Raw genomic sequence first — 144,179 nt, forward strand, 5'->3', positions numbered from 1 at the left:
GCATGATGAGGAGAAACAGTTCCTGATGGTTTTGTCTCACTAACATATGGGAGCACCAGAGCCAATGCTCCCTTCAGAATCCCCAGTGAAGACTTCTTACAGCCAGGATGCAAACCTGCCTGTATGACTCACCATGCACACCATGTGGCTGTGCTTTTACCAGGTCAGCCGCTTTGGGACCCCCTAAATACTGGATTTGTTTGTTTTCAAAGGAAGAGTAATGTCTACAAGAAACAGAAATAACATTTGTTCGTCCCAAGAAAAAACACTTTATCAATTATTCTGCATTCACTGCACATGCACTCTTAATACCTCTGACTATTCAGTCTTGTATTGCTCTTTATAGAACTCTGTACATGTTGAACTGATATAAATAATACAAGCCCTAACATGCCCACCGGAGACACAAATGGGTTTCAAAGTAGATTTTACAATGATGAGTTGTTTTTGCTGTGACCTTGTGACAGAAATACAATGAGTTCTGGTGATAAATCTTCCTCCCGACCTGTGAGGGCGCTAAAGAATGGGAGGAGAAGTATCTGGAAGGGATGGCCTGACAGTTCGTTTCCGGGACCGGGAAGTGGGTCAGCCTGGAAAGAAGCGAGACTCTGTTGTAAGACCGTATTGATTTGACAGGTAAACGAGGGGCAGCTGCAAGTAATAAGGCAGCTGCAACCGTTTACCTAGATATCATGCAGGATTACATATAGGGGCCAGGGTAACGCTGTTCTTTTCCTTCGTTTGGGTTAGCGTTTGGAGAGAGAAGGATCGAGAGAGGAGCTCTCGTTGTTAAAATAAGAAAAATAATTACGTGTTGTGTTTTGTTGTGTTTGTCTGTGTAATTGTCTGTGTTTTTCACCACCAGACAGTTAAAGCACTACTCCGGAGCTGTCGCCAAGGGTCAGCACTGTCCGGAGCACCACTGCACACCGCACTATCTGTGTTTACACTAAACCACCATCACGACTGCACTCACCCAGGACTGGTGACCGTCTGTTTGTTTTGTTCCGGACTGTGCCCTGTTTATTGTTATCCCCGTGCGTTACACATTGTTGTGTATCACCGGGGATTTGTTTATTTTTCGGTCACCAGACCGGGAAAAGAAATAAAGCACCTTTTTCACTGGAATACCGTTGTCTGCCTGTCACTCCTGCACCGCATCACCGCTACACCTGTTCCCCTTACCAGCCACTTTGCCACAGACCTCCATCAACAAAAAAAGATAAAATTACCTGCAGAAAAACTTCAACAAACCACCATACATGTTAATTTAGTTGGGTAAATCATAGCTGGGTCATTCCACCAAAGCGGTACGATTTGGACTTTGACATTTTTAGATTTTTTACCAAAATAAATAATTATTCTGAACTCCCCATGACATGAAGGACATGTTTAACCTCCAAGAAAACATATTTTCCCATCTCAGGCATCAAAGCCCTATTATTATCAGCCATTTTCTTCTGATATGGACACCATTTGTCTTCAACCCCGTTACGGACACTATGGAAGTTGTCTGAATATGATTTTAAAAGATTCTTGTAATAAAATCAACATTTTCTTATTAATCATATGTCCCTCAAATGAATTCAATAATTGCAAATATAAAATTCATATAAAATCTCACACTTTTGCTATACTAAAGCCTCAAATTGACACTTTATGTGTCAGCGGCCTCATAATTTTTTATCAAAAGTATGGTTTCACTTCAGAACTAAAATCAACATTCTCATGATTGCTCTAAACATTTCAGACTGAGCTCAACAAACATTGAATTCATATTCCATAACCCTTCCAACATTTTATCACAAAATTGTCATGTGGTTTTGTTTACTCTCAAATTCACTCAAAGATGTTCTATAAACATTGTATTTCTTATATATATAACCATGTAATGAGGACAATAGAAAGATCAATTTGAATTAAACTGAGTTTTATTAACCCAACTGCAGTAAAAAAAACAAAACAAAACAAAAACATAGCAGACATTAATAACAGGTCAACAATTTAGAACAGGTCATCAGAATCCTAAAAACATTGTCTGCACATGGACATGGAGACACTCAGGAGCACTATGGTGCTGGTCTCACAGGTAGGTACATACTTTTGGTGTGTGTGTGTCTTGCTTCATGGCGTCATCCCGAAAGTCTGTCCCACGCCTCTTTCAAGATCTCTACGTGGTATGATGTCACAGGCTGTGGGGGTGGAATGATTTCAAGGACATCATCAAACAGGTACCAGAGGATGTCATCACATCACAAACAGGCCAGAAGAATCTGTTTGATCCAACGCGATGCATACACTTTACTTGGACATGCATTTCATCTGTGTTAAGGATGATGCCTGGATATAGGTCTTCATCGTATCTGAGCATACACCACTGCCCAAGCAGCCCTGGACTTCCCCACTGGATTTCCTTCACTGGTTGTGGCTTTCCTTCACTTGCTGGCTGTGGCGCAGCAGTTGGAACCTTCCTGCTGAAACTGAAATGCTGAAGTGTGTTGAAGCACTTGCAGTCGAGTTGCTTCTGTGTTGACCACATGCAGCTGACATCACGATATACCAGCTCTCTTGGAGCAAGAGTAATCACCTGGTGGATCCTCATTGTTGATGGCACTGCTGGTATCTGGGTTGGCATCTTCTCCAATGCGTTCTCTACGTTCTCACTCTTCACAAAGAACAATTTCACTGTTGTGTTTGTCTCAGTCAGGGCCTTGAAGAGCTCATGTGCATCAGGGATATCACGGCCCTTAGCCACCAACATGTCAGCTGTTCTTTTTAAGGTTCCCCCGACACCATCAGGAGTCCCTTTTTGCCATGACTTGACTTGAAAAAATTCCAATGCCAGCCTTGAAGCCTCTTCTGTCCAATTCCGTGCTGAAAAGGAAGAAGTTGCCTCTTTGCTTGTATTGTGTACAGGGGCCATCACTAAAAAAGTGCAGCACAGTCACTTGCGGATGTGTGACCTGAAGGTAATCCAGCACTGGATCGAGGTGTTGCCATATTGCTGGAGGGCCTTTGTGCCTGGAGGGGGAGATGGTGCTGAAGCATATGGGCTCTGGTTTTTCACCTATGTACAACACCCTCGTATGCAGAGTGGCCTGCTCGTGTGAGGCCCAAAGTGGACAGCTTGTATCTCAGAGCTGAATTTACAAGTGTAGTTTTCTGAAAAGTCTACATGGATCAAGGCCTCATCCATTGACATGCATTCCTTCAGCTCTCTGCAGTAAGCATACTGCTGTTTAATGTTGAACAAGTGTCTTTTAAACCTGTGCAAGTAGGTGTGGAGTAACAGGGTTGAGTGTGACGGGGTTGAGTTTTTTGGCTCAAAATGGCCACTGCTCCTCATGTGGTGAAGAACAGGAGACCACATGGCATGCATGAAATTAAGAAATGCATATATTTTTGCAATAAAAAAGATAGTTTTGATAAGTAATAGTTTTCTATCTCTATTTCATGTAACATAGTTGAGTTGTTGAGCTCGACGGCCCCAATCTAACAATAAAAATCTATGAAATATAGATATAAAATAATGTGATAACGTGCCTGTCTTTGCACCATGTTGTTCAGAAGAGTTGTATGATGTAGCTTCCAGTTGAAGATGTCACATAAGGATAAGTTCACTATTTTGATGGGGGGAGATTGGTTGGCGTAACGGGGTTGAGGGTAGACTGAGGTACGCAACTAAATATTGTGATTTTAATCAATAATCATGCATTTATTTGGAAAAATACATTCTCAGCAAAAGAGCACAAATAGATGTTTAGATCAATGGCAAAATGTATGCATTATTTGGCATTTTTATTAGTCATATTCTAAGTACAAATTCAGTGAAGGCCACGGAGGACATGACAAAAAGCTTGGTGTCAGTTGAAAACAAGATATTTTCTGATATTAAAGATGAAAGTAATGTAATATTTCTTACACTTCATTACAGGGGACAGTTCAAGTTATATAAAAAAAGCTTTTAAAATTAGATTTTGGTGACCCAATACTTAAAATATACTTAAAAAGGTCAGAGGGACTCAAATCTTACCGGTTTCATGGAATGACCAGGCTGAACTTGACCTTAAGAGGAAAGTTATTGCACACAAATTCAGTTTAGTGCTTGTTTTCCCTATTTTTAATTACAGTGATTTTTTGTATTCTTCTTGCTTAGACTCACTTTGTATATAATATTTGAAAAACTCAGAAGTTAAAAGCACGCCTGTGTCCTCAAAATAGATCTCAGGAACATGTCTAATTACAGTGCATCTGGTAAAACGTGTAACCACCAACCTGTCCCCCTGCAACACTTTGTCCCTAAAGGATATAATAAACACATCAGTAAGAAATACCACATAGAACAAATGTGGCGTTTCCTCACATCCACTTGGGGTAAAGGGGATTTCTTTTTTTGGGAGGTATATTAAGACCACATGTTCAGTCTGAAGCATAATATGATATCCAAAGTGAATCTAAACAAATGGAAGAATACATTAGTAAAGAAATGTTGCTCTTCATGTTTCTTATACTTTCTAAAGTTGGCATGTCAGATCAGTTAATTGAATTCAAGAGGCAAGCACTAGACTTTAAAACGCAAGCACTTCTAAATCATGTCCAGTCTGTTTCAAATTAATGTTTTTACAGTGGGCCAGCTTGTCAAGCACATCTAAGAGAGAATCGTTGACACACATCTCACAACTATATCTTTAATCTCTCTACAGAGGGCCAAGTTCCAAACAGGAGCAAATATAAAAGGGTGTAAAGCAACAGTAGTGAAAATTAACCACTTTCAGGGCTGATGTGTAAAAACCTGCATTGGATTTGCAGAGCGACTGTAAGCATACAAATATACAGTAGAAGTGTACAGAAATCCCCAGGTTTGAACTGGAAAGGCTTAAAATAAACAACGTAAGTGTGATAACCATATCAGTGGTATGTCACTCGATATATGTGTAGGAGTATTAACATGCTGCAACAGACCCAGGGAAAGCAAAAGAGACTGGAAGTCTATCACGGCAGTTAAAACTGAGCATAGAATGCAAATTAAAACCCTCCAAAACTGCTCAGCAGGGAGTAAAGAAAAATAAGGGAAGGCAAAGATGAAAAATGGATCAAAAGATGCAATGATTTAAGTGGACAACAGATTACACCATTCTCAAATGATTTATAGAAAGGGTATAATGAAAAGTGGAAAGAATTGGAAGAATGATGTCTGGAGGAGAGCAGCTGCACTGTCACCATTGCAACACCACAACCTTAAAATCCATCCACTTACCTCTTATAAGTTTATTAACATTATCACAGGTCCCCATTTATTGTGCTAAAATCATTTGACCCTTTCACTTGTTGGTAATACTTTACGTGTAGCATCTGTAATTAATGTGTGTTTATATATTAGTTACTTAGTATACATGTGTACTTACACATAATTACAATGTTATTATGCATAGTTGCACTTAATGTGTAAATCTTTTTGCACGATATAACCCTAAGCCTAACCCCCTAACCCTAAACCTTTTCTGATGCAATTGTGTAGTTACATATATTATGCATAACAACATTGTAGTTATTTGTGAGTACACCTGTGTTTACAAAGTAACTACTTTGTAAATACACGGTCATTAGAGACACAATTTAAAGTGTTACCCACGTGTTTTAATCAAGCTATAAATACACTGCTACTTTCTGGTACCTAGCTAAACTTCACATGGTCCGAACTACAACATATGAAGTTATTAGGTACCGGGAAGCAGCCATACCTTTTCATAGATAGCACAAGCATATATTACAAGCAAAGAACTACAGTATTTCGAAAGAGAAGAAAGTGGGGCAGTGGTAATATTGCGTCTGACAATATTACAAGCAAAATTGATCATACTGTAGTGTGCTTCTGATAGAACTGGTAATTAGTCAAATAAAACAAAACAATTAATTTAACGAGGCAGCTCAAGCAATTCAGAGTCGCTTTACAGTGGTAACTAAATGCAGTATTTGTGGTTTAGACGAGGGATAAAAACCTGACCTTTCCTAAAGGTGACGCAAGATTTTTGGTCCAGGGGGTAAATCTAACCCTTGAGGTGGTGGGCATCGTGCCACTGGTCCAGTGTCTGGAAGGCTTTCAGCCCTTTCTTTTGCTGCTGCTTCTGCATAGGATGGAAACACCATCTTCTTTGTTGTCCTCTGTACTATAAAAAGCGAATTTTTAAACCCAAGATCAATCACGAGTGAATGTGACATATGGAACATTTTAAAACCATCTTTACTGCAGTCAGTATTGCTAAAACTATAGAACGTTCTAACAGCAAAAGCAGATTTAGACATGAATCTATTAAAAGTTGGTAACGGCTTAGAATATAACATTTGTTTACTGCATATTTCATAAGATTAGTGTTTTAATTCCTAGCGCAGCTGGCACTTCTTTGCCCTTTTATCCTTGGTCATCTGTTTCAATGCAATGCTTTGAACTGTAATGTCATCTGATAGCACTGTATTGCATTACAGCACACATCTTAAAATGTTAATCAAAAACTGAATTAATGTCAATCTTTCATTGTATCTACTGGCTTTTTTTGCTATCTCTACAGTTCCCTGTGAATAATTCATATCTCCCAATCTACCTGCTCTGAATTCAGTAGTGCCAAGGCATTTAATTTACTGGCAAAATAAGAAATGGTATTTCTCTTTTTTAAATGCATGAATGAGCAGAAGTAGAATTTGATCTAGACAGTTAACTTCATCTGTCTGCTCCCTTGCTCTGGACAAGATGAAGAAATGACAAAGTGTTTTTTTTTTCCTAACCACCCTGTTTCAAACAGGAGTGTACATTAATAATTCATATGGGGCAATGCACCTGCAGCAATATTCATTAATACCTGGTGTTTTTTAGATTCACTGTGGGTATTTCAAAAAACAAAACATATGGCAAATAAGAGGAAAGGTTAGTGCTTTACTTTTTAACTACTGGCTAGGTACAAAAGCCTGCTGTGAGTGATGTATAATTTGTAAAAGAGAAATAAAACTAGTAAGATATGTTCTTAAGTTCATTGCAGTAAGGACTTTTTTTACATCAAACAAATAATGTGAGCACAGGGGACTTCTATTCTTAAAAAAATCTAACTTTATATTTGTTTTTACTTGAAAAAGAAGACAATTAACAGCCATACAAGAAAGTCACGTAAATCCATTCTTTGATGTTCTTGTTTTTTCCAACTGCACCACCCATTCATTTGAATATCATAAGGAAACTGATTTCTACTGCTATTCTTTTGTTGAAATGATAAAAGCAGGTGAAATAGAGGTTTTCCTTTATTGACATTTTAGATTTAAATAACTGTCATTTTCATACCAAGCAGACACATTGATGTTAATATCAAAATTATATTTGATTGTGTATCTAATACAAAAAATCTAATGTTTCAATGCTAGTTATAAGTGCAGTGTTTTTTTGGTTTTTTTTAGCAATCATTACAATTCAGAACATTTCAGCCGATACTATTGTTTATTTTAAGGTGTAAGGCTCCATACAGGTTTATTTGGTACAGAACGAAGCAGATTTTGATTTTGGTACAATTTTGATGGGGGTCATAGGGAAGACCTGCAAGTACTGTAAAGCATTGCAGTGATAAGGTTTGACGTGGAAAGTATCAATCACTTTCTTTGCATTCAATGATCAAAAGAAGTACTATGTTGGTAATGCTTTAATATATGACTTAAATGCTAGCTCTGGGTAACTCACAGCAAGATTTCTGACCTCTGTATTTAACACAGAAAAGCCATGGCTAATGACAAAGTGATATGTGTTCAAATTTGTGTGTCAGAGTACTTGAAAGATCAAGAGACTCCCAACAGAATAATTCTGCTGTCATTTTAGAATGCAGAGTGTCTACATCAATATTAAAGTACAAGAAACGTCTTGTACAAAGTAATCAATACAGACAACAGTTCTGAGAATAAAATAAAGTATGTTGTGACCCCCAACCAGCTCAACCCTCTTTTGAGAGGAGATAGCTGTATTACACGCCTTGGCTCTTTCAGGCACAGCTAGTAATTGTTGCTGGAGAAAACTAGGTCAGCAACCGCACATCATCCACCGCCTGAAGAAGTCTGTGAATCACTCCCTGTTAACTTTGTGTGATTGTGGTTTGAAACTTACTGAACTGTGCTGTGTTAGTGCACCAATTTAAAAGAAGATCATACAGAAGCAATGATCATCATAGCATTACTCCTAATACTATGGAGGGGTAGAAAAAGTAATATCAGCATATGCTAAAAAATATTGTTTTTGGAAATTCAAAAATTGAAATGAAATTCACTACAATAAATATTATATATATATATATATATATATATATATATATATATATATATATATATATATATATATATATTGTAAGAAGACAGTAAGTCTGCATAAGGTTGGACTAATAACCTTTGTAGTCATGGAAATATAAATAGTTAAGGTACTTGCCTCATTTTTCCTTGAATGAAAAAAAACCTATGAAACACAATAAACATACATCTTTATATTACAAGTGTTTCACAAATTGCCCTGTGTTTATATACAGTATTGATACTTCCTGTAGAAATAATTAAATTAAAATGAAGTGGCATGCTGGTTAAAACCAGCTATGCTGTTTTTGACCATTTAGTCAATTTGCTTGAACCACAGTGCCATTTAAAAGGGGCACAAGGTAACGAAATAGTTTTAAAGAACAAGGTGGACTCAGCGCACCTACTTTACTATTTTTGTTTTCTTAGATTTTCTGTTAAATGTACCGACTAGGCTTTTACAGACTTTATTTATTTATTTATTCATTTCTTTTCATTTGCAGTTTGTGGTCTGAGCCTAATCCTACTGCATGACATATAAAATAACATATCCCAGATGAAAAAATCAAAAGATAAAATTCAGACTGACCTCTGAATAAAACAACAGATATGCTCTATGCTCATATAACAGGTTTAAATCATTTTTCCTGAGCATTTCAAAGACAAAATAAAGTAATTATCTACATAAAGCCATTATCTACAGCAGGGGATACTTTACATCATCTATTACTAATTAAATAAAGTGTAGTTACAGGACAATACCTGCTCATCACCATTTCAAATAGGTCTGCAGTACCTAGCCCAATATTGTCATAAGCAACTGTTAACGTGCAGAATTGATTTGGAGTTAACAATGTAGGACCATAAGGGTACCATAAGAGTAGATAAAGGGTTAAACATCTTTTTTTAATTGCACCAGGCAGCACCTTTAAATTATAACAAGGAATTGATTTTGAGACCAAGCTGGCCTGGTTTATATGGAGACAAATGATAATAACTTGAGGCCCTGATGTTTGGGCGCACAATCATGTTATTGAAGCACCAAGCTATGTATATAGGTTTTCTAAAATCAACATCAAGGTTATCAAACACCCCAAATAATTCAATAATCTTGGAAGGAAAAAAAACTGATTAAAGGGAACTATCAATGTGGATTGCCATTGAAGAAAGGAAAAGAGAATAATTGATCAATTAATTATGGACTGAATTGGCCTACTGGATTGGTCATTTCAATGTGAAGAGGATCTTTCATTAACCAGGCCTGAAAGGCACAATGGACAAAGTTATCACCCCAGAGATCAACGCTGCGAAACAAATTGAGTGTTCTCCATTAAACTAAAGGAATAGAAAGGAGTTTCAGAAAATATACCTGGGGAATAATACATGTATATTTGCCGAAACGTTGATGTTTGTGAAATGTAAAAGGGGTTTACTAAGACGTTGTTTCAATTAACAAAGAGGCTGAACTAATATTTTATGGGTGTTAAGTTTATGTAATGTGGATTCTAATTAAAAGAAATATAATTTACCAGATTGATAAAATAATGAATATAGAGTTCACAACATTTTATTAATTTGAGTTCACTGAGATTGTATTTTGATATTTACTGACTCATATTTATATTATTTGTTTACTGATTTAAGAGTATTGCTATTTCCTTTAGAACAGACACATTGTAAACAATTGATGAATACATTCTGTTCTGTGTTATTGATATTTACACTGAAGCTGACATATTACCTGAATATTATTGATTGCTGAGACTTAAATGTACTGATGTATGCTATTTTGATATGAATCTTCTTTACTGCTTTTGTACCGTATCTATTTTCTAACTTTTTGATAAAAGTCATAAAAGGTACTATATAATGGTGTTGTATGGTTCACTGCTCAATTGTTAGTCTCGTTAATCATGAACTCGTAAGGAAGAAATCCATGATAAAGACTGCTAATTAAATTAACAAACCATTACACATATTCATTAATTGTATCCTTATTTGGGGTATATAACATCAATTCTTCCTACAACAATTATTTTATTTAAATGTCTTTTTTTTTTTTCTCAGCTCTTGTTCATATCAAAACAGTCAAAACAACTGGAAATGTGGAAGAAGTGTTTTTTTTTTTTTGGGGGGGGGGGGGGGGCTGCTCTTTTAGATAGTTTTTTTAAGTTTTAAAATGTATACATAGCTCCACAATAATTTTTCCTTTTTAAGATGACACTAAAAAATTCTTAAAAAGAAATTTAAGAAATTGTAAGGAAATTTGGAGAATTGTACCCAAGAAGGAACTTAGGAATATCTGAAATATCATAAGAACGTTCTTAAGAAAAAAAGCTAGCTCCAGTCCTTCACATTCCATTGGCTCCCACATTTTACTAAAAATCATACACATCAAATCATATTGCAGCAGCAGTGAGGGAACAATACGGTTCTTCAATATGACACATGTCAATAAACTGAAATCTGGTCATGTGAACACAATCCCTGCTAGGCAGTACAGTGCATGAGGGTCAGCAGCCGAGAGAGAGAGAGAGAAAAAAAAGAAAAAAAACAATACAGGCGCGAGAGCGAACACCCTAGAGGTGTGAAAAATTTCCAAGGATAAATATCGGCATTTTCTTCCTATGCGTCAGGATATTTGCTAGGAAATCGGGATTGTCCCGACCATATAGGGACTGTTGGCATGTATGCCATCATGAGCAAATAGAAACTAATAACGTTTAAAAATATATATCTGTAATATGTACAGCACAGGATACAGGAAAAGCAAAGTCATGTGTTTCTTGTGAACACTACAGGGTGTTTTGTATTACTGTTTATGCATAGGAATGACAATTAAAATGAATGCAAAGAGATTCCACTTGTCATAAAATAATGGGGAGAAAAAAGTACTTTTTTCTACATTTTGTAAAAGGGGAATACATGAATAAACTCTTTACTTTGTATGTATTTATTTATTTCAGTGTGGCTTGATTGCCTTTACAGTCACATAGGCACTGATTGGCAGAATGGTTTACTCTATGCAATTAATGAATAACCACAAAGACCAAATGTGATAATTTTATAAAAAGGTCAATTACAAACAAAACAATCTCCTGTCTGATTGCTCTCAGTAAGTGTGCCACTTGGATTACATGTAAACAGGTACCAACTATAGTCAATGGAAATAAAATGCTATTGTCACGTGGGGACTCGTGACAATGGTAAGTAATATTTAATAAATAAGTAATGTTTCTTTTCTTTGGATTTTGAGTTGCCCACCCAGACCACTGGACAATGAGAGACGAGGGACCACAACAGGTAAGAATCAAATGTTTTTATTTTCCAACACACAATACTGAACAACAACACAGCAATACATCAGTTTTGATTAAAAGCCACAAGGGGGCCAGGGCACTAACTATTTAATAGAAAACACAATATAAAACAAACTCATATTTAATACTAAAATAAAAAGCCACTATTATTCCTAAAACTATAAATAGAAATCTCAATTTTACACTATTAATACCTAAAACCTGAAATTATAATTATTTTTATTCTTATTACATTTGTCCTCACATTTATTATTTAGCATACACATGATTATAATTTGATCTGCTAACTAAAAACTTATCCCTGCCTAATACATGCACCACAAATGATATATATATATATATATATATATATATATATATATATATATATATATATATATATATAGTGTAATAAACCTTCACCACTTTTGGTTCGTTGCCCCTTTAAAAGCAGACCCAGGACACAGAAATTGATTTTTAAAGCTATTTTTAATAAACAAACTAACAAAAACAAAATAAACATCTAGCTCTAATGAGCACTAACTAAACTTTGAACAGGTCCCTGACTAACACGCAGGACGGCTGAGCCGTTTACCTGACAAATAACAAAATATATTACACAGGAATCACAAAATAAACCACACCAGGCTTAACACTACCTTTTTTTTCTTTACGGTTGGACACAACTCCCAACTGGGCTCTTCACTCTTCAGCAGCCTCAAACAGACTGTCTGCTTTCTTTAAATACCCTGCACCTGGCTCTAATTTACAATGATAGCCAGGTGCAGGGGATCATTACTAATTAAACAATTTACAAATGAAATTAAACAATTAAGCAAATGAAGCCTGTGACCTTCTGGGAGATGTAGTCCTTTTTTTCCCCCAGGACTACACTTCCTCACAATAGTCAGACATAACATAATGCATCAGACCTGAACCAGAGCCTCTGTAGCATCAGTAGTCTTTGAAATGTCCACAAAGAAGTCCAGTTAATCCAGTTGGGTCGGGGAAATCCTTTTCAGTCCTCCATCACCCTGGGGGGGGAGCAAGTATCCCCCCCCTCCAGTGATTGTAATCCTTCTTGTAATATCTTTGCTGTTTTTCCAGATATCTTCTATCTTCTAATTCACTGGGCGTGAGCTGGGGCTATGAGGATAGAGCAGAGGAAGCAGAAACAAGCTGCTAGTGGGACAGTAGCGGGCTGAGAGGGCCCGGACTTGGGAATTAGGATAGGAAGAGATCCCCGACAGGGCAGCCGTCCTTCTCGGAGGAGAGGGCTCGGTCTCGGTGCTTGCCCGAGGATCTGAAAACACATAAAAGGGCTCTGACTTGACAGAGGTGACTCTCTGGGCGATAGGAGCAGTCCTGGTGCGGTTAGGACCTGAAGGGAAATTACAGTAAAGGATTCCCTGACTCATCTGGTACTGCCCTCGGATGAGGTGAGGCACAGACCTCCGAAGCTGGGAGCAGAGGCGTCCCACAGGGAACCTGTAAAACAGAGCAGATGGGTTAGTCTGGGACTCGAGCACAGAGAGTGTAAAGTGGGCCTTGTCCCAAAAGGAAATAGAGCAGGGCCTCACGTGGTGAGGTAAGATAAGCGCATGAGCTGCAAAAGGATAGTATGGCCGGGGTCCCCACTGACTCACGTGATGAGAACCCCCCTATGCGAAGGAAGAGGTAGCGTAGCTGACCTGAGGTCGGGGAAGTGAGACTCACTTGCCCCCAAAGGATAGACCCCCTGCTCCCCGCAGAACCCCACCGTGAGACAAACAGTAGACGTGCCAGTGCATAACCCTCTTCTGCTAGTACAAGTAATGTACCATCTATGCCTGACAGAATGTTAGAAACTAAAACAAGTTATCTCTTTGGTCTCTAAAATTATTTTATACAAGTTTTAAAATTATGAATCAAATAACATACCAATTCTCTTCTCTATTGCAATAAGCCAAACCTGCACAGACCTGCCAAGTCTCCCAATTTTGCAAGGAGACTCCTGATGTAGAGCTTGATCTCCCATCTCCCGGTGAGACTTAAGAAACTCCCGATGATTTAGATTGCCAATTGTAAGGCATTATTACCTTAAGTAAATTTACAACTAATAAAAAGAGTGGTTTTAACCGCTATTAAATGTCCTGCCTTTTCTGCACCACTGCTGGAAACCCAGCACACAGTCGCTACATTGTTGACAGAAGTGGAGGCGAGTCAGGTTCCCCGGCATGCACTTGGAAGCTGGCAGGGGAGAGTGTAGAAATACAAAATTAGACTTGCCCAAATAATTGGCATAGGCAAAACTAGATTGGCCCAGCATCAATTTTGAAGCTTTAGACAAAACTAGACTCGCTCAAATTAATGGCATGGGTGAACCAGATTTACCCAGCATCAATTCTGAAGCGTAGGACGAAACTAGACTTGCCCAGGCTAGTCCTGAAATTCAGTGTAAACTGTTGAAAATACCGGTTTTGCCCAGTCGTCTTTTTCAAGTTCTGGGCCCATCTAGATTCACCCGATTGGACGCGGGCGAGTGCCGAAAAAAAGTGGTAACTTCGGGATTCACCCAGAAGCCCTTGGCAAAACTAGACTCGCCAGACCACAGGGTTTCGTCCTTAACACACACACACACACACTACTACAGTATATATATATATATATATATATATGTATATATATATATATATATATATATATATATATTTAGACATATATATATATATGTATATATATATGTCTGTCTTACTGTATCACGTCCTACCCTCCCACGTATGACGTAGCATTGTGTAGATGCCCGCGAAAACTTACGTTGGGTTATAGCCTCTTTATAGTGTGAATAAGAAGACTTGTACTGTAAAAACCTCAAGTAAAAAATATCTACTACAGAAAGAGGCTCACAGCGACACACCATGCTCTACAGGGGGAACAGTAAAAAAGGTATGAATAGATCATAATTGCTATCTGTCTAAGAATTCTTATACAGCATAATGCTTGTTATTGTCAGATGCTGTAGCATATGACTAATTTGTTGGCAGGTATGGCTGCATACAATTGAAAGCAGCCTGATGACTAAGATTAAACTCTCCAGACTGTTTTGGCATTTAATGTAAAATATAGTATGGGAGTCAGGCAGACATATACATACACCTCTATTAGTTTATGGCACATCCTTTACCAGGACTTATTACAATAGCTGAGAAAAAGCAATCATAAGAAAATAGTGTTCAGCTGGATAAGAACAAGCAAAATTAGTAACAATAAATCTTGATTGCCAGCAGCTCTTGTCTCAAGTGTTTTTCTTTCAGAAAGGTCACATTGCAACCATCTGTGTTAAATGCAAAGAGATGCTTAAAAAGAAAGGCAGAAGGGAGAAAGGCACATGCCCTTGACCTATTGTGTATATTGAGATGATCAGGTCAGTGTTTTTGTGTGAATGGCAGGTTGCTGTGCACTGCACCATATTGACAAAGGGGATTTGTGGGAGAGGGCAGGGGGAGTTTGGAAAGAACATGATTAGTGTGACATTGCAGGTGTGACACCTAGAGTGAGAATGAGCGCAGCTAGTGGGGTGGGGATGGGGGTGGGGGTGAGGGTGGAGTAAACATTTTAAATGTGTTTTAAGACTGTGACCTGTTAGCGGGTCTAATGTGGTGAGGGAAGTAACCAAGTTCTAGACAGTTACTTGTGTGTTAAGCAGCAGAATAAAGTTCCATAGGGACCTGAAATGGATTTGATGCTTTGTGGTGTGTTGTTGCACACCCAACATGGTACAATATGACTTTATGTAGAAAATAAGAGAAAAACAAAAAAAGTCATTGTTTCAGTAAACTATTCAAAAACATGCATGAATCCAATTATAGGCAATACAAGCCTTGACAATGCAGGTACAAAAACAGAGGCACAGAAAAACAAAAACAATGAAGAAAAAAAGAAACAGTGGCCACTTCAAATGTACAGTTCATTTACATATTGTTTAATAAAATTACAAAACACCAGTGTTTATATTTACTGACTTTGTGAAATCCATAGCACACACATATAAGATTATCTTTTCGCCTGTAAACAAATATGAAGTTTAAAACCAAATTAAGGAAAACACTCTAAAACAAAGCATTACCTGACTGTACAAACCCACAAAATAATTCCTTCAAACCGACCAGGTGTTTATTTTTAAGCTAATTGAAGTATTGTCCCAGTGACCCCCCTTTCTTAACATGTACATAACACACCCCAGTTGGCTTGGTGTTTCAAAGTGAATTAAAATGACCCTACCCTTAACCCCATGTATATTAATTACATTACATTACATTACATTACATTACATTAAATATATATATATATATATATATATATATATATATATATATATACACACACACACACACACACACACACACACACAATAAAAGGTTATTCTATTAAAGTATTAGAAATGAAAACAATACTCAGATGTAGAGTTATTGATACTAGAGAAGAAAGTTCTTTGAACAACATATTTGGGTGAGACATTGTTTTCAAGGACAGAGAGGCAATTTAGTGGTGTGTAAATGAGGTACTTTGCTCCTTAGGTCCACCAGCTGATTGATTTTTGTGGCATCTAAATGCATGAAAAACAAGTGGGGTGGCAAAGTGTAACATGGCTCCAAGCATTCCAATAGATTCTTCTAGGCATAAAAATATCAATTCTGTCAGGAGTTCTTTGACTGATGTTAACATCTTGGTTATTTTTCTTTTTTTTTGTCATTTCAGTCGCTGTCTTTGTCATTTCCCATTCACCGAAGAATGTTTTTTTCAGGAGAATGGATCCTGCTTGCACTTTCAGTCATCTGCAGTTCAAATAATTTTACAGTCTGAGTAATCTGCAACCTTATTGATGTTAGCTGTTGCATAAAGTGTTGTACAGTATGAAATGACTAGCTTCTATTTTTGTGCACAGTACATCAACATTTTCAAGGTCTTTTGCACAGTTTTAACCCTTAAATTGTATTGAGAAAGGTATGTACTGTGTATGAAGACGAAGTGGTTGTTTCAGGTGCGAAAAAAAATGTAAGAAATGTATTACTGTCATGAAATCTTGCAAGGGATTTAAACAGAAGAGTCACAGATAACAAGCAAATAAACTGAAAAACCTTTTCCAGTGGACTAAATGGTCCAGCATGGGCATATAGAATTTATCAAGCAGGTTTGGCAACAACAAAAACACTATCACTGTGACTCAGTGGTGGCTAGTCATAACAGGCTACTGAGGCTAAGCCTACGTGTAATTTTGTAAAAGTATAAAAAGCTTACGCCATGCTTTCCAAGGTCTACTGTGTTGGTATTGGCTTACATGTCGCCTCAAAATGGGTGGGATTCTGTGTATTCCATCTGTCAAATTTTATTGTATTTGTACCTGCTAAACAATGCAAGCTACCACTCATAATTAGACTTAATCATGACATGTCTGATGCCAGGCAGATTATGGGTCACGTGTGGCTACTCGCTTAACTTTCGTTGTACAGTGTACAGTACGTAGTATATATTTTTTAATTCGTACGCCATTTTCCTTGTTTTCGATTGAGGAAAAAAATAAGAATAAAAAATAACAATAAAGGCCGTCAAAGCCTACATTGGACTTAAATGAGACTTTCTTCAACAGGGAAGACCGAAACAAAATTGCCTTTTTAATTGCTCATGGTACGAAACAACGAAATGGTTGACTGCTGAGTATTCGCAGTCTGGTTTTTCAAACCGGCTCTTTAAAAAATCTTCCACGGGGTTGTAAAAATATTTTTTCTACAAATGACATCACTGACATTTCTTTTGAAACCTGCAACATTTTATTGCGTATAATAAAAAGTATACACACACACACACACATTATATATATATATATATATATATATATATATATATATATATATATATATATATATATATATATATATATAAAGCATGCTTTGTTGTTTAGCCTTCTCACTTATTAAAGTCAGGAGCTGCTACTGCTGCCCCAGCCATTTATGTGAATGTAGTTCATGATCATGCTACCCTGCCTGAAGATGCCATAACAATGTCAATTTGCAAAGCTATGACTGTAAAAAATGGCAGCTGGATGAACCAATCAAAGTCAGGAACTCACTAGTTAGTAATACTTCTGCTCAGCAGGGAGTAACTGTAGGAGTCCATCAGGACCCAGCTTACTCCCTGAACTAGATCATATGCATGAGCTTGCTGAATTTGAAGCATCATCTGTGAAACTAAGCAAAACATTTTAAATATATATATTTTTTTCAGTAGGCTATATCATTGGAATGTTCTTAAAATGTCTCACGAGCCACCAACATCCTGTCTGCAAGCTGTATGTTGTGCACCACTCTTTTAGACAAATTACTTCGGTTTTATCCAGAAGCTGTTCAGAACAAAACTACTTATTATTCATAGTGTCCTTAAGAAAATACAGTTAGCATATCGATAATAGTTCAGTGAAACTAAAGTTTTTTAAAAACAACTTCCATTTTTTATAAGTATAGTTTCAGTCTAAAACTATTTCCTCTAAAAAGCGTGTTAGAGTTAGGGGATCACACACTCCTAGCCCCCTATAGACATTTCAGATTGTATTTGGGTATAACGTGAAAACAGTTGATTTTGAGAATCCTCTGTATATGTGTTTACTGGTTAGGTCTACAACTGGTAACCACTGCTAACAGTCAAAGGAAGTTTTTTAGTTTTATTAGGTTTCTTAAATGTATGACTGTAACAGGGGAGATATGTGCTGACTATCTGGCACATGCGTGGTACTGCAGGTAGAGGGCAGCAGTCTCGTAGGATTCGCCTGTCATTCATGGAGATGACACGGAGAGGTGGGGAAGAGGGTGTGTTGGCTTTCCCTCTCTCTGAGTGGCTGAGAGGCGGGCCTTGGGAGATTGCTCGGCCCATAAGAACTGCGCTTGGTTGTGCACTCCGGTGGCCGTGTTGGGTAATGAACTGAGACGCTGACAGAATAGGTCAGTTTTGAAAACAAGGACCAGGCAAGCCTGGCTGGGGAAAACAACCTGCCTTAAAATAATTTAAAGAAAAACAGAAGAAATAATTACGTACCCGAGGGGACGTTTTCTAGCTGTACGGGGAACTCTGGCCACCCCAGTGTATAGGATAACTGAGCATAGGTCGGAGGCTCGTTCTGACCGGCTTAGTGACAGTGGGGGCACTGCGTAAGCAGCACTTTTGTTTGTAGTTTTATTACTGTGTTTTATTTTCCCTTTTTCTTTCGCCTTTTGTTTTCATTATTATTTTCGAGCACTTGTTGTGCACTGGACTGCGTACCTGTATTGGTAACCCCGTGGTCCTGTTTATTGTTGGCAGTATTCAAGCCACGGACAACAGCGCCCTCTGCGAGCTAAAATAAATAAAGAAAATAAATAAAACTGGGCACCTGTGCGGTGTTTCCAAATACAATCTACCCCCACCCTTCCACAATGACATTCAAATTTTAAAACAAGTTTTCTCTCATTAACAGAAGTCCACACATTTTCCTGGTCACAGTGTATAAAGTGCAGATTTAATAGCTTTAAAAGACAGCCCGTGTTTTTCTCACACAAATTACTCCACCAGTGCCAGTCTGATATCCATTAAGATAAAACCTTGTGATAATTCAGTAATTTGCTCTCTTTGAACTGTTAGGTAAGTCTTTTTAGACTGTTAGTTTTAATGACCTTACATTGCTGACAAGGGGCCCTAATGATAAGAAACCGCTCCAAATCAAAATAATGCTACCAAGATTTCCTTTAATGTATTATGCTTTAACTGTGCTTCAGCTGTGCTTTACTACATACTGCTATGCTTTAAACATAGTTTACCACAGTAACCCTTTTTAAGGGGTTCGAGTCGTATCCGAATTTCCTTTTACTATAGTTTTCATATGTTTATACATTCAGTTGCTGTATCAGATTCTGTATCAGGTTTTATCAGATTATAATATGCAGTTACAAGAGCTTTGCCACCTGTAAAACTGTAGTGACTACAGCAACAGTAAAGCTGTTGTAGAATATTTAAATGATGAACTAATGGAGGGTACCTTATTTATACAGTATGATATATTCTCAGCATTGACAAAATAACTTAGATCTAACTTTAGAGCTTTATGTTTGAAACTTCCCAAACCTCTTTTCCATCTGATTAATCCCATAATAGATTCATCTACAATTTCCAAATGTAAATCTGTGCATGTCTGATTTTATCACACTCATACAGATTACTCACCAGACATTCAGAATTTGTATATATTTAAATGCAAACTTTGCACGCAATAGATGTGTATTTATGTACTGTTGTGTGACACTGCAGTGAAAGCAAGCAGCCAGTCCCAGCATAGAATTACGCATAAGCATAAGGTTCACTTCACTGGCAGTGACTAGCCATTTGAGAATCAATAACAGCAGCAGTCTTGTTCTGCTATACAGTAGCTGCAGTAGGCTTTGCAACGTTTAGGGTATTTTACTGTTTAAATTGTACACCAGCAACAAAAACCCTGTCATTAACAAAAGGGCCCAATTTTGATAACTGCAAAAGAGGAACTGAATTCCTTTAATTGAGAATGTCTGCGCATGTTGAACCCGAAAACCAAATGGAATTGTGCTTTTTATAAAATAAATCTGTTTGAAATGAAATATGAGATTTCTATTATTTAATATGAGATTTGTATTATCTAGAACTAAGCCCTGTCTGTACAGTACAAGCCTTCAGGTGTGGGACTCAAGAAAAGCTGTTCTGCAGACATGCCTATACTTTACGATACTGTGAACCTATACGATAAATATCGGCATGCAATCAGCAGTATATTTGGGCACATGTGCTCAAATTAAACTAGAGCAAATAGCAAATGGTTCTTCCAATCACCAGATGATGTCAGTCCCTTCCTATTTGTGCATTTGGAGAGTACAGATAGTGTGTACCAGATTGCAGTACTGACGGTTTTAATTTGTGATGCTGGTTCGGTAGCCAGACTGATATCACAATAATTAAAAGAAAACACTGACTGACTGTGCTTTCTACTGTTAGAAGGTCAGCCTGCTATAAAGCGAACACATACTTTGAATGCTAAAATATGAACTCATTTTTCAGTCATTGAGAAAACATTTGCATGCTTGTCGACTTGAACGATCAACACTGGATCAAGCTATGTAAAAACAACTAACTAGTTATGTTAATATGAATGCATACATATACTTTTCTTCTAGAAACTATAAACGGTCTGTTAAGCAAAAATGGCAAATTCTGTTTTGAGCTATGTGACCGAGCTGTCGTTGAGTGGCGTGTGTGGTGACGTCACGGACCAGGAAGTACTAGAAACAAAACAGTGGATGGGTGGGTGAAGCTGAACGCTACTGTGGTGTGCATATTTATTAAATAATAAAACAAAACAAAAGATTTAAACAAACAACAAAACCAAAGGGCACGTTGGCCAAACAAATAATCAAACAAATAAGCGTACTGGTTTTAGCACCAGCACCATACTTAGCAGTTGTTTTATAAATGTAATTTCTCTCTCCTCGCTCTCTCCGCTCCCCGTACTCTCCTCTGTACACTCTCCCCGCAGCACGGACAGCTGCAGGTTCTTATACTCTGGCCGAGGGTTTAACTAGCTGTTAATTATCTTATTACCCCTCGGCCACAGTCTGCACGAGTTTAGTAAGGATGCGTGACTGTCAGCTAGTTAGCCACGCATCCTCACGGGGTTTTTAAAATATAAATAACAAATAACAAAATCGGCTTTCGCCGTAATAAACAAATCATAATAAATAAATAAACAAAGGGGCGGGACACTCTGCCACAAGCTGGTATTAACTTTCTGTTGTGGCCGATGCAAAGACATGCACTAATAGACTGGGCTCATTTATATTAGAAATAATGTAGCTGAGAAAGTAAACAGCTGTGTGTTTTTATATTTTTCTTCTTACTCTGGGCACATGCAAGCTACATTAAACTATATTTCATGAAAGGGTCATTTCTTATTTAATTTAATAAATAATTAATTGTTTTAAAACTTTCTAGCATTAAAGCATTAAAAAGTTGAGAGAGAATGTTTTTTTTTAAATCAGTGTGCTAGAATTCAATAGAATGCAGGGCCAAGGAAGGGAGTGGAGAATTATGTACTACATTTTGTATTTGCAGCCATTTTTAACTCATCATACTTATGGTAAATCAATTCTGAATCACAGTGATGGGATCCAAACCTGATGTTCTGAGATCCTGACGCGATCATCTCCACATCGAAACATAACACTTCTGGACTGGGCATTTAGGAATTGTTAAAGTGACTGCACTGTATTGTTCTATGCCCTTCATTCACTATATAGCAATTTATAATCCAGGTCTGGCAATGGAACATAAAACAAGCAATGTGATTGGTCGAGCAAGGTTCCAGCTGTCTGTATATTGGATGGATTGAAGCCTTGTCACATATTCTAAATCACTGTGCTGCCTCACAGAATTTAAAGTATCGGTAGCCATATTGCTTACAGTTCAAACCCTTTCAAACCTTTGTATATCTTAGATATGTTATACAGTTAACTTTATAACATAGTACAAAATATGCTTTTGTGCTTCATGAAGGTTATTTGAGTTTATTTCTGTCTTAACATGGTGAGTAAATGAAGTGAAAGCTCATATGAAACATGGGCAAGCCCAAGGGAAAGAGTAAACAGTCCAAGAGCTGATGAGTGAAAATAAGTCTACCCTGACATTAAATGTCATGGATGGATCTCCTGCCACTTAATGGTCACTCCCCTAAAGGTAAATTGTTCCCAGTCCAAGTTCATTTTCAATTGCTTCTTTGAAACATAACGCCACATTAATTCTACTCTATATTGGGCCCTACATTAACCCTTTGCGGTCCATTTATTCAGCGCCTATCAGGCGCGTCGGGTCCAATTTATTTTCACACACGCTGTTTATTTTACACGCGCTGCTTAAAAGTAATTTTATTCATAGTAAACAAGTTTAAAAGGCACTGCATATCAACAGGACCCTCAGTACTGCATCTCCAGCCCCGCCCCACTCCTTGTTCGCTGTATTTTTCACATATCTCTTCATAGTAGTGTATCATCTCCTGATCACTTGTTTTATCACCAAACTCCTCAATAATGCGATCCAAGTCATTATATTATTACTATAACATCTCAAAAAGCTCTGCAAATGTCCATGATATTCTTTGAGCGCTGGATGCGGAAGCAGCTATCTTGTTTGTTTATATCCGTGTTATATCTGTGGAGAAGGGACTATATGTATTGCTCAGATCCGCCTCCTTTCCTTTTTTTTCAGCTTTTCTCGGCTTCTATCAGTCTCACTCAGCCATTGAAAGGTTTTCTCGGCTTTTTCTGGAGAAAAAACGACTAGGGACCTGTGCTTGATGTCTTTTTGATGATGTCGGACAGGGTCCAACATCGGACTGGAAAGGAAAAATTGTAACTGCAAATGGTTAAGAGCCCAATTCTCTATCTTATGTGAGGTTTGGCACCCAGAGTGGACCATTCTTTTTCTAGATTTCTTATGTCATTATACTGTCATCGTACTATATTTTGTAGATGTCATGAAAATTTGTGAAAAGGAGTGCAAGTTTGGCTCGATTGACATTGTTCCCATGGGTCAAAATGCATCAAATGCCAAGGACAAATTATTATTATTATAATTTAGCAGACGCCTTTATCCAAGGCGACTTACAGAGACTAGGGTGTGTGAACTATGCATCAGCTGCAGAGTTACTTACAACTACGTCTCACCCGAAAGACGGAGCACAAGGTGGTTAAGTGACTTGCTCAGGGTCACACACTGAGTCAGTGGTTGAGGTGGGATTTGAACCGGGGACCTCCTGGTTCCAAGCCCTTTTCTTTAACCACTAGACCATACAGCCTCCTAAACACGTTGTAAAGCTTGTGTTAGGAAATGCTTAATGCACAACAACACAACAACAAATACAACAGCCAATGAAGTACGCTATAAAAAAATAAATAATTCCAAACAGGGAAAGAGCAGAGTTGTATGACTGCATTCAACGATTGTCAAAAGTGCATTCTCAGGCATTTCTCAGCAGACTTTCCTGAGTAATCTCAAAACATTTTAATCAGTTTATATATTTAATAAATAAAAAATACCTTAGTGGAGATTTACCTAAGTCCAGACTGTTGCTGATAAAACCACTGAAATCTCAGCAGCAAGCCAAAATCTCAGTGTAGCTCAATCAATAAAGCCTTCCTTGGGGTTTCTAAGATTATAGCATGAAATCCCACTGTTGCAAAGTATTGTAATACATAAGTAGAATCGAGAGTCAATTATCTGAACACTAATTATCCAACCTGTTCAGTTATCCGAACAGTCAGCGTGGTGTTTGGTAGATGTGAGGAAGATGATGACTAAAAGAAAGAGGACTGTGTTAACGATATAGAGAAAATAAAAATAATAAGCAAACTGAAAAATTGAAAATCTGTTACCAAATTTGCTCTTGAGTATGGGCTTAAAAAAGCAACAGTAAGTGATCTCAAAGGAAACAGTGACTAAATGGAAGATTACAGAAGTTATTTTCAACACACGAATCCCAGCCATGAAAGAGCATGAAATCTGTTGATAACCAGGCACTCACTGTTTATTTGTGATTTGTGCAAAAACTGAGCCAGGGTAAACCAGTGGTCAGTGATCAGAGAGAAAGCTATCTGGTTTAAAAAAAAAAACATCTGGGTGGTGATCCATCTTTTCAAGCCAATTCTTGGTACGGCATCAGGCAGCTGGGGATTGAAGGGGGAAAATTGTCTGCTGAAAATGTAAAGCAGAATTTGCAGTGCTAGTGCAGTGGGAAAAGTCCAGCTGAGATAGATTGCACAACTGCACAGAAACAGGGCTTTACTGGAAAACACTGCTTTCCAAGACCCTGGCATATCAGCAAGAAAAAAAAGCACCTGGCTACAAGGTCATTAAAGAAAGGCGGACACTGCTTGCTTGTTATAATGCCACAGGCACATGCACCTCTTGCTTTTGTAGGAATAGCTAAGAAGCCACAATGTTTTACGAACATTCATTTCAGCAGCTGCTTTTATGATGTGTTTGTCACAGCAGTGAAGAAGCATCACACTGAAAATGAAATGGATATAAAGGCTAAGTTGCTTTTTGATAATGCCCCAGCTCATCCACTCTCAGAACAGCTACAGACTCCAGACGATGACTTTTCCTCCCAGCGAGCATAACATTGCTCATTCAACCTTCAGATTAAGGGGTTTTAGAGAGCATGAAACAACGCTACACAAAGCAACTGTTGAGATGCTTGCTAATTTCTGACGAGAACGAATCCAACATCATTGCTTTTTGGAAAATGTTCGATTTTGCACTATGTGTGAATTCTATAGAGTGATGCTACACTTTTGGACATAGCTGTAGATTCCAATATTATCCACTGTGGATCTAAAACAGTAGCTTGTATGCCAGTCTATAACCCAACCCCTCTGGAATCAACGCATATTTCAGAGTCATTTTGCTCAAATGAGATATGATTGGCACTTGATAATTGGATACATGCTTGATCTATGAAAGGTTTTGGATTTAAAACTGCAGCTGTACAATCTAAAAATAATTGAAATAAAATGTAAATGCAACAATTTTAATTATGCAACAGTCCCACAACCGAAGATCTGAAAAGCCCCTTTTGAATTTTGTACTTGTATGCTTTGATTCTCAAAGTCCCCTTTATGTTCCAGAGTGTTTAAGTTAATGAATAATTTACAGTGAATTAGCAATTCGTTGTGGTGACGAACTTCTACACTGTCTGATCCTCCAGAAACACCTACATTGTATGTGTCTATAGGACTATTGCAGCGTTTCATCTTTTATTATTTAAGTCATGGGTTTAAATTGATGTGCATCAAAATCTCAAAAAACACAATCTTAGTATTAAAAAAAAAATGGCATATTAAAATCAAGTATTGTATAGTAATGCAAGTGTTTATTGTTTCAGATCTGTCATTAGCTTGCACAGTATCTTTGTAAATAGCAATACTGTAATTTAATCCCAAAGGAAAATGGAACACACTGGTTGCACAGCTGCTCGCAACTGGTTGCAGGGACGTCCACATGTAAGCGACTCGGTTGCATGCAACTAAGTTGTGCAACTGATCGCTCAGGTGTGGACCCAGCTTAAGTTTAAGCAAGTAATTTTGTACATCTTTATTATATTAACCTAGCATGACAGGATGGCCATGGCGTTGAAAAGGCAACTCAGACGCATCATCGCCTTTCTTCAGGTTTTCAACATATAGTTTTTTAAAATGTCTTACAGTAGACTCGTTAAGGCCATGTCCCAGTTCAACGGAAAACTTCCGAACGGCGCCAGCATTTCCACTGAGTGTAGCGTACCTGGCTATTTTAGCTTGTGTTGAAGCGTCATATACGTGATACGGTTTTCTTTTTGGTCGGTCGGTGGCCTCAATAACATTTTCATTTGCAGATGCTACTGCTCTTGCTTCAGATGGATTTTCTTCTGCATTTGGGTCAGGGGTTCCTGGGTTGTTTTTAAACTTTACCCAGTGGAGAAGCATGATTACAAAAAATGAATGCAACCAGGCAAGTACAGTAGTGTACAGTACTGGCTGTACCATGGCAACTGACAGAGTGCACGTGACCAGAAATACAGACCTGCACTGTAGAACTGCTGTGTGTTGTGGTTGCACCTGTCAAATGGGTACTGTACTGTTTTTTTTTCCACTACATCACGTGTATTTTATTCATAATATATTTCACGGCACATTAATTTTTTTTGGAATTTTGATGAATGCGAAATTCGCAAAATTTGTTCTTGTTTTACAGTAACTGAAGTATATATAAATGAATACCTGTCCCAATAAGAAACTGGCAGGGAGTATTTTATCTTCCACAACTACAAAGCCAAAACTCACACTTAAGAAAAGCCATTGTAATTGAATGCAATTCAGTGGACCTTGAGTTATCTTTATACAAACACACTTGGAATTCAATACTTTTATTGTAAAAAAAAAAAAAAAAAAAGAAAACAGTTCATTGTATCATTGTATAATTGCACTGTGCTAACAGAAAAAAGGCAGGTTTATTTAAACCAATGATTTTGATCAGCGGGACATAACAGTGCCAAATCACAGTCTGCAGCAGAGCTGAATCAGTTTTGGATTTAGGATTTCTCTTGAAATTCTGATCAGTAACAGTGAGGCTAGATTTCAAAGTAGACTTCCATAGAATGTGTCCATCCTTTTAACAGGTAAATGCTTGCTAAAAAAGCCAAAAAAAGAAATAGGCTGGTAAGATATTTTAAGTGTAGTTTAGAGCTAATAAGGTTTTTAATGTGTAATCCAGTAATCTGTGGTAATTACAAATTTGCAGAACACTTTTGCGAGTAGTCTTTGGGGTGGCACAGCAGGGATCTGAAGAAACATATATGTTTAATAAGTAGATACATGCATACCTAAATCCATGAATTAAATCCATATATTCCACATAAAGATGTATGTAGTATGTTTTATCATCGTCTTTTCATAGATATAGAGTGTTGTTAATCTAAATAACAGTATTTGCCATTAGGGTCAGTTTCATGTTCAATGACCAGAGCTTATAAAACACAGTAGCTTATTAACAAAAGATACTGTACTTAGAGCTGTAAACAAACAACGACCATGGGTTATCCTAATAAAAATACACGAGACAGTCATAATTTTTTTTTGTAAGACTTGGCACAATATTTACTATCTGGATGGTTTTAAAACTTTAAAGCAGAACATGGACATGTGTTTTCCCGGAGTGTGTCCAAATTATTTACTTCAGTGTTTAAACTATTTTTCAGTCTTAATTATTTGTCTTCAACAGCGACTGATAAACAAAACCTGAAAATAGCTTATTCTGTGGCAGTTCATCTTTGCAATGACAGAAAGCATATTTTATTCATGCCTTTCAAATCCATTGGCTTTTTATTTAAAGCATTTTTTTTTTCATTTGGGGCTTGTGACAGATATGTCACAAGGCCTTTCCTTGGGCCTGGACATTGACTCATTGGATTGTTACTTTAAGGACTATTGTTAATTAAAAGATAAACTTACCTGGCCAGGTTGAAGATCAACAGCAGGACCGGAACATCAAGGTGTACACCAACAGCCATGGAAACCAAAGAGACAATGAATTGGTTAATTACATTTGTACTAAAACAAAAGGATGCTGAATTGGATTGTTACTTGTTTGTTAAACACTATTATTCAAACATGTGTATTGTTTACTGGTGGAAAGAATATAATTATTATTATGAATACTTACCTGTTAGCAGGTGTGTGTGTGTGTGTGTGTGTGTGTGTGTGTGTGTGTGTGTGTGTGTGTGTGTGTGTGTGTGTGTGTATGTATGTATGTAATGATAGTGTGTTACAAAAGGGAGATGTTACAGAGTGCTAGGAAGGCCAAATTAAATTACCTAGATTAATTGGGGCACCTGTTAGTAAGGGCAGAGCTATACATATTTAGCAGGTGCTTTGCAGCACAGAAGGGACAGGGTGGTTGTGATGGTGTAGCAGTTAGCCATGATTTGTTTGGTATCTTTTAAATGTTTATAAAAAGTCATGGAGCTCCGGTGTTAAAGATGCTCGCGGCATCTTACCATGGAAAGGAAATGCCGTGCTGCGTATTAAATTGCACAAGTTGCTTTTAACCGTACTCTGAAGTGTCTGTGCTATTTGTGGAAAACCCAAGAACAGTTTAGTTTAAAAGCACCGTTCACAGGGTTTTACGCTGAAAAGTCACCATTGTGAGGTTAAATGTAAAAGTACTGTACCGCATTTGTAATTCAATGTTTTTTTTTGGTTTTTTTTTAATCTCGTCCCCTGCTTTATATGTGAGCCTATAGTGTCTTGTGAACAAGGTTCTAATAGAAAATGCACATTTGAATAGTTATGATCATGTTTTATTGAATAATGATGTAATTACTGCAAGTGCTATGTCCTTGCATGTTGTACAGAAATGTGTAGCTTTAGAAACTCTCATCAAAGATATTCCCAAGATGCCAGATCTGATGACATTACATATCACTAACATAATTTTATCATACACCTCTTACAGTCTCCGTGGGATAGGTCGATACACAAAGTGGCTTTCAAAATTCTATTAATTAATACTCTGTTTATATCCAGCTACATCCTTATACTCATTATGTAAATAATCCTAAAACTCATTATAAAGCATCCCTGAGGGAAGCTTGTATGAATTTACTAGTGTGCTTCTTTTGGCTTGCAACTTCACATGGGGCAGCAGTGTGGAGTAGTGGTAAGGGCTCTGGACTCTTGACCGGAGGGTCATGTGTTCAATCCCAGGTAGGGGACACTGCTGCTGTACCCTTGAGCAAGGTACTTTACCTAGATTGCTCCAGTAAAAACCCAATTGTATAAATGGGTAATTGTATGTAAAAAATAATGTAATTGTACGTAAAAATAATGTGATTTCTTAACTATTGTAAGTCGCCCTGGATAAGGGCGTCTGCTAAGGAAATAAATAATAATAATAATGTTCAGTTACAGAGCTTTTCAAGCACAACTGATCACCCTTCACTTTAATCTGTGACCTAAAATGGCTGTCATATTGGGGCATGTGATTTTTTTGCTTTCAAGATGATTAAGACTTAATGCTCTGAGTGAGTATTGCCTTCATACTCTGTATACATCTGATTCTGTGGTTCTCTCAGTCACGTTTGATTGTGGTTATTGAACAAGAAAAACAAACCCTTCCATGCCTGTTATTTTATAAAGCTGCCATCGACAGTGTCAAGGCAACAAATGTCAGATTTTCTAAAAAAGTTCCATTATAGATCGTCTCCAGGTCTACAAATGAACCATTTCACTGCCAACTGTTTTAACCTCTCAATATATCACACAGATTTTTTTTTTTTAAAAACATTATTATGTTTACTGATATGCCGCTGAGAATGCTTTGGTTTTGTTAAAAAAATAAATAAATAAAACAAAATAAAACTCCTAGTTTACAAGCAGACGTTAGGAGAAAAAAAAATATTAATTTAAATACTGTATGTACTGTATCTGTATCCTTGGAATGAAATTAATAAGGATAAATATTTTGTCTTACAACTAAAGTGCTTTAGGGCAAAGCCTCAGGTATGATTCATGTAAACATAGTTGCCTTCAAGGTGAATCTCTAGAGATGAAAAGACTGCTAATAAAGTAGTAAGGGTATTATGAATGACTCAAAAATAAAACAGTAAAATGTGGTTAATGTGGACATAGAATTGATTGATTCTCAGTTTTAAGAGATATAGGTCACCTGGCCCTGTTTAAAACGTTTTCTAAATACTGCCACTATTTAGATCATGAAAATTGAAAAAAAATATTTAAAAATTACTCTCTGGCTCTGAAAAAAAAGGTTGTATTCTGAAGAGATACCCCAGTTAAACCAGTTATCTAAAGGTGTGTACATATTTAAGAGATACAGCTGCTAAATGTAATTTCACATTTGCAGGTCTTTTTTTACGAGATATGCCTCAGAAAGCATTGGCAACAGTAACTAAAACCCTTATAACAGTATAATAACATATTTTAGAAATATATTAAAATATTATTTACTTATTTTGCAAGTGATTGGCACTGTTTCTGAAACGAAAGATAGCTTGCATCACTACAAAAGTTATAAAAAACTCTAGAAGCTAGATAGAGGATATGTCATGAAAAACCATGACATTCAGTGTGATTGGGCATGTTTGTTATCTTTCCAGTGCACACTGTCTAAAGTAATACTGTAAGTCAGGTTTTTTCATTAAATATCTTATTAATGCCACAAATTATTACATTAGCTATAAGTAAGATATCAACAGCAATAAACAGCAACTTCCCTGATTCACAGAGCACAGAGTATGTGTTTTGTAAAGTTATTTTGAGATTCCTGTATTAAAATATCCAAATCTAAGTCAAAATTTAGATCACAGTTTATTTCCATCATAAAATATTTGGTATTGTGTGAATATCAATGTTTGGTAAATAGTTAGTTTTAAATGATACACAATATGCTTAGCAATAGAATGTATTTGTGTTGCTGTTTGTATTTTTACATACTTTCACCCAGCATTGATCGTTTTATAACTGGCATCAGATTTCAGTAGGCTAGGGCTTATAGCATTTGGTCACACCTACTCAAATCTATTGTTCAGTATTGTATATCATGATATGCTATAGCCCGAGATGTACCGATATATTTTAATTCAATATAAGAATGAATTTGAAGAATGAAGGTGGCACCTATTGAAGTAAGCTCACAAAACTGTGATCATTTCATGCCATTAAAACTTACAGAACATTTAAAAACGTTCTTGCTCATTTAAAAGCAGACTGACCTGCTCACAGAAGAAGCCTGAGTACCAAAATAGACAATACATGGAAGGCTATGTTGTAGCTAGATACACTTAGTACTGTTTCTTTTATATAAAGATGATATGAGCTCATCATTTTATAGCCATGTGAAGTAATTTATTCCAAACTGATTCATGATATTATAAGCATATGTCAAATTTGTGTTGGGTTTAATATGCACGGACATTCCAAAAAAATTATAACTGCAGAAACAAAATGTAAAAACTTTGTAATTATGAAGTATGAAGTGTATTTATTTGCACTGATAAAAAAAAAACAAATAGGAGCATACAACAATATGACACAGGTATCACTAAAGTTTACAGTAGCCTACTACATTATTGTGATTGAGAGCTACAAACTGGTGCATTACTTCGTAGCACCCACTCAGATAGCATTACTATACTATAAGCTCTTAAAAACAAAAGAGATACATTATTATGTTTTACACTTAAGAAGCCAAACGTCTCGCAAGACCAGTGTGTTGCAGTGTGAACGAATCATGGCATGACCCATGGTAGTTGGCTAAAATGTTGGTAATGAAATTCTCTGCATCATAGATCATTTGCACATTAATGGAGTGAAACTTTTTCCTATTTCAATACATAACTTCAGCATTAGTTTGGTATGAAGATCATGTGAGTGCAGTCAACTGCAGAAAATTCAGTGGTTGGGAAACAAATGAAATCTAAGGCTTGTTTGAAGAAAGTAATACATAAATATATGATACTTAATAAATAAAGTGATAAACCTTGTCGATCACTATTGAATACCTGTGTCAAACAGGTGTGTAGTGGTGCCAGAGTGCACCAGAGCATCGCTCCCGTAATGGTTTTTGTGGTGGGTGCCACTCTGCCACTTATTTATTACTGTAAGTCAACATTTTATTTTGGTATTTGTAGTTTATTGATAGACACTTTTCATGGATCCCAGCCACAGCTCACATTGGTCAAGGGTGTTTACACTTACAGCTTGGACCTGAGCTGGCTTAGGGTCGATCATATAAAAAGATTCTTATCATTTGAGCCACCTGTTTAGACTGGTTTTGGCCTCATATGGCATGCACATAGCCCCTGAACTGTCATGCGTACCCAATTACATCATATCGATCAACCCATGTGTGAAAACATTTCCCTCCCCAAAATACAGAGGCGAAAGTGTTTAAATCAACGACAAGCCTGTTATTTGTGTCACTTGTGTGTTTCTACTTCAAAGTGGCCGTTACATGCTAATTAAGATTTCATTTTGCCATCAGAAATGGAGTGAAGCATTGAAAACGTCCATATCAGTACTGTCTACTTGGCAGACTCCTCGGATATGTAAATAACACCTGTTTCTTCTTCAGGGGTAGTATGGCTGCAAATTTGGTGCTACAGCGCTAGATTCTAGCGCCAGGGTACCTCATATAGCGCCAACAACGTTAAATTCTGGCGCCAGTAGACATGTTTAATTTGGGTGGGGTTTGATAATTTAACGCCAGCAGGCTCTCTGGTGCTAAACTTTCAAAACAGTTTAGCACCAGTTTTCAAAACGATTTGCACCCCTAGGTGAACATTTAAAGAAACACGTGTTATTGCATACATTGACACATCAGTCTAACAACTCTTCTTATATGTAAATGTAAACAATAACTCCCTTTTTATTTTCTTACCCATGAAAAATACTTATTTTTGTTATTTAACAAAAGCAAACTCAGTAGTTTAATAGCTAAGAAGAAACATCTGCGACTTTCAGTTGTGTACTGTTCTCCCCCCAGAACTCAAGTTTATTCACCATATACTAACAACGCATCATGGTACTATCGATGACACAATTTAGAAGATGTACTTCTCGGGGTGACAACAGTCTTTTGTTTAAAAGTACAGTGCCTTTGGACCTGAAGCTAGTACTTAAGTATTATTATTATTATTATTATTTATTTCTTAGCAGACGCCCTTATCCAGGGCGACTTACAATCGTAAGCAAAAACATTTCAAGCGTTACAATACAAGTAATACAATAAGAGCAAGAAATACAATAACTTTTGTTCAAGTAAAGTACAAGTTTGACAAACCACAATTCAATAATACAGCAGGTAATAGTGATAGTTACATCAGGATATGATTAAATAGTGATAGTTACATCAGGATGTGATTAAATACAAAGTACTACAGGTTAAAAACTTGGCAGATTACAGTATTCTGAAGTACAGGATTAAATGCAGTAAAATAGGTGCTGATAAGAGCAAAATAAAGCACATTTACATGAAGGGTGATAGTGACCCAGGATACAAACAGAGGAGTTCTACAGGTGCTCTTTGAAGAGGTGAGTCTTAAGGAGGCGCCGGCATGTGGTCAGGGACTGGGCAGTCCTGACATCTGTAGGAAGGTCTGCGGAGCAAGGGTGGAGAAGGAGCGGGCTTTGGAGGCAGGGGAGCGTAGCGGTGGTAGAGCTAGTCTTCTAGTGCAGGCGGAGCGGAGAGGTTGAGTGGGGGTGTAGGGAGAGATGAGGGTCTGGAGGTAGCTGGGTGCAGACTGGTCAAGGCATCTGTAGGCTAGTACAAGAGTCTTGAACTGGATGCGAACATATATTCACATCACAGCACTTATGATGATACACTTTGAAAAACAAAGCCTCTATATTGAAATTGATTAAGCTTCCACAAGCTTGCTGCTTTATTTTGTAAATTGTATAAGTGTTAGTGCCATGATGCATATAAACAAGTGCAATGTGCAGGTTTAATAGCAAGTTACTTTTAAAAAAAGGATTGTATTCGCACTACGTATAGGAAACCTTTTATTTTCTTACCGACTTTACTGGAATGAATTATAGAATTCTAGATTGAGCGAGGTACCTACAAAACCGAACATTTCCTCATAATGATACATATAAAGATACGATCACAACCTTTGTAGATATGTGTGAAAAATAATATTTCTGACAACAGTCTTGTGGCAACCAGGCTTGTTTCACATTTATCCCACATAAATTCTACATGTTTAAATGTGCTCTCACATTACAACACAAATATAAAAGTCTGTTTGTATTTTGGAATCCTCTGCTTCTGTCTCTCTCAGCATTTTGTCAAATATATGTTTTGGTTCTGTTGTCTGAGTAACAATCCAAACTTCCTGTTGCTGTTGTCTGTGCCTGTTTGTCACTGACAATGGGGACATTGCCCACTAGTGTATGTGGCCTACGTGAGCCGGCTCAGGGACCAATGTGTTCACAGTAGAGCAAATAACAGATTAAAGCCGTCGCAGCCCCCCTCTTCTAATGTAGCATACATTTACACAGAAAACCATCGCGTAACCTTAAAACACTTTTTGAAAACAGAAAAATTACTTTACGTTCCTTTGAAAATAACACCCTAAGTGTATATGACTCCCTTCTGTGACATTATAATAAGCATGCACTGCAATAACAGATAAAACATGACTGTATAAATAGGCTAGGCGATGGCAGATCATTGTAATTGTTCTAGCAGAACTGAAAAATTCCTCTTTATGTGTAATGATAAAGGCAGTTTCTGAAATGCATCTGTTACACAAGAGCAACTCATTAAAAGTTTTCAAGTACTATTCATTAACTTGGGAGCAATAAACGGAATGAAGATACTGACATTACAGCTAATGAGTGTAAGGTAAGTTTTTAGTAAATTAATTCATTAAAGATATGTGAAAATGCAACTCAACCCACTTGTAAGAAAAATCAGAAAGCTAATTAAAAATGTATACATTTAGACATGTAAATATACACAAATATAAGTAGGCAGTTGCAACTTTTTTTTCAGAATTGATCTTGTTCACCTCTTGTGCAACAGTGGAACATCAAATCACCACATCTGCACCTACACTGGATTCTACTGTCCACTCGCACATCGCTAATTGCCATTTAAATGCCATTTTAGAAGATAGTGCAGGTTATAGTCTGTATGGCTATTAATTTAAATCTGGATTTATGAATTTAAATTAATGTCTGTTGTTTGTTCACACTGTATTTATAATTCTAATTGTATGGTCTGTTCTTATTTAGTTGTGAGTTTCTGTTATCACTTGCATCATTTAGATGAGCTGGTCCTGATTGACATAGGTGGAATAAAAGAAAACAACATGGTACTGGTAAACAAACAGAATATAAGTTGAAACAATTAAACAAGCATGCACATGAGATTGTTTTTTCTGGGTATTTGATAGTATTTGTCTTTTTATTTTAAAATCTACACACAGTGCACAAGCAATAAATTATACTGTATGTCTGTTTGCGTTCCGGCAGTTGCCATTAATTTTACTCGTGCCAAAAATGAATTCAGTGGTGCCACTACCAACAGTTTCAAACACAAAGTGCCGAGTACTTGTGTTCCATCCGAATGGGATTCTGATTCCACAGCATGAGAAGAGGAGCAGTGCTCTGCCTCTGTTTCAAACAGCACCTCTCAGCGGATTTCATTGTGCTGCGCTTCAGTTAAGCCACCCCTGGGCCCTTTAAAGACTTCTAAATCATTATGGATCTTATCGCTTCCCTTCTTTGAGATATCCAAAGCCTAATCACTCTGAACAGTCATTAGCAGATGATACAGTTCATTAAATGTCACATTGGTGAAATTCGCCATGCTTCCTTTTAATTCATACCCAATAAAGGATAAGACTGGCCTGATGGAAGTGTTTCAAGCTATTCATTCATTTACCAAAGCCAAAAAAGCTGCATTAGCTGAATACAACTGATTAAAAAATAGCCACCCTGTGCTCTGTAAATGGGGGAAATAACGGTTAATTTAAATCTAAAAATAAATTGGCAAAAATGGGTTAGAATACACTTGTAGTCTAATTAACAACAGAACAAATGTTCAGCAATCAACAGCCCTTAGGTAATTTTCATCAGTTATTCTGGAGAAGTAATATTAATTTAGATTATAGTTGATTTAAACAAATATACTTAAAGGTAAAAATAGCTCGTATTTGAAGTTGAAAATTCTCAGCCTTAAAGGTGCATAATAAAATAAATCTGAAAAAAAGGTAATTCTTGTTTTTGTTTTATTTGCTGTGCTATAACAGACTTTGAAGGAATACATCTGGCACCCTGCTGTTTTGAGTGATAGCAGAAGCAAACCTGTTTGGTTTACAGAGTGATGCTCTCATAAGCATGAGCTTGAAGGTGGGAGGAAAGCTTGATTGTCAATAAGTGTATTACAAATGAATCATATATTTGTAACAATTGTGGAACACGGAAGTTTTTTATTTTTCATTTTCGAATGTTGTTTGTAATGATAATTTTTAAAGAAATCTCAGTTAGACCCAGAGCTGTCGAGTACATATAGTATAATGTGCATGTGGGCATTTTCCTATATATTATCCACTGTTGTTGGAGAAACTAATGAAATGATGTGCAGTTGCTTTCTGTTGCATATAATATTGCATTCTTTCATATCGACTTGCTTACTAGATTCTCTAGTCCGTTCACATTTTCCAAAGGTACTTTACAGGAACATAAGCTCCCACAGTATTGCTTTTGCAGCAGATGAATGACACATTCAAACTCTGAAGTAAAAATCAATTGCAGTAATCTTCATAATGAAACTGTATTGGCCACTATACCTTTAAGTTAGTACTAATTGAAAAACATTCATTATTTCAGTTTCAGTGCAGCAATTTGTGGTCAAAAAGATGTCCCTCATGCAAAAGAAAACGTCCTCCGTGTATTGCAGCAATACTGTTTTACTGGATACACTTTCTATTAAGGAGCTGCAGCCATACCTGTATTTGGAGGTCACCTTCACACTGTAATCAAACACATTGGCATTTAAAGCTTCGGCAGCAGCATGGATTTCTCTGGCTGACGCTTCATGAGTGCTTTATCTAAGTGTGGAAATTAGATTAGTTTCACATTTCTTTCCATAAAATCATTTTCTACTTACTTCTGGCGGTAAACAGCTGAAAACAAGATGACACTATGGAAATGTTCCACAGCAGGTAATATTTGTGTTTCTACTGGTTTTAAATGTACAGAATGCCAGTAATGACTTTGTTTGAAAACAAGTATAACAGTGACCTCTAGTGGAACAATTAACGTGGGAGGACAAGCTAGAAATTTTGATATGATTTGAAATGATAGTTCTGCAAAAATCTAAATTACTTTCTCTCTGTTAGTTTATGGGCTTTGGGCGCTATATTGTAAAAACTTAAACAAAAATTAAAAAGCAGCACTGAAGAGATGTTAGAGTGGAGCACCCAATAACAAAATTCAGTTTTCCCTGTACTATTAGAAAATCACCATTTTGGAGTAACTTTCATCAGTGTAGCGGTTTTTTTGTTAAATCTTTTTCTCACTACTGGGATGGAAATAACCTTTTTGAAGATATATTTATTGTTTTATTACACCGTGTAACAATTTTTTTTTTTTTTTGGTTCCTGGGTAGTAAGTGTTATTTCCTAATTGCTTATGCCTCAAAAGTATAGAAAATGGCTATTATTCCCCACAAACTTTGCTTTTGTGACCAGGACAGTGATATTTTGAAATTTACCTAATTTTCCAGAACATTCCAGATAGATTCAGTGCTGAGTAAACTTGGAGTAACTTCTAGAACTTTCTAGAACTTTACAGTAATATAAATAGTAGTATAAATACAGGGGCCTTAAGCCCACCAGTTCAGTTTAGTTCCAGCTGCCTAAGTGGATACATATCTGCATTTTTCTGAGATGGCATCAAGGTCATAGGAGACTTCAAAATGGTGGCATTCCTGATGGGTCTCCAAGGCGGTTTTACCAAGTTTCCCTGCTATATTTGCCTTTGGGACAGCAGGGACACCAAGGCGCACTACCACAGGCGGGACTGGCCACAGCGGACCGAGTTCTCTGTGGGGAGGAACAACGTCAAGTGGGAGCCACTGGTGGACCCCCGGAAGGTGCTGATGCCACCACTGCACATCAAATTGGGCCTTATGAAACAATTTGTCAGAGCTCTAGATAAGGAGTCGGCAGCCTTCAAGTACCTTCAAGACTTCTTCCCTAAGCTGTCTGAGGCAAAGGTCAAAGCCGGTGTCTTCGTTGGACCACAGATAAAGAAGATCCTGGAGTGCAATGAATTCCCCAAGAAGCTCACTAGTAAGGAGAAAGCGGCTTGGAACAGCTTTGTCGCAGTGGTTCGGGGCTTCCTGGGCAATCACAAGGCCGAAAACTATGTGGAGCTGGTTGAGACTCTGGTGAAGAACTACGGCACAATGGGCTGTAGGATGTCCCTCAAAGTCCATATCCTTGATGCTCATCTTGATAAATTCAAGGAGAACATGGGAGCGTACTCGGAGGAGCAAGGCGAGCGCTTCCACCAGGATATACTGGACTTTGAACGCCGCTACCAAGGACAGTATAACGAGAACATGATGGGAGACTACATTTGGGGGCTGATTCGTGAAAGTGATTTACAGTATAATCGTAAATCTCGAAAAACTACTCACTTCTAAATCTTTTGTAGTCATTTTTGTATTACTTTAGTATAAATACATGTTAATTTGGATTCATATGTTGTTTTTTTCTGACTTTATGTGAACGAAAAGACACAAATTCGCCCGTTTTCTCATTGGAAATAGGTACATTTCAAAATATCACTGTCCTGGTCACAAAAGCAAAGTTTGTGGGGAATAATAGCCATTTTCTATACTTTTGAGGCATAAGCAATTAGGAAATAACACTTACTACCCAGGAACAAAAATTGTGTTACATAGTGTTATTTATATTTTAGTTGCTAATATGTACTCCTCATAAACATTTACTTTGATTTACTTTGTGTAAATCAAAGTAAAGCCTGGTGAGGTCCAGTAAAAAAAAAGGAAAAAAAAAAAAAAAAATTATCAAAAAATTAACAGCAGAATTCACATTTACCAGTAATTCCAAATTGGGTAATACATACTGCATGACTAGGGAAAAGTTTAATAAAAAGTTTTTTTTTTTTTCTTTGCATAAGCCTTCCAACAGTCAAGCATAGCATAACCCATGTCCACGAAGCAATATTCGTAGCCACTATATACACACAGGTACAGTTTAATATACCTTAAATAAGAAATCATTTGAAATGAAAGAGGAACAGCTGCCTAGAGAAGAGGAGATTAAAGGGGGAAATAACAATGCATTTCATTCTCACTAAAATTGCACTCCTAAAAACAGGAAGTTCTTCTGTTCTGAGTTGAGAGTAAAGGATGGAGTGAGTTCCACAGAGCGGAGAAAAGATGAATGGGTGACTCTAGAGAAATTAGAGAGAGGATTAATCAACCTACTCCAGTGCTGGGTTACATGGCAGGGCCAGAATGTATAAACCAAAGGTTTGATATGTTTAAACGTATACCTCCGAATGAAATTGCTATCTGAGTCATTTGTTTATGTGATTTCATGGCTTTAATGCTAAATATTATGACGATTAATGATGATGATATAGGTAAAACAACTAATGTCATATAATCTTGCATTTGACTAACCATTTCTACCAGGAATGTTGAAACTGTATTGTGAATGGATTTTGTGCACATACTAAAGTCTTGGTGCTGTGTATTATTACTGGGGTTGGACAAAAAGTATGAACTCCTGAACCAATCAAAAAGGTGAAGGGCCACCCTCGAAAACCAGGCCAGCAATGATTTACTGTAACTGGTTTACTGATTGCTGCAAAGTCAGTTCTCTAGAATAAATAGTAATCACTTTGAACTGGTCCTCACGATAGGCTTCCTGATTACTTTCACAGGTGATTTTTAAAGGATATTGAATGCTCCACAGGGGTTAGTGACACTTGAAATACGTTTTTACACCCATCTAAATAAAAAAAAAACTGGCACCAACAGTGAGAATTTGCAACGGCAAATCATTTTAAAATATGTTCCTTCTAAAAGGATCCAATCATATTTTGCAGCGTTTTGTACAGAGACTATTGTTATCTGTTTCAATATTGAGGTACAGTTTTACCCATTTTACCTTGCTTTCACAATACTTTACCTTGCTTTCACTATACCTGGCTTTCACTTTACCTTGCTTTCACTATACCTGGCTTTCACTTTACCTTGCTTTCACTATACCTGGCTTTCACTTTACCTTGCTTTCACTATACCTGGCTTTCACTTTACCTTGCTTTCACTATACCTGGCTTTCACTTTACCTTGCTTTCACTATACCTGGCTTTCACTTTACCTTGCTTTCACTATACTTTACCTTGCTTTCATTATACTTTAACTTGCTTTTACCATGTTAAAGTACTGTTTATTAAGAGGTTCTTTAACAACAGTCTATGGGGCAGATTTTAACTTGTGAAAACTGTGTGGCAATAGCTATCTATCTATCTATCTATCTATCTATATATATATATATATATATATATATATATATATATATAGACACAAAAATAGACACAAAAATAGACACATACATTTCATAACATCAAACTCAATTGTAGCCACAGAAACAGACTTTGAAAAAAAAAAAAAAAAACATTGTTAAGTATTTCAGTAGAAAACATTAACATAATTCCAGTACAATGTGTGAAGAAAGTCTCATATTTTAGCCTCCTGCCAATTGGCTTGATTCTTACCCAAAGATGTTCTTTTACAACCCAGACAGAACTCTATTCACATTCCTCTGGTGTTTGTCATTGGATTGAAAAGCATTTAAGATTTAAAAAGCCAGTTAATTTAAACATGGGTCAGTAAGGCTGGTGCTGCCTTCCTTTCCAGGTAGCATTATTATGAAAAGCCCCCTGCAATGCCTTTTAAATGCCTTTTAAATATATCAAAACGAAGGGGTTTCAGAGAGAACCACGTGGCTGGAATAGAAAGCTATCTGGACAAAACCACCTGCATACAATACCATTGCATTGCATCCAAATCCATGTATATTTGTTTAGTTCCTCTTATTAAATATGGTTCAGAGGCAAAAATCCCCCTTAGATTGATTCAAGCTACAGCTTGCTGTAAAGCTTGCAGGCTTGATTAAAACAGCCAAACTGTCAAAGGCCAGGTACTGCATTGCATCTTTTATAAAGGCTGTCTGTAGAAGGAAGGACTTTTTGGTTCACATCTTGACAGGATCATTTCAGATTTACGAAAATTGTTTTTAAATTAAGAAAAAAAGGAGGCCATTTAACACAACAAGATTTCTAATAATACTTTGATACTAAAAAGAAATTCATGTTATTCAAACATAATTCACCCAGAGCTTACCTTAAATATATGTCTGAAAATTATCTGTAAAACTAGGCAACTTAACATGATGAAAATGGATAAGATGCTTTGACCTCGAAGACACTGCAGAGGTAAAATGACCTTGGAAGTACAACAGTACCAGATTCCCTGGAAGCCAAGGAAAGCAAACTGATAACTTTTGACTAGTGTAGTAGTAGATATGATGTTTTAAAATAAAATACATGTTGCATATTTCTAGCCTATTGAATTTGTTAACTACAACTACTATAGCAGCCCAGTTTTGAGCTATACCTGTTATACCTGTTATTCGCTGGACCTGTTATAGAGGTGGAGTGAGTGAGCCATGTACAGCAGATCTATAATTCAAGTGAAATTAAGCAAAGCGATGGTTCTGGCAGGGAACTTACTTTACCCTTAGATCAAATCACATAAATATCAAGCATATTTTAAGAGCTACCAATACCAGACTAACTGAATAGCTAGTTTCCTATTTGTCCCTCGCTAAACAATATGGCCAATGATCAGCAAGGAAATAATTGATATCTTATCTCAATCCACTACATCCCCGCTGTGCGCCAGAGTCCGCCTCCACCTCCCCAGCCTCCAGCTGCTTTGGTCTAACTAAGGGTAGCACCAAAGAATGTAGTATAAATCATGTACATTGTAGTAGCGTTGTCTAGTCTATTTTAATAAATAATCACATGAGATTTCTGACTGAACAGCAGTTCAGCAACTGGAGATAATAACAAGTTTTATTTTTTCTAGTTCAGTTATTAGATAGAACATTATATTCAATGATATGTGTTTGTAATAAATATATATGCTCTCAGTTGCTTCATTGAATTTGACAAAAAATGTTCGTATATATCGAAGACCAATTTTGTTTTTGTTTTAATTCTGAGGCCTTTGACACGTCAAATGTTTTCCTTCTTAAAATATTATATACCAAATAACAGTTGTTTTTTAATGTAAGGTAATACCCAAGAATAGCATTACAAATAGTATTATTATTATCATTATTATTATTATTATTATTATTATTATTATTATTATTATTATTATTATTATTATTATTATTATTATTATTTATTTCTTAGCAGACGCCCTTATCCAGGGCGACTTACAGTCGTAAGCAAATACATTTCAAGTGTTACAATACAAGTAATACAATAAGAGCAAGAAATACAATAACTTTTGTTCAAGTAGTAGGACTACAGGGAGTGACCTTATTAAAAATGGAATTTGCTATATAAAGCCAAGTCTCTTGTCGTCATAATGAATTTGACTTTAAACAACTGCTACGTTACTGCAATGTTGGAAATTGGCAAATGTCACACTGCAATTGACATTTTTGGGAGAGTTTCATGCAAAGTTACCAGCCAAATATCAAGTAAAGGTCTAAAACGTGTCTGGATGCTAGGGTTATCACTGCTGCATCTACTCTTTACCCCATCCCCTATAACACGCTAAGCCATGCTTTATTTAAATGAGTATTTGTGACATGCAAACACGTCATGACTGTAAATAGAAAATTAGAACAATCAGTAAAATAAAAAAGTTGATCACTATGACCAACAATTGGACAAGTGGTTTTGTAGAGCAGATATATTTAATCATGTACTGTAAATACAACATGTAGCCTCCAGACTCTGTTACCAACAATAACTTGTGCTAATGTCCTTATTATTGTTTAGATAAATGTAAACTTCTAATGTGTACAATAAATACAGTGTAGACAGATGTAAAGCCGCCTGCACAATATCTGTACCCTTTTCAGATCCCAGGGGGCAGCTTATCTGTTGCAGGTAACACAAACGAGAGCACAAGAACCTTTGCTGCAGCTGCAGTTTAGGCTAGTTAAAAGGCTAGTAACAATGGGTTACTGTGAATTAACATATACATTTGTCCAGAGTCCAAATAAGTAAGAAGTGTAAGTGGTTCCCTTTCAATTCGAAGACGACCACCAAAACATTACTTATGGGACGCCCTCTGTCCCGCCTACAGAGGGGTTAAAACCATCATTCCACGGAAGCCCTGTTTCTTTTTGCCTCTCAAGACGGTAAGACCCTCTGTGTTGGTATCTGTGTATTGTGAAAAAGAGCAGTTCCCTTGCCTTTCAGGCTGAAAGCTGGCTTGCTGCTTTCATGGAATCAGTGACTCCTGATTCAGCCTTTTTCTTCTTTCTACTTCAGCAACCTGCGCGCGGTTGCGTTGCAGGCTGCTGCTTTCCAATCTGTGGTATGTGAGTTGACTGCCTGTGCAGTATTGATTTAAAGGAGTGAGTGTTGTTGTCTTTTTCTCGCCTTCACTCGTGTGGGAGCATGTCCTTCACCGGGGCTAGGCTCTGCCTTACCCCCGCTGTCGAGCGACTCAGCTGGCTGCCGAGTGGCAGTTTAAATATATATAAAAACATGTATATATTTGTTATTGTTGTTGACTAAATACCCTTGCTGGCACATCTGCAGTGCGCATACGTTATTCCCGCTTGCCTGTGTTGTGCAGCAGCGATGTAAAAAAAAAAAAAAAATCCAGCAGGCCTTGTCCTCCACGGGCCATATTTTTACTAGACCTGCTGTAGAGTACACATCGCTGGCTGCCTCGGCCTACCCATCTCGCTGTGACGGGCCTCCAAAAAAATCAACAACAACAGCACTGTGCTCCCCAGTAATATTGTTTGTATTGTATTATTGTGTTATACTCTGTCCACAGATTCGCCAGCCGCGGCTTTGGTCTGTGTGTCTCCCCTGGTGCATGCTACGTGCTAACCAGGTGACTGACTACACGCGGTTAGAGCAGGCACAGCTGCATTAGCTGCCCCCCGGTGCTTCGGTACTTTGATGCACGCTCAGCCTGTGGTACTTCGGTGCCTTGGTGCACGCAGTGCTCGGTGCACTCGGTACGCAGGTGTCTAGTACCTCAGTGCTCAGTGCGTGCGGTGCCTCAATGCCCTCTGTCTGTAGACGGTGCTCCATTCCGCCTTGTCCAGTTGCTCTGATCGAGACTGTGTGAAACAGCTCTCTCTCTCTCTCTTTCTGGAGTTCCCCTGCAATTGCATTGCTCGAAGCAGGCTTGCCACTTCCCTGGACTCAGAAACCCTGCTTCTGTGAACTCAGCTATAAACGCTGCAGAATTGCACTGTTTACTCTTTTTCTTTTCAACAGCCTACATCGCTTTGTAACCTAGGGTTAAGCGGTTCTGATGTGTCCCTTGTAAGCGGCCGTTCCTTCTCCCTCATGATGGCTCTGGTATACATTTCCCATACGCAATGTTTTGGTGGTCATCTTCGAATTGAAAGGGAACGTTAGGCTACTTACCGTAACCCTGGTTCCCTGAAAGAGAAGAACAGCACCAACCAGCGAGGTCTCATCGGTCACCCTCACGGCTTTGATGCAAAAAGAGACAGAGTTTCCGTGGAATGACGGTTTTAACCACTCTGTAGGCAAGACAGAGGACGTCATCACAGGAAGGGGCCTATTGGCAGCTCTGGTATAGAGAGCTCAGAAAATACCCACCAATAGGCAGGCATTTCCCATATGTAATGTTTGGTGGTCGTCTTCTCTTTCAGGGAACCAGGGTTACGGGAAGTAACCTGACGTTCTCTAACAACTGTGTTTTTAAACAGTCTAATTGTATACTATAATTGCATGTGTTATTAGGTGTATCTGCATTAGGAACAAGACCCTCCTTAGGGATAAATTAATTACCTAACTCAAACAGAAGAATACAAATATCAATGTGCACAATAGCTTCTTTAACTTCAATGATTTCCTGTGCTTTGGGTTTCGGTTAATGTAATTTATTCCACCCCAATTTGACAAAAAAGGTCCAATGTGGATATTCCAAGCAGAGAAAAAGCTCAGCTATTGCCTTTACAGCTTGATGCACAACCCCACCTGGGAGTGATGTATTGATGTTTTGTTTTTTTTTTCTGTCCATGCTGTAGACTTTACGTTGTAGCAATAGCTTCAAGAACCTTTTGTCATAAGCACATTATTCACATAGATTACTGGCACCGTGTCTGTAGTGGGCTAAAGGTCCATTCCCTTCGTATACAAGTTCTTTAGAACCTCAGACAGCATCAACGCAGACTATTATACTACACATGCTAGATGAAGGGACATGATGGTGATGCGCTGACTAATAGAGAGTTCACTGCTGATGGTGTTGGAGATCCTGGGTGGACCCTTTACAGTAACAGTGTCTTGAAGTGTTATCCATTTGTAATCCCACAGCACAAGTTGCAAATCTGTGAGATAACTTACTCTACTGGTAGACATCCAGCATTGCTTTGTACAGCTTGAAACGGTGGCAGGGAGAACAGTTCGTAAACATAACCAATTTTCTGTAAAGTCAAGTAAACTTTAGAATTTTAAACATGCAAACTGGATACAATTCTTCAGAAAAAAATGCTTGGTTTTGCCATTTCTTTAACACTGCTAAAATAAATAAGTCATTCGCTGCCACCTGCTGGACATTGACTAAAACTAAAGACATTCTCTTCTGCACCTTGGAATGTCTAATGTGGCTTGCCCTTTGTGCACTAAACACAAGGAGATACACGAAGGAAGCAATGAATTCCCAAATGCATTCAAATGTTTTCATTTCATGGTTTTTTTTGCCTTTAATTTCCATTTCTCAGTTAAAGTGTTTTCTGGTGTTAATCTAGTATATATATATATATTGTCTGTAAATATTTTAGCTGATCCTTTTAAAACAGTATCACCAAAAAAGTATTTATTTTTTAAAACCGTAAAACAGTCACATATTTTACCTTCTAGGCGTCTCTTATTTAATTGAACCACCATCCTGGACACACTCACACTGAAGAGCTTGACACTCATGTTAAATGATTAGACATACTTACAGTCTTGAGTACATGATCATTCATTTTTGGAAATAATTGTATCCCGTTGGAAACAAAACATGCAAAGAACTGTAAATGTTATCATGGGTTGGAACAGAGTATTTCATATATAAATAATAATGTGTTATTTGTGCTGGTATTTGTAATTGCCAATATTTTAATGTAATAAAATGTAGTTGTTTTATTAATGTGTATCTGTAATGAAATGAAAAATAAAATGAAAAATTAATTAATAAAAATAATTTCACTGGGATTATATATATATATATATATATATATATATAATATATTATTATTATTATTATTTATTTCTTAGCAGACGCCCTTATCCAGGGTGACTTACAATTGTTACAAGATATCACATTATTTTTACATACAATTACCCATTTATACAGTTGGGTTTTTACTGGAGCAATCTAGGTAAAATACCTTGCTCAAAGGTACAACAGCAGTGTCCCCCACCGGGGATTGAACACACGACCCTCCAGTCAAGAGTCCAGAGCCCTAACCACTACTCCACACTGCTGGCTAAATATATATATATATATATAATTTTTTTTTTTTTTTTTAAATATGATAAAACATTTTTCATACACATATGAATACATTATGTGAAAAAAAATCCATCCCATTCAGCTCACTTTATGATGACCTATCTCATTTCAAGTTTACGTGACAACATTTGTTTAAAAATATTTTTAAAAATATAATGAAGTTCACTTAATTCCTCGTGCTTGCAGATTATAACAGGAATGTAAAGGAAAGGGTCTGCATGTTAGAATGTGTGCCGAGTTACAGCTGGAGTTACAATTTGTGTCGTTTCAGAATTAATGCATATTTTCTAAAATTATACCAGTAATTTAATATATATAATTGCAACACTAGTCTGAGAAAACTTATGAACACTTTGTTCATCCAAATAAAACTATTTATTTTTTAAATCCTTTAAATTAATTATTTTTTAAAACATATTATTTTTGTCCGTGTGTATCTAGTAAAAAAGTTTTTTTTTTTTTTGATTAAAAATAAAAACAATGCATGGTCATCATTACGCATGGTTTTCATTATACAATAACATACAATAAACGCTTTTAGCCTACAACAAACACCTTAAAATAATCCAATGTAATTAATCGTCTTTCTTTCCATCATCTCTTTCACATGGAAAGGCCTGAAGCTCTTTCGCTATTCTTTCTCCAATGGCTCTACTGCTTGCTGTTATCAATCTTCGGGACATTAAATCAAATGGTCCTCCTGCGAAATAAATGTGCGACAAATGTTACAATACTGCTAGTTAGTTTTTTGAGATGTGTTATTAAAATCCACTTTCAAAACATATCTTGTTGCCATATAAAGTTCCCCGTGGGGTATGATAACCTATATAGTCAGAAGACTACACTCTGCCACTTACCAGTTACATCCATTACAACGCCTCCCGCTTCTGTAACTATGACTGCAGCTGCTGCCATGTCCCAGCAGTGGATCCCAATTTCGTAATAAGCATCTGCCCCGCCTGTGGCCACTAGGCACATGTTGACTGCAGCTGTGCCTACCGCTCGGATTCTGTAAAAGATCAAAACATTTGCAGTAGCTGTAAATATGCTGGTAATCAGTTAAGGATAATGCCATCTTCTGTATGTCTATGGTTTCAGGTTCCATATGTCTATGGTTTATTGTAATATTTATAAATTAATATTACAATAAAACTATCTGTGCAGTATTAAATATGATAAAACATTTGTCATACACAAATACATTATGTGAAAAAAATCCACCCCATTCAAAAAGCACAGCAATGTGGCAACTGACATTACTTGTATAACTGTTAAAAGTAAAATATTCAATATATAATTTTCCATTTAATGCTAATTCTTAACAGAAATATTTTAAAAAAAAGTGTGCATGAAAGAGCTTACCCGTGAATTGGAATGCACAAAAGCCGATCCATGTTTGCAAGAACCCTTTTCACAGTATCTGGGTTTCGATTGGAACCCAGTTCAGTAATTATAAGTGATTTGGTTATATCTAGAGAAAAAAAACAAAAAGATTGAAAATGGCTGAGGTTTCAAAACCATTTGCTAAATGACATTATGCAATGGCTTGAGTTGACAGAACCGCAGCTTATCAACACTCCAAGCAGTGCTCCAAGCTGTGAATTTCACGTCGACGGTAATGTGCTGTTTTGTACTTCATGCAGCAAACCATTGTAGAACACATGGGAAGCGCTAAACATAAATTAAATGAAAGCAAACGTAAAAAACGCAAACTTGGGATTCCTTTCTGTGCCCAACACCGGCATCTCACGACAACTTGATTGGAATACTGCAACTCTATTTTACAATAGCCATCCGGACGACGAAGACTAACTCTGAGTTCAACTACATACATACATACATACATATATACATATTAATTATTATTTAATGCCGTGTCTTTCCTTAGGAGGGTGCAGTAGTATTAGGTGGTCAGTCGTGAGCTTGTCTTGTGAATGTCAGTCGTGTGTAAACTGTTAGTCATTTGCAATCAGAGTGAAGTATCCATTACGGAAATAAATATTTATACCTGTGAACACTAGCAAGTTGCTGTTTCCTGCATTCTAAAAACATCTGTTTTTCTTGAGAGAAAAATGCGATTGTGGGTGGGGGTAAGCTCGGACCATCCCAGTTACACACCACAACATTAAGGCAAAATAGTTAATATGTTTTTTTAAATATACACCATAAAATTGCTACTGGGCTGCACTGCACATACATACATACATACATACATACATATATACATATATATATACATATATATATATACATACATATATACATATATACATATATACATATATAAATAAGAAACATCTGCTACAAATCAAGGATTACTGTATAGCCTGGTAGATCTTCCATTCCGAGCACAAACTTTGCTCATCCAAATAAAAAAAATTTTAAAATTCACCACATTTTAGGCCTGCTTTTCAGTCACATATGTGAACACGCAAAGGCGTCTTAAACCGCAAACGTGATCAGGGTTACAGAACGAAATATGCGGCGGCCCTGAGGCGACACCCTGAAGCGGCCCTGGGCTGGCACAGTAGTGTGAACGTAGTTAGGAGCCAAACAAAGCATTTCTGAGTCAACATAAACTCCTAGGTCTTTTTCATAGTTCCCTTCTTCAATTTCACTATCTCCCATATGATATTCATAATGCACATTTTTATTGCCTGTGTGCAGTACCTTACACTTTTCTCTATTAAATGTCATTTGCTATGTGTCTGCCCAGATTCTGAATGCCGTCTAGATCATTTTGAATGACCTTTGCTGCTGCAACACTGTTTGCCACTCCTCGTATTTTTGTGTTGTCTGCAAATTTAACAAGTTTGCTTACTATACCAGAATCTAAATCAATAATGTATATTAGGAATAGCAGATGACCTAATGGTACACCACTAGTTACCTCGCTCCATTTTGAGGTTGCTCCTCTAATCAGTACTTTCTGTTTTCAACATGTTAACTACTCCCTAATCCATGTGCATGCATTTCCTTGAATCCCTACTGCATTCAGATTGAGAATTAATCTTTTATGCGGGACTTTGTCAAAAATAGGGTGCTGTGCAAGATACAAGCTTATTTTGACCACATTCAAGGTCTGAGCAACCTTTAAGCCATTTTGATTTCTCTCTCTCTCGCTCTCTCTCTAATAATTTATTTTTAAAATTGTTTTGCTAAGTCACCTTCTTGTCCAGAGACCTTTAGCTGCACTCCATTGCAAAATGCTCCTTTCCCTTTTCTTGCAGTGTACATTTTGTCCTCCATGCAGCTGTAAACAACTCCAAATTCTAGCTGTAAAACAGAATACAAAAGGATTATTTACCCTTCTTCGAGTGAGGTGGTTTTAGAATTGACGATTGACGAGTAATTTCTAACTGGAAATAAAAAAAAGTCAGAGCAAAACCTTAGGGTGGAGGGTTAATTGGAATAATTAACCAAAGAGGTAATTAGTTTGGGCCTCTACTTTCAAGAGAAAATGCTTGTTCTACACAGACAAGTGAACCAGTGAAACTGGACTGGAACCAACAAACCTTTCTCTGCCTTTTGTGTTTCATCACCTCTGCCCTGTCTTAGAGCAACCGTGGCTTTGTACTCAAGCTGCTAGCCTGTGACCTTGGATATAATAACAATCTCACAGACGCCTGCTGGTGATTGCAATTGTCAAAAGCAAAGATACCAAGATGCACAGACAACCTCATCACTGTCCCTGGCTCCACTGTTGAAGACCTCATCCTCAACCAACTTCTAAGGAACAGGTTCGATGAGCATAAACAGGTTCACATAACATTTCCATAGTCTGGGGTACCGCCTTCCCACACAAACTTAACACATCATTGATCATTTGGACAGAGTTGATTTTCAATCAGTCTAGTCTGGAAAATAAACTTATACAGGGACTTACTATTGCACCACCCCTCCAGTCTTGCATTTATTTGGTAGAATCAAGAACAATTATGCCACCTATTCATTTCGGTTTTATACAGCTGGAATGCAAATATATACCACCCATCTTAAAGTTGGATTTAGTTCCTCTAGAAACAGAAGTATAGGTACCTCTTTCTTGACAGCAAAGCCAATAGACACGGCTACAAATGGAAATCTAAAAAAGAAAAAAATAACAATAACAAAACGTATTTTGAACACAAGACCTTTAAGATTTCGGGTCTTATCAAACCATTGAATGGAGCTGCCAATCATTCTCTCTGGGTTGTGTCAAGCAAAATACAGGAATATTTCTGTAAATCCTCAAGCTTCAGCAGTACACACACACACAACTTAATCTGTTAACACAGCATTATATTTCCTATGACGGTTGCTAGAAATAGCATACCATTGAATCTGCTGGCTAAACATTATATTGTCAATGAATCTATATGGGAAAGCACTGAGTTAACTACAAACTGTGACACAACATATATATTTTAATGGCACACTGTATCAGTATTTTAAATGTAACAGTATCAGTAGCAACAGCACATATCCATGTGTCAAGAGGGAAATCTATAGACCTGATTAATCGTATTATTATTATGTGAAGAATGTATAGTAGAAAAAAATGAGCAAAAACCCTACAGAAAATAAGAATGTCTGAGCTATAAAAATAGCTTTACAATTCAACCTGGTATTTAAAATTTTGCGGTTCATGTGATTGATATATTTTCATAACGTGCATCATTCATTAAAATGTATGCAAATACGTCAATGAAGTAACTCAGGGTATGGGGAGAGTCAGTGTCAGTGTCTGTTAAGGAAAGTTCAATTCAAACCTGTGCACAAAGTTGGTTGTTCCATCAATGGGGTCGATAATCCAAGTGGGGTTGTCTGTTAGTATGCTAGATTCTCCTGCTGCCACAGACTCCTCTCCAATAAAACTAAAATATAACAAAACACAATTTCTCACAATCACCTGAACATACAAAATAAGAACACAAACTTTTTTACAATGATTCAGCATGCTACGTTACATCTTGGGTACTCAAGGTCAAGCATATATATATTTATTTTTATTTATTTATTTCTTAGCAGACGCCCTTATCCAGGGCGACTTACAATTGTTACAAGATAGCACATTATTTTTACATACAATTACCCATTTATACAGTTGGGTTTTTACTGGAGCAATCTAGGTAAAGTACCTTGGTCAAGGGTACAGCAGCAGTGTCCCCCACCAGGGACTGAACCCACGACCCTCTGGTCAAGAGTCCAGAGCCCTAACCACTACTCCACACTGCTGCCCCATCCAGTGTGTATGTGTATGTGTATGTGTATGTGTATGTGTATGTGTATGTGTATGTGTATATGTATATATATATATATATATATATATATATACATATATAGTGAGTTACCTGTGAGTTGGAAATTTCTCTTTGATTGAAGACATGATCATCGACTCCACTTTCTGATCAGTCTCTGTTACCAGATCAGCTGGAGAACTTTTCAGCATTACAGACATACAGCCTTCATGTTTTAAAGCTTCTCGAACCACCTACAGAGGAATATATTAAAAACAAGGTTACTGACAACTTTATTGGGAGCAAACTAAGAATTGTAAATACAGTACAGTGTTTGTGTACTGTAAATATTATTATATTTTATAATACCAGTAATAAAAACAAAGGCTGGCTTCCAGTAGACTGTGTATTTTATAGAGGTTAATCTTTAATTCTATCTGTATGCTATCTTTATTAAAAACTGTTTGAATATAAAGCTTGCTTAAAACCAGGCATGAAATGGAAGCACAAAAAGTTTTTCACTCACTTCTCCAGCTTTTCTAGCAGCAGCCACTCCGTGGTCCATACACTCTTCCCAAACATCTGACATTTTTCCTCAATTTATTCTTATGTGAAGCAGCTGTTGGCAAAAATAAATTTAAAAAAATTCAAAAATTGTCCTCTTACAGTCTGAATTAAAAGAAAAAAAAAAAAAAAAACATTTTGTAATCCATAATTTAAAATCTCAGTACAGGTACTTATTTATTTCTACTCAAACACTGATAAACAAAGCAAATAACATTACACTGGCAATATGTTATAGTAAAAAACATCCAAACAAATATTCAGTACCTTCTGGCAGATGTTTCAAATGTTTTCATCTGTTCTAAACAAAACTGTTACTAACGGTATATAGGTTTAAAATGAGTAGGAAGTGGTCAAGCTGCAACTCTGAAATGCCTGTTGTAATATTTGTATTACTTAATTAATGAATTTTGTAAAATTAAAGAAAGTAGACATTTTCATGAACAAAACTAAAGCATCCCCGATGGCACAGGGTAAGGAATTCAAAAGCAAAATGAATATGTTAAAAAACAGATTTTTCTGTTAGTCAGCAAGGCAATATCTAAAAGCATGAAAAGCCCTAACAAGCCATCCAAATAACACTTTACTATAACCAGCGTCAAAAACCTGAGCTAAGCTGCAAAAGCATCAGCCAAGCATCAAGTTTCCTAGTAGTGCCAAAACACACAGAACAAGACCAAAGTGTCAAACAAAATGTAAAACATGGGTGACAATATTCTTCAACGGAACCTTGGGTACCAAAGAAATTAGAGTTTAATCAACAGGGCCAGCATGTACAATAACTTAACTGACTGGTTTATTTACCAAATGCATGAAGTTTGGGGGGAATCTGAAAATGTGATTTGAAACATTTGTAACATAGCACACATGCAATTCCAGCAGTCTTTTAGAGACCCCATATGCACTCATTTCTTTCCATGCTTCTGCTCTGGTTGTCTGTCAAAATGTGGATGGTGTCTTGTCTTAGCAGGTCAATAACTCCAAGACCCTTTTCTGGTGTATTTTACATAGTTCCGTTTTCCTCAAATCTGCAAACCGAAACCTCACGTTACAGTTTTGTTTAATAAATCACAGATTTCTATAAATGTTTTAGGGTACCAATCATTATATTCAAGTTGTTGTAACGTTTTGGTTGATGGACTCTTTGTTTCTGCTATACAGGGATAGGCCTACCTACACAAATTAAAAATTCAAACTTTTGTTCATGTGCATCATATATATATATATATATATATATATATATATATATATATATATATATATATGATGGTGTTATGAAATGAATACTTTAAAGATTTTACCGTACCAGAAGATAATTACCAGGATCATCCGCTAATATTATGAAGTATAGGACTTATTTAGTACGCTTACTCGTCCTACGTTTGTACAGCACATTTTAACACGAAGACAACGCCATTATTATCTCAAATGACTTATAAAAATTAGTGAAGTTAAAAGTGAAGCCTTTTGAACCTCAGCATTTGGTTCATTAAGGTTCGCTCGCCGAGTCACAGAACTATGTAATGATATAATGTACCTTAATATATTGTTGATACACTATTAAGCAATTTTTCATTTTCTTAGGTAGATAGCAAATGTATACGGTAGTTTAAATAAACTACTATAGCAATGTGGCACCCTTTTCCTTTTTGTCTATATGGTTGAGGAACAGTGTTCTGAAGAGATTGGTTTCGTTTTTTTTAAATTAAAATATTGTAAAAACTTTAATAAACTGCTGCACAATAAGATAAGTAATTAAGAAGCATGCACGTCTGATGTATTCAATTTAACCTGGAAAAATCAGTGAATTAAATATAAACAACAAATTTAGAATTTAACGTCCAGTGTCAAGCAGCAATAGGCTTCCGGCAAGTTAATATGCAAGTGTAATCAGTGTGCGGAATGTGCACAAAAAGGCATGTAGTACTATGAATACAGGTGTACTTTACTTAAACGTGTTTGCCCGAATCACGCCTAATGTAATAAAAACGCTTTTATCATTTTATCATTAATATATTTATTTCCTTTTTAAAAATACCTTTTGATTTTCTGATTTTCTGACTTTTCTGCCGGTTCAATATCTTAAATGTTAGGTTTCTATTTATTTATTTAATCAAATGCTAGTAATGACAATGTGCACGTAAATCACCGAGTTTGTCTTTACACTTTAAATTGTGAATTTCCATCCGCATTTGTAATGGCTTATAGTCCTCACTATCGGTCTAACTTGTTCCACTTGTTCAGGTCACCTAAACCAATTTTCATGAGGTTTGGTACGCTGCAATCAGGACTAACTAGTACAGATCCGCAGGATTTGCTAGACCGCATTTTAATCCACTTGATGCGGACTAAAAGTCACTGGTACGCTGCAATCAACCCGGTGTGTTTCTTCTAAGCACAAGTTGTCAGATCAATGTGTTATCATTTTAACAACATCCCTTTAAAGGCTGTCTCTCTAAATCTGTACATTAGAACAAAAACGAACCTTAACAAACTTGTGTCCATCCGGATCATGCAATAACAGAGGTTATATTATTTCTTTAATATTTGAAACAGTATTTTATAATAATAATAACAAATCCCCATATAGCACAATACCTGTTTTTAATTGTTACTTGTTCTTCCTGTGTTGTCTTTCAACAAAGACTGTTTGCAAAACGTAATCAGAACGATAGCTGTCACTAAACACAACACCGAAATGATAAAAGAACACTTCCTGAAACATCTACCCTATTGAGTTCTTCCCTTTCCTTTCCTCGGGGTTTGTATGGCGCTACAACTTACAAGTCAACTTATTTGCGCCACCTGGTGTTCGGAGTTTTTCTTGTCATTTATTTTTATTATGTAGTTTGTAATTACCCAATTCTACCCGAAGGCCTACCCATTTGCTGTTAAAAACGACTGCACACAGTAAGGTTTATCTTGGATTAATTTATAACTGAATTACAGAAGACCAAATTAAAGGGGGTCAAATATTAAATATTAGGTTTTATGACAAGAATAATAACAATTCAATTGGGAAGTAATTTAAAATGGAAGCGAGTTCTACTTTTATACTAAATACTATGCAAAGGTATTTTGTAATATTCAGAAATGCAAAGAACTGTACAGTACAATCACATTAAGTACCTAATTGTAGATAATTTCCTCAGGAAAATAACAATACAATTTAAAAGAAGGTATGAATAAACGTAGATACTTCAAAACTATCATGTTAAGAGTTAAAAGCAAGCTTCTCCTCATAGTAATAACCTTGATGAGAGACATCTCAAGTTGCACTTTGAGGAGTATCACTGCCCATGGTAACTGGAAGATAGCCAATTATGATCCAGGGGTGGTGAAAGTTACATTTGTGATGTGATTACACCAAATGTGTAAGGTAGTACAATTATGAAACATACAAATTATAATTGATTCTGGGGCAAAAAAAGAGTATATATAACAGACACACTGGTGACTGAAATATTTGATAATAAAATTGGTATTATTTTTACTGCATTTTCTACCAAGGGTTTAGTTGTGGGTGGACTACAGTAGGGTGGATAGCTGAGACACCAGCTTTAACTTCCTTTTATATTGTAATGGGTGAATGGAGTGCCGTGCCTGGGGCCAGCTTTCAACACTTATGTTAATATGCAGCATGCTGGGAGTGAGAAATATGGTAGGGGAAAGCTGTATTATTATTGTTGTGTTTCGTTATTAGTTATTGTAAAGTTTCAATATTGTTAAATGTATTACCCTGTGATTGTTATTACCCTTCTGGTGTTATTTATGTAATATCAATCAATCAATCAATCAATCAATCAGTCTTTATTTTATATAGCGCATTTCATAGTGGACCACCATCACAAAGTGCTTTACAAGATGCAGTAACAAGAAAATCAAGAAATGCATAATACATGCTATACAGTATTACAAAAAAATGCATAACACATTAAATACAGTGGAAAGTGCATAATACTTAATAGTATCATAATACAGAGTCGGAGCCATGAAGCTAAACAAGTGTTCTCCAAGTGTGGTGCACTTTTGCTTGGGGATAACAAGCAGGCCAGAATCAGAGGACCTCAGCTTGCGGGCAGAGACATAGCGGGTCAGCAGGTTGAGGAGGTACTTGGGACCTGTGTGTTGAAGGGCACTGTAGGCGAGCAGGATAGTTTTGAATATGTGGATGTCACCTTGAGAGGCGGAGTAGTGCTCTGGGGTGGGGAAGGGCTGTCTATGTGTATGTGTTTGAGTGTGTGGATAGTGCTGATTTGCTGTAGCTTCCTAATAAACTGCAATGATCTGAGATCCTTGGTGTGTGTCTCCAGTAATTCCCGTGCTTGCTACAATATCATTCATGATAATTAATTTTCATGACAACAATTTATTTGATGTTTGACATTTAAATTGTCTGCATTTTACAAAAACCCAATACCATCATACTGTAGCGTTTCAGCAGGGATGGCAGAAAACAGTAGAGACACTAGTTTCTTCTCAATGCTTTATTCAGCACACCATTCTCCACACACAGCTCTGTCAGCTTCTCAGGTTACACGCACAGAATACAGGAACCATGGCAACCAGAACACAACAACAACAGCAGCCCTAAAATAACTTACACATCCCATTGGTCCTCAGTCGCACGCTTCAGGCCAATGGGAACACAGAGAACATGTGCAAAAACAGTGACTCACAGACAGGGCCAATCACAGGGAAGACACAGACCATGTGCAGCACGACTGACACGGACAGACAGAGGACCAATCACAGGGGAGCCACAAACCATGCACCACAAGACTGATACAGAGAGACAGGACCAATCACAGGGAAGACACAGAACATGTTCAAGCACAGGCCAGGATTACACAGACACAGACAAGAGGTAAACAAAACAAGCGATGGGAAATACAGAGTGAGGAGGGAACACAATTACAACGGGAATTACAGTACAACACAAATATGCACAGATCTTTACAATACCTTAAAATAACACAGTTTTTGACTTGCAGATGTTTTCACAATCCCTGATTAGCATTCATTTTGCATCACTACCTTCCCCAAGGTAAAGTTATAGTCCAAGATACTACAGAACTAGTCAAATTACAGAACAGAGTGGATTATTAGTCCTCATACATCATTCTGTGATTTCTTTGTTTGTTTCAGTGTGGGGGTTGTAGTTTTCTATTGAATGTTAATGTTGCATATCTTTTTTCATGAATTATGTCTTTTTATTGAAAACTCATCAGGTGTAGTACATGCTTTTTTTTTTTGTAAAATGAGGGGTACATGGAGTCCCTGTTTTCTTGAATTTCCCCATCTCCTTTTTGTTTTTTCTTGTCCGTTAGCAAATTCATGTTTCATTATCAATATTTTGTGATGCCTGGTGTTTTGTAATAGGAAATATTAACCAATGGGTTGAGAGAAGGAAAACAAATATTATACCTTTTTGTTCTGATCAGCTTTGTTTAGCTGCTCACACAAACTTAAATATAAACCTTGATTTTATGATACAAGTTCATTCTCAAACGAACACTGCAGACAAGTTTTGCTATTCGGCTATTAGTCTCAAATAAGTTTACAGCTATGGCTGAAAGTTTTGCATCAAACTATAGAATTAACTCATTTTGCTTCATAAAGTTGAATGAAACCTGCTGAAATAGTGTTACTTTAATGTACTGAATTACATACCACATTGTAGTTTTCCATATACTTAACGAAAACCTCTAACATCAAATCCTGTACTACTATTATGGCTTCCAGTAGACGTTCGTGGTATGATTTTGTAGTTTCTTTGATTACATTATGTTAAATAAAAGATCTAAATGATGTTCATATATACATTTTCTTTTCAATTATGTCTCAATCCTAAGATTTTACATGATGCAAAACGTTTGGATGTAGCTTTACATGTAGTGGTCATTCTACAATACAAATTCTGAGCATCCACCCCCACTTTACCATAAACTAGTTTCCATTGGCATGTACACCAATCTGCTCATCATCTCTTGCACATGGAAAAGCCCTAATATGTTTTGCCACGGCTTCTCCAACAGCCCTGCTGCTTGCTGCAATGATTCTTCGGCACATCATATCAAATGGTCCTCCTAGAAAATAAATAAATAAAATAAATAAACTAATCCATAGAAATAAATCCTATAAGTGTCTTGAATCCGGACCAAATCAGAGCGAGATAAATACAGTAGACCATTCAACAATTTAAAGTGACAGTGTTAACCAGAGGTATTGTCAGTCTTGTGGGATGGGAGGAGGAGAACAGAGAAAAAGTAGCCGAATACCTCAGACTTTAATTCTATTCATTTTATTCAATTTAGCTAGTTAACCCACAGCTCTCTGCTCTTATCACAACCTGGAGATTGTAATATTCCTGTAGACTGGACTCTCATTTTAAGAATGTATTAATAAGAATAAGTTCCCTGCCCCTCTACCCAGAGTTCTAGACGTTGACACTAGGATGAGCTTGTCTGGACCTGAGCTGGGTACAAAGCCAAACAAACTAATTCTGTACACTGTAATTACAGAAATATTGTAAAGTGTGATTAGTAAAGTGTATGCAACTCTGTGTGTTCGCCCTGTTGTGGTGAGTTTCCCACAGCTAGCCGCAGCACATGTTCTCAAATATGTCTTGGGTTTAAGGAGCAAATTAAACATTTGTGCAATGGTTCATCAAGGAACCAGGCTTTGTGTCAGTTTATTTCCCTACTCCCCCCTCCCCCAAATAAACCAAGAAGTACAGGTATGGTAGGGAGTGTCCAGCAAGAACAAGGAAACAGGATACAAATTTAAGTGCAATTAATACATGGCCCCGTTATAGAAAAGCTTAGGTAGCTAGCAAATATTATGGTACCTCTGGAAATTCATTCACATCCACCAATATTGAAGCAGTCTCTTAGACTAGATGCATGCCTCTGGAAATTCATTCACACCCACCAATATTGAAGCAGTCTCTTAGACTAGATGCATGCCACACCTGCTAGATTGTTACCTGGAGAACAGTGCTGGAAAGGAACAAATATGTGGCTTGCTACTCACCATCTGTATCCATCAAGACACCACCAGCTTCTGTAACAATTATACCAGCTGCAGCTATATCCCAGCAGTGCAATCCAATATGATAATAGGCATCAGCTTCTCCAGCAGCTACAAAACACACATCTGTTGCTGCTGTGCCAACAGCACGGAAACTGGAACAATGACAAAAGTAAGATTTCTGTTCATTTGGGTTTATTCATTACTTCTTGTTTTATTCAATTACCATGGTATATCAAATACAGTATGCAAAGAAAATAATGTGGATTTGTATGTCAAAACAATTTAAAGTTTAAAAAGACTTTCATTCCAGAAACATTACTTTTACAGAGTAGTCATTTAACTGTTTTGGGTTGCACTTTTATAGGGTGTGTACCTGTAAGAAAACAATGACTAATTTCATAAAGTCATTAACCTGTGGTACAGCAGGCTGTAGGGTTTAAAACACAACGCATTACTTTCCCTAGCTTTCTGCTTTGTTGTACGTATCCTTGCAATATCCTTTTCAACATAATTGCGATTGTTTTTATATTTTTATTAACATAGCCCTGGTCATAAATCAGTTTGAACTAGTTATTTTCATTTCACGTCAGTTATGCTTCGGGTCTTCCCATCAAAATGTCTTCTGAATTCAGAACATCGGCTGTTCAAATACAACCTGTCCAAACAGAAACATTTAACTGGTTTCCGACTCCTCTCCCAGTGTTCAGCATTTTCATTGGTTCATCTGTGTTACCTGCTCGCTCTGGCACAGGTTCAGAGGAGTGGGAACAGGTTTATGAATGATGGACCTTGGTACTCTGTAATACCTGTAAGTCTCAATGGATAAAGGCATCGTCTGCCAAATAAACTAATAATAATAATAATAATAATAATAATAATAATAATAATAATAATAATAATAATAATAATAGTAGTCAAGACATTGAAAGAAATATGAGCACGTACCCATGAATTGGAATGTTCAGAAGCTTTTCTAGGTTTGTAAAGAGTGTCTTCAATATCTTAGGGTCTCGTTCAGGTCCCACTTCAGTTATTACAAGGGATTTGGTTATATCTGCACAGAAAAAAATATGACTTTGATCAACATAGTTCATAGAAGTGTACATTAGCCACCATGTCTTAACTGTATAGTTGGAAGGGATTTTTTAATATGAACCCATTCCACATCATTAAACTGTACTGTACTTCAGATATGTAAATATAAAAACTATTTCAACAATGTTGTGCAACTCACCTGTCTGCCCGGAGACATTTAACTTCACACCATTAAGAAATGCTCCTTTCCCTTTCCTTGCGGTGTACATTTTATCCTCTTTACAGCTGTAAACAATTCCAAATTCAGTCTGCAAGACAAAAGAGGGAATTAAAAAGCAGCCAAGTACTAGTTCAGCAAGAATGCACCATTTGAATTCTCTCAAATTCAATTCTGCCCTAATCTGTAAAAAAAACAGGAACCTTCATAAAGACAACACTATGAATGCACATAGACCTTTCATAATGTGAGTCTTTTAAGCACATGCTCTTGCCATGCAATTACTGCTGTTGAAAACACCAACCATATCATGTTCAGTATCATGTAAGGACACCATGGATTCAACAGAGTCTGTAAATAATTTCTCTGGAGTGTCATGCCAATTCCTTATTGGATTGCTGTCTCATAAGGGGCTTTAGGGAGAAGATGAAGTGTCTCATGTTCTTCACCAGTGAATGTCAAAACATGTGTTACTATTACTATTACTAATATTACAACAAGCTAGCAACAGAACACTTCAGTAGTTATGTGTGCTACATATGCTTTGTATTTACCATTTTGGTCCAACACCTTTGTGTAAAAAAAAAGATATATTTGTCTTTCAAAATACCAATATTCACATGCGCTTACCACTTTGTTGACAGCAAATGCAATAGATACTGCCACGAATGGAAATCTAAAAAAAAAAATACAGGATACATTTAAATATAAAGAATTGTAAAAAGAAGAAACTGATGGAAGCAGAGCAAAAAAAGCAAGGGTGTACCAACCTGTGCACAAAGTTGGTGGTTCCATCAACGGGGTCGATTATCCAAGTTGGGTTGTCTGTCAGTACACATTCTGCTCCGGCTGCCACTGACTCTTCTCCAATAAAACTAGAACAGAAAGTGTTTACATCATACTAGAAGAACCTTTCGATAATTTATAAAACTCAACAAAAGCACATAACAGGTCCAACAACTGTCCAGCGATTCTCAGTTATTAAAATTAAGAAAAGCCACATAGAATGCAAAAACTGTAATGCACCATTTGTTACCTTTCCGTCGCTATTGTGCCAGCTTTATATTAAACCCAGAGGAGGGGAAAAGAGAATTACCTGTGAGTTGGAAACTTTTCTTTGATTGCAGAGATAATCATTTTCTCCACCTTTTGATCAGTCTCAGTTACCAGATCAGCAGGGGATGTTTTTAACATCACTGATTGTTCATTATGTAGAGCTTTACAAATCACCTGTAGGAAAGTGAGGATTGTTACAATATGTAATAGCAGATGATTGTAAAACCTTAGTGTCACCATTCAATGTAGTATATCAAAGCTAACCTAATTGCTGATACAGGATAGTGAAGTTAATGGTGACTTGTTGACTTTCCTTGTTCATCTTTAAGAAATCAAAGCAAATGCGTAGTTGCCTGTTTGCATCAAGTCTTGACCCATTACAACACTACTCTTCCATTTGATAGCTGAAAGCTTATGATGAAAACTCAAAATAAAGTTTTAGACTTCTTGTTACTTACCTTTCCAGCATTCCTTGCAATAGAGATCCCTAACTCCATGCACTCTTGCCAAGAATCTGCCATTTTCACAATAGTTTGTTATCTTGTACTGTAGCAATAGATAAAAACAAATAAATAAATACAAATCAGTCAGTTCCAAAGCATGAGGACCCTACTTCCAGTTTAAACACACAGCATGTGGAGCGGTCCTCTCCAAGGAGGACAGTGTTTGTAAGGGCTGCTCGCAAGTTACACACTGCCTGTATAGTTTTTATTAAATAAAGTTAGAAGTCAATCTTCTGAAGCTTTTGCACTGTGTCACATGCTTAGTTGGAGGAATGCACATTTATGTTTACTCATAAGTTAGAAAGATTCTGGAACATGGAAAATGAATTATATTTCTAAGTTTTAAAATCCCTACCTTTACTTTCCACCCCCTAAAGGAGCCCACAAAGTCTGAATTTATGGACAATGTTTGGTCTTAAAACAATCCATTATATTTCTCTAGGTAGGTCAGTATGGCTTTACTGTAGGAAATGTGTTGGTGGATTATAACAACCAGATACATTAGGCAAGCAGCATTTAACACTTACATTATGATTTAACAATGACACTATGATATAACAATGACATTATGATATACATACAAGTAGAGCAATCCAACATCAATATACAATTGAATCTACTGTTTTGGCATTATGAGTACTGCATTACGAGTCATTTTATCACAAGCAGGTGTATGGATACATAAGGAATGGTGAAGTGGCTAACTATGTCAAATAATAGTGCAAACTGCTTTGAAATACAGTAGGAATCCCTAACCAGAGCAAAGGCAGAACTTCAAGTTTGCACCAAAATTGGTGGCTAATTTAAAGCAGCGATCAGGTTTATGTATGTGCTGCATATCTTAAAACCCACACATAAGGAATGGTGAAGTGGCTAACTATGTCAAATAATAGTGCAAACTACTTTGAAATACAGTAGGAATCCCTAACCAGAGCAAAGGCAGAACTTCAAGTTTGCACCAAAATTGGTGGCTAATTTAAAGCAGCGATCAGGTTTATATATGTGCTGCATATCATAAAACCCACGATTTAAACTACTCACATATTAAAAACAAAAATGTGGTTCTTCCTGTTAACACACATGTGTATTGCACGTGACACGAAATGCAACGCAGATGCATTGTGATCTGTAGAAAATATATAAACGGTGATTTTTGCATAAACATTGCAAATATATTTACATTGATATATAATTACCATGCAAAACAACAAGTCTAAAAACATTATTACACTTACTACCTTGAGTTCCAACACCCGGGACACTGTGCTCTGACCAAAGCGAAATTACTGCTTCTAGAAGAAGGCGGGGAGCAGTTTATTTTTGCTCTGGTTCTGACTATAGCTGCTTTGGAATTTAATACTTTTGAAAACAAGCGTGTTCACACAGCCATCTTACAGGGCATGTTTAACTGCAACTTGTCTCGAAGTGTTTTGGAGTGCCTGCGTGACAGGGAAACGGCGACGGTGGATCACATTGTTTGGTATCATGGTTTAGACGGCTCTGGGGGGCAGACAACTGTTGTATTTTGTTTAGTTAATTTATCATCTTTAAAACCAAACCGACGATTCGCCTTCGGGATTAACCCTGATATAAATTTCAGTTAATTGCAATTGATAACTGTTCATACATCAAAACATGGCAAATCAAAGATCGAAACGCATGCTACAGACACCAATAGCAAGGCACGAAACCCCGACCCGCAAGCAGATGAGAATGTGAAGCACATTTGGAAGCGACTGTAAATCAAGGTCTGTACATTGGGTTTATGGTAGTCGACATTAAAATGTATTTAATTGGTGAATTCATTGTTGGTACTGTGCTGTGCATTCACACTGGGCCGTTTCAGTCGCTGTCTGGTTCGTTTCTTTTGAAACAATGTATCAATCTTCTAGCAAAGGGCGTTGGATGCAAGCTAAAGTTCGTTTTTTTTGGTCCTTTTCCAACTTGTTTCAGGGCTGAGTTCGTTTGTGTTCACAACACAGTTCGCATATGGTCTGGGAACCGAATGTTTACAGTATCCTGCAAGGTATCTTGGAAGATGATAGCAATTGATGTATTGCTCTGGTTTTTATCATCATTTCTAAGTTAAACACTGTGTGTATGTATTGCACATCATAACAACTCATTGTTCTCTTTCTATTGTCACCCAATCAAAACATTTTAAATGTACAAAAAGCCAGATTAGAAAAAAATAGATCAGCTAGTACCTGGATACACCTACTCAGAATTATTAAACAAATAATCCATACAATATCTATCTATCTATCTATCTATCTATCTATCTATCTATCTATCTATCTATCTATCTATATATATATATATATATATATATATATATATATATAAATAAATAAATATATATATATATATATATATATATATATATATATATATATATATATATATATATATATGTTTTTCCAATGGCGATAACACAACCCAACACATTATTCTACTGTTAACTTGCTGAGCACATTGATACAGGTTGGTTAACTACAATAGCAAAGCTGTGACGATTTAGCAATGTTACTGTTTCGGAACGAGACAACATATTATGCCTGAAAACTGGGACAATCACAGTTTTCCTGGGATGTCTGGTAACTCTATGTAGTTCCCTGATACATTTGCTTTATTTATTTCCTCAGAATATGAACTAAAATTCGCGTATAGTTCGTTTCCTCAAGGACCGAGCCCAGCAGTTGTTCACGTTGAGATTTAGCAGGCGATCCAGAATCAGTTGCCAAACAGACCGAGACTACCTAAAGTTTAGGTACTGTTAGTTTCCCAAACGCGCTTTGCTTTTCACACTTGATACCAAACGTACCGAGTGTGGACCAAACCCACTAAACGGACCAGTGTTAACACAGCCTAAATCGGTACAGCACAGCTGACAAATGAACAACAAAACCATTCCCTCCCAGGCTGTGTGCTGATTTAATTCAATTTCTCATGAACTTTTATATTCCACTGTTCGTAATCTGGAAGTAACATTCACTCAGACACAATGTTACTGCTGCTAACAAGTGCTGTTTACCAAGTTGTCTTACAAGCGTATATTAAATATATCTTTGCGGTTACACTAGAAAGAAAAATGATATCCCTTATCCTTCATTTTAACTCTTTTTGTTTTGTTTTACAAATAAACCCCTGCTTGTGGATGAGTTTATCAGCATTCAGTGAACATTTCTACCTCAAATTAAGAATTTGCATCAGTAAAGAAATTGTATAAATAATACAAATTGTAACATAAGACTTACCTTGAATTATTGCAATATCATTTTCTTTACAGGATCCTTTCTCCTTGTACTTGATTTTTAAGTGTGTTGCTAGAGCTAAGGGACCTACCAGCATCTTATATACCTTAGCTACTGGGCAAGAGGGAAATTATTGGTCAGTAGCCAAGACAGTGGAAAAGTACAAAGCTCTTGAGCTATGGTGGCTTCTAGTTCACATATAGGAGTTAATGTGACCCTTTGTAGATATCACTTTATTTTTCTGACCTTTTGACCCAATGACAAAGGCATTTGCTGAAATACTTCTACCCTTAGTGTATTATCAAAAGAAAAACAACATGATTTGAATAATTTAAGATATTTCTTTAAACAGACAGATATCATATGTCTTTTCCCATATTTTCTTGTGGATTGAGAATGATGGTAGTTTTTGAAATGGATTATGCATTCCTAGTATACATTTGCACATTCAAGACATGAAAAATATTGTGGGATGGTGCATCTGTAGCACATATTAAGCTAAATACTGTTGTCTCAACACAAGATGCAGACAACACAGATATGTATGAGGACCATTGAAAACCACATCATTTCTGTTCATTCATTATTCTCTGAACAGAATGTATTACAAGGGACCAGTAACAGCCCCTTTTAAATACCTCAATTGCAAAATATTTATATGACCTAAGAATTTCCTGTGTACAAAAACAGACAAGTAGAAATGAAATAATCAGCTCTAAAAATATATGATATCAACAGAAAACAGCCAGGTTGCAAAAAATAAACAAGTAATAAATAAATAATAAATCAATCAATCAATCAATTGAAAGACCCACTCAAAAAAGAGAAATCTTAATAAAGATGTGATAGGTTGTTGGTCAAACATCCATTTTTTTTACAACCAAAAGTCAATAATAATTAAAGAAACACTTATTTTGTATGTTTTATTTTAAAAACCTGCATTGATGGTATTCAAACTCTTAACCTACTATTTATTTTCCAACCTGAGCTAAGGGCTTGCAAGCTCTTTAATTGAAGCACATGTTTTGCCTCCTGGTGGCATTTGGGGTAATAAAAGGTCAACAATTGTAGGAAAAACATGTTCAAACAAATTGCATTTCCTTTTTTTTTATTTCTCCTAATGTGTAACAGATTTTAAAAAGTTGCTGCTGAGCGGGATGTTAGGCATTTCAACATTAGTAACATCTCCGGCAACATCTACATTGACTTTATATCTAAATTAATTCCCATTCCTCATCTACCTTCTTCTTTCCTATTTGGTCACTTTACTTCATGCCTCAGTCCAGTCACTGTACTTTTTAAAAATGGTTTCCTATATCCCTGCTTCCAGTTCCATTTAAATTGTATTACCTAATCGTAGTAATTATTTTATTTTACGTTTTATGTACAAGTTTCTGTCCTCCCTAAACAATTGGAATTGCATACACTTTATTCTGCCCATCATCCATAATTCCTTGGATATTAATAGTAATAGTAACAGCGTGGGGATTGTACACCTCAGAGCTCAGTATGTCTCTGGAAGTCATCCAGTCCGATACAAAGCATGTGGAGGAAGAAGACACATTTAAACCGCCTTCCAAAAAGGTTCAAGACAGAGTTTTGTTATGTGCCTAAAAATGGTAAAGTGGTATATATAATGTAATTGTATGTAAAAATAATGTGATATCTTGTAACAATTGTAAGTCGCCCTGGATAAGGGCGTCTGCTAAGAAATAAAATAATAATAATAATATAAGCTGGTCCCCACAGATATGACATCAGTGCAACACTTAAAGGACAGTAACCAAAACTTTTTCAAAACATGTTCTTATCTTTAATTATCATAAAAAAGGCTTTCAAGTCTGTTTTTCCTGACTTTATATTAACTTTGACACAAGCAAAGCCCATGTATGCTGCCACATTACTGCTTGGATGGCAGTAGCCTCACCCCCATTCACTGTTTATAGCCCCCAATCGCACCCACATACATTTCCATGTGCCGCACATAGAGTAAGAGGCTCAGGTCCAAAACACTGAAGGACTTGAGAGAATTATGTTATCCTGATGAAAGGTAAGGTTTGTTTTTAAGACTTTAAAAGGATGAATGTTGGTTTTCTCGTGGATATAATTAAAACTGCATTCTTTTTTCTATTATATTTGAGGGTAGTGTACAAACTGAAAAAAAATGCTTCACCAAATCCATCAGTCATTCTAACTCACATACTTTTTTCCCTTCAAAAAACATAAATAGCAGTCTTCCAAAGTTCCTGTGACCAACCATTTAGGCTTTAAAATGAAGTGAAATATCTGTATGTCACGTGTGTATGTTTTATTTTTCCAGAAATCTTAGTAAACCACGTGGCTTTGAATGTCAGCTGAGCTACAGTAAAGGAGTGGACAATGTTAAAAAAATATAGATATCATATTAGCAGGGTAAGGTAAATACATTTTTACTGAATAAGTGAAGGGCAGGTTTATGAGTTTTAGGACGAAGGTATTTACATTGTTGCTGTTTAGAGGGTTGAAATAAACCCATGATCCCATGTAGCACATTAGTAAGGATGCTACTCCAATCGTTACTTACCTGTTACTCCAATGTAAAGTACAGTGAAGAATAATATTGGCAAACTTTTATCATAACCAAATAAAGGTTTATTAAAGTTCAAGCACAGTTTATGTTCATTAAATGTAATAAGTGCAATATTATTTAATACAAATACAAATACAAGTATATTATCTCAATCCTTCCCATCATCCCGTCCACACGGAAAAACCTGAATCTCTTTCGCTATTCTTTCTCCAATGGCTTTGCTGCTAGCTGTTATCAGCCTTCGGGACATCAAATCAAACGGTCCTCCTATAAAAAAAAAAAAAACAACAAGTACCGTGAATAACTAGTATTTCCAAACACCAGTCAAATCATAACATATTCAAATGTGCATGATAGGGACTCTGCTGCTTACCATTAATGTCCATTACAACACCACCAGCTTCAGTAACAATAACAGCTCCTGCTGCCATATCCCAACAGTGGATTCCAATATGGTAATAGGCATCAGCTCCTCCAGTAGCTACCAAACACATATTAACTGCAGCTGTTCCAACAGCCCGGATACTGGAACAAAGCAAAATACTACACAGTACTTATTTTGCCACCTAGCTTATATATATATATAAACTATGAAATATTGATGGCAGTGAAATAGTGAAGGGTCTTTACAAAATGTGCTTTTACAGTTAACATGGCCTAACTGTGAATTAAGTGAATTAAAATGTTTCAAATTATTTATTCAGTCAAATCCTGAATATCTCTAATCATGAAATACAGTAACAACTGAGTACTGCACAACATATTTACTTCTTTCAATTGAACATGTATTTATAAATACACAACTGTATATGTAATTAGACAACTCCTGTGTACACCCATTACGTTGGCGTGACTGGAATTGAAACCATGTATAACTGGACACATGACCTCACTCAGGGTGCTCAACAGCAATTCCCAGGCTGACATGTAAACAAACTTACGCGTAAAGGTATGTACTGACACAGGAAACACAGGGGGGTGTCTATGTCTGTGTTTCTAGATTTTGGCTTAAATATAGAAATAAATAAAAGCTTAAAATGTCAAGAGGATAAGGAGTTGTGTTTCTTGCTCAATTAGTACATGAATTAGAATACAGGGAGGTAGTACTTACCCATGAACTGGAATACACACAAGTCTTTCCATGTTGGAAAACATTGTTTTCGCAATGTCTGGATTTTGCTTGTATCCCACTTCAGTTAATATAAGGGATTTGGTTATATCTGGATACAAAATAATAATAAAAAAAAATTGATGTTACAAAACTAGTGAAAGAGTAACCTTACCCATTTTCCCTGAACAAAATATGAATTTCAATACAGACCTTTATAAACCTTATGTTTTTATAGCTGGCAACCATGTTTTGAAATGTCCTTAGTATTTATAACTGGGTATAATATAAATATTTTTTAAAAGCATCCATTAAGGATACATTATAACATTTTAATTATTATTCAGGTGTTAAATAGCAACACTGACTGCTTGTCATATTTTTTTCATTGTGGTTTTCTGGTTCTACACAGCAGTTTTGTGTAAAACATATAGTATCAGACGACACAGAGGACAATCCACGAAGCCCGGCACAAAGACTGGATTTGTTTGGCCCTTAAACTACACTGTGTCTTTTCCAGTTCCTCACTTTACTACCCACCTTCCTGTCCTGATACCTTTAGCTGCTCTCCATTACAAAATGCTCCTTTCCCTTTTTTTCCTGTGTACATTTTATCCTCAACACAGCTGTAAATGATTCCAAACTCGATCTATAAATCACAAAGAGAAAAACCTTAGCCATTTTGCACTTCCATTAGCTACATATGTCTCAAATGTGCATAATTTCTTTAAAAAAAACACATGTATTTTAATTTTAAAATATGCTATGGTACTGAAACTGGTAAAAGAACTTAAGAAAAAAACAAAAAAAAAAAAACATTAAGACAAAAACATGCAGCTGTAATTAAAAAAGTCACATGACCTCAATATGGCAGCCATATTAGCTCAGTGGCCAATTTCATGGCCAACACGAAGCATGAAGCGCAAAGAGTTTATATAACTTTGCAAATATGTCACAAATTAAAATAGTTTCGGAGATACAAGGCTTTGACGCTGTGGCAGGGCACACATAAAAACATTTTTGATGTAAATGAATATACGTTGGTACTATGCAAAAAAATAAAAAAATGGAAATCACATGCTAATCCACAACACACAGAATAGTACATAGCACAGGTACATAATGTTTCATAACAAGGTAGTTATGAACATTACTTGTTTGTTGACAGCAAATCCTATAGAAACTGCCACAAATGGGAACCTATGAAGAAAAGAAAACAGCTGAAGTTACAAAGATCCCTGCTTATGCAAGTAAGCAGCCCCCACTACAACATATACAAATGTGTCTTAATTCTCTTTCCCACTCTTCAGCGAGGTACAGTGAGTGGGTAGTAGACAGGGTGGAGGACTGGTTCCAGCCTTCCGCCTGAGGGAAAAGAGGTGGTGGATAGGTGGAGGTCACATGAAAAACAGAAGACAAGTGCAGGTGAGTACAGTATTTATAGTACAGGTGAGTACAGTATTTATAACACATGTTGGGCTGCAGAAGTGATATGATTGAAGTAGTTAATTAAAGGCTGAGCTTCAAAATCAAGCTTGTTATCGTGTCAGCCTATTTTGTTTACAGAAGACACCATAATCATGTTAAAATAATTTAGATTGTAAAGTTAAGATTTTGAAATCATATTTGTCTGTAATATCAGTTCAATTCATTTTCGGAAAACAAATTAACCAGGGGTGCAAATTTGGTGATATGGCGCTAGATTCTAGCACCAGGGTACCTCATATAGCGCCAGTGATGCCAGTTTTTTAAAAAATGTTTTTACTGCTTAGCAACCATAGATGATGATAGTTTCTCATTGGGTCTGGACTACTCAAATGAGTCACCCACATGTATCCACATACACAGGAGAGAAGGTTTATGTCACGTGGGAAGTTTAACTGCACTACAAACTCATTGAAGAGTGGGGGAGGGGTCTTGATTAGGACAGGGTTTGATAATTTTGCACAAGTAGGCTCTCTGGTGCTAAAACTTTGAAAACAGTTTAGCACCAATTTTCAAAATAATTTGCCCCCTCCCCCTGTTAACACCGATATAAACACCAAAAGAACACCAGAGACTGCTATTCATTTTGCATTTCACATAAAAACTCCAGAAGTTCTCAAAGAGAACACTTATTCTAACATTTTTCTTAAAATTAAAAAAGATGAATCAAGAAGCTTTTCATTAACAAAGATTCCGCTTGGCAGAGCATTCCAATGTTACCTTTCATCAAAGCAATCAGTAATCAGTCAGTTGTACTTCAAAACATCAGTGAAGAATTTAATGATGAGTAATCACTAGTTCTTGTTTCAAAAAACTTACACAATCTCATCTAACAACATTTTATTTCCCATACATAACACATGCAAATCTTACTGTTTAATTGACGATAACTACAGTTTGGCACAGGCCAATGGACAAAACATTTTGGAGCTGTTTGGGTTCACCTTCATCAACTATATCTGCTGAAGACGCGGCACTATTCACCCTATTAATGTCCAGTATGTTCATATGACTGCAAGAGACAAAGTGTGTGCTGACACTTACCTTGAGTAAAGGTTGTGCTGTGTGTCATTTCAGTACACTGATTGCTAAGTTTAGCCCACAACATTGTTGAAAATATAATGCAAGGCCAAGTTGAAAAGAAAAAATATTTAATCTGTCAGCTTTTATATCCCATGCTTGAGGCTTGGCTTGTCTGGAAAGTAAAAAAAATACTTTTGCTGTCTGAATTCTAACATTATTTAATTCAGGACTAGAATGAAGATTTGTGTTTATCCCACTCAAGTTTCTGAAGTCTGACCTCTTGTAAATCTCATTAATCTAAAGTCATAGCAATTCAAACTGGCACACTTCCTACAGTGCTACATTGTAGGTCTGTTTACAACCCCTTTAAGTAATACAAATTAAGCATGTCAGTGACATCCCTCAGCCTTATGGTTGGTTCATACTTCAGACTCCGACATCATTTCTGGTCGGAGTCGAGGGCCTCTGACCCTGTACGACATGTCTGAATTATTATTATTATTTGTTTATTTAGCAGGCACCTTTATCCAAGGCGATTTACAGAGACTAGGGTGTGTGAACTATGCATCAGCTGCAGAGTCATTTACAACTACATCCCACCCGAAAGACGGAGCACAATGAGGTTAAGTGATTTGCTCAGGGTCACACAATGAGTCAGTGGCTGAGGTGGGATTTGAACCGGGGACCTCCTGGTTACAAGCCCTTTTCTTTAACCACTGGACCACACAACCTCCTTACTTATGTCAGCTTATGTCATGTGTCTTTATTGGAAAAGCCATTTCTCATGCGTATGAGACCTGAAATCGCACAGGCTCAGATAATGTTGAAAAATGTCAACATTTGCTGCATGGTTGGAGTGAAGCTGCACAGCTTTTACAGCTGTCTGAGCCTGAAGTATTGCATTCATCTGAGACAGAAGTATGAACCAACCTTTACTGTATACTAAATTAGAGGTAGTTTGAATCGATATCATAAAACCAGGTTCAATTGAAATTGGATAAGCAGTTTTCTAGGAATATGCAAAAATGTGAGTGTGACTTTAGTTACTGCAGAGACTCTGATAATATTAATCACAATAGCCTATGCTAAAGAATGTTATTAAAGGTAATAGAAACCTGTGCACAAAGTTTGTGGTCCCATCAATCGGGTCGATTATCCAAGTGGGGTTGTCTGTCAGTTTGCTAGCTGCTCCGGCTGCCACTGACTCTTCTCCAATAAAACTAAAAAAAGAACAACGTCACAAACAATATGAAAGATGATAAAAATACTTCACTAAAACCCAATGTTTGTAGCATTTACTGGTGGATTATTATGTTATACAATGCTAGGACTGACATGGTAAAAGCTTTTGTCTAAATTGTAAATGCATGAAACAGCAGTTCCAGGCTTTAGCTAAGGAAACTCACAGCGAACATTGAGCCCTTTTGTCAATTTACTGCATTCTGATAATCTTGCAGGTCCTATGAAACAAATTCCTGTATTAATTTTTTTTTACATTTCTAGATAGATTTCTACCCCCCTTTATTAACACTTTTTTTTTTTTTAAAGATAACTAACCTTTCAGAATTTGTCTGAATCTATCAGTGCAATGGAAGTTTCTGATTATACTGATAGATATTCAACCTACAAAAAGAACCTTTACAAATATGTCAGCTTTTAAATCAGCAGAGATATGGTCTGAAAAGCGAAACATGCTTAATACTTTACCTGGCAACACTCCATCAGCAAAATCAAAATCAATTAAAAAAAGTGCTAACAATATGTTTTTTTTTTTTCTCTCACTGAACTTTTAGAAAGGTCTCTTTTTAAAAATAAACATTTAGAAAAAATAGGTAGAAAATTGGTTAAAAACAGTTTTTCCGTCCTACAAAATAAAACATCATAATGTGCCACTTCTCAAAAAAGTACCTGTGAGTTGGAAATTTCTCTCTGATTGAAGATATAATCATTGACTCCACCTTTTGATCAGTCTCTGTTACCAGATCTACCGGGGAACTTTTCGACATCACAGATATTTGATTTTTTAAAGCTTCACATATCACCTGCAAGAAACACCCTTTTTTTATAATCACATTATGAGAAATAAGTAATGTTGATGTAACCTAGTAGCGGAGGAACAGGAGATAGGAGATAGGAGATGATGATTTAATAAATAATTGAAGACGGCAGTGCTCAAGTACATGATAAGTCCAACTTTTCTGAAACCAAGAAACATTTCTTTGATGTTTATCACTTAAGTTTAAAGATTCTTTGCACTATGCCCTATGAATACTGTTTGAAGGGGCTGGTTCTTTGACATTTCTAACCTCAGTTCTATGCCTCCTACCTAATCTACTTACTAATGAACAAGAGAACACAAGTTAACAATTACTTGCACTGGTTTCCTCAGTTATCAACATCATGATCTGGGGTCATGCTATTTCACCTGCTACAAAAAAAAATACAGAATCTGATATTCTATTCCGGTGACATAAGAGTAAACAGTATTGTCTTTGCCAATTAACACTTTAACCTGAAAGCAGATCCAGACAAGTTAGAGATAGAAACACAGTACTTAGAAATACACTGCTGTGACTATATACAGGCCCAAACGTATGGCAGTTGGACAGGATGTCCTGAACGTTGCATTGGCATGACCAAGATTCATATAATATTAAAGAGTTGAGTATGACCAGACCAGGTTTCATCACAATTGAATTTGCGGTTCTCAAAATATAGCTAAAATAAAAGTGTCAAAGGTAGGGCCGCCTCCACTAATTCCCATCGCTGTGGATTCGTGAGCCTAATACAGCACTGAAAAACTTACTTAAACAACATTTTAGGAAAGACTTACCTCCCCAGCCTGTCTGGCCACAGCGATTCCAATTTCCATACAATCTTGCCACCGATCTGCCATTTGTCAGATAAGTTCCTGAAGTGTCAAGATAAAGTGGAAGGTTTACTTGAATGCAGTAATTACACTACTACTGACGTAATATAGTATAAAACAAAACCATAGTGTCCTTCAATAGGCAATAATGAATACGTACTGCAGTACACGACTGTCAGCTTTGTAAGGTTGAAGTTGAGAACTTAGCTAATGAAGTTTAAGAAGAATCACCTCGAGCGTCCCAGGCCAGTGCCAATAACATTGACTGTAGTTCAGGATTCTGGTAGACTACGCATTTAAAACACTACATTTGTGTTGAAGCACACTACACTACATTTGTGTTGAAGCACACTGCACTACATTTTTGTAAGTGATTTATTTCATGTGTTGAGTATGATTCAGTCTTATTTCAGCGCGGCGTGACAAGCTGCTGTTGGGCGGGGTTGTACTCGAGATTGTTTTCTTCTTGCTATATAAATTCTAATATATATATATATATATATATATATATATATATATATATATATATATATATATATATATATAGATAGATAGATAGATAGATAACGAGCACGGGCCTGACTACTGCACATCGATATACTTAGCACGCTTAATATTTATTTTAGCAGGAAAAATACATTGATAACATCAAGGTAGTGTGTCGTGCACATGATTATGCGATTAGGCAACCAGGCTACTCGTTATCGGACATTATTATTATTATTATTATTATTATTATTTATTTTATTTTATTTTTTTACCGGTGTATCATAACAGTGTTTATTCGTTTTATTTTAAAATTGTGCTATTCGCTTAATATATCTTTGGTAACGTATATAACAAGTATTTATTGTTGATTTCACAGCGATTTATTTATTTATTTTAACAAGACATACCTTTTTGCGAATGTTATAATAAAATCTTTTTTCGTGTTGTGGTACAGTACAGTAGTTCATTTCCTGGTGAATAAACGTTTTGCCGCAGGCAGGGGGCGGGCGTTCACAACTGAAGTCACTCACTTTTCTCTGCCATAGAAAAACTAGAGCTGCCAAATTGCTGAAATGTATTTTTATTTTGACACCAAACACAGTACTGAGCATCGCCATGGTAAATGTGCACCAGTACTGTGACATTCAATGAGTAAAACAAATATTTTAACACTGTTTTTTTTAAAATTATTATTATTTTAATTCTTTAAAAAAATGTTTTTGCTGAACAGACGTAACACATTTAAAATACATCTTCAGCCATAAGGTCCCAGAGAAAAATAAAGGGTACTGTTGAATTACACAATTTGAGCATCAGTGACAGAAAACCTGAACATCCAGCAGGTATGAAAAGTAGCTTCTTGGCCATAGAATACTAGGCAACAAACAACAGCAATTTAATCTAAATAATTAATTATTCAAATTACTATTATTATTTTTTGTATCAATACAGTGGAATGAAATGTTCCTATTACTAGTCTGTCATGTGAGGAGGTGGCACATGTACAAGTAATGTATGCCAGACCCCTTATACAAGTGTATTGCAGTATACAGCACAGTAAAAGGATAGAACATGTGCGTGTTCAGCAACACTTTCATGATTGACGTCAGCTTAGGAACACATCTCCAATAACATTTTAAAAAAAAGTTCATCATGGGCAGGGCCAAAGAAGCTAAAGTCAGCCAAGATGATCCTCATCACAACAACAAAACTAAATTGAGAAATATGTAACAGTATGTCAAGTATGTTAACACTTAGTCTGACATTCATGCAGCTCTGCAATCAGTATCTCTGATGACTGGTCAGATGCCCTGTACTGGAAGTCTGGTTGTACTGGTGGTCGTACCAGTAAGATAGCAGATTTACTAACACATGGTGTTTTCTATATCTAATCTATGCTGTGGCGTGAGTAATTCTAAAGCTTAAAGTAAACCTTTTTTCTCATTAACTGAAGAATTCATGTTTGTCGGCCAGGATGTTCTGCAAACTTGGCTGCTACATGTTGGTTATGTGTCACTGGATTCAGGATCATGGAGTCCAAAAACATTTAAATAATGACATCAGGGTGGCCACACAGCGAATTCTCACACTAAAAAAGCTTGCTAGTGGTGTACATATATATTGTCTTTTTATTAATGAACAGTCTGTATGAAGTACTTTACATTGCATTTTTTGAAATAGACAACTTTTATGAAAAATATAGTTCCCCCCCCCCCCCCCCCCCCAGGTGTTTACTGGTACTGGTACCACAGATTAATAATACATTGAAAAAGATGTGATGTGAATTTATTTGAAGGCAGACCTTTCTTTTTTATATACCTTTTTCTTATACTGTAGAACATGTAAAGCAGCAGCATTTCACAACCAGTGCTCATGGCCACAACGCTATAGAAGTCAAATCCGCCTCTTCCTGCGAGAGAGAGAGCTGCAGGATTGCCTGTGCCAAGAGATGTGTTTTGCATTCCAGTCTCAATGGCAACAGTTCTACAGACCAGAAAAGGCAATTTTAGACACTTGGCACAAAAGTAGCCAACACTGAGTCCAAAAAGAGGAACTAGAATACCAATTAGCAGCAAACCTTTATTGATTCCTTAAATAAATGCAGTTCCCATTTTAAAACCAATATAAAATGAAATAGCGAGTAAAATGACAGTGAATGGCTTTACAAAGCCCACAAAAGCTTTGCTACTCTGGGAAAGCACTGCTTAATTAATATGCCAAGTGATACCGGAATAACAATAGATACAGGAGTAATAACCATTTTATCAAAAGGGATGTGCAATGAACTCAATAGTCCTAACACCTGGCTATATATCATTGCTGTTATTAGTATTACAGCAATAGCGATAATTATTGACACGAATGTCATTGAGATGGTCAATGTGACATCTCCATCCACCACCTTGATTAACCACTTTAAAGAACTGTGTGTATTTAAAGTATCAGTGATTAACATTGTGACATGAACATTTCTTTCATACAGAATATGGAAACATCTCTAAGGTTCTATAGGCTTAATAAAACATATTGCCATTAAAATTACACACTTTACAAATCTCAAGAATGACCATGATAGAATGTTATATATTTAACCCTGAAACTTCACAATTTGATTTATTCCAGATACATCCCAATAGGGAAAATATGGGTGAAGTAAAAAGGTGTCAGCTACACTGCATCCTCTTGTCCTCATTTTAAATGTATTTATTAACTTGTTGATATATTTCTCATACAGACCCGCTCTACGAGTTTACAGTTTGGTCTCAAAGTGGGATGGTCAGCAAGTCTGCATACATTAATAATCTATATAGAACAGTATGTTCCTACTTGGGAATGTGGACAGAGGTCAATCAGGGCAACATGTGTCATATGTCTAAATGCAAGTCATGTTGCAGAATTATGACTGGTAATACAAATTACATTATGAAGTTTCAATATTTGTTATCCGTGTAGGAGAAAAACTGTATGTAGCAGTTACTCCTCCTAATTATACACCTTTAAATAGCTCTTCACTGATGGAAGCCATTCCAGTTGGGACCTCAGCCACTGTGTATTTTTCAACTAACCCTTTACTTTCTGTACTATACTCCACTATCTGGAATAATTTTGAGCAACCCACAGATAGATGTTGAAAAATGCTGGTATTGTTTCTTTTTTTTATTGTTATTATTGGGGGAGACACACCACTCTCAATGCTGGTCTGTACCACAAACTTTTCACCAAACATGCTGAACTATCCTTTTATTATTATTTTTTACTTAGCCTACGCCTTTATCCAAAGTGACTTACAGAAACACGGGTGTGTGAACAATGTATCAGCTGCAGAGTCACTTACAATTACATCTCACCCGAAAGACGGAGCACAAGGAGGTTAAGTAACTTGCCCAGGGTCACACAATGAGTCAGTGGCTGAGGTGGGATTTGAACAAGGGACCTTCTGGTTACAAGCCCCTTTTCTTTAACCACTGGACCACACAGCATCCTTTACTGCAAGAGTGGGGCAAGGGGAAATGTCCAGCACAGAGAGCACATGTCAGTTTACTTACATGGAGGACGGACAGAATGCACGAAGAAAAAAATATTTTAAAAATGTAAGAAATATTTTTTTAATGAAATTACACTAAACAGTAAAGGGAAGTGAAAATAATACAGAATCTAATTATGGATAGGAATTTTGTTTTAAAACCTTGAAAATAAATTAGGCTGCAGCTTCACACATAAAACACTTCTAAACACAACCACACAACATGCTTCACATTGCTTTTCACTCATACGACACAATCAAATTATTATTACATAACCCCCTTTCATACATGAACTACCAAGCCTACCAGAGCATACACAAACTAGTGAATACTGCAGCAGTCACTGTTGGGTTACACTTAACTACTGATGTCTGCATGCATACTGTATGCATATTTAGAATTGATTTTTAAATACAGTATGCAATATAAAAACTTTTGCAGAATAACTACACCACCTAGTGGACTGATTTATTCCTCTGAACTAAAACACCAATTTAAGTGATCTTAATCCTTCTATTCCTCACTTACCACACACTCCCCACCCAGTACACTACATTTATGTAAAAAAAAAAAAAACAATAAAGAAAGAAAACAATTGTACAAATCAAAACAGTATTTTAATTGTGTTTTTAATTGTTTCATTAAGGGCAGCCAAAATAGGAATTCACATCATCTACCCCTTTACAGTCATTGTCTAGGTATTCCAAAATGACATTTCCACCATTATAGAGAGGACACTCAGTGTTAGACACCCACGATTCTAAGGTACTGTCCGTCTGTAATGCTTCACCCGAGAGAGAATGGCACAATCTCAATTTCTGCAAAACAAACAAAATGAGGACATTGTAATTGCTTCAGATAGTAAAACAGTAGAAGGATTGGTGGAAATCATACACAATAATTCTGTAATATAAACAAAATGAGCTGAAAACTAAAAATAAAAACACACTGGATATATATATATAAAAAAATTATATACAGACGTGCTCAAATTTGTTGGTACCCCTCCACAAAAAACGAAGAATGCACAATTTTCTCTGAAATAACTTGAAACTGACAAAAATAATTGGCATCCACCATTGTTTATTCCATATTTAATAGAAATCAGACTTTGCTTTTGATTTTTTATTCAACATAATATTGTAAATAAGAAAACAAATGAAAATGGCATGGACAAAAATGATGGGACCGCTAACCTAATATTTTGTTGCACAACCTTTAGAGGCAATCACTGCAATCAAACGTTTTCTGTAGCTCTCAATGAGACTTCTGCACCTGTTAACAGGTAGTTTGGCCCACTCTTCCTGAGCAAACTGCTCCAGCCGTCTCAGGTTTGATGGGTGCCTTCTCCAGACTGCAAGTTTCAGCTCTTTCCATAGATGTTCGATAGGATTCAGATCAGGGCTCATAGAAGGCCACTTCAGAATAGTCCAATGTTTTGTTCTTATCCATTCTTGGGTGCTTTTAGCTGTGTGTTTTGGGTCATTATCCTGTTGGAGGACCCATGACCTGCGACTGAGACAGAGCTTTCTGTCACTGGGCAGTACGTTTCGCTCCAGAATGCCTTGATAGTCTTGAGATTTAATTCTGCCCTGCACAGATCCAAGGCACCCTGTGCCAGGCGTAGCAAAGCAGCCCCAAAACATAACCGAGCCTCCTCCATGTTTCACTGTAGGTATGGTGTTCTTTTCTTTGAAAGCTTCATTTTTTCGTCTGTGAACATAGAGCTGATGTGACTTGCCAAAAAGCTTCAGTTTTGACTCATCTATCCAAAGGACATTCTCCCAGAAGGATTGTGGCTTGTCAATATGCATTTTAGCAAATTCCAGTCTGGCTTTTTTATGTTTTTCTGTCAAAAGTGGAGTCCTCCTGGGTCTTCTTCCATGGAGCCCACTTTCGCTCAAAAAGCGACGGATGGTGCGATCAGAAACTGACGTACCTTCACCTTGGAGTTCAGCTTGTATCTCTTTGGCAGTTATCCTTGGTTCTTTTTCTACCATACGCACTATCCTTCTGTTCACTCTGGGATCGATTTTCCTCTTGCGGCCGCGCCCAGGGAGGTTGGCTACAGTTCCATGGACCTTAAACTTCTTAATATTTGCAACTGTTGTCACAGGAACATCAAGCTGCTTGGAGATGGTCTTGTAGCCTTTACCTTTACCATGCTTGTCTTATTTTCTTTCTGATCTCCTCAGACAACTCTCACCTTTGCTTTCTCTGGTCCATGTTCAGTGTGGTGCACACAATGATACCAAACAGCACAGTGACTACTTTTCTCCATTTAAATAGGCTGAATGACTGATTACAAGATTGTAGACATGTGTGATACTAATTAAAGAAACTAATTAGTTTGAAATATCACTATAATCCAATTATTTATTATCTTTTCTAAGGGGTACCAACAAATGTGTCCAGGCCATTTTAGAATATCTTTGTAGAATAAGCAATAATTAATCTCTTTTCACAGCTTCTTTGCTTTATTCTATGACATAGCAAAGGCATGCAAGTATACATGATAAAATAGCTTTTAATTTCATCACTTTTCAGGAGGAATGAAGCATTATTTCAATGAGCTGTAAGGGTACCAACAAATTTGAGCACGTCTGTATATAAATAAATAATTTCTCATAGTGAAGGCAGTTTGGTAACTTTTGACTTGGCTACGAATATGGGTGATGCTGGTTATGTTAAAGGGTACATCAGCACTGCATGAAAGATAAAAACAAACTATCTTTCATGTGGTGCTGATGTACCCTTTAAATGCACTGATTTAATGGAGAAATGTTAGGCTAGGAGTATGCTTATAACACAAGGTACTGATTTGATTTGGAAAAAGTGGGAACATATGTAGTTTTGTGAAACAGACATTTGTGACAGTTTAACAAAATAAATCTCTTTCCTCAATTCAAGACTTTGTCAAGGCACTGTTTACCTTAACACGACAATCAGATATAGTTACCTTGGCTGTCAGTATGTTATTGTTATTTTTGAGACTTGCCAGCGATGCCGCATAATCTACCACTTTGCCAACACTCCACTTTGAACAGAAGAATATGGGTTTACTTTTCTCTGTGCCTCCTTTTGGCAAGAACACTTGAAAATAAGTTCTTTCAGTCTGCAGTGGAAAAAAATATATTTCATTAAGGGATAATAGCCTTGTTATAGCATGTTATGAGGCAATAATGGAACTCGAGTCAATAAAGCTGGAGGGCTCTTTTTTATAGTTACTAATTTATTTACCTTTGTTTGTCATTATTTACTATTATAGTCCACTGAAATAGCAGAGCTCAAGCATCTGAGTGAAGCATCAGTATGCAATGGTTTTAGTAAAGGTCTCATCTGAACTGTGCTCTGTTTGACGTTCCATTACTGAGTAATAATAGAATGGCTGCCCTGCATTGAAAACAATGGGAGAGCTGCGTCTGGTAGTTGTGAAATCTTTAATACTTTTTCTCTAAAATTTCAATACATTTGCAGAATAACTACACCATCTAGTGGACATACTGTTTCCTCTTAACTAAACACTAATTAAAGTGATCTTCTCCTAAAAATTATATTCCCTTACAACACACTTTCCATTATTGTAAAATAATTACTTTAAAATACTTTTGGGCCTTAAAATAATGTTCTGGTTTGTTTGGTACTAGTTTTGTTACATTAGCAGTACCATTTTCCTTTCACCAGTAATGGTGCAAATTGCATTTGCCTTGGGTAAGGTGGTCCAAGATTGGTTTTAACATTAGGTTTAAATAACAATACACTTGTAACCTCAAATAAAACATGTGTTGTTTGATAGTAGTTTTGTAAAATTAGCTGTTTTATTTTTCCTTCACACACCAACACATTAAAAATTAGACCCATAGTGCACAAATTGCCCTTTCAACTCCCAGAGGATGGCTCCTCTCTACAGCACAGTACATATTCAGAGCCGCGCTAGTGTCAAAAAGTGGACATTGCAGCTGCTTATTCCACACCTGATCTGTGGACAGGGCTTCATAACACAACAAGGTATACAATTAAATTAAAAAGTACCTGTGGTAATGATTTATCTCCAACTGCATGCAATTTCAGTTTCATCAGTGCAACCTTCGCAGCAGTTTCACTATTTCTTGCACCTCTTCTACCTCTGGCTGGAGCAGATTTCTTCGATTCTGTAAAGTAACACAATGTATAATGGCTTGCGATATGTTAGTATGCTTTAAGAAAAAACATAAAATCAAAGTCAAGAAACATTTTTAAAACCACAATTTTATTTTCCTCGATTGAGTGATTCTTACATTTATAATTTGTACAGCAGACACACCCTTTCATTCTTGACATCTTAATATTAAAACATAATGCAATACTAACCTACGATTTCCTTGACAAGTTGTTGTGTGGCGGCCATGCGAGGTTTGGGAACCTCCAGCTTCTCACACTCATGGTCATTTTGATGACGGTGGCTGTAAAATGCAAAAAAGACAACTTAAAGGATTTCAAATCACTGGCTGGCTAGAACTAGTTGCATTCATATTAGCTATACTTACGCTAGGCAGAAATGTTTCTCACAATGTGAGCAGACAACTGGCAATAGCTCTTTCCCATTGCACCCATGGTATGTGCATGGATAGGATGTACAGGTGTTCCCTCCACGCTTCACGGTTTCCTTTTTTACACAGACCTACATAAAAAAAAAGTTTTTTACAGAGAAAACACCAGTAATTATATACTCTTTCATGTATACATTTTATTCAGTACACATTTTAGTATAACCGTTAACATGTCGATAATTTGCAGTGCTGGATTTTACAAAATGTCTTAACTTGGATATTGTGAATCCACAGTGAAACTATATTTCATGTTCACTGTTTTAAAAACAAAACAAAACAAAAAAACAAACACCACAATCTCGTGTATAAACGTGTTCAAAATAAATAATTTTAGAGGGCAACATATCTTAAAATTGTGCAAAGGGCTGACTTCAACTACAATGCAATTGCAAACACACCTGAAAAATCCTATACTATTATTATTATTAATTTCTTAGCAGACGCCTTTATCCAGGGCGACTTACAATTGTTACAAGATATCACATTAATTAATATAGGTATAATTAATACCTAATTTTTAAAACTGTAACGCACGAGCAGCTACCATATTTATGCAGAAATATGTTAACAGGCCAGCAGTGTCCCCTACCCGTTTTTACTGTAAACACTTTTGAGTAGCACAGCATTATATTCACAGACATACACCTACCTCAGAACAGGAGTGAGAGTCTCTTCTTCGGTGTTCGACACTTTAAAAAAAAAACATCATAATTATTGGAACGTGGATTGCTCCAATTATGTGCGTGTATTATCTTTCCCCCCTCAAACTTGTTAAAAGTAAATACAGTGCTAAATAAAATGCCTTACCAGAAAACTTCTGAACAGCCATCACAAATAAACGGCAGAAAATCTGAAAATAAACCGATGATATTACAGCCACTTACATCACACACATAACACAGAATAAGTTTAGGCTTTAAATAAAAAAAAAGACACATAACGTATACATTTTCTTTCTACAGTACTTTTGTTTGCCAAGTTTTTTTTTTTTTTCATAGTTTGGCTTGTTGTTTTCTTCAACGCATAAATAAATACATATTCTACTATAAAAGTATTACAAATCCTTGAATGACACTAAGTTTCAAGAATCTTTGCTGCACATCATTGCTTAACACCACCAAATCAATGTCAGATTCCCATAGTTGTTAGCAAGCAGCCTTCATTTATCGTACTCAATGAGCAATGTAGCTTTTTTTCCACCTGATATTAATTATCCGTTTTAAAGAAATTAAATGGACAGTTTTACCCTTTTGTTTACAGTCCTCCACAACACAGTGTCTGCCGATATCCAGTTCAGCCATGTTTGTTTTCAACTTTCACCTTTGAAATATGACCCACTTCCCCATGACCATGACGTAACTGCAGGGATCAAGTAAATACTAATGTCCCCCCCAAAATATATTTCGAATTAAATATATTTTATAATATGGTATTGCTGATAGCTCGAGTGTATGAAAAGATCTCCATTGCCAGCCATACTAGTCGACTGTATCAATTTTGTTGGACGTGTTGTCTGAAAAACGAAAACAAAATATTACTGTTTTGGGATAATTTTACAGAGACGTCAATCAGAAATGAAGTAATCTGCAATTAGCAAATTAAGTTAAATAATGGGCATCCAAATCACATCCCAGCGGTGCACTGCAATTCATTAAGAATCACAGTTTTATAGAGCAACGTACTGTAATTGTGTGATGGCATGCATTGTACTGTAAGTGTAAGTAATGTACCTGGACGAGCCTGTGTAGACACTCCCTTCATTCCTGACGTTTTAATTTATGAGGAAGTGACACATTTCGTCGTCGATTGTTTGGTACAGCATTGAAAGTTTAGTTTCTTGTCTTTCATTTTTGTATTTACATTTCGGTCATATAGTTTTGAACATTTTACATAATGAGTAAAATTTCCAAGTTTTTCAAAGTAGGGTCGACTTCTTCGAAAAACCGAGGTCCGACTCCTCAAGAGGCGATTCACAAACTCAGGGAGACTGAGGAAATGCTAACTAAAAAACAAGAGTACCTGGAAAACAGAATACAGCAAGAGCTAGCCACTGCTAAAAAGCATGGCACCAAGAATAAAAGAGGTAAGGACAAAACATCGAATACTGTGAAATATAGCGATGGGTGGGATGTGAAAAAATCGAAACGTTTTTCTGACTAACTTTAATTATTGAACAGGCGTAAAGAGAAAAAAAAAACAACAACAGGGGGTGCCTGTTGCACAATATGACGCACGAGCAAGGCTCCAAAATATCATTCGCACTTTGGATTAATACTCTTTGAATGTTCTTCTAATAAACCTTACACACGATAAACAGGGCATACAGTGCAAGTGATTTTGGTAAATTGAGCTCATCGCCAGATTTTGTAATGTATGTCCCCTGTGGAGGTGGCCATCTGTTTACAATATTATCTTGAGAAGCAAGTTAGTACCGTTGACGATAAATAATCTGTCTCAATAATAAAGTGAGGGCTTTACCTAGTTATTTATTTGTCAAGTTCTTACTATATACAGTAGTCGGTCTTTAACTGGATAATTTCTGTAGCATCAGGTATTACAGTATGTCTTTACCCATTCATTCATTATTACCCTGCTTTTAGAGTGCTATCTTGAAAGGTAAATAAAGCATGGAGACTTGTAAAGTGAATTGAAATGCTAATAATGAAGTGTACGGCACTGTGTTGTGCATTTTGAAAATGTTAGGAAATTCCAGATATTGGCAACTCCAACTTAACTTTAGCAAAACAGTGTGAAGGATGTTTATTTCAGACTACTGTATACCCATCATTAACAGGAGGACACATGCAAACTGTAGACAGTCAACAACATAAGGACGTTTTCTGTTTGTTTCTGTAGATGAAGTACATTTAAAGGTTATTGACCTACAGTATTGTACCATATGCAAGGTCAAATATCAAAACAGGTTTCGATTGCCATTAAGCATTGAAACTAGATTACTATATTACTGATGCACAATGAAAACGCAACGGTCTAAGTTTTACATCAATAGCTCAGTGGGCACATACATAATGTTATTTACATTTTAAATAGGAGCAGACAGGTTTGTTGATTTGTTTGAGTAGTATTGTTCCTTGGGATAACAAAACACTAAGCTCAAGTCATGTGATTTCATAAAAAACTCCAGGTGCTAAGTGTTTGGTATTTGAGTTGAGTTAAAATTGCCCAAATGTGTTGATTAAGAATCTGTATAAATAGCCATTCGAAAAGACATGATTTTAATTAACGCAAGAACAGCAAAAGATACGACCATGCCCCGCTTGAGTAATGAAGATCACCTGGTTGCTATCGGCATGATTGAAGGCAGCCTGTCTGTGAGAGAAGTTGCCCGGAGAATGAGATGTTCTGCTTCAACAGTCAGCAGACTAGTCCAGAGAAACCAGTAAACTGGCTCTGTGAGGGTCAGGCCACGTCCTGGAAGGCCGAGGGGCACCACACCGGCCCACCACATCGTGGTGAGCGTTATGCTGACTGTTGTGTTGTTCAATCCAACCGGCGGGGTGGTGGAAGTGTGATGATGTGGGGGGAATCTCCTTTAACACAAGAATGCCTTTGGTGCAGATCAAGGGCAACTTTACTGCTCAGCAATACATTGATGACATCCTTGAGGCAACTGTTTTTCTGTTCCTGCAAGCCAATCCAGAAGTGTCGATTTTCCTGCAGGACAATGTGTATTAACTCCAGATTATAGTAAATACGAGTACTGTACTACAAAGTAAGCAAACGCTATTGAAATTGTTTCATAGTCATATTAAACCATACAGTTATAATTCTCTTGATGCAGTTGTGGGTTTTTTTTCACATTATGACATTTTGTTCTAATTTTAGCAAAAAGTACAATTTATACAAGTGCCTAAGTTTGGAGCAGCGATTTTAGAAAGATTAAAATAGACTAGTGCTACAATTTTGTTTTCCGGTTGTGTTGAAATTATATGTTTTGTTTTTTAAGATCTTTTTTGGGCTTGTTCATGTTGACTCACATAAAACACAGGATGCATTAAATTGCTTGACTCCATTTAAACTAAAGTTCAGTGCCAAGTCTAAACATCCATTAATCAGGTTTAGATCATGCATAGTTGCTGTATTTGTAACATGGGCACATTTGTGGATAATTGTTTCAGAAACAAGCAAAATATTATTTACATTTTAATCAATGTATTGTTTCTTGGTATTTGTCTGTACAGTAGCATATGAAATCAATTTTTGTAGTAAAATAAATTGCACAAATGCACAATACACTGCAGTTCCTTAAGTCAAAGGAACTGTTGCAGAAACCTTCACTATTTTTTAAAGAGGTGGTGTAGAGTGAGCATTGAAGCTCTATTGAAATTGCAATTCCTGCCTCAATGGCTTGAACATTTCTGATGCTGTTCATACAGGTATATTTGACATATTACAGAATGCACAGTAATTTGGTTTGATCTGATTAGTGTTATGTTTAAAGCGTCTCAAATTACTGAGACATTCTGCAATTAGTATTGCATTCAGTATGGAAATTCAACTCCTGTTTCATTCTCTGTAACACAAAGCCATCTGCTCCATTTTTATCTGCAGTCACATGGCACATGTACGCATTGATGGGGAAAGTGAGTTAGAAACATCCCTCAGTCTAGTTTGAAAGCTGATCTTCAAACCAGTCGGGACTGGACCATTTTCATGTTTGTACAATAATTAAAATGCCTTTGTTTAAGATTTTTGATACTTACATTTCATCAAAAATTAACGATAGAAAAAACAGAGACTGGTGTAGATGTTTAACACATAATTATGATATTGATGTTTGGTTCTACAGCTGGCATTTCATTATGATAGTGCGCTTATGTAAAAATTAGTGTGTTTAGCAAGAGGCAGACTAATGCACATTAATTTATTTTTTAAATAAACGTTTTAGGCAATTAGATTGTGATTTTACCACTCTAAATAAATCAATCCTAAATCGTGAATATTTGGATGGCATCATGTTCATTTTAAAATTATTCATTCAGCTTCTGTATCTATTCATAAATGAGCAATACAAAATGTATTGATTCATTCACAATACTCAATTTGTATAAGATCTGAGAAGAGGTAACATTTCAACTAAATAATATAGCGCAACAGTGACATATCTGAAAATGTATTTCTACTGTAATGAATTGATTCATGTTTGCATTAAACAGCACCAAATATTAATTTGTTGAACAATTGTATGTACATCAAAAACCACGAAAGTTGTTAAGTAAATCAAATATTTAGAATGAATACTATTTTTTTAATATGTTGACTAAAGTTTTCCTTTATTTTAAAAGCTGCTTTACAGGCACTAAAACGAAAAAAGAGATTCGAGCAGCAGCTGGCTCAGATTGATGGAACAATTTCTACCATCGAATTCCAGAGAGAAGCGTTGGAGAATGCAAACACAAATACAGAAGTGTTGAAGAATATGGGATATGCTGCTAAAGCCATTAAAGGAGCTCATGAGAACATGTAAGTAGAAAAATAGGTGGAGTAACCTAGAACATCTGACTGCCAGTGAAAGTGCAATTTCTGTCCTACAATTGTGATGAAACATGGTTTAGAACATTGTTTACGCGTTATTTGGAGATCAGAATCTGGGATTATACATGTGAACTGTCTGTCACGCTTGCATGTTTACATGTGCTTACAGGGGATGTAGCTCACAGTGATGTTTAGTTTCTAATGATACTATTCGCTCTGATTTTGTAGTTACAGGTGTGGCAGTGGTATGTTACTGACATACTTGTTTAATTGTGTAGGGCCTACAGTAGGTTTCAAAACCTTTATTTGAGTACCATATTAATCGCTGTCCTTTTTTGAACAGAACTACACACCACAAACCACAGAATAAAATGTGTTACATTGCGGTTACAATGTTTCCAGGTGTTTTGACACTATTTGAGAAATGGTATACATTAAAGTTGTTGCGGTTTCACACAGAATAGTGCCGTTTGAAGAAAATAATCTGTATTTGATGCATTTCAGGGACTTGGATAAAATTGATTCGCTTATGCAAGACATTACTGAGCAGCAAGAGGTTGCACAAGAAATCTCAGACGCCATCTCCCGACCAGTTGGATTTGGTGAAGAATATGATGAGGTAATGTATGAGGAAATAAATGTATGTGTAACGCTCAGCTGGATGTCTGCTATCATTTTTATTTACCCATGATGACATGCACCATGACAGTCCATTCATTATGAATAAGGATAGAGAATGTCAAAGGCTGTACATACAATTTAGGAAATACAAGTAAGTGGATCTAAAACACGGAGAAGGGCCTGGTCATCCAAAAACAATAAAGGGCAAAAAGCAAGCAATGGAGGGCAGAGAGAGTAAGCTGATTGAGCAATGCCAGAAGGGCTGCCAGGTTAGGTAGATGGATCTCCTCCTTACATGTTCAATGGAACATCAATGATTTTACAAAATCTTGTGCAATTTAAAATGTGTGTGTGCTGATTAACACCAGTAAATGTATAGGAGCAGTGGTTTAATGTATTCCAACTAAAACACATTTACTGAATACTTTTCACTAATAGAGAAACAGTTGCCTTTAGTAAAGTAATACGGTTAAAAGGGTCAGCACCACTGGTCCATGATATTGTAGCTTTACAGTCTTGATTTCAATTAGAGTTTGAAGTATGTGGAAACATGAAGTGCTGTTTGCATCTGCAGGATGAGCTACTGGCTGAGCTGGAGGAGTTGGAACAGGAGGAGCTTGATCAGAACCTAGTTAGCATGGGAGGACTGCCCAGTGTTCCATCAGCATCTCTGCCATCTAGGCCAGGTAAGAGGAGCAGATTGAGAATAGCAATGTGGAAAAGGAACAGGGTACCTACTCTTGGCATTAATGAATAGTTAAGTATACAGCATTATGATCTCCCCCACCCACAGGCGGTGCATGTCGTAGGTGACAGTGAACTATAGAGCTGTTTGTTCATCATACTCACACTTTACATATAGTCTAATGAACCACTTATTATTATTATTATTATTATTATTTATTTCTTAGCAGACGCCCTTATCCAGGGCGACTTACAATCGCAAGCAAATACAAATACATTCAAGTGTTACAATATAAGTCATACAATAAGAACAAGAAATACAATAATTCTCAAGTGTGACAAACCACAATTCAATAATACAGCAGATAATAGTGAAAGTTACATCAGGATATGATTAAGTAGTGATAGTTACATCAGGATATGATTAAGTACAAAATACTACAGATTAAACACTTGGGAGATTACAATATTCTGAGGTACAGGATTAAATGCAGTAAAATAGGGGGCAGATAAGAGCAAAATAAAGCATATTTAAATGAAGGGTGATAGTGTCCCAGGATACAACAGAGGAGTTCTACAGGTGCTGTTTGAAGAGGTGAGTCTTAAGGAGGCGCCGGAATGTGGTCAGGGACTGGGCAGTCCTGACATCTGTAGGAAGGTCGTTCCACCACTGCGGAGCAAGGGTGGAGAAGGAGCGGGCTCGGGAGGCAGGGGAGCGTAGCGGAGGTAGAGCCATAAGCACACTTATCCAGCTGTGATGAAATTTAATAAGATGCTTTACGGAAAGTTTAAGAAACTGATGATGATGATGATTATTATTATTATTATTATTATTATTATTATTATTAATAATAATTTTAGCAGACGCCCTTTTCCAGGGCGACTTACAATTGTTACAAGATATCACATTATTTTTACATACAATTACCCATTTATACAGTTGGGTTTTTACTGGAGCAATCTAGGTAAAGTACCATGCTCAAGGGTACAGCAGCAGTGTCGCCCACCTGGGATTGAAGCCACGACTGCATATAGTGTGTGTGTGTAATAAATTCGGGTAATGCTTCATTCAGTTGTAACCATCAAGAAAATTAATAAGCACAATTACAAAACCTGGCTGTTTGTTTGGTTGTGCTCTCCTTCTCAACCAGATTTATTTTTATTTGTAATGTGCCCATCGTTACATTACTTTGTTGCCGCCAGTTTCTTCAAAACAAAACACAGTATGATTCTGAGGTTGGCCAGGTTTGTGGAAAATAAGCATTGAAACGTGCTTTTGAGTCCGACGGCTAGCCATGCGCAGTGGAAGACAGTAGCGCCAGACAGTGGAAACGAGGCATTGGATAGAAAATCATGCTACCTTTTAAAATTAAGATTTAATCATAACCATGCAGTTAGAAACACAACATTTCTTTGTTTTAAAATTGTTTAATTTTGAACCTGCAGGTTTTAATGGTAAAAAATAATAATAATTTAACAAATTGTACTGTACACCCATTAACATCATGATGTTAAAATGTTACTGTTTCTTTTTTCTAGCTTCCAAGAAGAAGGTGGATGTCAATGACGACCTTGATATGGAACAGCTGGCAGCCTGGGCAACATAATTATTTCAAAAAATATTTACATACTTACAAAAGACTACATTTTAGATTTCAGTATAATGAACATGTTCTGGTATTGTGGTTTTTTTTTACTTTGTATTGAGGTGCTATTGGGCATTTTGTTTTTTACTGTTTTTCTGGAGTGAAAAACTGTTTCTTTGTATGTATATGTATGTGTGATTATATATATATAGATATATATATATATATAGATATAGATATATATATATATATATATATATAGATATATAATATATATAGATATATAATATATATATATATATATATATATATATATATATATATATATATATATATATATATATATAGATATAGATATATTTCTCTAAACACTAAGTGCTTTTTTTCTAAGCTTGTAATCAAGACAAAAACCCAGCATTCATTGACACCAGAGGGCCTGATGACTTGGTAACTATCATATTACAACTAAATATTGTTAAAAGGGTGCAATTGTTCTTTACTTTTGGCTTTCCCAATGATAAACGTACTCGGCCCTGCGCTTTAATTATTGAAGGTCTTATATCACTTTCAAGTTTGTGTTGCACATGTATTGTAGGACATACTTATGAAGACATACAGCATGATGGCAGCATGTCTCCTCACATTTGGAGATACAGTTTATATTAATTAATTCAGCATTTAAATGAATGTTGGGTTGTATGAAGTCTTGTAAGTGTAGCATGCAAGGTGAAAAACATCTTGCTCAAATAATCTCATTCTTAGACTCAAAGCTCACAAAATGACACTAAATAATGCGCTGAGCAATAGATTTCTTTTTACAGGTGATTTCATCTTTAAATGCAATGTAATACTATATCAAATGCATTGTGATTATTAACTCTGGTAGCACCACTTTGTACTGCTGTTGAAAAAAAAAAAAAAAAAATTCAGAGAAATTAAACTTGTAAGGACAACCATCAGAAGACATTGTACCTGTAAATGCTCTTGCATGAATTTCTTGACAATATATGGCCATCATTTGCAAGAGGGGCTTCGTCATTGAAACATCAGAGCAAAATGACTTTTTAATCAGGCTGTTTTGGTGTCAGTTAATGGTCATTACTTGGGAAATTAAACCAGGCCCTTTACTATATCCCTTTCAGTCCTGTATGCAAAAATAAAGTCAAAATCACTGAGTTAAAGACCTTATTTGTGACCCCAGGGCCTGAAGTGGATGTGGGTTACAAGGGACAAACACACAATATGGTAAGTGTCATATTAAATGTATAGTTGCACAAATATGAATACGGTTGCTGATGATGATATACACATTTATAAAATAAACCTGTTTATTGATACTTACATGTCTTCACCACAAGGTGGCTCTTGTATTTGAGATAACAGTTCATTTATCATAGTTGTACCCAGTAAAAAGCGTGGCAGTGAAATTATACAAATCGTAAAAAATTTATTAGTGCAAGACTTCAATATATACTGCAATTAGTCAGCATTAACGAATGTAAGAAACAATGCTAAATTATTTCAAACACTGTTCACTAGTCTTGTGCGATTCTTATTACAACTATTTGAAATGATCATTTTACCAAAAGAGAAGTAGTCTCTCAATGTTGACCTCAGATTAGAGTTACCATTTAAAAATTGCATCACAATCAAAACTTTGTAAAAGACCCACCATTCACTACTAATGCTCTATAAAGAGGGTTTCTGGTTTTACCTCGATTTTTCTACTCTCCTTTAAGAATTCAATTAATACCCGTTAGCCATTTGTGTATCTCAATCAGAACTGAGAAATTTGTTAATAGTAAAATTGATTTAAATAACTAAATTGGCTTTTAAATTGTCCAAGCCTTCATTTCTGATTTACAAGCAGAATGTACAAACGAGATTGCAACATGTTAATAAGCATTATTAAAACTATAATGAAAAATAAAGTTTTGCTTCACCTTTGAAATTAAAAAGTAAGACAATTTAAAAGGCCATTTAGTTAAATTACATACATTTTACCATTAATGCATTTTTCAGTGGATTATTCGCTCATAATTTAAATATTTTTTTTCATTTTCAAAAAGTAATAAAAGCCATTATATTGCTCAGAACGTAGACAGAGACAGCATAGCAGCAGGGGCAGGGGTGTGTGGTACCTGGGTGTGTGCCTTTATTTTACAGCAAGACATTACAGTATGTAGCATGTTAAAGTAGAAAAATATCCCAGTAAAGAATACGTTGTGTAGGCCTTACTTTACACCAGTGAATTAACAAAGGATGCCAAATAGCAGTTGAAGTTAAGTGTTGTTTTGTTTATTCGCAAAATAAATAGTAAAGTTGACACTGCATTTTGTTTATTTTCATTCCTTGCCATTGCTTCATAGTGGCCATAGATTTTCATAAAGTAATAACTTAGGAGGCTGTATGGTCCAGTGGTTAAAGAAAGGGGCTTGTAACCAGGAGGTCCCCAGTTCAAATCCCACCTCAGCCACTGACTCATTGTGTGACCCTGAGCAAGTCATTTAACCTCCTTGTGCTCCGTCTTTCGGGTGAGATGCAATTGTAAGTGACTCTGCAGCTGATGCATAGTTCACACACCCTAGTCTCTGTAAGTCGCCTTGGATAAAGGTGTCTGCGAAATAAACAAATAATATAATAATAACATGAGTTTTACTTGTGCCTTTTTGTAGCTGAACATGCAAACGAAAACTGAAATTTTACTGTAAACACCAATTAAAAGAACCGTTTTGGTTCTCAATTATTACATTCCACATAACAAAGTCACAACTATATATATATATATATATACACACACACACACACACACACACAGTCGAAAAAAGTATTTGCCCCGTCTGATTTTCTGCATTTTTGCATATTTTTGACACTGAATGTTATCAGATCTTTAACCAAACACTAATATTAGATAAAAGGGACCCTGAGTGAACAAATAACATAAAACATTTATACATATTTCATTTATTAAAGAAAGTTATGCAACACCCAATGCCCGTGTGAAAAAGTAATTGCCCTCTTAGACTCAATAACTGGTTACACCACCTTTAGCAGCAATAACAGCAACCAAACGCTTCCTGTAGTTATTGATTAGTCTCTCACAGCGCTGTGGAGGAATTTTGGCCCACTCCTCCATGCAGAACTGCTTCAACTTTGTGGGTTTTCGAGCATGAACTGCTCGTTTCAGGTCTTGCCACATCTCAATGGGGTTTAGGTCTGGACTTTGACTAGGCCATTCCAAAACTTTAAATTTCTTGTTCTTCAACTATTCTTATGTAGACTTGCTTGTGTGTTTCGGATCGTCTTGCTGCATGACCCAGCTGCGCTTCAGCTTCACGGACGGATGGCCTGACATTCTCCTGTAGAATTCTCTGATACAGAGCAGAATTCATGGTTCTTTCAATGATGGCAAGACGTCCAGGTCCTGATGCAGCAAAGCATCCCCAAACCATGACACCACCACCATGCTTGACCGTTGGTATGAGGTTCTTACTGTGGAATGCAGTGTTTGGTTTTTGCCAGACATAACAGGGCCCATGTCAGCCAAAAAGTTCCACTTTTGACTCATCTGTCCATAGAACATTGTTCCAGAACTCTTGAGGATCATCCAGGTGCTTTTTGGCAAACTTGAGATGAGCATTCATGTTCTTCTTAATGAGCAATGGTTTCGACCTTGCTACTCTGCCATGAATCCCATTTTTGCCCAGTGTCTTTCTGATGGTGGAGTCTTGAACACTGACCTTAGCCGAGGCGAGAGAGGCCTGAAGTTCCCTGGATGTTGTTCTAGGGTTCTTTGTGACTTCCTGGACGATATTACGCCTTGCTCTTGGAGAGATTTTGGCAGGACAGCCACTCCTGGGAAGATTCACTACTGTCCCAAACTTTCTCCATTTGGACTATATGGCTCTGACTGTGGTTCGGTGGAGCCCCAGAGCCTTAGAAATAGCTTTGTAACCCTTTCCAGACTGATAGGCATCCACAAATTTTTTCCAGAGGTCTTCAGGAATTTCTTTTGTTCATGGCACGATGTGCCTCTAGAACCTGTGTGCTGACAACTTCACTCTGATGGTAAGGGCCAAAGTTAGTCAGATTTATAATGGGCAGGACTGGCCCAAATCAGGCCTGGTTGTTAACCAAAGTACTCAAACAGCTGACCCTAATTATACCTTTAATTGGGTTGAATTAACTAGGGGGGGCAATAACTTTTTCACACCTGAAGATTGCATGTTTAATTACCTTCCACACCAAACAAATGAAAGCAGCACCAAACTTTGGTGTCATTTTTTTCTCTGACTCCCTGTATATACTGCTACAACCCACAAAAAAATCTGACCAAATACAATGTGAAAAATGTGCAAAAGTGTAGAAAATCAGACAGGGGACAAATACTTTTTCACATCACTGTATACATACACACAAATAAATCACTACACAACATTTCCAGCAAGTTGGGCACTGTTCATACGAGGCATTTCAGTATGACGTGCTTGCCTTTTGTCTGTCCCATGAGATTCTGACTCACTGTAAGTGCATGCATAATGTGGTTTGTTTACTTTTTAATGTCTAAACCTTTTAAATGGAGGCTAATTTTTTAAAACTGGTGCAAGGTATTTCTGTCATTTCTAGCGAATAAGAACATCTGATTTTTGTATCCGAATACATGTCAAAACATATTCATTCGAATATTCGGATATTTGTCCCAGCTCTAGTTGTGGTTGAGATTCATGAAAGGCTTAACAGGTGACAATTTAATTTTTAAAGGAGAGTAGAAGTCACAGGGAAAGCACAGAAAATCAGAAGCTTTATCTATAAATCAAGTTCCTGTCCTGTTAATAAAAGGGGAGAGGCTGTGTCCTGCTTACCCAAAATTAAATAACATGGGGAGGTGGGGCACAATAAGAGACTACAACTGCATAATCATGTAATTTATTAAAAATGAATTTACGCAAAATAAAGAATTTTAAGCACATAAATACAATTACAGTTCATGTCACTGATACGTTAGCCTTCCAGTATATCCATGCTATACACATATCTGGGAAGTAAATCACCCAAATACTCCGTCATGCAAAACAAGAACAAATTTGCAGGTCAACAACTCAGATCAAAGCAAAGATAAAATATTTGACATAAGCAATATTTCTTAGTTTACCAAAGGCAGAATGCAGACTACTTTGGGATGCAGATCTGCCTTTAGGAAATAATCGTCAGTTATTTCTAAGCCAACATTTGACAATAAATCTTTCTTCCAGAGGAAGACAAAGCATAAAACATCTCAAGAGCATTTCCTATACTATCAAATGCCAAGGAATTCCATTGTACATACCACCATGAGTAACTCACTGCTGAAAAATGAACAGTTTTGAATACATGTCATTGTAACAACTATTAAAAGTAGCAGCAGAATTAAGACAAGCAGTTTTATTCATAGCAAAAGAAAGCAAGGCACTTGTAGCATTGACACATTAACAGTGTGAAGAATAAGGTATAAGCTGAGCTGGCAAACTGATTGTACATGAAACAATGAGTGACATAAAAAGGCACAAAGTTACTTTTCAAAGAAAAAAAACAGCTTGGTCAAGAAACTTGACACAGGATTCCTCTGATGTATAAAGTGCACCATGCAACCCCATAAACCTTTGACCCCCCCCACCCCCCCGCCCTTAAAAACAAAGCAACAGTACTTAAAACAAGCATTCCTTTGTACATGTGAGTTTGGCCAGGTGTTGCGCTGTCACACTGAATATGGCTTTTACTGAAATAACAGTAGTATTCTTCCCAGAGCTGTAACCTGCATACTAATTTAAGTGTTCACCTAAACTAAGACAGTGAAATTCAAAAAGAATCAAAAGCTGTGATTTTTTTAAAGTTGATTATTCACTATATACATATCATTTAAAAAAATATGTAGAATGATGAAACACAATATTGGGTAATACGCTTCAATATAGTAATATATATTACTAAATTCCTACACATTTTTTACAATCCTATGTGAGGAATCATACCATTAATAGTCTTTAGGTTTAGATTTCTATTTGACTCAGAATAATATCACCCATAGATAGACAGATAGATAGATAGATAGATAGATAGATAGATAGATAGATAGATAGATAGATAGATTACATTCAGAATATTTTATTAATAAATGCAATCTATGAATAGCTATGATCATAATAAATATCCATGGCAATGTAAAAATGCAGTTTCCAATGCCTATTTGCACATTATCTTTATAACACTTTTCTAATCACCACAAACTTGGAGCCCTGAATGTAGCACCGGTATTTGTTTAAGTCTATGTGATCTGGAAGAATAGGTTAAAGAAGGAGGTTGAAACAAAACCAAAACAGTGATTGATTTTTGATTGCATAGTGCAAGCCGTGCAGCTGCATGACAGTGAGTAACTGACACATCAGACCATCAATACACCATGTCCAAAAGAATAACACAATGACAAAGAGCTTCCGTCTGAAAACAGTGAACACCTATGGCAATATATATTACAAATGTTACACAGGTATGTATACCAAAAGCTGCACGTAAGCAAATAATGCAGTCACAACATTTGTCCTTTTGTAAATTTTTAGGAGTATTGAGGCTGCCACAGTAAACTGGTTATTTTAGCCCAATAAAAGAGGTATACACTTTCATGTTTAACTTGGCTGGCTTTGGTAATCAAATCAGTAAACTCAGTGAACTTGTTTGCTGACAAAATTTATTTCTGCATAATCTAGTAATAAGTCTTGAGCAGCACTGCAAGTAAAAACTAAATATTCAAAACGCAGCTTTAGAAAAACCTAATCAATGTTTTTCAAAAGGTTCTGCAGCTTGAGCAACTTCAATCACAGGAGGAGAGTTTCCTGATGCAGGTCCACACCAGCAGGCTGCATGTATTCCAGGACTGGAAATAAAAGAAGAATTTTAAAACACACACACACACACACACACATTGATCTGTAACATTGCTGAACAGCTGAAAGGAACATCCGACAGCACGTGTAGCACTGCTGTAAGCAACTATTACAAAACAGGCTGATCATAAAAGCAGAAAAAAAGTAGAAGAAAAACAATTAAAATTAACAATTAAGATTATTTAAAAATGAACAACCCATTTTAAGACAAAAGATCCATCTGCAGTTCTGCAGGTCTAGAAATGATGACTTCAGATCAATCTTTTAATTTCTTTATTAAATAATTTTACAGCACTGGGAATCCACCTGTTTTAGGGGTTATCTTAGGATAACAGCATACAGTAGTTTATGAAATGCAGGATGAGTCCTCAGTGATCTGAAACACTAATAAAATCTAGTTTTGATATATCCCAGCAAGGTATGGTACTGCAAGTGATAAAGTTGACTGCCTTTATGAATAGGCGACATTACCTATTTTCCTCTCCCATTTCTTGGTCTGCTTCCACTGCAGAGGACTCCACATCTCCACTGCACTCACTTCCCTGCTCTGATGGTCTGCAGCGGTTTTCTTGGCTAAATGAAACATCCCTACAAAACCATGGATCATGCCACAGGTTGGTTATACTATATAACAGACTATTATTATTATTAGTAGTAGTAGTAGTAGTAGTAGTAGTAATAATAATAATAATAATAATAATAATAATAATAATAATAATAATAATAATAATATTTATTAACACAAGCTTCCGTATTAAGATCAGAGATGTTTAAAATTAAAATCTTATCTGAAGAGACATGTGAACATTATCAGACAGCAGTGTCATTATTATCTTACATAATAGATTAAATCTCCCGAGGTCTGCATTGTTCTTCCATTACACAGAGAACAAACGGATTCAGCCATGTGCTTTTGTACAGAATCAAATAAGGACTTCTATAAAGAAGTCATCTTGGTATCTAATGGCGTACATTTTTTTTGTTTTAAAAGCAAGATAATTATTTCCAAAATAATTAACTGCTATTAGTTTATTATGACTGCAGTAGTATCCACTTTCATTACACGTGTGGTAAAAAGTTACTGCAAGTGCGATGTATCAGGGATTCACACTGTTCATATGGAATATAACGTTAAAACGTTGTACAAGTCGATTTTCTAGAGATTTTTCTGGGGCCCTTAAAAGGGGGGAGCTACTAATGACGTAGTGTGACGTATGCACCGGTTTGTGTAATATTAAACTACTGTACCAGCGCCACAATGGGATTATTACAGCCACGGTTATGGCTCACACAAACTGAACCGTCAACAACCTGATTTATTTTTTCAGGATCTACGGCATTCAGGTCATGCTGCTAGGTAGAAACACAAAACCACTGTTCTAATAAAAAATGTGAATTTGTTACTCTCAATACCCTTAGTCATTTTGAATATAAAACGTAAGCTTTCAGACTTTTGACTGACCTCCTCTTGACCCAGATTCATGCGTACGTGGAGAAACAAAATAGTGGTTAAAGTTATTAGATCTTCGGAATATGAAAACTTCACAGCTATACTGCTTCACTGTTAACACAATAGCTGTCAGTCTCTAGGAATGTCCTTATTCCCACCATCCTAAGCCATTGATTTGTCAACATTGAGACTGAACACGCCCCTGGGATCCGTAGCAAACAGCTGTTGGCTAGAAAGCCGAGTTAAACTTATCAAAGTCTTCCGTTCATTGTAACTGCAATAGTATAATAATGCAGATGACCGAGACTGGATAAATCAAGATAGTCAGACAAAAAACAAAAATGCTACACAACAGGTTTGAAATTGTGTGTTGTTGCATGCATGGCAATTGCAATGCTGGAAAAACAGTACACGACTGGAGACGAAACAAGCGACGAAGACAAACTTAAAACGGCCAAAGAAAAATGAGCTGATAGAGGAAAGTGTTTATAGCCTGATGAACAAAACATTTTGTTTGAATGGAGTACTTTGAATACATTTACATGGTTCTGATTAACAAAACAAAATGAATGAATTTGTACAGCTGGGTGTTTAATGTGATTGTACTGCACCGTATGCAACACTAAAATGTTTTGTTTACTGGTTATTAGATGGTGCACCGTTTAGTTTATTGTTTTTTTGCTTTGTTTATTGATGCAAGCAGCATTGTTTAATACTTTTCTTTTAAATTTGAATTAATACACACATTTGTAAAAGCCAATGCAGCTGGCAGCAGTATTGTCTAAGTATGGTTTTGGAAAGAAATGTTCAGTAAAGCAAAGAGGATATGTTCTTGAACTTGTTTCGGTACTTGATAAGCTAAAATAAGATGTGATGTGGGATGTATAACTTGATTTTATACTCTTAATTATTACTTTTTTTAAATATTAAAAATTTTGAAAAAAACTTAAAGTTTCTAGCAGTTTAACTAAAAACAAAAACACACTGTAAAATTATGGAATAAAATGTTGCAAACAAGGGTTATTTCGAAACTAAACCTGTGTATCTTTCTTTCTTTATCGGTGTTCAGCACTTAGGGAAAAAAATCAATTATAAAAAAAAGTATTTTAAAATACAAAATAGTTTTCCTACAACGGAAGTCTCAAAAAGGAGGGCGCGACGGTTACGCCAGTGTGACCTATGCAACGATTTTTACGGTAGGTGATGCCACCTTATAATGAGTCTTATTACCCCAGTGAAATAAAAAACTGAAATATAAATTGAATTTACTTGATCCCGTTTTCCAAAAAATCTATACGTTGTTGTTTTTCTTCTATTTTTGTCTTCAAATTTTCTATTTCTTTCTGCTTTTCATTTAGTTCTTTTTGCAGTCTGTAGTTGGTTTCTTCAAGAGTTTCACAGAAAGCCTTAAAAATAAAAATATAAAAGTTAGTCAACTCCTAAATATACTGCCACCTTTCCAGATAGTTTTCATTGAAAGAACTGTATAAGTCTACCTAATTAACACAAAACACCCCTAATAAAAGACTCAGAAGTCCATGTCACAAAATCACTACACAATTTTGCACCAGAAACCTTTAAGCTGAAACTAATCAAGGTGAGTTCCTATTTTCAGACAAGTTCCTGTAAAGCAGGATGTTAGAAGAGGAACAAGCTTACAAAGCTAAAATGGTGAGATTAAAATACGTCTTTTTAAATATAGCGCAGCATGGTTGAAGTATGATCTGTGCTGAACAAAGGATGTCTTGTACAGAGAGTAATATTTTTTTTTATAAATATATGATATTATTCTGTTGTCATACGTAACCCGTCTATCATATCGTTTTTCCTATTGGATATCATTAACATATTTTTCAGTAGTACCTCTTGATCACCAAACAAGCAAGAATTCAGCTGTCATTACATTTTTTTTTTTATTTTGTATTGCCATGATCATTTCCAATTCATTAAAAAGATTAGTGCTATTCAAGATTGCAGTAGATATGCTTTAGTATCAAGATAGCAGCTTCCTCCCTCATACCCTCATTTTTGACATGTAAAATATGTACCAATCTACACATGGACGGTGTAAAAATATAATTTTTAGTCAAGGTAATATGTTAAATGCATAAAGGACTGTAGAAAAACTGGGGTAAATGTCAACTCGTTTGCTCTTTCAGCAGAAATATGTATACATTCTGATTTGTTCGGCAAATGTTTGGAATCACTTTATTCAAATATTATATATATATATATATATATATATATATATATATATATATATATATATATATATATATATATATATATATATATATATATATTTGGTTAAACATGTTTGTGATTGCCATACGACAAAACTGGATTGGACTTACCCGACTCTCCTCCAGGCTATCAAATGGACCCGGGGGGTCATCTAGGCACAAAAACTCACGCACATGGAGGCTTAGGGGGGGGAATAAAAAAAAGCACCTTTTAGTGACAGAATCTGTAAAGGATGAGCTGTAGACTCAACAGAAAATATAGAATTGATTCAGAGGTTGTCAACAGTCTGGAGGCAGCAGCTGCCTGTTCCCTGGTAACTAACCCATTTATAAATACTACTATTTACTACAAGCTGGTTCTTGACAACTGCAACGTTCCCTAAGCTTCAGTGCCCCACAATCATGTTCAGATACAAGAAAAAAATTAAAGAAAATATCAATACATTTCTCAACATTTACTTGGGAGTTTTTGGCAAGAGACCATGGTCACAACCTTACACCATACAGGCCATACAAACAGTTAAAAAAAAAATAACATTCAAGTTATTTAAACAGTTGTAGCAACAGGTGGGGATGTATAACACTATATTTGCCAGAACCCCACTACTTAATCTAAGATCATGAACACACACACACCAAAAAAAAAAGAAAAAAAAAACCTACTCTTGGTAAAACCAGGTGTTCTGGCCAACAAAGGAAACAAGAAAAGCTGTTATTTGGTGTAACTTTTGCGAGCAAAGTTTAAACAAATGCTACTTTTTGTAATGCTAGTCATTAACATTTAATTAAATAATAAAACACAGGGCTGTTCTGTTTATTGAAATAAACATGAACAAGATCATGTATTTAAAAAAAAAAATCATATAATAAAATCAATACAGGTTGTTTCCCCATTACATTTAAGTTTTGGAATTTGTATTCTATAATTTAATATGAAAATAAATGTTTCTCATGTTAATGCTATATGAACATTTGTTCTATGTTCACGCATAACCACTGTTTGTATGCTTTTCAGTATATTTCATACAGTTCATCATCATCTGCATTTCTTGAACCTTTGTGTCAGGTAACGGTATCAGAATTGGTATCCAATTATTGATATGGCATATCGATAATCGGAAATGGCCCAAAAAAAAAAAAAAAAAAAATCAGTGGGTACATCCTTAAATCATATCAAATATTTCACAGGTTTTCCATACACAATTAAATGCTGTGCAATTAAGGTGATTTATGAAAAGTGACAAAGGGCTTCTCATGATGGTTTTCTGATCGGTTACAAACATTCCCAAGATGTTAAAGTTTAAACATGTTTAATCCTGAAGTTTAGGCGTTCAGTAGATTAAACAGAAATTGCTCCCCACAACTTCTGGTTTGTTACTAAAGATTATCAAGTTGAGATTACCCCCTGTCCAAGTATATCTTTATGCTCACCAAACCATATGCAGATACTTATATTTAAACATACTGTAACTTTTTCCACAGCATATTTTTGGTATGTCACTGCCACCTGTTTCGTGATAAATATATCAGGACTACTCATAAGCAGAGCTGTTAATGATAATAGACACAGAGGAAATGGAAGAAATGTGTCAGTCTCATAAGCAGACCATAGGCCATATGTAGTGACAAGACAATTAAAAAGATAGACCCAAGCTCTAGTCAAACAAGGAAATAAAAAAAAAAAAAAAAACACCTGAATGAAAAGTAAACTGCAGAGTTGTTGGAATTATCAAACTATTGTTGTAGGTTGCCTAGTTTTATTTCCTGGTTTTGAAGTTGCTAAAGTTACCTATCCAAAGAGCTCCGCCCATGCCCCATTCCTGTATTAACCAACAGTTTGTTTTCATTCATCTTCCCTTCAGTCTGTGTTTAAAGCTTTGACACACCGACACACATATAACGGTCTTCATACCAAAATGTAATTTGCAACATTTTTTGTAAGACAAAAAAATATATATAACACATTACCATAATGAACATACATACCATATGCAAGTTTAAAAGTTGCTTGAAGAATTTCTTTTGGGTGTTTTGGTGGAAAGACTGTGATAAATCTGGCTCTGTATGCTTGCTATATTTCTGTTATATTACATACCAGTTAGCAATGTCTTTGTGAGCTACCAGATTCTGTAGGAATGCCTGCAGTCCCAGTTGTCTGTCTTCCAGGAAGTCTGAGTTGTAATTGTCCTTGAACCAGCGCTTTGGAGGAAGAGCGAGACGGAAACCTGGAAACATCTCCTTCAACTGAAAAACAATAATTAAGGACCAAGTAAATCATCACTTAATACCTGCCTTGTTTAACCTCAGTATGTTTATGCATTATGTTTAAGCATGTATTAAGTCTACAAATACTGCTGTTATATTATTTGTTTTTGATTCAAAGTGTATATGTTAGGATCCTAACCCGAAACACGCCCCCATCTAGATCGGGTCGATCCCATCGGGTTGGGGTTAATTTTTAGACCCCCAAAATGTGTGTGTTCGGGGTGGGGTTGTCTTGAGAACAACCCCCATCGTGATGCAGAACATTCACTTAACCCGAAAATGAAGATCATTTGAAAACTGGAATTATTTTGATGGCTCCATGTACTTTAATAGGTGTATTACAGTAGGGAGTATGAATGCTCATGTTAAACCTACATACATGACTAATTGCATTTGGTTATTTTAGACTTGTATGTTAAGACTGCTGGACAATACGTATGTCCTATCAAACATGTATATTTATGCTTTGTTACACAAATTAATTGCCAGCTTGGGTCACATGAATAAAGCACACTGCTCCTTTCAATAATATGATTGTGAAACATGGTAAGACCACAGTGGGTAGCCTTAATGAATAAATATTAATTACATTTTGTTTTTTTTAAATTCAATGGAACGATACCCTTTCCCATGGGAAAGACAGCACAGTGAAAGTTTGTGTCAATACATAACAGTTTAATAAATACAGTTTTATAAGACTTCTTGGAATATTGCCAGCTCATTTGCAATTCTAGCGAATATTTAATCTGCATAATTACTATCTTCAGATACATCACATCTTGTTAGTTAGACTGGTAGGAACAGCGCAAAACAAAGAACAGTTTATTCTGCTTAACATCATTACTGAAGCAAAGACAAACTCAATGAACCATATTCACAATGTATTGAGAACCCTGTTCTGCTGCTACGTTTAAGGAAGCAGATGTTATTCATTAATCTTTTGGGCATCAGAGAATAGAGCTAAAACAATTCACAATGAAGCTGTACATGGCATATTCCAAAGCTGATTTATTTTATTTTTTTTAACCACTTTACTACGTTCTCATGTGCCACATTTAAAACCATATTTAAAGTTGCACTCATCCCTTAAATTAAACTGTGCTTGTATTGCAGTAAGTAAACCCAAATACTGCAAGTGTGGTTCTAAAATGAAATGAGCATCACAACACTTAATAAATTACAGCACCCACTCGCTATATCGCGGGAGTCCAATACAAATCCGCTATACATCGAGGGCAGCAATATAGCAAGCGACCCATAGAAAAACAAATAGACTAACAAATACTGTACAACCACTCCCTCGTTTCATCGGGGGCGCCAGGGTCCAATACAAATCCTCCACTTTTTCTCATTTTTCATATAAAAAGCAGCACACCGTTTTAATTCGTACTGCGGAGGGTAATTGCTTCTCATCAACTTAAGGCTCCAATTATTCATGAATCTTCCTCTCCTTTCTCAAATGCACAAACCTGCTGCATTGAAAGAACCCATTCCCAACATAGGAGGCTTGTTGCTAGGGCGCTAACGTCACTGCCCTGTGACTTTTGCTAGTGCATTGCTGCCACAAGTGAACACCTCGTTGGCTAAAATAAAAACCGCTTCAGCAAGTAGATATTTAATTTGCTTTGTGTTATTGTGCAATGCGTGCATATATGATAACAGTACGACATTAATGCTTTGTTTAATTGTTTTGTATATTTTTGTTTGCGATGTGCAGTTCGAATTAAAACGAACAGTAATTCTAAGTGAAATTGCCTATGTATACTGCAGCTAATGCATGCGCAGTTAGACTGTAAAAATGGGAAGGCAGCTCCAGGACTGCGATATATCCGAATCCGCAGTATAGTAAGGGCCGATATAACGAGGGGTGGGTGTATATATTTATTCTAATAAAACAGACCGTCTAATATAAAGCCCACCACAAGTACTGTAGCCTAATTATTTAGAGTGCAATTCTTCATATTTGTGTTGCCGTGTAATGTAACAGCTGTGTGGAGAAAGCCCAAGACTGCTCATACAGTAAGATGTCTCAAGTACAAACCTTATCATTCAGCCGTGAGAAATCTGTGTATCTTCGAAAGACCACCCAACTCTCCTCTGGACTTTTCCTTACCAGGACCTTGTAAACCTAAAGAAATATAAGAAAGAGAAATATATCTTATAATTAGGGCTTCTGATTTTCGGTTTTAACCGATAAAACCTGATAAAACCCCCCAATACAAAATAAAATAAATCGGTGGATAGCCAATAAACACCAGAAAACACCTGAAAAACTGTGGAAATGTTTAATCAATTCACGTTGACTTTACCCTTTTCCCATTAAAAAATAAAACCTACAACTACAAAAAAAAATATATATATATACATTTCACCGTGCTGCTGGGCAATGTCCCGCCTTCCTGGCTTGTATATATCATTGATTCATTCTGAATACTTTAAACCCGCCCCAACTACTAAGTGACAGCACATTCCTACATTTCTATTGGAGACTCCGCTTGCGAGATTTAAAACAAGATTACAACCAGGATGAAGGCTTGTTAGCAGGATTTAAAGCTGTATTACAGTTAAGATATGGAGGATTTAAAACAGAATTGTGGGGCTCCCGAGTGGCACATCCAGTAAAAGCACTAGCTAGAGTGCAGGATGCGCTCTATAGTCTGGACGTCGCCGGTTCGAGTCCAGGCTATTCCACAGCCGACCGTGGACGGGAGCTCCCAGGGGGTGGCGCTCAATTGGCGGAGCGTCGCCCGGGGGGAGGGAGGGTTAGGTTGGCCAGGGTGTCCTCAGCTCACAGCGTAGCAGCGACCCCTGTAGTCTGGCCGGGCGCCTGCGGGCTTGCCTGTAAGCTGCCCAGAGCTGCGTTGTCCTCCGACGCTGTAGCTCTGAGGCGGCTGCACGGTGAGTTCACAGTGTGTAAAGAAGCGGGCGGCTGACGGCACACGCTTTGGAGGACAGCGTGTGTTCATCTTCGCCCCTCCAGAGTCAGCGCAGGGGTGGTAGCAGTGAGCTGAGCCTAAAAAATAATTGGGCATTTCAAATTGGGGAGAAAATAATAAAAACAAACTAACTGGCAACGACTAAATTATTTAAAAAAAAACAAAAAAAAAAACAGAATTGTGGCGAAATGTAAAAAAAAAATGCCTACACAAAAACCCCAGAAGTATGTGCCCGTGACCGTAGGGATTTCATTGTGGAAGACAGCAAAGGAAAGAAGGTACAATTTAAGTGTGCAAGTACTGTCGAGTTACTACTACACATATTTTGACAGAAAAAATAAATGCTCAACCATTTTTTAAAGTAACCAAAAACACTAACTTCATACAGTATATCAAAAACGAAAACCCCGAAAAAAACAATTTACATAAAACTCGAAAATAGTTAAAAATAAGCACCGAAAAATACAATTAATAAAAGCCGAAAAACAGAAGCCCTACTTATAATTTATCCACCTAGCTTTTAAGATCTTATCCGAAAGACTAAACACCAGTGCACTTTCACTAGGACCTGGTTTTTCCTGGAGATAACCTAGCCAAGCACTAACCAGGCCCAGCCTTGCTTAGCTTTTCATATCACACAAGACAAGATGATATGGCTTTTCAGTTGCACTCTAATCTTGAATTGCATTGTCCTCATTTACAGTACTTCCCACAAGAGTTTAAATTAACACCCACAGATAGTACTTTTAAAATAGGATTATAAATGTTTTCCGATACAAACCTTAGATGTACAGTGGGTGTTTTGTGCTTTGACCTTGATGTAGAAAATGGAATCGAGTGTTTGGTAATGCAATTATTTTCTATTCTACAATATGTACGTATATGCTACTCAGATAATTGCATTCTTTTTTATGATTTAGAAATGTATAGTTTGTTTATTGTATCGGATATGTTAAATGTGTCATGAAGTTTATAGTGGAGAATACAACCCATGAAAACGTATGCTTGTTGCCCCAGGGCAAGATAAAGGGATTTTTCTAGAGAGGGCAATTCCAGTTACTGATGCAACATCAGATCAAAACTCGCCACACATACTCAATCGCTCTATTATCATCAATTTTTGCCTATGAATATTTTTGCTGACAGCACAGCCAGTAACACTGAATTTTCACACAACTTAAGTGTAATTGTATTTATAATGTCTGTCACACAATGTACAGCATTTAATTAAATGCTATGTATAAACAAACACTCACAGGTTTTCCTAATATGCATATAAATAACCAATGGATTAGCTATCCACCAAGCCACCGACTTCAAATGCAAGATAAGTCTGCAACTGAGAAATCGGATACTGTAGCATCGACAAAAAATGATCTACTGCAATTAGATTTGTCTATGAGCAGTTTTTTTTAGCACATTGGACAACTATATTAAAGCTTCTTACAATAGTTTTAAATTGCACAGCACATTCCTTGAAGGTACTGGCTTATGAAAGGGTAAGATGACACTCTTGAAGAATGGATTTGATTTCAACTCTGCTTTAGAAATGAAAATAGCACAGCCAGAAACCATATCTTACTATTATGCATGTTTTAACTAATGCACAGTACACTAGGAGGTCTTACAGGTTTGTGAATTCTGACTTAGATAGATTAGTTACTCTTTCTGGCTTATAACTCCAGTGCTTGACCGCACTGCAGTGATTACAGTGACAGTACTGTAGGCAATAGCAATTGCTAAAACAGATGTTTTTATTTGCAATATTTGGCCTAATCAGTAATGGGGAAAAATCAAGTTACATTCTTGTATAGAGATTTTTACAGCAAAGGAAGTGAGAAAGATAATAACAAAAACAACATTTTTAATTGGCAAATAAAAAGAGCATTAGCCTCCATTGTCATGCATGGGATCTCAGTACTGGTATTCGCATGTTGTATGCATGTGTACTTTGACCTTTCTGTGCGCTTGTTGGTAAAACAGTAAGAACATAGTGAGTTTTTTTGATAGATGTGTGATCTTTACTTCCTTGGTTACTGTTTATTGGTTATCTCCTAAAATGAAAGCTGTTCAGTCCTGGTACTCCATCAAACTCCAATCCAGGTAAAAGGGGATTTAGAAAAAATAAATAGTGGAGCAACAGAAACTACAACCACTTAGATTGATTGCAAATTTCTAAAAAAGAACTTGACATGATAAGAATGATATTAGTAACTACTTGTTCTTTTGAGCGACATTCAGATATGTTTTTTCATTATAATGTCATTGCACTTCAGAAGTTTTTGAAGTCATAGTTTTGAAGCCAACTGAATCACTGGTTTGATGGAAGGGTTTTCTTTCTAAAGTTGACACAGGTGGTGATTGTTGCTATATGAACAAGATTTGCAATGTTTTTTCAACTTACTGTATGCACCCAAGTGTTTTACAATTATTCTCACACCTGTTCTCTGTAACTCTGATCTGAAGTCAGTGTTATCAAAATGCTCCTTTTATTTGTTTATTTAGCAGACGCCTTTATCCAAGGCGACTTACAGAGACTAGGGTGTGTGAACTATGCATCAGCTGCAGAGTCACTTACAATTACGTCTCACCCGAAAGACGGAGCACAAGGAGGTTAAGTGACTTGCTCAGGGTCACACAATGAGTCAGTGGCCTTCTATCTGCTGGCAACAAGCATATTATGTTTACTGCATTCTGTGATATTTTTCAACATAATCGTGCCTAATTTTTTTATTCATACATCCTAGAATAAAAAAAAATAGACAGTGAATGAAAACTTATTTCACAAATTATCCACATCAATACACGGATGCTGTTTTTCTGTTCTGACAATTGTCATTTAAATCAGACTAAGCAACAGCTGTATAACCAACTTGCCTCTCTTGCAATCTGAAAGTGTGTAGGTGGGGAGAGGGCACTTACTGTGAACTTGGCTCTTTCCTCCATCACCTCATAGCCCAGCACAGTTGGCGTAGAGGGTCTGTCCTCCCAGCTGGTTGATTCTGAGGTTTGTCCACCGGGAGAGTTTGAGTATTCAATTGAAGAGTCTGCACCATTAAGTTTAGTCCTGATGACTGGACTTTTACATTGTGGTGGAGTAGAACTAGGCTGCTCAGAAGTGCTACTCTTTTTATTGCTGCCTGTAACACAGTCTTCAGCCTGGCTCTTGGATGAACTGGAGCTGGTGGAGATGCTACCAAATGAGGAACTTCTTTGGCTTCTGCTTCTGGCTATACCTGGTGATGCACTATCCATGGGAACTGGAACAGGGACAAATGGGGTAGCCATCTCCTTGAAAAAACACTTTGCATGCACAGTATTTCTGAACCAGTCATAAAGGGAAGAAATAATGCAAAGTAACTAGCAGCAGAGACTTGTTCCATATGAGTTTGAGAATGCTAAAAGGAAGAAAGAAAGAAATATGTTTTAAAAATGTCAGCTTGCATAAGTGCAAGAATGCTGGTTGCATGGATCGTGTGTGTGTCTGTGTGTGAGTGTGTGTGTGTGTGTGTGTGTGTGCCATGCACAATATATATATATATATATATATATATATATATATATATCAATTAATGTATTGGACTAAATAAAAGAGAAGTTGCCAACATGTCTAACACAACAATTAGTTTGATCCAATTACAGAATTTAAAGAGACAAAACCTCATAGGTTTTCCACTTCCGAAACTTTTACAGTCTATCTGACTAACTATCATACAGGATTTAGTCTGTATGGAAAGTCAGCATCATTTAGCCTCAAATTAACCATCATGTTTTTGAAACCATAAACCCTGGCTCATTGATATAAAAATAAAGAAATGATGCTATAAACTAAAAATCAACTCACTCTTACACCAAGGACGCTATAGTAACACCGATACCTGATCTTCAATACAAATAACTCATATGCTGAAACATAATATCTGTATGGGAACAACACAACTGCCCTAATGATTTGCTTTTAGAATCTAGGCTAAAAGTTGCTTTTGAAAGTGTCTTTGGGCAAAGGGCAATAAATGAAAGCATCCTGACGAAAACGCCTAACGATGCAAGCAAGTTCTCTGATCAACAGACCAGAGGAGTACACATGACATTGCTGTAGCTCTGCTCATGTCTACACTGCTCTGTATTGAAAGTTAACTGCTATCAAACACTGGGCGCTCACTTTCAGTTTTACGTACACGGTTTTTATATGCCAGTGCTGACAATAGAACGTCTTAATTTAAGAGTAAAACATGCAGTAGAAATTCAGAATATAAAACAGGCTCTGTTAAAGAATAAAACAAGAGCATTCGACTGATCAGCTGTTGTGACCTTGACCGGAGTATATATAATATAATATAACAGAGGCACGGATAAATTAAGATGAAAACACAGATATCAAGTTTCTTTTTTTTCTTAAGAGTGAACAGATGGATATTTTACAACCTATTTACATTCGTCAAGGGGCACACATGTGAACACGTGTTTCTGCTTATGTTGTTGAAAATCAAACACAACATGATAACAACACAATTAGTAATATTACTGTAGTCCTCTTTTGTGGCGATTACGTTACAACTATGTTTAACTTAATACAGTTGTACATTAGATAGACAGACAGACACACAACTGTATTACTATACGGTAAAATGATGTCGTACACCAGGCTGTACTTCCTGAAGTGTTTTACATTTTGTTTTGGACAGAACTTACATTACGCCCGATGAATATTGTCAGAACTTCTTTCACAAAACCAACTCATTTCAAAACAAGTCGAGCAGGTTGTTTGCTTCCTGTTCCACGCTACATAAATAAGATCATGTGCTTTATTTAATCCTGCATGTAAAACCCCCGTTTGCACTACACAGTGACAAAACTGTTTCATACTCACGGCTATAATGTTGTTTATTTTCTATTATGCTCTTTTCCTTTCATTAGAACATCTCCCAGTTTTATGTGGAACTTATTTGACTCTCATCTTTTACGGCATCCTGAAACACCGAGACAGCACACGCTACAGACGTTCTTAATCCAGTAACACACGTCACCACGTTCATGTCGTAACCCGTAGACTGAGAAGCCAATCGAAAACTTACTTTTCCCCCGGAGGCTGTTTTCTGGAAAGTCTGTATATAAACACACATGGATCTATAAATCTTAAAATAAATTCTACCTTTTAGCATATTGTTCTGGTGAAAACATATACAAAGTAACTTAAGTAACTAGCAATTATACTGCTCGTACGGGATCAAGTGACAAAAGGAAGGTTAACGAGTTGTGTTATTAAAAATATATAATAATAATAATAATAATAATAATAATACAATAAACAGTTTAATAAAATAAACAAATACGTTTTCAATTTGTCCACTCTTTCTAGTCACCACTAGTAGCTGCAGGAATTTTTAGTTTCTGTCGTTATCTTTTTTTTTATTTAATATGATGCCCCATTTGTGCCTGTGCTGTAACAGAAATAAACTGTCATCCACAAACACTACCGATATAACGATTGGTGTGGTGAATGAGTAGCAAGTGGCACCTTGTGGTGATATACAGTGTAGACGGCTGAGGTTTGTGGTTGAAATAGTGGAGCTCATGTCTGCTGTAAATACACTGACTGTTTGGCAAGCCAAATGATCATAGATATCTCTGCATTTTAAGATATCTCTAAATCATTTCCAGATATCTCTAAATATTTAAATATACTGTATCTTTAAATCATTTTAAGACATCTAAAATACATTTAGGGATATATCTGAAAATGATGCCCAGATATATTTTGATGGAGCTTTAAATGATATATCCAAAATGCATGTTCAGATATATTTAAATCATTTTAAGATATCTGAAAATGTTTTTGAGATATCTGAAAATGAATTTAAGATACTCAAAATCACTTAATTTAAAAATATCTGAAAATTCAATTGTCTTTTAAAATCGTTTATTTAGACATCTCGAATTCATTTAAACATGTCTGCAAATGATTTACAATTATCTCTAAATATTTCAAGATATCTTAAAATGCCATTTGAGATATCTCTAAATTATAATTGATTTTTGGTTTTAACCGATAAAACCTGATAAAACACCCCCAATACAAAAAAAAAAAAAAAATGAAATCGGTGGATATTATTATTTATTTCTTAGCAGACGCCCTTATCCAGGGCGACTTACTTGTTACAAGATATCACATTATACACATATCACATTATTTTGTACATACAATTACCCATTTATACGGTGTATAAACCTGATCACATTAAGAGGTTTTAACTGTCAAGATAGGTGTTAGAGGTAAAAATCAGTAACGCCCTACAAATTCCTGTTTCCTTTACTTGGTCATTATCCCCTCCTGTCTTCTAAATGAAAGCATCTCACTGGTTGCAAAGGATGACTGTAATAAGGAGAAGCAGCTGATTGGTTAATTAAGTTGATGTGTACAATTTGTTTGCTTGTGATATTTTTCAAATGAAAATACATGTTTGCTATGTTCCAAAATGTATATTCAGGGGTCCCCGAGTGGCTCACCTGGTAAAAATGCCGCAGCATAGGGTTCAGGGTGAGTCATACAGCGCAGGTTCACGTCCTGGCTGTGCACAGTCACTGGTCTTCGCTGGGGATTCCAAAGGGAGCGTCACATTGGCTTTGGTGCTCCCGTGGGTTAGGAAGGCAAAACTTGCAAGAATTGTTTCTCTGCATCGTGCTACAGCGAACCCTACTGGACAGGTCCCCAGTGAGCTCAGACCGGACACCTGCAGCTCGCTGACATCCACTCTCGAGTTCCTGGGTGAAAAAGAGTAAGCTGGCTTGGTTTTGGGATCAGAGGACGCCCGCTGAAATTTCGGATCTCCTGAGCTGTGAGTGGAATTGAAAAATTATTGGACATTCCAAATTGGGGAGAAAAGAAAAAAAAGAATTTTTTTTTTTTTGAAAAAGGCACATTCGCTGGGGACCCACAGAGAACGTTACATATGCCTGTGGGGTCAGAGAGGAAAGTTGCCTTGGCTATGTGATCATATCAAGCTTTAGTGACCACTAGACGGAGACCTCCCAGGCTGGTAACATCTGTAGCGGGTGAAAGAGGCAACATAGTAATTTATTTATTTATTCATTCATATTTATATAGCAAGGCACTTTAACACAAAGTTAAAAATCAATCCATTCTAATAAGGTGGTTAAATACAAAATTTGGTAACAGTAATGGAGGTTGCCTATTTATTTACATTATATTTACATTTAAGTCCCTTGTGGTCAATACAAAGGTTGTAGCTAAAGAAAGTGCATTGTCATTTAAATACAATTTTCATATAATGTATTGTTTAAAAAAAAAAAACCCAAAACTGTATTTGATATGTACAGTAGCACCCATTTTGTAACAATGGGCTGCATCTCAGAGGTCTGCAAATGAGTACACACAATACCAATGCCTATGCTAGTAAGATTCCATGTATTGATTTCAATATTCAAAAGGTACACATCTATAGCATAAACAGTTTTAAACAGAAATCAGATAATCATAATTTACCTAATTCTCGGCGAGATAGCTCGGGTATGGAGATGTTTCAGGTAAGCTGGTCTCAGTCACACTAATGAGTGCCTGTCTTATATATCCTACCTGCCTACATGTGTGAAGCTGAACTTTGTGAGCTCTGCTTCCATGTTTATCTAACAATATCTTCCATGTGTTATAATGTTGATCCAGACGCAGAACATATGCAAGGTCAAGATGTACCCCAGTGTATTAATTCCTTGATGCTGCGTCGTCCAGGCTGGTTTAGTAGATAAAAATATTCACACAACTGTAGCTGGGCTCCAGTGTTCTTTGTTTAGCCTTTGTTGATCCCTACAGTAGGTTTCCATAGATATGTTTTTAGTTGCTGTCTGTTTGACTTATTGCTTCACTTAGAGTGGTTTGATTACACGTGGACCTTTCATGTCACCATTTCATATGGGGAATGGGAATTAATGTGGCAGGTCCCTCTGCATCCAAGACCACAGCAATTATTGCATTTTCATGAGAAACTGTCTCAAAAGCAATGCCATGTTGCACAGACTTTGCTGCACATTTTTATCTCAAATGTGTCTAAAAGAATTTGCGGTGCCAGACATTGAAGAATTATCATGTATCCTCCTTCGAGCAATTTAAAAACAGACTTGTCATGGTAAATCACTGCAGGGTTCTGTTTGTCTCAAGCATCATTTTGTCCACAATATCCTTTTGTCGACACAATGATGCTCGAGTCAAATGTCTCCCCATAAATCAGTCCCACACGGCAGTCCATCGGGGCCTTAATTTCTATTTTTTTCGGCAACTATCATATCATGTTAGCACTTCCAGTGCAGCTAATAAAGGGTTAAATATTCAAGAATATTGATTAAATATGACTGTCCGACAGAGCAGTACCTACACTTAACAAATGTCAGTTAAAATTAGTTTTTAGGTTATATTTGGACTAGACTGCTGCTTGAAATTTATGTTGGTGTTTAAAGTGAGTTTCACAATTCTAGAGTCTGTATCTGTTTAGAGGCTAATGATGCTCTACTCGGAAGCTGATTGGCTAAGCAATTTGTTTTATAAGTGGATAGAATTCCGTCAGGTAATTTATTCCTCACTGTCATCTAGCCTTGGTTTCCATGGACCTGAATTGTAACTGTAAGAACCCAATCACCATCCCTGACCCGTACCATTTAACAGTTGCTAGCAGAGCAGCATTTTGTGCTCCTTTTCAGTAAGGCTAAATTGCTTAGCAGCATAATGATAACACTGTGTGATTTATGATATGAAATGGAAAATGTAACAATGAACAGTCATGTGATATTACATAACTTAATGAAGCAATGGGAGAAGAAAGAGCTTTGAAATGAAATATAATTAAGCGTGTCCAAAGATTCAATCTTTGAACAAAAAGAGAGCACAGTATAAAGCACCACCTGTAATAAGTTATGAAGATGTATTACCAGCCCATTGTATAGCTAAGTGATACTTAAGAGTGCTGAGGAAATGATGCAACTAAGCCAGTAACATGTTGCTCAAGTGGAATAAATCTAGATTCAGAGTTCTAATATTTGTAAACTGACTCTTGGGACTTTAATATGTATGTTCCTTGCTGTACAAGATTCTGAATTTTGCATAAGTTAGACAGCTAAGGCAGTTGACAGTTGAAATTGTATTACACTAGTTATTTCCCTGCTATTGCTTTCAATTTAATTTGCTTCTCTGAGCAACAGTGCACCTTGCAGTTGACATTCATAACCTCCAGCTGCTGCAAGAAGTAAAGCAACATATGGGACAGAGCACAAATTATTTATAAAGGAGGAATCTTGTGTGTCTACAACCATAAGTATAGGGAATATAAACAAACTAGGCAGCCAACATAGCCTTGTTTTTTTAAAAGAAGTTGAGCACTCAAAAAGTTACCCAATATTTGAGGGAAAACGGGCATTGCTGTGGCACTAATGGTACTAATGGAACTCCTGAGTCAATTATTTGTACGAACGAGCTCCATTATTGCTGAGGAACATGAAACAGAAACGCCATCATCACAATTATCCTACAGCTTTTAAAGATGTTTAAGTATTTACCAATTTTCTAATGCTGCTTGTAGTTACAAGTTCACAGATTTCTAAATTAAGTCAACATTCATGAGGAAACTCGTACCTTCATTAATTGATTAAGAAGTTAAAATATTGATTTGTTAATTTTAGCCCTATCAGCACCCACAAGAAAATAAGGAAACATGAGGCTTTCATAGTGACTCAGGATGCATTTGCTGCCTATTATAAAAGGGAGTCTAGTGTTCAGAAGTTTGGTCACCATCACCTTACTGGGCTCTTTGATTACGCTTTTAAAATCAGGAAAATATAACAATATGACTACTTCACATTTTTATCAGCTGTGCCTTCCCAATAGTTTAATGCATTGTATCTAAAAAACATTAGGGTTGCAATAAACTGGTGCAGAAACAAGTTGAAAAGGTCTCAAGTGCAACTAATCCAACAGAACCACAAGGTGGCAGTATTTTACCATAATAGGTAAAGTACTAACTAGTGTCGCAATGAACACTACAGCAGCAACGATAAGACCTGCCTTAATAGTGTGCGTATAATAAATAGGCAACCCAGTAAAATGATAACCCAATAAAAGTTTACCATGGAAACTGATTTTAAAACCATGGCTTGCAATCCTTTAAAGGTTGTATCCCTGCATCCATGCCAGTAACAAAAATGTAGAATTAAAATACCAAATTTGTGGTCCTCCGATCCCACGGGCTAATCAGCGTCTTTTTTACACCCAGGAACTCGAGAGTGATGTCTGCAGGCTACCGGCCTGTGGAGGACAAAGTCCAGCCCAGCAAATCTCCACTCCCATGCTCACTTGGCTTGTAGGGGTCACCACACAGCGGTGAAGAAAAACCGTCTAAGCCAGATCCCATCTCCCCAGCCCCGGGAGTGCCAAGCCAATGTGGCTCCCTCACGGAATCCCCAGCGAGGACCGGCTGCCTCACACAACCAGGATTCAGACTTGCAATCTCTGCTTGTATGACTCACCCTGCACGCTGCAGGGCAGTGCTTTTACCAGGTGAGCCATTCGGGGACCCCCCAGATTTGTGGTCTTGAACTAGAACAGGCCTACTAAGAATAATGTCTGAGCTTTGTAGTAGACTCGTTGCTGTCAGCAATGTGGGGAGAGTTTCGAAGGCTAATAAAATGCTTGGTTATATAAATCAGAACTGTGTTCAGTTTTTTTTTCTAATCCTAAAAGGAGTCAACAAAATTAACCTTAGTCACTGTTCAAGATGAAAACAGAGGAGTCACATTTTTTACACAGAGAGAGGTGAGTGTATGGATTTAGTTACCCAGCTACCTTTTTGCTACTGAGTCATTGGGATTCTTTATGAGCGACTGAAACAAAACGTCTGCAATCAATTAGATACAAGGAACAAGACACGCACTGATGGGCTCAATGGCCTTTTCTTGTACATACTGTAACTTTTCTTGTAGTATGTTCTTAAACTCTAGACTTCAAATTCTGACATCCTAAGTATGCCCTTCTGTGGCAGGGCAAAAGCCCTGCCGAGGCACGCGTGTATGTGTTGGTGTGGGGAATAATTGGTTGGCAAGGAGGGCGTTATTTCTCCCTGTCAAAACTTGGGAATGTGGCTGGAGCCTTGAATTGAATAAGTGATTAAATAATTAACAGGTGTATAAATAGGGTGAACACGGGTGTTAGTTAGTAATGATTAGCGTTGATGTTGGTGATAGAGGTGGATGTATGTGTTCTGTGTTCCGTGTTGTCCCGTCTTGTGTTTACGTTTCGTGAGTTTTTGTAGAACCTTTTGTTTTGGCCCTTGTGCCATTTGTTTTGTTAATGTGTTTTGTTGTGTTTAGTGTATTGGTTATTTGTTAATTAAAGTGTGCATTAGTGCATTTAAACTTGCAGCTTCCTTGTGTCTGAGTCTCCCTTCCTGGTTGAAACAGCTTGCCAGTAGACACTACCCTGCCACATGTGGTGTCAGAAGCAGGGTACGAACTGCAGGTTTGAAAAAAAAAGTGGAGGAGTGGCTGGTCCCGGAGGCAAGAGAGGGAGGTGCTGCCTGCCCGAGTTCCAGAGGACAAGTTCAGCGGCGACACCTACATCAGCGCTTTTGAGGCCTCAAGCTGGGGCAGGGAGCGGGGGCACTTTGTGGGGCACTTTGTGCTCAACTGCCCCTCCCAGAGGCGTCTTCTTAGCTTACCTCCGGGGACAGCCACCGCTCCCTTTTTTCGACTCATGTATAGAGTGCCCAGCGCCACCGCCACTTCCGGAGTGCCCCATGATGTTATCAACATTGCCGCTGTCAGCACCACCACTGCCAGAGTACCAAGCCCCGCTGTCTCCAGTGCCATAGGGAGAAGCCCCACTGTCTCTAGCGCTACAGGGAGAAGCCCCGCTGTCTCCAGCACTACAGGGAGAAGCCCCACTGTCTCTAGCACTACAGGGAGAAGCTCCGCTGTCTCCAGCGCTACAGGGAGAAGCTCCGCTGTCTCTAGCGCTACAGGGAGAAGCTCCGCTGTCTCCAGCGCTACAGGGAAAAGCTCCGCTGTCTCCAGTGCCATAGGGAGAAGCTCCACTGTCTCTAGCGCTACAGGGAGAAGCTCCGCTGTCTCCAGCGCTACAGGGAAAAGCTCCGCTGTCTCCAGTGCCATACGGAGAAGACCCGCTGTCTCCAGCGCTACAGGGAGAAGCCCCACTGTCTCTAGAGCTACAGGGAGAAGCTCCGCTGTCTCCAGCGCTACAGGGAGAAGCTCCACTGTCTCCAGCACTACAGGGAGAGGCTCCACTGTCTCTAGCGCTACAGGGAGAAGCTCCGCTGTCTCCAGCGCTACAGGGAAAAGCTCCGCTGTCTCCAGTGCCATAGGGAGAAGCCCCGCTGTCCAGCGCTACAGGGAGAAGCTCTGCTGTCTCCAGCGCTACAGGGAGAAGCTCCGCTGTCTCCAGCGCTACAGGGAGAAGCTCCACTGTCTCCAACGCTACAGGAAGAAGCCCCGCTGTCCCCAGCGCTACAGGGAGAAGCTCCGCTGTCTCCAGTGCCATAGGGTGAAGCTCCGCTGTCTCCAGCACTACAGGGAGAAGCTCCGCTGTCTCCAACGCTACTGGGAGAAGCTCTGCTGTCTCCAGGGCTACAGGAAGAAGCTCTGCTGTCTCTAGCGCCACAGGGAGAAGCCCCGCTGCGTCCAGCGCTACAGGGAGAAGCTCCACTGTCTCCAGCACTACAGGGAGAAGCTCCGCTGTCTCCAGTGCCATAGGGAGAAGCTCCGCTGTCTCATGTTTCCCTTTTTCTGCTCAGTCAGAGGACGGAATCCAACTTCTGGACATGCTGTTAACTTTCAGTTACAGCTCAGTTATCTGCTAACAGGCTTAATCGTTTCTTTGACATGGTAATCTTGTAATGCGTTATAACTTTAAAAAGAAAAGTAATAGCTTAAACCTATCCAAATGCCATTGTTTTTAATACTATATGAAACTATAATTTCTAAAGATTACACTATGTAACACAATTTTTGTTCCTGGGTAGTAAGTGTTATTTCCTAATTGCTTATGCCTCAAAAGTATAGAAAATGGCTATTATTCCCCACAAACTTTGCTTTTGTGACCAGGACAGTGATATTTTGAAATTTACCTATTTCCAATGAGAAAACGGGCGAATTTGTGTCTTTTCGTTCACATAAAGTCAGAAAAAAACAACATATGAATCCAAATTAACATGTATTTATACTAAAGTAATACAAAAATGACTACAAAAGTAGTCATTTTGAGTAGTTTTTCGAGATTTACGATTATACTGTAAATCACTTTCACGAATCAGCCCCCAAATGTAGTCTCCCATCATGTTCTCGTTATACTGTCCTTGGTAGCGGCGTTCAAAGTCCAGTATATCCTGGTGGAAGCGCTCGCCTTGCTCCTCCAAGTACGCTCCCATGTTCTCCTTGAATTTATCAAGATGAGCATCAAGGATATGGACTTTGAGGGACATCCTACAGCCCATTGTGCCGTAGTTCTTCACCAGAGTCTCAACCAGCTCCACATAGTTTTCGGCCTTGTGATTGCCCAGGAAGCCCCGAACCACTGCGACAAAGCTGTTCCAAGCCGCTTTCTCCTTACTAGTGAGCTTCTTGGGGAATTCATTGCGCTCCAGGATCTTCTTTATCTGTGGTCCGACGAAGACACCGGCTTTGACCTTTGCCTCAGACAGCTTAGGGAAGAAGTCTTGAAGGTACTTGAAGGCTGCCGACTCCTTATCTAGAGCTCTGACAAATTGTTTCATAAGGCCCAATTTGATGTGCAGTGGTGGCATCAGCACCTTCCGGGGCTCCACCAGTGGCTCCCACTTGACGTTGTTCCTCCCCACAGAGAACTCGGTCCGCTGTGGCCAGTCCCGCCTGTGGTAGTGCGCCTTGGTGTCCCTGCTGTCCCAAAGGCAAAGATAGCAGGGAAACTTGGTAAAACCGCCTTGGAGACCCATCAGGAATGCCACCATTTTGAAGTCTCCTATGACCTTGATGCCATCTCAGAAAAATGCAGATATGTATCCACTTAGGCAGCTGGAACTAAACTGAACTGGTGGGCTTAAGGCCCCTGTATTTATACTACTATTTATATTACTGGAAAGTTCTAGAAAGTTCTAGAAGTTACTCCAAGTTTACTCAGCACTGAATCTATCTGGAATGTTCTGGAAAATAGGTACATTTCAAAATATCACTGTCCTGGTCACAAAAGCAAAGTCTGTGGGGAATAATAGCCATTTTCTATACTTTTGAGGCATAAGCAATTAGGAAATAACACTTACTACCCAGGAACCAAAAAAAAAAAAAAATTGTTACACAGTGTTATCAGCCATTGTACTAACATGTGTAAGTACATATTTCTATGTGCTTTGGAAAATATTATTGTACTCATCCTGTAATGTACAATAAGCCTAATGTTTTATTTCCTGACACAATGTAATCTGGTAAGCCCTATTTGTATGAGTTAATTGTTTAGCCTGATCTTAGTCTTTATCTTATTTAATTGAAATCGTATTACAGAGTCAATTTGTCAGAATATATTATATGACTACTTATGGTTTCAAGAGATTAATAATGAATTATGTCTTTTAAAAGGTGAAACAGTTTCAGCACACAGTAATAATAAAACAGGGGAAAAGTTTGTTGTCACCTATCACAGCTTTTTAAAAAGTGTGGCTAAGTAAAGGCAAAAAGAATGTATTTGTGATTTTCACATTGAACAGATTTATTAGGAAAACCTATTTCCTAAGTACATTCACATCTTTTATCACATGAGGGTAAATGAGACTAGTACAAGGGGACAGTAAGAGGTTTTAATAGGTCTTATTAAAAGGGTTTTAACCCTGCTTTTAAAAAAATAATAATAATAATTCTCATATCTCCTATTTGTATGCCATCATATGTTTACTTTGAAACTCCTTTATCCTGCCACCACTTGACAGACTTGAAGAAAATAGTCTGTCCAACTGCAGTTCACTCCTGTGCAGCATGTTCTGTACTGGGCCTCATTCTTACTTTCTAGGCTGTAAGTTTGCTGTCAATCTGTAACTGACAATAAACAGAATGAACATTTTTCAATACACACTTGTTCTATAATAATCTGATAGTAACACTTTACTGAACAGTAACCCTTCTAAGGCATAGGATTTAAAGCATTCTACAGTAGAGTAGTGCCTCTTCCAGGTCATTTTTAAAAAACTGCAGCTCAGCACATTCACACAAAATAAACCAAAGGCTACATAAAGGTAAAAAATGTTGTTGACAGCTGCAATATGGAGCAGAGTGTTTTTATTGCCAGTATTGTACTTTACAGAAGGCTAGAACCAAATCAATTTCTGATGTTGCCAGCTCGGAAGTCATTTGACAAGATGGAATTCATCCCATTTTGATTTCTGAGAGCTCAAAAAGTAGCCAGCTCCTATTTAATTAGTTCCTATTTAGTTTTTAATAATAATATCGAATGTGTTTTTTTTTTTGGCAGACAAAATATATAATCAATTATATATTTAATATTTCTGCATAAAATTGGAAATGCAAATAACAAAATATGGTTTCATAGCTAATTTCTAGGCCACAGCAAATCTCATTAACAACTCAAATCTCACTAAATCTCATTAACAACACAATTGCAGCAAGTGTATACATAATTATTCATATTTTTATAATTTATATTGTTCATATTTATATAATTTTATAAATTCTGAGCGCTGAATCATTGTTGGACAAAAAGTCTGTCCGATACAGTTTCCATTGTCATTGAACTCAGATTTTTGTTGATGGTTTTTGTAACACACTATGTCAGGCAGTGGTGATGATGAGTAATTAGGCTTGGAAGCCTTTTCGTGCACTCCATTTTTATAACAGATAATGCTACCGTAAAAAGCTTTTTATCGGTTGTATATCTTTAGGGGGTTCTCCCTGTGAGATTTTTTCATTATAATTTTTCTAACTATAACACATTCATAATCTTTTATCTACAGCTCATTCTTGACAATGAATTCTTCCTGACGTTGAAACTCATGGGCTGTTTAGTGCTGCAGATAAACACCACTGCTTTCAAGTATAGTTACTGCTCCAGTTGTCTAGATTACAACCAGCAAAGCTGTGATATCAGATGTAATCCCTGACGGATGGGACATATTGCTAAAACAGATGTATCATCAAAAGTAAAATGGCAGATTCAAATTTAGAGCTGGGTTAAACTGCACAATACTAGTCAGGCTCTCCAGGCAAGGCATTTGTGATTTAAATTAATGGTTTTAAAATGGTACAAGAGTTATTATTAATTAAAAGAGTTATTATTATTTTCTAATGAGGTGGCGAGCAACTGGCATCCGAATATGATAAAATGTGAAATGAATGCGCAGCCACCCATCCCAGTAAAAATAATTTCTGAAAACGTTTCTCCATAATATTTATAACCCATTCTACCAATAGCAGATGGCACATAAACCAAAGAATAAACATAGCTAGTACAGCAAGCCTAACACGGGCACAACCTTCCATGTTTATTATTTATTATATACAGTATATACGTTCACGGTATTGAACAGCCGCCTGGGTATCAACACCCAGACAGCATTTTGGTCACATGCACACATATCCAGACAGCATTTTGGTCACATGCACACATATCCAGACAGCATTTTGGTCACATGCACACATATCCAGACAGCATTTTGTCACATGCACACATATCCAGAGAGCATTTTGGTCACATGCACACATATCCAGAGCATTTTGGTCACATGCACATATCCAGACAACATTTTGGTCACATGCACATATCCAGACAACATTTTGGTCACATGCACATATCCAGACAGCATTTTGTCACATGCACATATCCAGACAGCATTTTGGTCACATGCACACATATCCAGAGCATTTTGGTCACATGCACATATCCAGACAACATTTTGGTCACATGCACATATCCAGACAACATTTTGGTCACATGCACATATCCAGACTGAAAACTGGTCACATGCACATATCCAGACTGAAAATTGCAGTGTGAAAGCAAACGAGCTCTGATGAGATTACAGTGGGGACGGATCCACTAAAGCAAACTTGAATTAACTTGGAGGTGAACTGCAGTGTGTTTGAAATGTACTGCTGTGAAACCAATCAAAGCAAAATGGCAACATTGTAGTTAGTTTTCAAGTGAATTAAAAATCAAATCTTTATAAATGAACAAAGTATGAAAGGACCCCTAATCTAATGGACCCTAAACCAGCTCAGGCCAGAGTTTTAAGTATAAACGTACTAATGTGATGTGTGAAAACAAACAGGAAAGCAGGGATAAATAGTGTTCAGGTCTGTTAGTATGAATTATTATTCAGTTTTTAAAGGGTCCATCTGACACGCATTCAGGGCAGCAGTGTGGAGTAGTGGTTAGGGGCTCTGGCCTCTTGAGTGGAGGGTCGTGGGTTCAATCCCCAGTGGGGACACTGCTGCTGTACCCTTGAGCAAGGTACTTTACCTAGATTGCTCCAGTAAAAACCCAACTGTATAATGGGTAATTGTATGTACAAATAATGTGATATCTTGTAACAATTGTAAGTCGCCCTGGATAAGGGTGTCAGCTAAGAAATAAATAATAACAGTCATTAATTCTCACCATAAAACAAAGCTACCTTGTCCCCTGGGAAAATGGGGATTTAAAAAAAATAAAACAATAATTGGCATCGTAAAAAACCTTGAAGTATGTACCAAGAAATACCATAATAGAGAGTCAGTATTTTTAAAATCTCTTTTGTCAACAAAAACTAGTAAGTACTGCACCTGAAACTGTCATTTGGCATTTTCCAGGCTGCTGATGTTTTTGTGCAAGCATAGAAATTGACATCGCAATTTTAGGTAGTTTTTTTATTTGAGAAATACTTCTGTTTTTTTTTTTGTTATGCCACGAAGAACCAGTCCTGTAAGGGCTGCAAAATATTTTATTCACAAGCAACCTTTTAATGAGAAGATTTCAGCAGCACAGCATGTGCCTGGAAAAGCTTTGATGCACCAATGTGAGCCATTTATAAACAGCCAGTGGCGGATAAAATTATGGTATAAACCTTCCTTTGGTATAAAATACTTATTTAGCCACTGTTCTTGAAGCATACCAGAACACTCATCTATTCTGAGTTGGGTGATGATGAGATAAAGAAAACACCTAAATTATATCACTGTTTATTCAGTTGGAACCACTGATATGCAGATAAATATGTACGGAAATTGCAACACCCTAAGTCATACTCTGAGATAACTTCCAATCATGAATAGAGTTGATTAGAGCATATAACTTTTTTTTTAATATGAAAGATCTACTTCTACACAGGTTACTTAAATCGTTAACAATCACTGTCATGTAAATGTAAATTAGACACCCTGTTAAATCCAGGATACTAACGTTAACAAAGTATCATCATTAATAATGATAGGAAACAGCAAGCCTGAGTGTAGGGCTCCTCTACTTCCAAGATGGCAGTATTTGAATTACAGGTTACTTGCAAAATATGATAAATTCAATCAGAGAAGACAACAAATCTGCAAGACATACTGCAACATCGTGACTCCAGTCCACCACTGCTGATGTTCCAGCTCACTGTTGCTGTTTAACCCTGTTCAATATGGCTAGTCCTAGGGGCAGGAAGTGACACTACGATAGGAATATAGACGTGTAACAGTTTAACACAATACACAGTTTTTGTTCAGCAAGCAAGTCTCTTTATTTTGTCTGTGCATCGATCTACTACACATACTATTAATTATGTGTGTGTTATTTGGGGATTTTAGGTGTTTATTATGATGGAATGGTGCTTGTGTACATACATTTTTTTTCAGTATTAGGCTTATGGCTGTGTATTGAATCTGTAACCTCAGAAATTTGGAAAGTGATATTTATGTTTGTGTAAACCTGTACCAGTACTGCAAGTATAATGTTAAATCATACACCTGAAGATATACTATTCTACTACTGCTTTTGTTTTCAACAGAATGTATAAGGAAACACTGGTTTCTTTGCGTGTTGTAAATTGACATCATATTGACATTTCATGGCACCTCTAATGTGTAACTTTGTATCTTGTTTTGAGTTATTTTAGAGATCCAATAAAGAACTATTTTTCAGTTTCTATGAGAAGCAGCTTTCTTTGGTAGACCAGTACATATGTTATACCTCCAAGGATTAGTTTCCCTATGGCAACTATGGCAACAGTATATGAAAAATGTGTTCCTAGTGAGTGAGAAGGGTAATTTCTAGACTCGTGTAGAACATGTCTAGCTGTAACTGGTGAGGAAAACAATGGGTATAGTTCCCAGGAGTTACAGCTTGAAGCCTTAATATTCCTTTTCTGTATAAATATGGGCAGCAGTGTCGAGTAGTTGTTAGGGCTCTGGACTCTTGACGGGAGGGTTCAATCCCAGGTGGGGGACACTGCTGCTGTACCTTTGAGCAAGGTACTTTACCTAGATCGCTCCAGTTAAAACCCAACTGTATAAATGGGTGATAGTATGTAAAAATAATGTGTAAAAAATATTGTAATTGTATGTAAAAATAATGTGATATCTTGTAACAATTGTAAGTCGCCCTGGATAAGGGCGTCTGCTAAGAAATAAATAATAATAATAATAATAATAATAAATAATATGCTCCATAGAGAGACAAATGCATGCTTGGACAACACAGATCTGTGGGGGAGAAAAGGAAAATGCTACGATGATAATTTAAAGTGACTTGACTGCTCTGTACCGGGCAGAGACATGAATATGGAATGAAGAATATATCTCAAACAAGTAAAGGTACTGTATCTACATTACCCTGTGTCTCAATACAAGCTGTTTTTTTTTTTTTTTTGAGGTTTTACATTCCTTGACCTAGTACAGGGCTGTCACTAAACTCATGCTTGACAAGCTGGTATGCAATACTGGTGATTCTTAAAGAGTAATTAGCGGGGTTCTGGAAAATATTGCGTTATACATCCCCACGTGTTGCTACAACTGTTTAAATAACATACCTGTAATTTTTTGTTTCATTGTTAACATCCTGACAGCTTTTTACACTTATAACTTGAAAGTCTGTTTCAAAACTCTTTTTAAAATGTCTGGTCTAGTGCACTGAAAGTGTAAGGATTATTGCCCACATTGTCAAACAGGTAACACAGCAATAACAAGCCTTGATGTGGTACTGAACAGAAAAGCCAAGCCAGGGCACTTGTTGTTGTGTTTTTGTTTTTTTAATCGCTCTTCCTGTAGTTATTTAGAAGACAGATCTCAAACCCCAGTGTACTAGAGTGGCCATTTTGAAAAGAGCTTTGAAACAGATAAGTGTAAAAAAAAAAAAAAAAAAGATGTTAACAATGAAAAGAAAAACTACAGGTATGTTATTTAAACAGTTGTAGCAACAAGTGTGGATGTATAACGCTATATTTTCCAGAACCCCGCTAATTACGCTTTAAGAATCACCAGTATTGCATACCAGCTTGTCAAGCATGAGCTTAGTGACAGCCCTGTACTGGGTCAAGGAATGTAAAACCTCATGTAAAAGATGGAAATAGAAAAGGAACCTGGAAAATAATAACAAATGCTGAAATATTGATGCCTGCAATGAAACTGCCTCTTGCTTTCAGAACATGTCAGCAATCGGAATCCAGTCAAATCACTTAACTATTGATTCTAGCCATGCGTGACATATAAGAACTTGCCGAGGATAGAAATTTCACCTGCCAGCATACATTTTAAAGGTAAGCTGTGCATGACTTCTTTAATGCTTTTTTTGTGGAAATTTTTGTCCTCAACATTCTCATCTTCCTCTGTCAGTTGAAAAATTGATAGTTTAACAGGGTGTTGATCCAAAATAAATTAAGAGTAAGAAACTGTGTGGATTAAAGCACCGAAATAATTACCTGTCACAAACAATATTCTATTGTCTCTCAAAATAAACTGTTTTGTTGATGAAAATAAACACAGTTTATACATTGAAATAAGTAGAGAACACTTGTATAGGGGGAAATAGGCTATTAATAATTCTGTTTATTGTAGTTTGTGCTTGGTTTACAACAATAGAAGAGTTGTTGCACTGATGTCAGACCTTAACATTTCCATTTACCCTGCTTTTTCAAAAAGAAGCATTGGCTTTACTATCATATTTTGCATGTGGGCATCTGTCACAAAGACGGCCGGAGTGGGTGGCGTCAGACCAGAAGCAGGAAATAAAACGACAGAGGTGTGGTTTGGTGGAGCTGAGCGAATGGTTTCGCTCAGCATTTAATAAACAGAACAGAAAATAAAAAGGTTGTACAAACAAAACACAGGGCATGGCACTGGTAGCCAAAATAAACAGACAAACAAAAACGGACTACACAGACAAACACGGTGAGCTTCTACTTTTCACAATTATTATTACAATTACCTCCAACTCCAATCCTGTTCTCCACTCACCGAACACACAACCCCGAGTGAAAGAAATGTGCATCTATATATACTGTTGTGCTGGGATTCAATTACTAATTAATTATTCACTTGAATCCCAGCACGTGAATTCATTCTGTGCAACCCCGTGCTCACATACTGTACTTTAAATGCACGTGAAGTGATGTGCAATCCCGTGCCTAAATATAATTATACAATTTAAATACTCGTGCTGCACACACCCATTTATATCCCGTGTACCAACTACAATACACCAACATTAACACACGCACCATACAACACATAACACACAAATGCACACAGGGGCGGGGCACATTGCCACAGCATCATTGTAAAATAAGCATATATTTTTCAATTGTATACATACCTCTATGTATCTTTTTTTTTTTTTACATATATAGAAGTAGTACAGATTTTACACATATACAAGTAGTACAGATTATATTTATTTATTGCATTCATATAGCACTTTTCATACAAAAGTATCGCAAAGCACAGTACAGTACATTGCAAAAAGCATTTACATTTACACAACACAATACATTTGTATAAAGGTCCCCAGGCATGTCACACACACAACTGCTACATATTAAATAGCATATTTAAATAACAGTATACAAATAAAATGTTATTAAAAAGCAGAAATTTAGAAGTTACATTAAAACCCACTAAGATAAGAAATCTGTTTTATAAAGGTATGTTTTCAGTCTTGATTTAAAAACTGTAACAGTCCCAGCTTCCCTGACGAAATATAATTTAGGTGCTCTGCATGAAAAAGCCCTTCCTCTCGTGTTCATTTTGTTGACCCTAGGAATAACCAGTAGCCCCACATCCTGTGTTCTAAGAGTGCGATTTGAAAGATACGGGGTCAGTAACTCCTGCAAATAACTAGGTGCTAATCCATTTAGGGCTTTATAGGCAAAATCTTCAAATCTATTCTATACTGCACAGGGAGCCAGTGTAAGGAGGCTAAAACAGGGGTAATATGTTAACTTTTCTTGGCAAGCACTTTAAAATATTTATAATATTCCAGTTCTTTAAATACATTTTGTGGGGAAACTGTTTCCAATTTTCTTCTTGGAGTAAAAATAGGAAGCATTTTAAAGAGTTTTAAAGAAGCTGTCAAAATGAATGTTTTGCATGACTTTCGTTACTATTTTTGTTACAGACAAAATACGGAAAAGCTCACCGGCTAACATGATGTGTGTAATCAGCATGCAATGGTTGCAAAGGAAGGAATAGCATTGAAATAACAGTTTTGTTTTGCATTATCTTAGCATATTTTTGTACTACTTTGCCTTCCACATATTACAATAGCTCCCTTACTTATGCAATACAGTATATAGAACATGCAATTAAAAACCTGTGCTGGTTCCTGAGTGAGACCTTTGTTGCCCACAGTACCCCAACTGAGGCCACTTATTAATAAATATCATGGTATCCTTGAGCCTGCTCTCCAAAGGTTTGTTGCTATTTTTGATGCAAATCGTCTCACAATTGCTGCCCTACCCCAAATGTTATCCATTTACAACCAATACAGAACGACTGGGTAAGGTGTTGGCTCCTAATTTTACCAAGTGCAATCTGAGGTGACGATGGGACTCAAAAGCTGTATGTTTTGGCTATTTTTTATGCCCTGCTAGTGATGAAAGTGGAGGCAGCTACACGGCCGTCCATGCATATTTAACATTCTTCACATTTTTTTTCATATATCTTGAGAACTGCTTATCCAATTGTCATGAAACTGGGTATTAACATGATTTAGCATTTGTTATTGAGAACATCGTATTCTGGGGAGATAGGGGGTGTCTCTTTGTCGGTACATCCGTAATGATTTAGCATTCATCATTGAGAACATAATATGTGGCGGGGTGTATATTACTGACATTCTTGTTTACATGAGAAAATATTTTAGATCTTTAAAGTACAGTTCAGCTTCAATTGTATATACAGTAGGTCAGTCTTAGGTCAATAAACACTTGTGGTAAAGAATCAGTAGACCAGACCATTCCCTCAAAACCATTTCAAACTAAATTCAAACTGTGTTTTCATACTGAGCTCTAAACGTGGTTGGACAGAGTATATTCTCAGATCACATGCAAAGTAACCTGAGCTAGGCCCTAGCTTTAATCTCTTACACTGAATTTCACCTCAAATGAATACAATTGCCAGAGTTGATGGAGGGTCTTCAGTTATCTTAGAGAGCCATACACTGGAGACCTGGAATGAAAAATATAGCTTCTAACAATTGCATGGCTTTTATGAGAAGCTAAATCTGTCTTACGTTCTTTTAAAGTAAAGAAAAACTAGATTACCTTTCAGCTTCTATCTTCCATCTTAAGAAGTTATTTAAAAGATAAAGCTTAAGCAAATAGTTTTTATACATCAAGGACTGCGTGAGGCAGCATAGTTATAGCTGTGTTGATATCCCTTCACAGGCTCAAGAATATGACAATTTACTGCCTGATAGAATCTCAGAGAAGAAAGTTACGAAAATGATATATGCAGCAAAAAAATTATAATATCTATTCTTGGCTGACATTACTTGTAATTAAAATAAAACTAATAAGTAAAAATTAATCAATTTAAGAATGTAGTCAAGATTGAATGGAGTCACCTATGATGTTAAAATATTTATATAAAGTAATATATACTGAAAGGTTTAGTGTTGGTCAATGTTCTAAAAAAAGACTTCATAAAATGATCAACTGCAAGAATGTTTTATTTTATTGATGCATACAGGCCCTATCATAACAACATTTCATAGAGTTCACTCTTAAAATGTATTCTTCTTCTCATAACTGCTCTGCTTGTCAATCATTAACATCAGCTTTCTCCTTGAAATCCCAGTCTATCAGGCAATGGTTGACAGCTTGACAGCATTAGCAGTCGGTAGAGAGAGATAGTAATATAAATTCACAAACTGAATGCATTTAACATTTAACATCCAAGTAGTTGTGAAAAGAGTACCCTCAGGTTTACTGTGGTATACCACAGTTAAAGCATACCATTTTGTATTAAGTCACAGTGAAAGTATGGGGTTATAATGGCTACAAACCCAACTAAGTTATGTAGATTAAGAGTATGGAACTTAATGTGGAGTCAATGTAGTGATACGATCAGAGAATTTGGACAGAGTAAGAAGTCTTGTGTGTAAGGTTTTATGTGCCCCTTTAAAAGGTCAACAACTGAGAGATTATTGAAACTGTTTGTGCTTAATGTTTGGGATTCCAGTTATATTGGCAATAAACTCTGTGTGCTGGCCTCTGAACATTCTGTGGCTCAGCTTATCTTATCTTGCCTGGGGTGTATTCATTCATGTAAGGAGGGATGCAGGAGTTTTCCTTGGTATCTGGAACCTGTGATGGATCTGTGCTTAAGTGTAACTTTTTGTTATCTAAGTTTCTGCTGCCCTTGAGGGAAAGCAGGTGTTAACAGCTCAGAGAACATCTACTGATGCCAGAGGAGGGCTCAGACAAGAACATCCTCTGATGCCATTAAGAGTGACAAGAACTGTATAAGCTGTGTTGTCTTGCTCTTTATTGTTTATGAATAAAGACCTTTCTTGCATTGGAGATATGTGTGTCCAGACTACTTGATTAACACAAAAGAAGAGAACCTTACAGGAAGCTGCAATTTGAACACAATAAAATACACAGATGATCAGAACAGAGGGTTTTGTTTTAAATGATATTCAAACAAAAACAGGGAATCAAACAGAAAGCAAGGCTAAAAATGTTAGCCTTGGAAACTGTTGTAAAGTGGCCAACAACAGTCTAGGAAGGTTTTTAATAAATATCAAAATGTATTTAATCCCACGCACAAAAAATAAATAAATCAAAGAAACATTATTTTAATAGCTCACGAGTTAGCGCTTTGTGATCAGGCCAAGTTTCTCTTATGCCTGATCTTCCTTTATAGATTCAAAAACCAGCAGCAGTGTGGAGTAGTGGTTAGGGCTCTGGACTCTTGACCGGAGGGTCGTGGGTTCAATCCCTTGTGGGGGACACTGCTGCTGTACCCTTGAGCAAGGTACTTTTCCTAGATTACTCCAGTAAAAACCCAACCCAAATGTAAAAAAAATAATGTAATTGTATGTAGAAATAATGTCGTATCTTGTAACAATTGTAAGTTGCCCTGGATAAGGGCGTCTGTTAAGAAATAAATAATAAGACACACCTATATATATGGCTTCTGTTTTTTGGGTTTTATTAATTGTATTTTTCGGTGCTTATTTTTAGCTATTTTTGAGTTTGATGTAAATCCTTTTTTTTTTTCTTCTGTCAAAATATGTATAGTAACTCAACAGTACTTGCACACTTAAGTTGTACCTTCTTTCCATTGCTGTCTTCCACAATGAAATCCCTATGGTCACGGGCACATTCTTCTGGGGTTTTTGTGTGTAGGCATTTTTGTACATTTAGCCACAATTCTGTTTTAAATCTCCCTATCTTAACTGTAATACAGCTTGAAATCCCGCTAACAAGCCTCCATCCTGATTGTAATCCGTTTTAAATCTCGTTTGCTGAGTCTCCAATAGAAATGTAGGAATGTGCTGTCCTTCAGTAGTTGGGGTGGGTTTAAAGTATTGAGAACGAATCAATGATAGATGCAAGTCAGGAAGGCGGGACATTGCCCAGCAGCACTGGGAAATGTATTTATTATTATTTTTGTAGTAGGTTTTATTTTTTAATGGGAAAAGGGTAAAGTCAACGTGAATTGATTAACCATTACCACAGTTTTTCTGGTGCTTTCCGGTGTTTATTTGTTTTATTGGGTTTTATCGGTTAAAACTAAAAATCAGAAGCCCTATCTATATATTATTTTAAAAAAACAAAAAAAACTACAGCACACACAGTATAGGATAATAAAAAAATCACTTAAAATGCAAGTGGAATCTGTAGATGATAAATTATCACATCAAATGCAACTGGATTTGGTATGTGTCATCAAGTATGCATCATGTTCATTACTCTCTCAGGCTCGCTTGCTGCACAAATTATTTTATATTACCCTAAATCTAATGTGCTTCTACTTTTCCTTAGGATTAAAGAGCTACAAACACAATTTTCATTGCAGCGTGTAATAACTTGTTTCAAAGTTAGAGGACAACACCTTGCATACTGGAAGTCACAGTAGTCACTCCAGCTAAGTTAGAAGGATGTAGAAAGACTACCTATACAGGACCAAACTTTTTGGAGAATCTTTTGTATTACCACAGCTATCTCAGTTGTTTCAGCGCCATTCAAATTCTTTTTCTTGACAGCTCTAAACAATGTAAATTCTTGTTTTCCTTCTTGACAAGGCAAAACATGCAGTAAATAAGGATGGAATTCAGCATTCTTGTGGGAAATTATATAAACTAGGGAATGCAAAAGTGAACCTGGGAGTGCAAAAATCTGTTTGAACTCAGTAGAAGGTATTCGTTTTTTAAGTAATTCAATTGGCATATGTAATAACCTCATAATAACCTCATATAGAGAGACTGCATCCAAATTTGTGACAAGTGAAGTTTGGATAAATACAATAAAACACTACTCCTTGAAGACAGCATGGCCAAACAGTCTACAGCACTAAGCCTATGATACATCTCAACACATGGGTTCAAATCTTAGTGATACCTGCCTAAGTACGAAAGCAGTCACATTAGCATAAAAGGTCCAGCTATATAAAGATGTAATATCTATGAAGGTGCCAAGTTTTATACAAAAAAAGGGTCAGCCCCAAAAGACGTAATAATGTAAAAGTGACTAACTTAAACAAGAAACACTTGGTGCAAACTTGACCACTTGACCACTAGTTCCTACTGCAAATTTGGCCCACATATGTCTTGATTAACTTTTACATTTGTACATCTTTACAGGGTTGACTTTAGCCCTAGAATTTGTCTGCTTGACTTTGTTTCTTCTAGTTTTACCTCAGAAGGCTGACACAAACAATATATCTCCCCTTTGTCAGGATAAACTTAATGCTAGCATAGATCAATTGCATTTTTATTGACAAGGATGACAGTTCCAAGACATTATATACTTTAATAGATAGTTGGAGGGACTGATTAATGTGCCAGAACACTGTCTGCCACATTGTTCTTTGAAACGGAAAGTTCCACCCAATGCTGCCAGTCTTGATATCAATTATGTGATTAAGTAATACAGCTATTGTTTAAAACCTCAATAGCTGTTATGTTGAGTGTATTTTGAAAATGGTCAGATAAGCAGTTAATACAATTATAATTACAAATAGTATGTGAAAACATATTCAGCAGCAAGAGGTTTAAGTTGTGTACTTTAGAAGAAGCTCTTTGTTAAGCCTTATTCTCTATCTGATAACAAAGAATACGATTAATTCAACGGTGGTCACCATTGTCACAGAACCCATGAATATTGCCATTTATTTCAGTTTGTGAGCATGTCTTGTGTAAACAGGAAGTGATTAAACTGCGGTTTCCAGCTCTATGGTAGTTGTCCTGTGATGCTTAGCAGTATCAGTGCAGCAAGGACACAGAATGATCCTTCTTATCTTTTAATAATGTGCTTGGGGGTAACAGAAGTTGCATCAGAAGTGACAGTCCCTCAACGTATAACTTGTACTAAAATCACCAGTGTGTAAAAGAGAATTCACCAAAAATCGTTATGGTTGTTGGAGAAAGTATCGTACAAAAATAAATAAATAATTCCAAAATAGTTTGCTTTTGCAAGGAAAAGAAAACTACTGCATTAAACTTTGTTTAGTGGAAATATTACATTTATAATATATTGGGCCATATGCATAAAATTTACTGTCTCCTTTATCGTGCCAGTAATAGTGTTTAACATGACAGTATTTCAACGGGTGATGCATAAAGACCATTTACCGTCAAAAAACATCGCTCATTGTGACGTTAGGATAACGTGTCCTTAGAGACCAATTTTCTCATTAACATATTATTCGTCTGATTCATAAATATGTATTGTGCCGTTAATTGACCTTGACAGGTGTCACAAGAAAAATGGTTGTCCTCCCGGACTCATTTTCATAGATTGTCCTATGAAAAAAGGTCCCCCCTGGACCAAATTTCATTATGAAATCTAGTCCCCCCCACCCATGAAAAAAGTTCCACACCTTACGCGAAATTCGGTCCCCCCCTGTACTATTTTTCATGGATTATTTTAGCCCATGATAGCCTATGGTCCCACAATTCTTTTCAACATCCCGTCCCTGCCTATTGGCTGAGCGTTGCAGAGCTAGCAGGGGTGGCGCATTCAAATTTCAAACTGTACAGACAGACACGGAGCATTTTGATTATTTGTTTTTAAGCTACTGACTGTCTCTGTTGAACCGAATACTGTTTTGTTTTTAGCCGTATTTTTATTTTGATCGGCAGACGCGCTCTGGATGCAAGCACAGTGCCGACATGTCATTTCCTAAAATTATATTAAGCGAGGTTTTGGGTAAATATATAATGAAAAAAGGGAATGTGTATTTGAGCACTAGTACAACAAGACCATGTGCGGAATTAAAATGAATGGACTATAGAATAGTCTTTTTTTGTAACAATTTAATTGGTTTAAAAGCAAACAAGATTATCCATAAACTAATGTTAACAGAAAATACATATAAAAAGAGAATTTTGACAAAAGCTGCCGGGAAGCACTGTCGCTGCTGATTGCTTGTTTCTACGCGCTTTGAAAAGGGAGTCCGTCTTCCAGAATATCACTTACAATGTGCGCCATCAAAAATAAAAATAAAGTTTCTAAAGAAGATGTTTTCAGCAAGCTAAAACACCACACGAACAATTGTCATGCGACACTTTCTATATTGGCTTGCTAGCTTGCAATGGGCTGCTGGTCCGCGGCGGTGCGGCACTGAGCGCTGGTTTAACATGTTACAGGTGTTATACACCAGCGCCAGTAGGCACTGAGCGCTTTTCACCTCCAGCGACAGTGTGTCACTGACGCTGGCATGCGTATCGGGTGGTATTGTACACTATGGAATATGAAAATGTAACTTACATGTCAAAGTTGTTTTTAGGCTTCTTGTTAATGACAGAAAAGTAGGACAGTATCGAACTACGTTTTTTATCAGACATTACAGATAAGTAGATACAAATTAAGAGAAAAAAAGCTATTTTCTAAATGAGCACACAATCCGTGTCCATGCTCAGGCAGCGTGAGTTTCCTGTGAAAATGTCCGGAACAAAGAGACAGCGATATTCTTTGATACTTTTTCACATGTGTGTGGTCAAATTTGAACATAATTTGCTGGAAAAGATTTATATTTACTGTCAAAAAGGTCCGGAAACCCGTTTTGGTGCGTTCCGGCAGGACTCAAGCTCTGTAAATATCAGAGATCCTGCCGTGTCAGCACCGTGCCGTGCCAGCATCCTTTGATATCTGATACTGGCACGGCATGGTGCTGACTGTTGTGCGCGAGACTATGCAACGGCACAAGAACGAAGAGTAAAAAAAAAATATCGGTTAAACAAGCTCCGTGGGAGGATTACGAAATTAAAATGCTGATAAAAACATGCTGTGAATATAACATCCAAAAACAGCTAAACACCGCAGCCAGGAACATGAAGGTATATAACCAAATATCCCAGATATTAAGAAGCGCAGGAATTGAAAGAAACGGTGTCCAGTGTCGTGACAAAATAAAAAAAATTGAAAGTTGACTATCGTAAATATAAGGAGTTTTTTATAAGAGTTGCTGACCTAAACAATGTAGTCCCAAGTAGAGCAAGCTAGAAAGTATAAGCATAGAATAAAGGTTGTGGTTATTTTTTCTGTCTAGCCTATTTCTTCGTTTCTTAATTTTTTTTATTATTGGTTTATGAAAAGTAATACTGTCCTAAATAAGTTATTGACATGGAATATCATTACAATAATTAATCTATATATTGGATGCTTTTATCCATGGGGAGTCACACACACACACCTCATTTAACTAGGGTGGTTTGTTACAAAATAGCCTTTTAATGCATGCATACACCTTCCTCAGGTTACAGCTGCGATCTCCAGCACTACCAGTTCTGGAGGACTGCGATCATTTAAAATCCATGCCAACCAAGTGCATGCAAGTCAGCGTAGAGTTGGTGCAGGATTTAAGTAGGACTGGATTGCAACCTATTGCAAATCCACCTGAAAGTATCTAGCTATAAAGATGAAAAGTAAAAAAAAAACAACGTAGGCTACCTTTCTATTTGCTATCCTTCGCCTTCTGAGTGATGATGTAGCCTAAATCTTCTGTAGCGGGCTTTACGTTGTCTTTTTTATTTCTTCTGTAATTGTTTTATGTATAATAAAGTTGAACACCATCGCTAAAATAAACAACATTGCATTTAAAAACTCCATCTTAACACTTCTGCGTTTACAGTTATTACCATGGCTACCATTCTAGGTATTGCGTCATTACACGGAATTACACTTTTCGTGGGGACAGCCTGGCATGCTTTCATTACTATGCCATTTGAGTTCCGTGCTGACACAGCATGGAAATAAAATTCGTGGAAACGAGGTAGAAGGTAAACATGAGTCATTTTTACAACTGCATCTTAATCTGACAGCTAAAGAAACTGCATTATGCTGTCACTATGGGAGATCCTACGGTGTTTATAGCAACGATTTTAATGAGACATTTATGCAAGCACATAGGCTTCATTAAAATATGAATTATGAAGTGTTTTCCATTACTATGAGTCAGTCCTCTGTAACATTATGACATTTGAAGACATGGGGAAATAGGACTAACACTTCCCACATTCATATACTGGGCTCATTATAATTTTTAGAATCCTATATCTACCCTTATGATCAGATCATTAAGGGGGTGCAGGCGATAAGGGCTACAAGATCAATCACACAATACAGCTGCAAGACTTAACATTTTATTATTTGTGTTATTTTAGGTATTTATTGTTGTGTCAGAATCAGCATTGGGAAAGGTTAAGGTAAACCTATGGTTCAAACAATAGTAAGCTTAACCAAGAGGCTGTGCTCAAGACATGTTATTTCGAAAACAAAGCAGACAGCTATGGCCCAATATAATTGCACATCACTGTAAACTGACCTGATCTCTCACAGAACGTAAACCCACTGTCAGTGCACTGTGTGAAGCCATTCATTGTAACTAACAAGGTTCTGTCACTGAAAAATACATTTTTTATCAAGTAAAAAATAAAAAAAAGTCTGCTTAAGTAATAATTAATATATAAAGGCAATTTAGTTGTATCCAGGTTAATTAAACAGATAAAAATGAACAAAAGAAAATGACAATATTTATAAGCTTCTTAAATATAGGTGAATGAATTACTGTACATCTGAAACTTTAATATTGCAGTTCCATCATACATATTTCTTAACTACATCCCAATTCTTTTGTCTGTGCACAAGTTTGTAGTTTTATATCATGTATTGAGCCGGTCACAACAGAGCAAAACATTTTTTAAAAAGGTGTTTTGCAAATGGCGTCCCTCACACTGTACTAAGTGTTTCCATCTCTGAGGTACAAATAAACAAGACATCCAAAAACAGAAGGGGGTTGTTCAAAGTTTAAGATGAGAAACGTGACCTTTCCAGGAAATCCTGAGACACGTCCATCAAAACCAGGATGATCCAAGGAACACAGGGACAGGTGGCAACCCTGAAATATGAATAAAACAATCTGCATCCCCTTGTTATCACTAAAGACAGGTTTAGTGATAATAGACAGGATTGCAGATGTTCTTGTTTTGCCTTAAATATTAAAAGTGTATACCAGTAACTTTAGCCTGAATTACTGAAAACATCGTTGGATATTACTTTTAAAACAGATGTCTGCTGAGCCTACCTATTTAAAAAAAAATAAAATCTAAATCGAGAATAAAACACTATTTGACTCATTATTATTATTATATTGATGGCAACATTCTTCTTGGACTATTTTCATAGTCATTCAAGCCACGCCAATTACTATTCTAATTTATTTTCTAGCAACCTACTGTATACATTAATATTTATATTAATAAAATGTAAACTTTTCACACTTGGTTAAAAATACTAAGAATTGGTCACTTTGTAACATGTCAAAGCAGTAGCTGTGTTAATTTCCAAGTAATAGCTCTTTCAAAGAACAATTCAGTTCTGACAGTGAAAAGAACATTTCAGAATCAATTTCATGCTTCCAAAATGAATTTTGCACAAAATCATTTCGTGACAGATAAGCACAGTCAGTATGAAACACATAACAGTATTCTTCAGCAGCTCATTATTCACTCGAAGCTATTTTATATTAATAATGAGTTGATGAGTAATTTACACTAATAACAGAAGCGGCTGCAGTTAATCTTATTTTTCTCTTTTAAATATTCACACAGATATTAACTGCTATAAAACAACAAGCAGGCAGAACAGAAATACAGGTTTATAATGTTATATAAGACTGAAACACCATTTTTATAAAGTTATATATTGTTGGCACAAATACAGTATATTATATATAAAAAGAAAAAAAAACATAATAAATTTGTCTAACATTTAAATATAAATAGAGTAAAATAATAAGTTATGCTCTAAGCCTTATCCTCACCTGACTCTTCTTTGCTCTTTGCAGTGCTTTTTTTTTTTTTTTTTCTTGATGTGTCTGGCAAGTTGTATTATGTTTATGTTGTAGCTGTGCACTGAAATACACATGTTTTACCGGTTATGTGGGAACCATCAGCAATATTCTAATTACATAAAATGAACTTTGGTAAGCTAGCTGAAGATTTTCAACTGACTTTTTTACTTTCTCTTGCTGTGACATCTGTTGCATTACACACAAATTATTGTATTGTTGCACATCGGTATGCTGAAACAAAGTCTGCTATATATTTAACGTGCTCACCAAAATAACCTGAACTGGATGCAGTTAGTATAAGAAAAAAATCACACACTGGATTTTTCTTCTAAAATGATATGTACTGTCTGAAATGGTTGTTAAACATTTTTAAAAACAGTTTGGAAATTGCAAGCAGCATTTCAACCAGTGTATTTTGTTACCTATACATCTTCAGCCGCAAATGCATGAAATCTCAAAAAGCATAATAATCAATATCGTATGTACATCATTATATACATAACATACATACTTCAATAAAAGTCTGCTTGGTATTTTTTTCCCTCTTATATCACCGTAATTTAGGAAAGAATCACAATCCCTAAATTATAGTAAACTGTATACATGTCTGTCATAATATCTCCTGCTCTCAGCAGTAATTAATTGGACCACATTACCCCGCATGCCATAGGAACTTACCTCTTGACAAAATTCAACCAAGCTGTGTGGTCCTTGGTCCTTCTCCTTTGGTCCTTCTCCTTTGGTGCCACACAGATTCTTGCTACTTGTGCACAGTCTTCTACAGTATTATTATTATTTTATTTCTTAGCAGACACCCTTATACAGGGCGACTTACATTTGTAAAAGATATCACATACTTTTTACATACAATTACCTATTTATACAGTTGTTTTTTTACAGCAACAGTGTCCCCAACCGGGGATTGAACCCACGACCCTCCGGTCAAGAGTCCAGAGCCCTAACCACTACTCCAATGTAATGTTGAAGCTGACACCCTGGGATCCTTCAAGAAGCTGCTTGATGAGATTCTGGGATCAATAAGCTACTAACAACCAAACGAGCAAGATGGGCTGAATGGCCTCCTCTCGGTTGTAAACTTTCTTATGTTCTTATGTTCTTATGAAGGTACAGTTACGCACAACAAAAGGCCAACCAATAGAATGTTAGCAGAAGGTGGGAAGCGGCGGTCGCCCTGGCAACCAGCACCATCACCCAGTCAGGGTGATTAAAAATGTTTGGGGATTTGAAAAAATCCGGCGCTAACTGGACATTTAAAGTCTGACTGCAGTTCCAATATTTTATGACTTGCCAAATACGACTTACGGAGGCCATAGCTCCAGGGTCTATTGCAAAGTTTCCATGCAGTTTATAAACTCCAAATGATCTCTTCATTGTCATGAGAATGTGACATAGCACGCAAATATCACACACACATATCACACAACTGGAGGTGTGCGGTCAAAACATGGTATGGATAAAAAGGGTGGGTAACTGCATGGTAAAAAGCAGTGGAAACTGACCAAAAACTTTTTTTTTTTTGGTATGAAAACATGTCCAAGACTTCGGCAGTAAGGACTCTGTTTGTGACGTAACCTTGCACAGCCTTCTACTATAACTGAAGGCCGTACCAACCAATTCTTTATTAACATTAGATCTGCTAGAAGTAGCCCTGTCAAGCTCTTTGACCAAATAGGTAAAAATAAGCATACAGTACAAGGGGTTTAGAGACCACTTCATACAGTATTTTTTTATGTGACACCATTTATTAAACGTTTCAAATTATTGCCATTTGACATTATAGTGCTTTATAGTTTAGTTGTTTTATAGTAAGGTGTGGAAGGGTGGGGGTATTCACTGACACGGGAGACAGAAGACACCAGTATTTGGAAACACCGCACAGGTGCCCAGTTTTATTTATTTTCTTTATTTATTTTAGCCCGCAGAGGGCGCTGTTGTCCGTGGCCTGAATACTGCCAGCAGTAAACAGGACCACGGGGTTACCTCCTGTATCTCCCGTTACATAAGGTTATAAAAAATACTGAAGCTACTACAAATAAAAAAAGTCCAGTGCACAACAAATGCTCGAAAATAATAATGAAAACAAAAGGCGAAAGAAAAAGGGAAAATAAAACACAGTAATAAAACTAAAAACAAAAGTGCTGCTTACGCAGTGCCCCCACTGCCACTAAGCCGGTCAGTTATCCTATACACTGGGGTGGCCAGAGTTCCCCGTACAGCTAGAAAACGTCCCCTCGGGTATGTAATTATTTCTTCTGTTTTTCTTTAAATTATTTTAAGGCAGGCTGTTTTCCCCAGCCAGGCTTGCCTGGTCCTTGTTTTCAAAACTGACCTATTCTGTCAGTGTCTCAGTTCATTCTCCAACACGGCCACCCGAGTGCACAACCAAGCGCAGTTCTTATGGCCCGAGCAATCTCCCAAGGCCCGCCTCTCAGCCACTCAGAGAGAGGGAAAGCCCACACTCCCTCTTCCTCACCTCTCCGTGTCATCGCCATGAGGTTGTGTGGTCCAGTGGTTAAAGAAACAGGCTTGTAACCAGGAGGTCCCCAGTTCAAATCCCACCTCAGCCACTGACTCATTGTGTGACCCTGAGCAAGTCACTTAACCTCCTTATGCTCCGTCTTTCGGGTGAGACGTAGTTGTAAGTGACTCTGCAGCTGATGCATAGTTCACACACCCTAGTCTCTGTAAGTCGCCTTGGATAAAGACGTCTGCTAAATAAACAAATAATAATGACCAACAGGTGGATCCTACGAGACTGCTGCCCTCTACCTGCAATACCACAGATGTGCCAGATAGTCAGTCCAGATCTCCCCTGTTACATAAGTTTATAAAAAATACTGAAGCTACTACAAATAAAAAAAATAAAAAAAATGTAGCCCTTTGTAATAAATAAATAAATAAATATAGTGGATTCTGTGTGACCTTCATTAAGAAAATATTAGGATAAAGCATTGGATTCTATCAAAAATAGAGCTGCATTTTGTGTTTGCAAGAGACCTTTGCACTGGCTGTTACTGACAATGTTATAGCAGGTTGTAAGGAATCTTTTCATTGCTGCTGATGAGTTAATAAACTTAAGACACATACTGGTCTATCAACTTCAGAGCTTGCTCTTTTGCTGAATAGTAAGGTGTTTGACTTTGAAGCGTAAGGTTAATGATTTGTGCCCAGCGCTACATTCAATTCAGTAGGCTGAGATGCCAAGCCGTTACAGTGGTGCCCTATGGGAAAGAATCATAACCCCTGTGGTTGACACAGATCATTCCATGTTTGTGTTCTTTGTTTGCTGGCCTGCAATTGTTTAAAGACACTGCAATCCTGGGGGGACCGTGAATGATCACAATGAAGAACCCAGTGTTTAAACTCCCTGAGCCTGGTTTCGTGGCTGCACAGTAGTGTTGACGCTCGAGGATGAGCTTAGATTAAGGTGGGCAAGGAGAAGATTTTTTAATACTGACATCAGCATAGCACATTATTATTGCCTCTTGACTACAGAGCTTGCTCTTTAGTTGAATGGTAAGTGTGGCAGGGTGACTGGGCGGTGACATCAGGCAGAAGCAGGAAGGTAAACACACACACCAGGCAAGTACTGCAGTTAAAGTAAATGACGCGGTGCGCCTTTTTATTTTTAAATAACAAAAATAAAATAAATATTTAAACAAAAACACTTCGCTCACAGAGCAAAATAAAAGGTGTAAACAGAAACAAATCTCGAACACAAAATATATAAAACACAGGTCAGGCTGGGCAGATTGCCTTCATTGTTCCTATGTTTAATTGTAGTTTCGTTTATCTGTCTCGCTCCTCGCTCTCTCCTCTCTAACACCCCACACACGAGCTGGAGAGCTGCAGGCTTTTT

General features: G+C 36.8%; 6 protein-coding genes across 12 annotated transcripts; 1 reads left to right on the forward strand and 5 right to left on the reverse strand.

Moving 5' to 3' along the window:
• Positions 1-45,842: 45,842 nt before the first annotated feature.
• On the reverse strand, positions 45,843-55,082 carry LOC117399741 (inositol monophosphatase 1-like). The gene is made up of 9 exons (XM_033999107.3): positions 54,923-55,082; positions 52,287-52,379; positions 51,875-52,014; positions 51,293-51,397; positions 50,580-50,625; positions 49,709-49,817; positions 47,904-48,012; positions 47,399-47,550; positions 45,843-47,241 (listed from the first exon to the last, which is right to left on the reverse strand). Exons 2-9 carry the CDS (start codon positions 52,347-52,349, stop codon positions 47,117-47,119), a joined length of 849 nt encoding a protein of 282 aa, XP_033854998.1. The 5' UTR covers positions 52,350-52,379; positions 54,923-55,082; the 3' UTR covers positions 45,843-47,116.
• Positions 55,083-56,126: 1,044 nt separating this feature from the next.
• On the reverse strand, positions 56,127-65,531 carry LOC117400660 (inositol monophosphatase 1-like). 3 transcript variants are annotated; one of them, XM_059023115.1, is made up of 9 exons: positions 65,428-65,531; positions 62,126-62,213; positions 61,708-61,841; positions 61,382-61,486; positions 61,242-61,287; positions 60,594-60,702; positions 60,305-60,413; positions 59,360-59,511; positions 56,127-58,413 (listed from the first exon to the last, which is right to left on the reverse strand). In XM_059023115.1, the coding sequence occupies exons 2-9, from the start codon at positions 62,186-62,188 to the stop codon at positions 58,274-58,276; spliced, it is 858 nt and encodes a 285-aa protein (XP_058879098.1). In that variant the 5' UTR covers positions 62,189-62,213; positions 65,428-65,531; the 3' UTR covers positions 56,127-58,273. The 3 variants fall into 3 exon arrangements, with proteins under 3 accessions (XP_058879098.1, XP_058879097.1, XP_058879099.1); XM_059023114.1 differs by lacking the exon at positions 65,428-65,531 and adding an exon at positions 63,409-63,540; XM_059023116.1 differs by lacking the exon at positions 65,428-65,531 and adding an exon at positions 63,406-63,540.
• A 2,501-nt stretch (positions 65,532-68,032) lies between these two features.
• On the reverse strand, positions 68,033-75,507 carry LOC117399387 (inositol monophosphatase 1-like). Of its 4 annotated transcripts, none has more exons than XM_033998499.2 (9): positions 75,375-75,507; positions 74,443-74,520; positions 73,518-73,651; positions 72,725-72,829; positions 70,256-70,301; positions 69,642-69,750; positions 69,105-69,213; positions 68,367-68,518; positions 68,033-68,260 (listed from the first exon to the last, which is right to left on the reverse strand). In XM_033998499.2, the coding sequence occupies exons 2-9, from the start codon at positions 74,503-74,505 to the stop codon at positions 68,142-68,144; spliced, it is 837 nt and encodes a 278-aa protein (XP_033854390.2). In that variant the 5' UTR covers positions 74,506-74,520; positions 75,375-75,507; the 3' UTR covers positions 68,033-68,141. The 4 variants fall into 4 exon arrangements, with proteins under 4 accessions (XP_033854390.2, XP_033854387.2, XP_033854389.2 ...); XM_033998496.2 differs by having other exon boundaries at positions 68,367-68,536; XM_033998498.3 differs by lacking the exon at positions 75,375-75,507 and adding an exon at positions 74,710-74,888 and having other exon boundaries at positions 68,367-68,536.
• Positions 75,508-79,086: 3,579 nt separating this feature from the next.
• LOC117400683 (AN1-type zinc finger protein 1-like) lies at positions 79,087-84,510 on the reverse strand. The gene is made up of 8 exons (XM_034000952.3): positions 84,327-84,510; positions 83,888-83,930; positions 83,730-83,769; positions 83,018-83,151; positions 82,842-82,933; positions 82,524-82,642; positions 81,451-81,606; positions 79,087-79,309 (listed from the first exon to the last, which is right to left on the reverse strand). The coding sequence occupies exons 1-8, from the start codon at positions 84,379-84,381 to the stop codon at positions 79,133-79,135; spliced, it is 816 nt and encodes a 271-aa protein (XP_033856843.2). The 5' UTR covers positions 84,382-84,510; the 3' UTR covers positions 79,087-79,132.
• Positions 84,511-84,814: 304 nt separating this feature from the next.
• LOC117400684 (charged multivesicular body protein 4c-like) lies at positions 84,815-93,800 on the forward strand. Its single transcript, XM_034000954.2, has 5 exons — positions 84,815-85,163; positions 88,387-88,564; positions 89,081-89,195; positions 89,772-89,883; positions 91,421-93,800. Exons 1-5 carry the CDS (start codon positions 84,974-84,976, stop codon positions 91,486-91,488), a joined length of 663 nt encoding a protein of 220 aa, XP_033856845.2. The 5' UTR covers positions 84,815-84,973; the 3' UTR covers positions 91,489-93,800.
• A 4,371-nt stretch (positions 93,801-98,171) lies between these two features.
• LOC117399208 (sorting nexin-16-like) lies at positions 98,172-113,898 on the reverse strand. Of its 2 annotated transcripts, none has more exons than XM_059023117.1 (8): positions 113,786-113,898; positions 110,201-110,676; positions 106,384-106,470; positions 104,173-104,321; positions 102,189-102,258; positions 101,104-101,240; positions 98,856-98,972; positions 98,172-98,374 (listed from the first exon to the last, which is right to left on the reverse strand). In XM_059023117.1, exons 2-8 carry the CDS (start codon positions 110,564-110,566, stop codon positions 98,275-98,277), a joined length of 1,026 nt encoding a protein of 341 aa, XP_058879100.1. In that variant the 5' UTR covers positions 110,567-110,676; positions 113,786-113,898; the 3' UTR covers positions 98,172-98,274. The 2 variants fall into 2 exon arrangements, with proteins under 2 accessions (XP_058879100.1, XP_033854148.1); XM_033998257.3 differs by lacking the exon at positions 113,786-113,898 and adding an exon at positions 112,149-112,482.
• Positions 113,899-144,179: the final 30,281 nt, after the last annotated feature.

Source organism: Acipenser ruthenus, chromosome 4 (assembly GCF_902713425.1).
Source record: "Acipenser ruthenus chromosome 4, fAciRut3.2 maternal haplotype, whole genome shotgun sequence".
Lineage (NCBI taxonomy): Eukaryota > Metazoa > Chordata > Actinopteri > Acipenseriformes > Acipenseridae > Acipenser > Acipenser ruthenus.

What these genes read in the sequence shown, in the direction of transcription:
- LOC117399387 (XM_033998496.2), bottom strand. Translation starts at nt 74,505, where the DNA reads ATGGCAGATCGGTGGCAAGATTGTATGGAAATTGGAATCGCTGTGGCC. An exon ending in TGGCCAGACAGGCTGGGGAG is followed by an intron (nt 73,652 to 74,442) that starts GTAAGTCTTTCC and finishes TGTTTCTTGCAG; the next exon opens with GTGATATGTGAAGCTTTAAA. An exon ending in AAAGGTATCAGGACAGGAAG is followed by an intron (nt 69,214 to 69,641) that starts GTGGGTAGTAAA and finishes TTTTGTATCCAG; the next exon opens with ATATAACCAAATCCCTTATA.
- LOC117399208 (XM_059023117.1), bottom strand. Translation starts at nt 110,566, where the DNA reads ATGGCTACCCCATTTGTCCCTGTTCCAGTTCCCATGGATAGTGCATCA. An exon ending in ATAGCCTGGAGGAGAGTCGG is followed by an intron (nt 101,241 to 102,188) that starts GTAAGTCCAATC and finishes TTTATTTTTAAG; the next exon opens with GCTTTCTGTGAAACTCTTGA. An exon ending in GAAATGGGAGAGGAAAATAG is followed by an intron (nt 98,375 to 98,855) that starts GTAATGTCGCCT and finishes TTTTATTTCCAG; the next exon opens with TCCTGGAATACATGCAGCCT.
- LOC117400683 (XM_034000952.3), bottom strand. Translation starts at nt 84,381, where the DNA reads ATGGCTGAACTGGATATCGGCAGACACTGTGTTGTGGAGGACTGTAAA. An exon ending in ACTCTCACTCCTGTTCTGAG is followed by an intron (nt 83,152 to 83,729) that starts GTAGGTGTATGT and finishes TTTTTTATGTAG; the next exon opens with GTCTGTGTAAAAAAGGAAAC. An exon ending in GAGAAACATTTCTGCCTAGC is followed by an intron (nt 82,934 to 83,017) that starts GTAAGTATAGCT and finishes TGCATTTTACAG; the next exon opens with CCACCGTCATCAAAATGACC.
- LOC117399741 (XM_033999107.3), bottom strand. Translation starts at nt 52,349, where the DNA reads ATGTCAGATGTTTGGGAAGAGTGTATGGACCACGGAGTGGCTGCTGCT. An exon ending in GAGAAATTTCCAACTCACAG is followed by an intron (nt 51,398 to 51,874) that starts GTAACTCACTAT and finishes GTTATATTTTAG; the next exon opens with TTTTATTGGAGAGGAGTCTG. An exon ending in ACAACCAACTTTGTGCACAG is followed by an intron (nt 50,626 to 51,292) that starts GTTTGAATTGAA and finishes TTTCTTTTTTAG; the next exon opens with ATTTCCATTTGTAGCCGTGT.
- LOC117400684 (XM_034000954.2), top strand. Translation starts at nt 84,974, where the DNA reads ATGAGTAAAATTTCCAAGTTTTTCAAAGTAGGGTCGACTTCTTCGAAA. An exon ending in TTGGTGAAGAATATGATGAG is followed by an intron (nt 89,196 to 89,771) that starts GTAATGTATGAG and finishes TTGCATCTGCAG; the next exon opens with GATGAGCTACTGGCTGAGCT. An exon ending in ATCTCTGCCATCTAGGCCAG is followed by an intron (nt 89,884 to 91,420) that starts GTAAGAGGAGCA and finishes TCTTTTTTCTAG; the next exon opens with CTTCCAAGAAGAAGGTGGAT.
- LOC117400660 (XM_059023115.1), bottom strand. Translation starts at nt 62,188, where the DNA reads ATGGCAGATTCTTGGCAAGAGTGCATGGAGTTAGGGATCTCTATTGCA. An exon ending in AAATGTCTCCGGGCAGACAG is followed by an intron (nt 60,414 to 60,593) that starts GTGAGTTGCACA and finishes TTTTCTGTGCAG; the next exon opens with ATATAACCAAATCCCTTGTA. An exon ending in TGTCTTGATGGATACAGATG is followed by an intron (nt 58,414 to 59,359) that starts GTGAGTAGCAAG and finishes TTTATTTTCTAG; the next exon opens with GAGGACCATTTGATATGATG.